Genomic DNA, 144,179 nt, shown 5'->3' on the forward strand with positions numbered 1-144,179 from the left:
GAAGCAGGAAATGTCTGCAGAAAAGCACTGAAGCAAAGGAGGCTATGGCTGATAGGGAAGCACCCCTGTCCTGAGGCCAGGTCCTCAGAACAGGAGGGGCTCTGGGTCCAGAGTGGGAGCCTCACCTGACAGGAGAAATGTCTTCAACTCCCCATCCTTCTCTATTCTGTCAAGGCAGGCAATACATGGGAAGGGTAGGCTTTTGCTCAAAGAGGAACGACAGTGCCTCATGAGGTTGGTGCTCCCAGACAGGCTCCAATAATCAGGAATTCAAGGACTGGCTCACACTGCCCAGCATGTATTCCATGCCTCTCCAACAACATCTGGAGGCAGGCTTTCACCTATAGGCTAAAGGGAATCAAAAATACAAATATGAGGATACACCAAGATTCATTAAATATTTGAGGGAAGCCAAAACTATGAAGGTGAGTACCAAACTCAGCTATTAAATGAGCTGATATCAGGAACTTCAGCTAATTAAAAGCAAAAAGAATAAGATATTAGAATAAGAATAATTAAAATCATTAGAAAGGCATAGAGGATAGAGGATATTATATCCATAATAATCAACTAAAGATTTAGAAGTTAAAATTTTGATTTTTGAAATAAAAATTCAATGGACAATTTGAATAACAGGATGGAAATAGTGGAAGAACAAGTGAGTAAGCTTGAAGACCAACCTGAGAAATTCTCCTGGCAAGCAAAATATGAAAGAAAAATTAAGACACATGGCACATGTTCCAACACATATCTAATAGAAACTGGGGGATAGGTCATTAGTGTTAGCTCACAACAAAGAGAAAGCAAACATAAACACAAAGATCAATTGATAAATCCATAATTACAGTGAGAAACCTTAACCTACTACACTCACAGTCATTAGATGTCACAGAAAAAATATGTAAAGAGATGAATTAAAGGATGTAGAGAAATAGAATGACACAATTAGCTATCTTACCTAACTCTAACAGGGGAAGCATACTATTTTTAAACACAAAAGTCTTTTACAAAAAGTGATCATGTTTTAGGTTATAAAATAAATCTTGATAAAATTCAGAAAACAAAAAATCATATGATTTTTATTTCTTGACCACAAGGCAAAAGAAATATAAACAAAAACCAAAGGAAAACTTTGTCCAGAAAAATTAAAAATCATGCTTCTAAATAATTTTTTAACAGAAAGGGAAGGAAAAAATCATTATAACTAAGTCTGCAGATGCAAAAAATTAAGAACATATTATCAAAGTCTGTGGGTTGGGCAGAGACAAAGGAGTATACGTGGTATTATAACATATATTTACTAAAACAGAAAACACATGAAAATCAATTAAGAGTTTAGAAAAATAATAACAAAATAAAATGATCTTAAATTAGGGAAAAATAATTAGTAAAAGTAAAAACAGAAATAGTTAAATTACAATATTAAAAATAGTGCAGATGAATACAAATAGAAGCTGATTCTTTGAAAAGATTTCTAAGATATACAAATATTTTGTAAATTCTGTACAGAAGGAAATTCCTTCTGCCCAATTCAGGAAAACAGAGAGAAGGGAAAACAAACAACATAAATTTAAAAGGGAAATAGCTACAAACATATAGAAAATAAAATTAAAATGTACAACTTTATGCTACAATAGATAAAACTAAAAATGCTTGGGAAAATATAAATTGTAAAAATTTACTTAGAAAATAGAAAATCTGACTATAACAATAATCATAGAAGACTTTGAAAGAGTAATAAAACAATTACCTATTAAGAGGTCACCAGTGTTTTATAGTTTTCTATATATAGGTCTTTAGTTTCTTTAGGTAGATACATTCCTAAGTATTTTATTGTTTTCGTTGCAATGGTGAATGGAATTGTTTCCTTAATTTCTTTTTCTACTTTCTCATTATTAGTGTATAGGAATGCAAGGGATTTCTGTGTGTTGATTTTATATCCTGCAACTTTACTATATTCATTGATTAGCTCTAGTAATTTTCTGGTGGAGTCTTTAGGGTTTTCTATGTAGAGGATCATGTCATCTGCAAACAGTGAGAGTTTTACTTCTTTTCCAATTTGGATTCCTTTTATTTCTTTTTTCTGCTCTGATTGCTGTGGCCAAAACTTCCAGAACAATGTTGAATAGTAGCGGTGAAAGTGGGCACCCTTGTCTTGTTCCTGACTTTAGGGGATATAGAAAACTATAAAACACTGATGAAAGAAATCAAAGAGGACACCAATAGATGGAGAAATATACCATGTTCATGGATTGGAAGAATCAGTATAGTGAAAACGCATATACTACCCAAAGCAATCTACAGATGATGATGCAATCCCTATCAAGCTACCAGCGGTATTTTTCGCAGAAATAGAACAAATAATTTCAAGATTTGTATGGAAATACAAAAAACCTCGAATAGCCAAAGCAATCTTGAGAAAGAAGAATGGAACTGGAGGAATCAACTTGCCTGACTTCAGGCTCTGCTACAAAGCCACAGTCATCAAGACAGTATGGTACTGGCACAAAGACAGACATATAGATCAATGGAACAAAATAGAAAGCCCAGAGATAAATCCATGCACCTATGGACACCTTATCTTCGACAAAGGAGGCAAGAATATACAATGGAGAAAAGACAATCTCTTTAACAAGTGGTGCTGGGAAAACTGGTCAACCACTTGTAAAAGAATGAAACTGGATCACTTTCTAACACCACACACAAAAATAAACTCAAAATGGATTAAAGATCTAAACATAAGACCAGAAACTATAAAACTCCTAGAGGAGAACATAGGCAAAACACTCTCCGACATAAATCACAGCAGGATCCTCTATGATCCACCTCCCAGAATTCTGGAAATAAAAGCAAAAGTAAACAAATGGGATCTAATTAAAATTAAAAGCTTCTGCACAACAAAGGAAACTATAAGCAAGGTGAAAAGACAGCCTTCTGAATGGGAGAAAATAATAGCAAATGAAGCAACTGACAAACAACTAATCTCAAAAATATAAAAGCAACTCCTGCAGCTCAATTCCAGAAAAATAAACGACCCAATCAAAAAATGGGCCAAAGAACTAAATAGACATTTCTCCAAAGAAGACATACAGATGGCTAACAAACACATGAAAAGATGCTTAACATCACTCATTATCAGAGAAATGCAAACCAAGACCACAATGAGGTACCATTTCACACCAGTCAGAATGGCTGCGATCCAAAAGTCTGTAAGCAATAAATGCTGGAGAGGGTGTGCCCTCTTACACTGTTGGTGGGAATGCAAACTAGTATAGCCACTATGGAGAACAGTGTGGAGATTCCTTAAAAAATTGCAAATAGAACTGCCATATGACCCAGCAATCCCACTGCTGGGCATACACACCGAGGAAACCAGAATTGAAAGAGACACATGTACCCCAGTGTTCATTGCAGCACTGTTTATAATAGCCAGGACATGGAAACAACCTAAATGTCCGTCAGCAGATGAATGGATAAGAAAGCTGTTGTACATATACACAATGGAGTATTACTCAGCCATTAAAAAGAATACATTTGAATCAGTTCTAATGAGATGGATGAAACTGGAGCCGATTATACAGAGTGAAGTAAGCCAGAAAGAAAAACACCAATACAGTATACTAACACATATATATGGAATTTAGAAAGATGGTAATGATGACCCTGTATGTGAGACAGCAAAAGAGACACAGATGTATAGAACAGACTTTTGGACTCTGATGGAGAGGGAGAGGGTGGGATGATTTGGGAGAATGGCACTGAAACATGTATACTATCATGTAAGAAATGAATCGCCAGTCTATGTTCAATGCAGGATACAGGATGCTTGGGGCTGGTGCATGGGGATGATCCAGAGAGATGATATGGGGTGGGAGGGGGGTTCAGGATTGGGAACTCATGTACACCTGTGGCGGATTCATGTCAATGTATGGCAAAACCAATACAGTATTATAAAGTAAAATAAAGTAAAAATTAAAATAAAAAAAGAGGTCACCAGTTCTAGACAATATTAAAGGTTAGTCTTACAGACTTTCAAGGAACAGATAATTTTCATGTTATATAAATTATTCCAAAACATTGGGAAGAAAAAAGACATATTGTGAGAAGCCATTCAATTGTTTTATCAGACTGTACAGTGCATGGAATTTTCCAGGCCAGAATACTAGAGTGGGTAGCCTTTCCCTTCTCCAAGGGCTCTTCCCAACCCACAGATAGAACCCAGGTCTCCCATGCTGCAGACGGATGCTTTACCAGCTGAGCCACCAGAAGCCCAAGATTACTGGAGTGGGTAGCCTATCCCTTCTCCAGGGGATCTTCCTGACCCAGGAATTGAACAGGGGTCTCCTGCATTGCAGGCAGATTCTTTACCAGCTGAGGTACCAGGGAAACTCTTTATCAGAATAACAACCCCAGTAACAGATAACTGTTATTCAGTGTACAGCACATTCCACTGGCCCATGCAAGGCCCCTCAATTTGTCATTTGTTCTCATTTTCATTTTTACCCTTTGCCCTTCAACTCTGCTGCCTGCATCCAGGCCTCTCCCCTATCCTCCAGTTGTCTGACCCATGTCATAGGTCAGCACTCTAGTATATTTGCAACCTTGTAAAATGGGTCTTGTATGCCTGTGTTTTTAAATTCCACAAATGACATGCTGTAAACTGTATGGCAAGAGAAAATGATTGGTTTATCTCATAGATGAGTTTAGACATCAAATTCTATTACAATCACTTTTCTGGTATACACCTTGGTAAATTACATGCACTGTTACGCTCAGATGTCCAAGGTATAATTCAGCAAAAATGTTGCAAAAAAGTACCTGATATTATTCAACTTTTAATGCTTGTATCCTTGTAAATTTGTAAATTGTACTTAAATTGCCAAAGGCTATTCAAGAAACTGTTAATAGAGGTTATTTTGGGGCAGTGGGTGCAGTGGGGTAGTTGGAAGTATTAATCCTCACTTGTGTTCTTTAGAACTTTTCTTCCTTTTTAACCGTAAGTATGCTTACTTTTAAATTTTAAAAATTAAAAAAAATGTGCTGGTGGGGGGATACTATGGTTTTTATCGATCACTGATCTAAAGTCTGATTTCTAGGGCCCTCTCCAGGACTTAATGATTCTTTATTTGTGGGGTCAAGAGTTCCCCCTAACTTGGAGAAAGAAATTTGTTTTCTGGGATTCCAAGGAGCAGAGGGAGGAAGACTGAGTGGGGACTATAAGGAGAGATGTCAGCTCTCCCTGAAGAAACTTGCTTCAAATTAGTGTCAAAGATAAAATGGAGCTTCCTGTTGGTTTTGGAAACAGTTTTCCTATTCAGGCAGAAGTCAGATGAGACCAGCCGGGAGTAGGCAGTTTAACTCTGAGGTTCCCACTTCTTGTCTTAAACCTGATTCTTCTGATCTTAAAGAGTGGGTTAATCTTTGTTTTGCCAGTTCTGTACACTTGAAATTCTTCACTTTACATACCCATATATATGACTCCTTTGAAATTTAAAGCGCTACAAATCAAAGATATGTTATTTGAGCATATTAATCAGTCTTAATTCCTCATTTAATTCGTGCTTACATTACATTATTTGTAGCGTTGAAAACTTACAGCTGCTAAGCTGCTGAGTCAGGTTCAGTTCTGGCTAGTTTAGGGAAGGCCATCTCATTCTTGATGCTACACTCAAGGTTCGTATAAATTGCATCATTAGTCACAAAACACAATCTCTGTTGACAGCATCATACTTGTTTGTCACAAATCAGTAAGTTGGTGGGATACTAACAGCCAAAGAAAACCTGATTTTTGTTTATCCTTCTCTCTGAATGATTTACATGGGTGAATAAGGAAGGTTGTTGCTTAAATTTTCTAGACTTTTTTAAAAAACAAAAAACCCAATGATTTATTTTGTACTGGGTGAAGCTGGGCTGACCAAGTTGCATGTCCAAGAGGCACGTGAGTGAGTCTCCGGGTCTGGTGAAAGCCAGGCAGTTTTGATCTACTCCTGTAGTCCTGGAGGTTTCAGACAATCCCAGGCTCAGCTTTGTCACCGGCGGATGCATCATTCATTGGAAGTTGCTAAAAGCCTGGGTGAACGGTTGAGTGGTGTTACTCGCACGCGTTGTTTACACCAGGCTATGGAATAACTTAAGAGCCCACTAGCCTTAAGTGAATTACCGACGCCACCGGGGCGTTAGACCTGAGGGAGCTCCAATTAACGCGTTAATCACAGGGCGCCCCCAGGGCCCGAGTGTTAACACGCGGGATTTAGTAGCACTCCACTAAGTTGTTGATGAGGCCTGCGGTGGGATGAAAACCCTTAGAATACAGATGTGACAACCCCTGCCCTTTTATTTGTTAGTCAATAATCTGAATAACCCCAGTTTCACAGCTTCGTGTTGGATTTGCTGTTCCTTTCTCTCTTCCGCTAATCTCCAGCGAGGCCTGATAGGGTAGACTTTAACTTTGATTTGAGCCCCCCTCCCCCTCCTCCTAAATAAAAGCACAGGTTTTTATCCACATGCGTATATTGCATAGACATCAAAGAAAAAAAAAAGCCTCATGCATTTCCATTAAAGCCGCGCGGACCAGGGGGAGGCACCAAGCTGGGTGCGGGCTTTTGAGGCGGTGGAAATTGATAAGGTTCATCTGCATACAAAAGGCTGAATGGAGAGGCAGCGGGGTGAGCGAGGTCGGACACCCAGATGGATTTTTTAATTCTGGGGAAAATAACACCACGCTCACAAGTGATAACTGAGCCTTTCTTCCCAACTCAGACCAAAATATGATTTCCATTTGTGCATTGGAGGAGAAGAAAATTATACAGAATTTCATTCTGCAGTATAATAAGGCTTCACACTGAATAATGCTACCATAAGGCAGTGTAATTACTGAAGGGCAGAAAATACACTTTCAGTTTATATCTAATCACAATACCACATTGTCTGCTTTGGAAAAAAAAAAAATCTGGGGTGGGGATGTGGCCCGTTGCTAGACTGTGAGTGGGACCCAGGGGAGGTTGTGGGTGCTGAGCTTATTTATCATAGTGCTGAGAAAAGGTGGGTGATTTGGCTCTATCATCTAAGACTGGACACAACCAGGAGGTGTGGGCTTCTGAGGATCTCTAGGTGTTTCTCCTCTTCTAAAATGGCTTGTCCTGCTCTATACTGACCCATTAGGACCATGTCTAGTAAACACAGTGATCAAATAAAGAACTGAGAAAGAATCAGCCAAATTATTTTTACTGTTTGATTGTGTTGTTTAGTTGCTAAGTCGTGTCCAACTCGTAGTGACTCCATGCATTGTAGGTAGCCTGCCAGGCTCCTCTGTCCATGGGATTCTCCAGGCAAAAATACTGGAGTGGATTGCCATTTCCTTCTCCAACTGTTTGATTAGCCTATTTGATATTGCTGAAGATTTTTGGTTATGTGTTTTTGTCTTTCCATTTTGAAATCTATATCTTATTCACTCTAAAATAATATATATTTATTATAAAATATTTGGAAACGTAGAAAAGTGTAGTGGGGAAAAAAAAATCATTCTATTTCCCAGAAAAAAAAAAAAAAGACTGCTAATATTTTGGTAAAGTTTTTTGTTTTTGTTTTTGTTTTTTTTGTGGTGTGTGTACTATGTTTTGTTCTGTTTTTTCATGAATGACCGAAAAAAGTTTTCACAATGGCAGAACTTGTTTACACAGTAGATACTAAAAGCCATTCTGATTTGAAAGCAATGTATTTTAAAATTATATTTTAGATACTATATAAGAAACCTCTGGGGTTACTCTGGTAGCTCAGTGGTAAAGAATCCACCTGCCAATGCAGGAGACATGGGTCCTATTCCTGGGTTGGGAAGATCTCCTGGAGAAGGAAATGGCAACCCAGTCCAGTATTCATGCCTGGAGAATTCCACGGACAGAGGAGCTTGGTGGGCTACAGTCCAAGGGGTCACAAAAGAGTCAGAGATGACTTAGTGAATTAATGACAGCAACAATAAAGGAGCCTCTAGACTTAATAGTTCCAAGTCCAGTGGTTCTCAAGCATGTGTGTACATCAGAATCACCTGGAGAGCTTATTAAACCATAGTTTGCTGGGCCCCAACCCCCAGAGTTTCTGAATTTACAAGTCTAGGTGGGGCTGAGATTCTGAACTGATAACAAGTTCTCAGGTGATGCGATGCTGGTACTGGTGCCAGACTTTGAGAATCACTGCTTTTTCATGGTTGTGGGCATAGTTAAGGAAACCACAAAATATGTAAGCTCCCAGACCACCTAAAGAGAAATGCAGGTTTGGGAGAGGTCTTAAAAATATTATTAAGAAACTATTTGTGAAACAAATTACCAAAGTAATCTCATCAGTAGTGGGATAGAAAGAATAGTAGTTCGTCAAATATTTTCACATCCTACTCCCCAGAACTTGTAACTGGCAAGAGAGAATTAAGGTTGCAAATAGAATTAAAACTGGTAATCAGCTGACCTTGGATGGACCCAATGTAATCAAAGGATCCGTATCAGTGAAAGAGGGAGACAGGAAGGTCAGTGGTCATTGTCAGAGTCAGAGATTTGAAGATGCTGTGATGCTGGCTTTGAAGATGGAAGAAGAAGTCACAAGCCAAGGAATGAAGGTGGCCTCTCGAGACTGTAAAAGGCAAGGTAATGAATTGTCTCTCAGACTTTTTAGAAGGAATATACACTGCTGACACCTTGATTTTAGCCCAGTGAGATTCATTTAACCTTCTGGCCTCTAGAACTATAAGATAATAAATTTATGTTGTTTTAAACCACAAAGTTTACAGTGATTTGCTGTAGCAATAGGATACTCATGCCAGCAGCTATCTACCCACGTACACACACACAATGTGCCATGGCACATGGATCCATCATTATTTCCTAAGCAACTTTCTTCATCAGCTAATGTTATTTAGATTCACCTAGCATTTGGACTAGCTTCCCTGGTGGCTCAGTGGTAAAGAATCTGCCTGAAATGCAGGAGATGTGGGTTTGACTCCTGTGTTGGGATGATACCCCGGAGAAAGAAATGGCAACCCACTCCAATATTCTTGCCTGGGACAGAGGAGCCTAGTGGGCTATAATCCATGGGGTAGCAAAAGAGCTGGACATGGCTTAGCACTAAACAACAGCAAGTACTTGAACTAGCTAGACCTGGGGAATCACCATTGCCTCATGACAGTTATAAGGAAGGCTCAGAAGGAGTAGGCCAACCCAGAGATCCTTACTGAGACCTTGTATTCTTGGCCTGGTCCTTGGGCAGGTCCAGCTGATGTGTTCAAAGACTGAAAGCTCCTATGTCACCTCGAGGGAAAGTGCTGAGTCCTGACCTCTGAACTGCCAGGAAATTCCCTTTGGCACCACTAGGAATGAACAAGTTGTTTATAAGCATTTTGTTACTAAAGGGACCCAAAGATTGGTGGCAGGAGATTTCTGCCTAAATCATTACAGATGGTACCTTAAGAAATTTGGGCCAGATTGTACAGAGTTTGCTAAAGATTTGGGGGAGAATAGGGTATCATTTATTTTGGCCTTTCATTCTCCCTAGACACCTTCTCTAACATTGTTTATAGCAAATAGTCCTAGTGGATCCCATTTGATCTATGTGTCTTTCCCTCCCCTCTGCCAATACCAACCTTGATAACTGGAAATTGGATAGAGTGGAAGTAAAGTAGGTTCCTCCTACTTTAGTCTTCTTTTTCAAAACTGTTTTAGATATTTAATTTTCTTTTTTAAAAATATGACTTTTAGAGGAGTCTTGTCTATATCTCACATGCTAATAAAGTAGTGCTCAAAATTCTCCAAGTCAGGCTTCAGCAATATGTGAACCGTGAACTCCCTGATGTTCAAGCTGGTTTCAGAAAAGGCAGAGAGAACCAGAGATCAAATTGCCAACATCCGCTGGATCATCGAAAAAGGAAGAGAGTTCCAGAAAAACATCTATTTCTGCTTTATTGACTATGCCAAAGCCTTTGACTGTGTGGATCACAATAAGCTGTGGGAAATTCTGAAAGAGATGGGAATACCAGACCACCTGACCTGCCTCTTGAGAAACCTATATGCAGGTCAGGAAGCAACAGTTAGAACTGGACATGGAACAACAGACTGGTTCCAAATAGGCAAAGGAGTACATCAAGGCTGTACATTGTCACTCTGCTTATTTAACTTCTACACAGAGTACATAATGAGAAACGCTGGGCTGGAAGAAACACAAGCTGGAATCAAGATTGCTGGGAGAAATATCAATAACCTCAGATATGAAGATGACACCACCCTTATGGCAGAAAGTGAAGAGGAACTAAAGAGCCTCTTGATGAAAGTGAAAGAGGAGAGTGAAAAAGTTGGCTTAAAGGTCAACATTCAGACAACGAAGATCATGGCATCCAGTCCCATCACTTCATGGGAAATAGATGGGGAAACAGGGGAAACAGTGTCAAACTTTATCTTTTTGGGCTCCAAAATCACTGCAGATGGTGACTGCAGCCATGAAATTAAAAGACGCTTTCTCTTTGGAAGAAAAGTTATGACCAACCTAGAGAGCATATTAAAAAGCAGAGACATTACTTTGCCAACAAAGTCCATCTAGTCAAGGCTATGGTTTTTCCAATAGTCATGTATGGATGTGAGAGTTGGACTGTGAAGAAGGCTGAGCGCCTAAGAATTGATGCTTTTGAACTGTGGTGTTGGAGAAGACTCTTGAGAGTCCCTTGGACTGCAAGGAGATCCAACCAGTCCATTCTAAAGGAGATCAGCCCTGGAAGGAATGATGCTAAAGCTGAAACTCTAGTACTCTGGCCACCTCATGTGAAGAGTTGACTCATTGGAAAAGATTCTGATGCTGGGAGGGATAGGGGGCAGGAGGAGAAGGGGACAACTGAGGATGAGATGGCTGGATGGCATCACCGACTCAATGGACGTGAGTTTGAGTGAACTCCAGGAGATGGTAATGGACAGGGAGGCCTGGCGTGCTGTGATTCATGGGGTCGCAAAGAGTCCGACATGACTGAGTGACTGAACTGAACTGAACTGAACTGTCTATATCTACAAAAAACTGACTGGTATTTTGATGGGAATTACACTAAAACTATATATCATCTGGCAGGGTTCACATTCTTTCTATGTTCAATCTTCCAATCTATGATCAGTATTTGTCTCCCTGTTTGCCTTTTTTTTATCAGCATTCAAGCCGTGTGCATGTTTTGTTAGATTTACACTTAAGGATTTTCTTTATTTTGCTTATAAGTAGAATTGCATTTTAAATTTTGTTTTTTACATGTTCATTACTGGCATATAAAAATACAATTGATTTTTGTATCTTATACCATCCTGAAGTTACATTTATTAAATCTAGGATTAGTGTGTGTGTCTCTGTGTGATTTCCTGTGTAGATATTTATTTCATCTGCAAATAGGGAGGTTTTTTTTTTTTTTTTTTTTTTTTTACCTTTGTTTTTGCTTTATTACCCTGGCCAGGTGTTCCATGTTGAATAGAGGGTGGAGAACAGATGTCCTTGCCTTGTTCCTGGTTTGAGGGAAATATATTCATTCATCATTAAGCATGAAGTTAGCAATAGGATTTTGTAGGTGTTCCTGGTCCTCTGACTAGGAAAGTAGGCTTTTGTTGTCATTGTTGTTGATTTTTTGTCTGTGCCCATTGGCATTTCCAGTTTGTTGGCTTCTTTAATATCCAGTGGGATATATGAGGACCCTCCCTGGTGGTTCAGATGGTAAAGAATCTACCTACAATGCAGGGATAGGTGAGGCAAAAAGAAAACGTAAGGAACTTATCACCTCAGGTCCCAAGATCCTTAGCCAATTCTCTTCCTTGTCTCCACCTTCCATGGTCTACTTGTGGTTGTTTTACATAATGTCCAGGAGTGTTAGCCTTACTTAGTAGGGGGAACAGGAAATGTATACCTACTCCATCTTCCCAGAAGTAGAAGTCTTGGCACATTTTCACAATAATCATGGTCAAATAATTCCAACCTCTGTGCCATCTGACATTGGTGTCATGAATTAAGAGTTATGTTTTAATATCATGCTTTGAGATTTGGCATCTTGTTTAAACCACATGGAGAGTATTGAAATTTTTGTCTTAGCAGGCATTTGAGGCTACAATTTCAGAGTTGCCTTCTGTGTCAGTTCCAATGTCAGTTCAGTTTACAAATCTTCTCATAAATTTATCAGTCCTATGTTTATTTTATTTTGTGGCCAATCTGGGGTCTGTGAGATGACCTATCCTGTAATTCAGTTGTCAAAGTCTAGGTGTGCTTTTTAGGGTCAAATCAATATACGCCTCACTCATGGGTAACCTCAGGATTTCATAAACAACTTTAAGAAGTCAATTTTCTGAGCTCCTCCCTCTTTGTGATCTTCCACCACTTCCTGGTTTCCCAAGGCTCTCCCTTTTTGATCCTCTGGCCAGAAGTTTGCAGCTTTATTATCCTCCTCAGTCTACTTCCAATGATGACACCACATCTTAGGCCAAACGGTGGGATGGTAGGGAGAAGAAAGGAAGTATTGGGAGTTCTTACTCTCTTGGGGAATCTCTTCTGATTAGAAAGGTCATCCTCAGAATTTTTGCTATTTTGAGGTCACCTTGATGTTACTGCTATACCACTGTGAAATAGGTTGGTGGTTGGGGCACAAAAGAATACAGAAAAGAAGGGAAACACTGGAGTTTCTCCTACTCTATCTGAGTTTTAGTAGTAGTAGTGTAGTGAAGTTGCTCAGTTGTGTCTGACTCTTTGCGATCCCATGAACTGTAGCCCACCAGGCTCCTCTGTCCATGGGATTCTCCAGGCAAGAGTACTGGAGTGGGTTGCCATTTCCTTCTCCAGGGGATCTTCCCGACCCAGGGATCGAACCCAGGTCTCCCACATCGTAGGCAGACGCTTTAACCTCTGAGCCACAAGGGAAGCCCCTATCTGAGTTTTAAGAGTCTGTTATTCTGTTTTTTTATGGCATAAAATGAAGACAAACTAAATAGTCTTTTGATGAGGGTTAAAGAGGAGAGTGGAAAAAGCTGGCTTGAAAGTAAACATTAAAAATACTAAGATCATGGCATCCAGTCCCATCACTTCATGGCAAATAGAAGGGGAAAAAGTGGAAGCAATGACAGATTTTATTTTCTTTGGCTCCAAAGTCACTGCGGACAGTGACTGCAGCCATGAAATTAAAAGACATTTTCTCCTTGGAATGAAAACTATGACAAAACTAGACAGTGTATTAAAAAGCAGAGGCATCACTTTGCCAGCAAAGGTCTGCACAGTCAAAGCTATGGTTTTCTCAGTAGTTATGTTTCAGTTGGACCATAAAGAAGGTTGAGTGCCAAAGAATTGATGCTTTCAAGCTGTGGTGTGGGAGAAGGCTCTTCAAACTCCCTTGGACTACAAGCAGATCAAACCAGTTAATTCTAAAAGAAATCAACCCTGAATATTCATTGGAAGGACTGATGCTGAAGCTGAAGCTCTAATTCTCTGGCCACTTGCTGCAAAGAGCTGACTAATTGGGAAAGACTCTGATGCTGGGAAAGATTGAAGGCAAAAAGAGAAGGGAATGGCAGTGGATGAGATGGTTGGATAACATCACCAATTCAATGGACATGATTTTGAGCAAACTCTGGGAGATAATGGAGGACAGAGGAGCCTGGTGTGTTACAGTCCATGAGGTTGCAAAGAATTGGACATGACTTAGCAACTGGACAACAGTGATGACATTCTGTTCTTTGATCCAGAGATAGATGGATTTTCCCCAGCTTTTCCCAGCTTTTTGTCTGTGTTCTGGTATCCACTTCTAGGTTTTGGCTATGTTGAGCTTAGGTTGAAATTAAAAAAAAAAAAAAAGGACAAAGAATATTATTATTGCTCATAGTTACTGCACCATGTTTATTTACTGTTCTAGATATCAGTGTGGATCAGAATGAGAATTGCAAGGAATTGCTACAGAAACAGTCTGAAATCCTAAGATAATTGTTCTCTTGGACCAATAAGTAGGGAAGAGCTTAAATAATCAATAAAATGACTCAAGTTGTTTCTGGTCTTTTCTGTGAGGCACTACTTAACATGATAAAATTGTGATTGGAGATGTAGGTGAGTTTGACTGTGTGTTTCTCTCCACATTAGTATTTTCTAAGTATGCTTGATGTGATGTTAATAGATATAAAAAGGAAAGTCTATCGTGATATAAATTAGTAAATGTTTGGGAAAATAGTTAAATAAGTTTCTTTACTGAGAACAGCTGAAAACACTTTATATGCTAACATGAATCATGTGCCTTCTAGAGTCAAAATTACAATATGCAGCATTGCCCTAAGAATGCAACAAGTTGGCTACTTTCCTGGACCTCCTCTTAGAAAGGTAAGGAGTCTCCAGAACTGAGGATGTGTGCCTACTCAGAACCCACCCCTTTTTCTAGACCATACTCAGCTACTAGGACCCTGGAATACAACACTCAGATGGTCCAAACCAACCTCTAGAACCTTAACGGCCATTTCAGAGAGCAGATTTCCCCACCAGTGGCTCTGACACAGCTGTTTGGAGGAGAGAGAGGTGTGGATGGGCTGTGGATACACAGGTTTAAGTGTCTGTAGGCCTCTTCATCTCTTAGGCTAAGAAAGGGAGTGGGTAAGGCCACAAGCTGGGAACTGCCTCTCTTGACCAAGCCATGTTCTGCTGTAAAACTCCCAGTAGTCCAGAATTTCTAACTGTGAAGCAGCCTTCTATGTCATTTTGACAGTATCTTTGTCAAGGTAAAAGGATAGAACATGCTATATTTAACAGTATATTAGCTTGACAAAATTTTTATTTTTAGATATATGATATATTTCATCACTTCAGTTCAGTTGTTCAGTCATGTCAGATGCTTTGCGACCCTATGAACCTTAGCACATCAGGCATCCCTGTCCATCACCAAGTCCTGGAGTTCACTCAAACCCATGTCCATCGAGTCAGTGATGCCATCCAACCATCTCATCCTCTGTCATCCCCTTCTCCTCCAGCGCCCAATCCCTTCCAGCATCAGAGTCTTTTCAAATGAGTCAGCTCTTCGCATCAGGTGGCCAAAGTATTGGAGTTTCAGCTTCAACATCAGTCCTTCCAATGAACATCCAGGACTGATCTCTTTAGAATGGACTGGTTGGATCTCCTTGCAGTTCAAGGGACCCTCAAGAGTCTTCTCCAACACCACAGTTCAAAAGCGTCAATTCTTTGGCGCTCACCTTTCTTCACAGCCCAACTCTCATATACATACATGACCACGGGAAAAACCATAGCCTTGACTAGATGGACCTTTGTTGGCAAAGTAATGTCTCTGCTTTTGAATATGCTATCTAGGTTGGTCATAACTTTTCTTCCAAGCAGTAAGCGTCTTTTAATTTCATGGCTGCAGTCACCATCTGCAGTGATTTTGGAGACCAGAAAAATTAAGTCAGCCACTGTTTCCACTGTTTCCCCATCTATTTCCCATGAAGTGATGGGACCGGATGCCATGATCATTGTTTTCTGAATGTTGAGCTTTAAGCCAACTTTTTCACTCTTCACTTTCACTTTCATCAAGAGTCTCTTCAGTTCTTCTTCACTTTCTGCCATAAGGGTGGTGCCATCTGCATATCTGGAGTTATTGATATTTCTTCCAGCAATCTTGATTCCAGCTTGTGCTTCCTCCAGCCCAGCATTTCTCATGATGTACTCTGCATAGAAGTTAAATAAGCAGAGTGACAATGTACAGCCTTGATGTACTCCTTTGCCTATTTGGAACCAGTCTGTTGTTCTATGTCCAGTTCTAACTGTTGCTTCCTGACCTGCATATAGGTTTCTTAAGAGGCAGGTCAGGTGGTCTGGTATTCCCATCTCTTTCAGAATTTTCCACAGTTTCTTGTCATCCACACAGTCAAAGGCTTTGGCATAGTCAATAAAGCAGAAATAGATGTTTTTCTGGAACTCTCTTGCTTTTTCCATGATCCAGCGGATGTTGGCAATTTGATCTCTGGTTCCTCTGCCTTTTCTAAAACCAGCTGGAACATCTGGAAGTTCATGGTTCACATTTTGATGAAGCTTGGCTTGGAGAATTTTAAGCATTACTTCACTAGTGTGTGAGATGAGTGCAATTGTGCGGTAGTTTGAGCATTCTTTGGCATTGCCTTTCTTTGGGATTGGAATGAAAACTGACCTTTTCCAGTCCTGTGGCCACTGCTGAGTTTTCCAAATTTGCTGGCATATTGAGTGCAGTACTTTCACAGCGTCATCTTTCAGGATTTGAAATAGCTCAACTTGTATTTCATCACCTCCGCTAGCTTTGTTCGTAGTGATGCTTTCTAAGGCCCACTTGACTTCACATTCCAAGATGTCTGGCTCTAGGTGAGTGATCACTCCATTGTGTTTATCTGGGTCATGAAGATCTTTTTTGTACAGTTCTTCTGTGTATTCTTGCCACCTCTTCTTAATATCTTCTGCTTCTGTTAGGTTCATACAATTTCTGTCATTTATTGAGCCCATCTTTGCATGAAATTTTCCCTTGGTATCTCTAATTTTCTTGAAGAGATCTCTAGTCTTTCCTATTCTATTGTTTTCCTTTATTTCTTTGCATTGATCGCTGAGGAAGGCTTTCTTATCTCAGTTCAGTTCAGTTCAGTCACTCAGTCGTGTCCAACTCTTTGCGACCCCAGGAATCGCAGCATGCCAGGCCTCCCTGTCCATCACCAACTCCCGGAGTTCACTCAGATTCATGTCCATCGAGTTAGTGATGCCATCCAGCCATCTCATCCTCTGTCGTCCACTTCTCCTCCTGACCCAATCCCTCCCAGCATCAAAGTCTTCTCCAATGAGTCAACTCTTCGCATGAGGTGGCCGAAGTACTGGAGTTTCAGCTTTAGCATCATTCCTTCTAAAGAAATCCCAGGGCTGATCTCCTTCAGAATGGACTGGTTGGATCTCCTTGTAGTGCAAGGGACTCTCAAGAGTCTTCTCCAACACCACAGTTCAAAAGCATCAATTCTTCGGTGTTCAGCCTTCTTCACAGTCCAACTCTCACATCCATACATAACCACAGGAGAAAACATAGCCTTGACTAGATGGACGTTAGTCGGCAAAGTAATGTCTCTGCTTTTGAACATGCTGTCTAGGTTGGTCATAACTTTTCTTCCAAGGAGTAAGCATCATTTAATTTCATGGCAGCAGTCACCGTCTGCAGGGATTTTGGAGCCCCCAAAAATAAAATCTGACACTGTTACCGCTGATTCCCCATCTATTTCCCATGAAGTGATGGGACTGGATGCCATGATCTTCGTTTTCTGAATGTTGAGCTTTAAGCCAACTTTTTCACTCTCCTCTTTCACTTTCATCAAGAGGCTTTTTTTTCTCTCCACTTTCTGCCATAAGGGTGGTGTCATCTTCATATCTGAGGTTATTGATATTTTTCTCAGCAATCTTGATTCCAGCTTGTGTTTCTTCCAGTCCAGCGTTTCTCATGATGTATTCTGCATAGCAGTTAAATAAGCAGGGTGACAATATACAGCCAGGATGTACTCCTTTTCCTATTTGGAACCAGTCTTTTGTTCCATGTTAGGGTGATCAACTATCCCAGTTTGCTCAGGACTTTCTCATTTTAACACTAATGTCCCATGTCCCACGAAACTGACAGCGTTGATCACCTGCCCCAGTGCTTAATAATTTTAGAAGTGGATCTGGCTGTACAAAGCATTTCCCATGTTTATTTGATCTTGAAATCCTTTCCTTTTAACTCATACCCCAAAGTAAGTTATATGTATCATAAAGAAGTGTATCTTATAGAGAAAAAAACTTTCTACCTATATTTTGCATTGATTGATCTTAGGCAATACTTTTCTAGTCAGAATGTTTAGGCTGTTATAATTTTTTTTTTAGTTATTAGGGTTACTTTTATTACTATCTTTGTTACTACTAATAAAGATAATAATGTAAGATGTATCAATTTTATAAGTGCTATCAAGTGCTAAACCCTATGCTAGGTGATTTACATGCATAGCTTCTAATTCTAATAAAAAGCCAAAAGGGCAGGTATTTGGAGAAGGAAATGGCAACCCCCTCCAGTATTCCTGCCTGGAGAATCCCAATGACAGGGGACCCTGGCGGGCTGCAATGCATGGGGTTGTATAAGTGTCAGACACTACTGAAGCAGCTAAACAACAACAACAGGGCAGATATTATGGTTCACATTTCACAGATGAAAAACTAAGTGACAAAGGAAATTTGAACTTAGATTGTCTTTCTCTTAAGTTGATATCTTTTTACTGTATCTATAGGATGAAAAATAGTAGATGAGATTGTTAAGTTGGGTCCTGAAATCTAATAATTACATATCGACAATGACAGTAGTAATATAGAATACACTTGGGAAAAAATGATCAGATCTGACTTATCCATGATCTACACCAAGATGAGGGGGGAATAAAGTGTTTGTAATATCTTTACAGTTAGTCAAATTTGCTCCTGCAGTTGTGTCTGAGGCCTGCGAGGATTGTTGTTGTTTTAAGTCCCTAAGTCAAGTCTGACTTTTTTGCAGCCCCATGAACTGTAGCCTGCCAGGCTCCTCTGTCCATGGGATTTCCCAGGCAAGAATACTAGAGAAGGCTGCCATTTCCTTCTCCAGGTAATCTTCCTGACCCAGGGATTGAATCCATGTCTCTTGCACTGGCAGGCAGATTCTTTACTACTATGGCACCCTGGAAGCTTCCTTGAGGATCAGTTCAGTTCAGTTCAGCCGCTCAGTCATGTGTGACTCTTTGCGACCCCATGAATTGCAGCATGCCAGGCCTCCCTGTCCATTACCACCTCCCCTGTGAGGATAGTATACACTTCTTTCTTTTAAAATTTCATAATTAGGGCCAAAAAATGACAAAAGCCTTGAACTTTAGAAAATTTGTTCTCCAAAATCCTGTCTCTTGTAAACAAGTAATGCCAAAATAGAAGAGGTTTGTTTTCAGGTCTGTCTTTGTATCTGTCAGTGAAGTGATTCAAAATTTCGTTATATGGCTCTCATCCAGGTTGTTTATAGTTATTGTAATTCTTATTGTTACTGTAAAAAAAGGTTTCCATTATATTTTTAAAAGTGTGCATGTGTGTATTCAGTCATGTCCGATTCCTTTTGATCCCATGGTCTATAGCCCACCAGGCCCCTCTGTCCATGGGATTATCCCAGCAAGAATACTGGAGTGGGTTGCCATTTCTTTTTCCAGAGTATCTTCCTGACACAGGGACTGAACGCAAGACTCCTGCATTTCCTGCATTGACAGGTGGATTCTTTACCACTGCACCACCTGGAAGCTCCTGTTTTAAAAAGTAGTGGGTTTTAAATCATACTCCATGGAGCCCTGGTGTTCTTCAGTGTCCCTTGGAGGAAGGAACAGGGCAAGGGCAAGAAGATTGGACTCTGGTGTTCTCATGCCTGCTTTAACCAAGTAGTGCCATATTTTTCACATGTCAGAGTCCAGATAAACTTTAAAAAATTTTTTTATTGGAGTATAGTTGGGCTGCCCTGGTGATTCAGATGGTAAGGAATCTGCCTGCAATGCAAGAGACTTGTGTTCAGTCTCTGCATCAGGAAGATCCCCTGGAGAAGGGAATGGCTACCCACTCCAGTATTTGCCTGGAGAATCCCATGGACAGAGGATCCTGGGGCTACAGTCCATGAGGTTACAAAGAATTGGACATGACTGAGTGACTAAGCACATAGTTACTTTGCAATTTTGTGTTAGTTTCTACTGTACAGCAAAGTGAGTCCGTTTTTTGTATATACATGTGCTGTGCGCTTAGTTGCTCAGTCATGTCTGACTCTTTGAGACCTCACGGACTGTAGACCAGCAAGCTCCTCTGTCCATGGGATTTCCCAGGCAAGAATACTGGAGTGGGTTGCCATTTCCTTCAACAGGGAGGATCTTCCCAACCCAGGAATTGAACTTGGGTCTCCTGCATTGCAAGCAGATTCGTAACCAACCTAGCTACGAGGGAATCCCACATATATACATATATCCCCTCTTTTTTGGATTTCCTTCCCATTTAGGTCGCCACAGAGCATTGAGTCGAGTTCCCGAGAGTTCAGATAAACTTTTGTTTAAAGATTTTTTTTGGAAGAACAATAAGCAAAATATGTTTTAAATTCATTATAATCACCACATTATACCAGAAAGCTATTGCCTTGAGATATTTGTTCTTTTTAATCAGCTTTATTGAGATATAATTAATATTCCCTTATTTGAAGTATAGAATTCAGTGACTTTTAGTGTATTCACAGAACTGTGCATTCATCACCTCAGTGAATTTTAGAAGATTTTCATTATTCCAAAAAGAAACCCCACACCTCTCAGCCATCATTCTCTAATCTCTCCCCACTTGCCATCAGTCATAGGCAACCACTCATCTACTTTCTGTTTCTATAGGTTTGCTTGCTCAGAATATTTAATATAAATAGAATCAAACAATATATGATCTTTCGTCATTAGCTTCTTCTACTTAGCATTGTTGTTGTTCAGTTGCTCAGTTGTGTCCAACTCTTTGTGACCCCATGGGCCGCAGCGTGCCAGGTTTCCCTGTCCTTTACCACTCCCAGAGCTTGCTCAAACTCATGTCCATTGAGTTAGTGATGTCATCCAACCATCTCATCTTCTGTCATCCCGTTCTCCTCCTGCTGTCGATCTTTCCCAGCATCAGGGTCTTTTCCAATAAATCAGCTCTTTGCATCAGGTGGCCAAAGTATTGGAGTTTCAGCTTCAGCATCAGTTATTCCAATGGACATTGAGGGTTGATTTCCTTTAGGATTGACTGGCTTGATCTCCTTGTAGTCCATAATGTTCTCAAAGTTCATCCATGCTGGTACATGCATCAGCATTTCACTCCTTTTTTATTGCTAAATGATATTCTAATATATTTTATGATATATCATATATATCATATATTTATTTATAAATATATTTGTCTTTTTATTTGTCCATTTATCAGTTGATGGACATTTGGGTTGTTTCCATTTTTTGGCTATTATGAATAATAGTGCTATAAATATTCATGTACAAGTTTTTGTGTAGACATATATTTTCATTTTGGGGGGGTATATGTCTATGAATAGAATTGTTGTTCTTTATGGTAATTCTATGTTTAATCACTGAAGGAACTGCCAGACAGTTTCCCAAAGCCAACTGTACTATTTTATATTCCTACTAGCGGTATATGAAGGTTTCAATTTTTCCCGTCCTTGTATTTAGGTAAGCTGTCATCCTAATTTTATTTCAGTTATTATATTTTTCAGCTCTGTTTGCTCTTCTTCCTGTTTTCCAACTCTTTGTTAGACTTTTTACTGGTTCATCGATTTTCTCCTGAGTTCATTGAGCACCTTTATAATCATTACCCTGAACTCCTTATCAAGTTGATTACTTATCTCTGTTTTGCTTAGTTCTTCTTCTAGAGTTCTGACATATTCCTCTGTCTCCTCATTTTGCCTAATTCTCTGCTTTTATTTCTATGTATTAGGTAGATCAGTTATGTTTCTCAGTCTTGGAGAAGTGGCCTTATGTAGATGTCCTGTGGGGCACATTCTGCTCTGGTCACCAGTGTTATATGCTCTAGGGTTGCCCCTTGTGTGGGCTTCATGGGCCCTTCTGTTGTGGTGAGGCCAACTTCACTGATAGGTGGGGATGGCTTCAGCCCAGCTGGCTACCAGAACTTGCTTGGTGTGATGGCTTTTGGCCAGCTGAGGGTCCATCCCCAGGCTGGTGCTAACCCACTTGTAAGCAGGGCCAAGGCACTGTTGTAGTAATTTTAATAGTTCATCAATTCTCTTGGCTTTTATATTTGACAGGGATATAAGCTCTAAATAATATCCAGTTTTGTGCCTTGTTGCATTGGACATAAATTTTATATTAATTTTAAATAATAAAGTTGCTAGAACACCTCTTAATCTTGTTCCTGATTTTGCTGAGATTTCCACTAGTGTATTGGTCCTCCAACTTGGGTGCATGCTGAGATCATCTAAAAAGTTAAAAAAAAAAAAAACCTGCTAATGTCTGTGTCCCAGCTCTAGAGATTCTCAGTAGTGAATCTTGGGCACTGGACACTTTTAAAATGATTTCAAATGGGAACCAAAATTTGAGAATCACTGCTCAGGTACACATAGACCTTTGTCATACTAAATTATAATTATTGATTTCTTTTGTCTGTTTTCCCCAGGAAGATCTTTCTGGGCAGGATTTATGTTCTATTTAAATTTTAGGTTTATTTTAATTTGATTATTCTCTCTATCAATGATTTTTAAATTATTGCTCATGTCTTAAATTTGACATTGCATCCTCGATGTCAGGACAGTGCCTGTAAAATGATAAGAGCTTCAGAAAAGTAAAAACTTCAAAAATGAAGTTAATAATATCATTAGTCTTGAATAGTAATGATTGCAATAGTACACTTTTAGGGCAATTTGTTGAGGACAGGACAGGGAGTAGTTTTGGAGGGAGGATCAGAGATGAAAAAACTTGACTTCAAATGTTTTTGGTCTGGTATGTCTGGTCAGAAAACCAAAGGCTTTCCACTGTATTTCTATGGAAAGCTCATGCCTGTAGTCTGGCATGTGCAATTTCTGCTATTGGTAAGTAATGGAGAGTCACTGTTCTTTCCTCAGGTGCACATTTGCCATCTACACACCTTGTCATAAAGCACAGAAAGCTGTTCCTTAAGTCCAGGCTCTATGGACAATGCACATTTGATTATTGAAAAGAGACTAAGTTTTGAATATCTGGTAGCAAAACTAAAAAAAAAATCATTTTCCTTGTCAAGGAAGATCAGATGAAAACAGGAAGATTGTTTTATTTTGTTTTGTGCTATGCTTTTATTCTTTATTACGAACTAGGCAAAAATAGATAAAGTACTTAGGAATTACATACCCTTTATTTTTTTCTACTTTTCCAAAATCAAGTACAATTATATATTTGTAGTGGAGAAACCAAGTTCATATTTAAGAAGGAAATTTTGTGAACTAGAAATGTGTTCAACTGCAAGTATAGAAACATCCTCTATAGTGGCTAAACCAAAAATAACTTTAGTCTTCTAACTTAATAAATCTGGAAGTGGGTGGTTGTTGATATTTCTTGTGCCACTAAAAATCCAATTGAGAATGTATCCAAACCTTCCTAGTTTTAGTGAGTTGACTTTTATTTCCATGCTTATTACCTCATGGTAGCATGGTGGTTGCTGAAGATCTGGAGAGCTAGGCTGTCTTCAAGGCAGGAAGAAGGGAGGACAAGGAGCAGCACCAGCAGCATCTGAAGTCCTTTTCCTTCTTTTCGAATATTAGAATACAAAAGCTTTCCAAAATACCCTATAGAAGACTTCATGGTCTTGGGCCAGAACTGTATTCCATGGCCACTTCTACACTCAAGGGAGATTGAGAAAGTGAATATAACCCTTGGGACTGAGAACATGGCCACCCTAAACTAAGCTGAGCTTCATCAGCAGGGAATAAACAGGGAACAGGTGTTGAGAAAGCAAATAACAGTGTCTAACTCAGGCAGTCTATTTAGTTGGAATACGTATTAAAATGTTTCTCCTACTTCCCTGCCAGTTCTTCTTAGTTTATAATTTATCCTTCTCCACCAGACTTTTAAATTAGAAAAGCCCAAACTTTACCAGACTTTTAAATGATAGGATTCTTTAAATCTTGGTCCTAGCCCTTCTCAAGTTTTTCATTTTATACTCTCTACTTAGGCAATAGCATCCACTCCCATAATCTTAATTACCCAATGATTAATGATTCCCAAATTTATGTCCTCATTCTTGAACTCTAATGAAATGGTTAACACCATGTATCTTTTAATCACAGCTCTATTTCAGTGTCTAGCCGGTAACTTATACATCGTGGGTACCCATTAAATATTTCATAAATAAATGAGAATACTTTCTAGGCTACTGACCATGGAATGCATTCCTAGCCAGCAGCTGGCAGGTATGGCAGAGTAAGGAACACCAGCTGATTTCTGCAGGAGCCAGTCGAGTCCTGAGTACTGTAGTCATTCCAATTGGAGAAGAGCCTGGGGAGCAATATCTGTTAGTCTCTGGAAGGCTACTCCACACCACATGGAAAAAAAGCCCCTGGAGAACAGCTCTTGCTACACCTTTCATGGCCATCTTTTCCTTCAAATATCACAATGAAACTCCAGAAAATAAAAATGTTCACATTGTCTAAGACTAAAATAATACAAGCAATTTTCTCTGAAACTGACTGAGCCTCCATTGCACTCACAATATTGGACAGACATAAACCTCTTCTTGGTGAAAATAACCAGACAAAAATGTCACCAGAGTTATAGAAAGACCTATCATTACATAAAAAGGGAACCAGAACAGTACAATTTGATATGGATTTGTACCAAGATATAGGGATAAATATCAGAAAATTTTTATTTTAAATTGCAATGAGATTAGAGAGAAATTATGTGTTTGAAAAAGGAACAGCAATTTGAAGCCTTTCTCCTAATTGAAATCCAAATATCCTGGTGTAATTTTTAAAGTACAAGAATAAAAATCTACCTTTAATATATAGTCAGAAAAAGATACATAAAAGGAAAATAAAATCTTATTATTATTGAGATTTTCATCACTTTCATACTAAATACCAGAAAATGATAGAGCAGTATTTTAAAAGTTTTGAGAAAGGGTTTGTGATGCAAGAGTTTTCTGTACAGTGAGTCCCCTGGGCTGTGCTTAGTCACTCAGTCATGTCTGACTCTTTGCAACCCCGTAGACTGTAGCACACAAGGCTCCTCTCTCTGTGGAGATTCTCCAGACATGAATACTGGAGTGGGTTGCTGTGACCTCCTCCAGGGGATCTTCCCAACCCAGCGATCAAACCCAGATCTCCCACACTGCAGGTTGATTCTTTACCATATGAAATACCAGGGAAGCTCAAGTAAGTCCCTTACATACAAACAAGTTCCTTTCTGTAAGTGCATTCATAAGTCTAATTTGTTTGTAAGTCCAACAGAGTTAGCCTAAGTATGCAACTTAACACACTTGGCTATATAGTACTCTACTGTAGTAGATTTATAATACTTTTCACACAAATAACACATACATAAAAAACGAACACAAAAAACAAAGAGAATATTTTTAATCTTACAGTACAGTACCTTGACGGACAGTAATGTGACGCTTCTGCCGTGCGCTCCGTCGCAGCCGGCGTGCTTCTGCCGGGTCCTTCTGACCATGTCCAAGGTCAGGGGTGGCGAACAGGAGGAGCTACCCCACACCCAAGGTCAGGGGCGGCGGCCCGGAGGAGCAACACCAAGTCCAAAGAGTGGTGGCTGCGCGGGCACAGGAGGGCAGAGAGGAGCTATCCACGTTCAAGGTCAGGAGGGGTGGCTGTCAGGAGATACCCCCCATCCAAGGTAATGGGAAGTGGCTGCACTTTGCTGGAGCAGCTGTGAAGAGATACCCCATGCCCAAGATAAGAGAAACCCAAGTAAGAAAGTAGGTGTTGCGAGAGGCATCAGAGGGCAGACACACAAAGCATAATCACAGAAAACTAGTCAATCTAATCGCATGGACCACAGCCTTGTCTAACTCAATGAAACTAAGCCATGCCCTATGGGGCCACCCAAGACGGCCGGGTCAAGGTGGAAAGGTCTGACAGAATGTAGTCCACTGGAGAAGGGAATGGCAAACCATTTCAGTATTCTTGCCTTGAGAACTCCATGAACAGTATGAAAAGGCAAAATGATAGGATACTGAAAGAGGAACTCTCCAGGTTGGTAGGCACCCAAATTGCTACTGAGATCAGTGGAGAAATAACTCCAGAAAGAATGAAGGAGTGGAGCCAAAGCAAAAACAATATCCACTTGTGGATGTGACTGGTGATAGAAGCAAGGTCTGATGCTGTAAAGAGCAATATTGCATAGGAACCTGGAATGTTAGGTCCATGAATCAACGTGAGTTGGAAGTGGTCAAACAGGAGATGGCAAGAGTGAACGTTGACATTCTAGGAATCAGCGAACTAAAATGGACTGGAATGGGTGAATTTAATTCAGATGACCATTATATCTACTACTGTGGGCAGGGATCCCTTAGAAGAAATGGAGTAGCGATCATGGTCAACAAGAGTCTGAAATGCAGTACTTGGATGCAATCTCAAAAACAACAGAATGATCTCTGTTCATTTCCAAGGCAAACCATTCAATATCACAGTAATCCAAGTCTATGCCCCAACCAGTAATGCTGAAGAAGCTGAAGTTGAATGGTTCTATGAAGACCTATAAGACCTTTTAGAACTAACACCCCAAAAAGATGTCCTTTTCATTATAGGGGACTGGAATGCAAAAATAGGTAGTCAAGAAGCACCTGGGTTAACAGGCAAATTTGGCCTTGGAGTATGGAATGAAGCAGGGCAAAGTCTAATAGAGTTTTGCCAAGAGAACGCACTGGTCATAGCAAACACCCTCTTCCAACAACACAAAAGAAGACTCTACACATGGACATCACCAGATGGTCAACACCAAAATCAGATTGATTATATTCTTTGCAGCCAGAGATGGAGAGGCTCTATACAGTCAGCAAAAATAAGACCGGGAGCTGACTGTGGCTCAGATCATGAACCCCTTATTGCCAAATTCTGACTTAAATTGAAGAAAGTAGGGAAAACCACTAGACCATTCAGGTAGGACCTAAATCAAATCCCTTATGATTATACAGTGGAAGTGAGAAATAGATTTAAGGGCCTAGATCTGATAGATAGAGTGCCTGAGGAACTATGGATGGAGGTTCATGACATTGTACAGGAGACAGGGATCGAGACCATCCCCATGGAAAAGAAATGCAAAAAGCAAAATGGCTGTCTGGGGAGGCCTTACAAATAGCTGTGAAAAGAACAGAAGTGAAAAGCAAAGGAGAAAAGGAAAGATATAAGCATCTGAATGCAGAGTTCCAAAGTATAGCAAGGAGAGATAAGAAAGCCTTCCTCAGTGATCAATGCAAAGAAATAGAGGGAAAGAACAGAATGGGAAAGACTAGAGATTTTCTTCTAGAAAATTAGAGACACAAAGGGAACATTTCATGCAAAGATGGGCTCGATAAAGGACAGAAATGGTATGGACCTAAGAGAAGCAGAAGATATTAAGAAGAGGTGGTAAGAATACACGGAAGAACTGTACAAAAAAGATCTTCATGACCCAGATAATCACGACTGTGTGATCACTCACCTAGAGCCAGACATCCTGGAATGTGAAGTCAAGTGGGCCTTAGAAAGCATCACTATAAACAAAGCTAGTGGAGGTGATGGAATTCCAATTGAGCTATTTCAAATCCTGAACGATGACGCTGTGAAAATGCTGCACTCAATATGCCAGCAAATTTGGAAAACTCAACAGTGGCCATAGGACTGTAAAAGGTCAGTTTTCATTCCAATCCCAAAGAAAGGCAATGCCAAAGAATGCTCAAACTACTGCACAATTGCACTCATCTCACACACTAGTGAAGTAATGCTTAAAATTCTCCAAGCCAGCCTTCAGCAATACATGAATTGTGAACTTCCAGATGTTCAAGCTGGTTTTTAAAAAGGCAGAGGAACCAGAGTTCAAATTGCCAACATCTGCTGGATCATCGAAAAAGGAAGAGAGTTCCAGAAAAACATTTCTGCTTTATGGACTATGCCAAAGCCTTTGATTGTGTGGATCACAAGAAACTGTGGAAAATTCTGAAAGAGATGGGAATACCAGCCCACCTGACCTGCCTCTTGAGAAACCTATATGCAGGTCAGGAAGCAACAGTTGGAACTGGACATGGAACAACAGACTGGTTCCAAATAGGAAAAGGAGTACGTCAAGGTTATATATTGTTACCCTGCTTATTTAACTTCTATGCAGAGTACATCAAGAGAAACTCTGGGCTGGAGGAAGAACAAGCTGGAACCAAGATTGCTGGGAGAAATATCAATAACCTCAGATATGCAGATGACACCACCCTTATGGCAGAAAGTAAAGAAGAACTAAAGAGACTCTTGATGAAAGTGAAAGAGGAGAGTGAAAAAGTTGGCTTAAAGCTCAGCATTTAGAAAACTAAGATCATGTCGTCTGGTCCCATCACTTCATGGGAAATAGATGGAGAAACAGTGTCAGAGTTTATTTTCTGGGCTCGAAAACCACTGCAGATGATGACTGCAGCCATGAAATTAAAAGATACTTACTCCTTGGAAAAAAAGTTATGACCAACCTAGATAGCATATTCAAAAGCAGAGACATTACTTTGCCAACAATGTCCGTCTAGTCAAGGCTATGGTTTAAGTGGTCATGTATGGATGTGAGAGTTGGACTGTGAAGAAGGCTGAGAGCCGAAGAATTGATGCTTTTGAACTGTGGTGTTGGAGTAGACTCTTGAGAGTCCGTTGGACTGCAAGGAGATCCTACCAGTCCATTCTAAAGTAGATCAGTCCTGGGTGTTCATTGGAGGGACTGATCCTAAAGCTGAAACTATGATAGTCTGGCCACCTCATGTGAAGAGTTGACTCATTGGAAAAGACTTTGATGCTGGGAGGGATTGGGGGCAGGAGCAGAAGGGGACGACAGAGGATGAGATGGCTGGATGGCATCACCAACTTGATGGACATGAGTTCTGGTGAACTCCGGGAGTTGGTGATGGACAGGGAGGCCTGGCTTGCTGCAATTCATGGGGTTACAAAGAGTTGGACATGACTGAGCGACTGAACTGAACTGAACTGAACAATGCCTTGAAAACAGTAGTATAGTACAACAGTCGGCATATAGGGGCTGGCACAGAGGTTCCCATCTATGAAAGTTCAAAGCTTAAAGGTTTGTATGTAGGGGCCTTACTGAACCCTTCAAATAAGAAAGCAACAGGAAAGTATTAAATCAAAGATTCTTAAGCCAGAAACATATATAGCCTGAAAAGAAGTGTTGCCATATGATTCAAAATCAAGATCTCATATATGGGCAGAACATTTTGCTCATTCATCAAACATTTATGGGTGGCACAAATTGAGGTACTGATTTATATTCTTTTATCCCTTTCTCCCTGCCCCATCTCCCAACTAATGGCCCTCATTCCCCTTCCAAACTGGGATCCATAATACCTTAATTTTCTTACCTTAGGATTCTTTAAAGAATTTTCTAAAGTTTTTCTAAACTGTTAAAACGTTAGTTTTTCTGTACAGATTAGTTATTTAAGAATTAACAACCATGAAGGTATTACAAATTAAATCTATGAGACATGGTCAAATCTAAACTTAAGGCAAATCCTCAGGCCTAAATAGAAGCAGAAATGTTTTATAAACTGAGAAAGTTTGAAAATAACATCAGTTTTCAATTCTAGAAATTAGAAAAAGGGTTAAAAATTAATTGTAAAAATAAGGAGAAGAAAAATGAAGGTAAAAATTAGTGAGAAATATAAAAAATACAACCATTAAGAACAGGAGGGAGGATCTGTGCTCCTGGAGAAGTAGGCCTGGAATAACTATATATATATATATATATATATATATACACACACACACACACACACAAGGGTGTGTGTGTATGTGATATATATAGTGTATATTTTATAGGGGAAAGTGCAGAGTTGAAATAAAGCTAAGGCAATTCCTGATGCCTCCTTGCTTAACTTCTCAAAACTATGTAGAAGTCAGATGGCTACCACATGAAAATTTCTTCACAAACACTGTTGGATACTGTGAATTCATTATGAAGAATGTTCAGGAGAAAGCAGAAGTCTAATCCAAAACAAATGGCATTAACAAACAAATCTGGAGTTTGTTACGTCTGCTACCAGTAGAATTTTGACTGACAGATAATCCTAGTACATCTCAGTCCTGCTGAATACCAAACTGAAAGGGCAGGCTCTGGTTGACCCAGTTAGCTTGTCAGTAGAGCCCTGGAGGGCCTCCTCCCCACACTCAAATATTTGTACTCAAAGCTGTAGTGGCTAGGATAGGCAAATCATTCTTTTATTAAATTCAAACTAAAGGGGTGAGATGAAACCTTCATCTCCACTGTGTTTTCTGAGCTGGCTAGCCCACTGATCTCAAGCTGCTCCTACTCACTTCCTATCCTTCCTGTAAATGTTTGTGAGTTGCTGCAAAAATTCCTATCTGCCTCTTTGCTAAACAGTGTTGATGTTCTGATTGTGGAAATACACTCGTCCTCTCACTTGCATACTTTTAATTTAAAACTATTTAAGAGAACTGAGGCTCCCATGTATTGTATATGTTTTTTCTAAAAATCAAATAAAATTACCTATGAAAATGAAGAAAAAATACAACAATTAAGAACAGGGTCAGAAATTGTTCTTGTTGTTCAGTTGCTCAGTCACTCAGTCATGTCTGACTCTTTGTGACCCTATGGACTGTAGCACGCCAGGCTTCCCTGTCCTTCACCATCTCCCGGAGCTTGCTCAAACTCATGTCCATTTAGTCAATGATGCCATTTAACCATCTCATCCTCTGTCATCTCCTTCTCTTCCTGTCTTCAATTTTTCCCAGCATCAGGGTCTTTTCTAATGAGTTGGTTCCTCCCATCAAGTGGCCAAAGTACCGGAGCTTCAGCTTCAGCATCAGCATCATTCAAAACACTAGTTTATATAAACTCAACCAGTTTTACAGTTTGAACCAGATATACATATCTGTTATAAGTGTGGTAGAGAGTAAAAGAGATTTCATACAAATACACAATGTTAGGGAATATCATTATACAAAAAGGTAAAACTAAAAATGTTTAAAGAAATCACAGCGTACAACTTAATCCTAATAAATATTCTGGATAAAATGGATGATTTTCTTGGCAAATAAGAATTATTAAAATAGACTCAAAGAAGGTGAAAACCTGAATGGAAAAATAACCATGGAAGAAATAATAATAATAATAATAATAGTCACAGGGAATTCCCTGGTGGTCCAGTGGTTAGGACTCAGATTTTTCACTGCTGTGGCCTGGATTCAATCCCCAGTTGGGGAACTAAGATCCTGCAAGATGCGTGGCATGGCCAAAAATAAACAGGGAAAAAATTGTCACAGAATTATTCACAATAAGCATGCCAGGCTCAGATAATTTTTAAAGAAAATTTCAGGATGCTCACAAGAAACATATACTACTTTTTTTGTCTTGCTATTTAAATTGCTTCAAGCAAAGAAAAAAGGGTGAAATTTCCAATTAATTTTACAAGGTTGACTGCAACCCAATGCTAGAGCTTAATGCTGAAAATGGTATCCATAAATAAAAAAACTACAGAACAACAGTTAACAGTGTATAAATAAATCACTGGCAGATACACTGAGGAATGTATTAAAAGGGCAATACATCTTGTATTCCCTGGAGAAGGAAATGGCAATTCACTCCAGTATTCTTGCCTGGAAAATTCTATGGACGGAGAAGCCTGGAAGGCTATACCCATTGGGTCACAAAGAGCTGGACCTGACTCAACACCTGAGCACTCTCGCATACCTTGTATTTATTTGTTAGGATTTCCCAGAGAAACAGAACCAATAGTATACACATACACACAGATTTATCAAAAGGGATTGGCTCCTGCAATCATTGAGGTTGACAACTCCCAGGAATTGCTGTTAGCAATCTGAAGACCCAGGAAAGCTAATAGAATAGTTTGATTCTGGGTCTGAAGGCCCAGGAACCAATGGTGTAAGTTCCAGTCTGAAAGCTAGGAGGCTCAAGACCCAAAAGAAGTAGGGTCAGATGGCAGGAAAAGATTGATGTACCAGCTCGAGGCAGTCAGGCAGGAGGAATTCTGTCTTAGTCAGCTAAGGCTGCCATAGCAAAATACAGACTGGAGGGGTTAAACAATAGAAATTTATTCTCTCACAGTTCTGGAGGCTTTAAGTCCAAGATAAGGTGCCAGCATGTTCTGTTTCTGGTGAGAGCTCCTTTTCTTTCCTGTAGACAGTTACCTCCTTGATGTGTCCTCACATGGAAAACAGAAAAAGAGATCACGGTCTGTGGTATTTCTTCTTATAAGGGCACTAATACCAACATGAGAACCCCATCCTCATGATCTCATCTAAATCTAATCAGCTCCCAAAGGCCCTATCCCCAAACACCATCACATTGGAAATTAGGTTTTCAATATACTAATTTGAGGACATAATCCAGTACATAGCATACCTTAACTCAGTAGGATTTATGCCAGGAATGTAAAGATGGTTCAATAGTTGGAATATTTTGCTTAAACTCATCAAATGAAAAGGTTGAAGTGGGTCATGTCAGTTAACACAAGCATGGTAAATTTCCACATCTCTTTATTCTATAAGATGATAGAAACACTTCCTAAAACCAAAAGCACTTATTACTTAAGAGTGCAGTTGAAAATGACAAGGTTACTCAGTATTATTGCTATTATTCAAAAGTTTTTGAAAGTTACAAACAGAGTAATAAGAAAAGAAAAAGCAACAAAAGAGCTAAGAAAGAAAAATTATCATTATTTGAAAATTATATATTTGTCTATATAATTATCTAACAGGATAATTACAGTCAACTAAAAATCTATTAAACAGTACTAGTTGCATATGTGACCAATAAAGGACAATGGAAATGAAAACCAATAGTGTTCTTATACCAGTGGTAGCCAGAAAATATGAAAAAAATTCAATTTATAACAGCAACACAAGTATAAACCACCTAGGAATTAAATTTAGCAGGAATATGCTAAGCCTACATGAGAACACTTCAGAACTACTGAGGGCATAAAAGGAGATCATGTTTTCAGAAGAAAAAGTCAACACAGAGACTCTGAGTTAGATGTAGAAGCTGCTCTCTGGGATAACACATTTTACAGAAAACAATCTTATACAGCTTTTAAGATCTTCTTTTCCCTTTGGCATTCTGAATTTCATGAGGAAGCATCTAGGTGAGATTCTGTTTTTCATTCGTCTTGCTAAGCACTGAATGGGCTCTTGCAATTTAAAGTTTGTTGTCTCCAGCTTTTAGAAATTTTACTCCAGTAATTTCCTCCCATCTGTTTTTTGTTTCCATTTTGGAAAATTTTATTATTTGATTGCTGAATCACCTGAATTAATATTCACCATTTAGAATAGCATTACAGTAGATAAATTAACCAGGAGTAAATCCAACAAAAGATTTATGTAAGAGGGACTTCCCTAGTGGTCCAGTGGCTAAGACTCCATGCTTTCAATATATGGGATGCAGGTTTGATTCCTGGTTGGGGAACTAGTATCCCACATGCCAAGTGGTGCAGCCAAAATATTTTTTAAAAAGATTTATGTTAACCTTGAATATTCATTGGAAGGACTGATGCTGAAGCTGAAGCTCCAATACTTTGGCCACCTGATGTGAAGAGTTGACTCACTGGAATAGATCCTGATGTTGGGAAAGATTGAGAGCAAGAGGAGAAGGGGGTGACAGAGGATGAGATGGTTAGATAACATCACTGACTCAGTGGACATGAGTTTGAGCAAATTCTGGGAGATAGAGAAAAACAGGGAAGCCTGGTGTTCTACAGTACATGGGGTCACAAAGAGTTGGATAAAATATAGTAACTGAACAACAACAAAGATATTAACAATAGGGGAAACTACATGAGGGTAAACCCAGACCTTTTGTGTTATCTTTGTTGCTTCTCTATGAATCTAAAATTATTCCAAGTAAAAACTTTCTCAAAAAAGATCTAAAAGGACTATATGGAGAAAATATAATGCTTTACTGAAAGACATTAAAGGAAACTGAAGCAAAGAGAGAGCTACAGCATATTGTAAAGGATCTGATCATGTAGAGATGCCAGTTTTCCATAAATTTGGTGCAAAGTCAATAAAATTCCAACAGGATATTAAAAAGAAATTTGACAAGCTGATGCTTAAATTTATATAGATGACCAAAGTCCCCAAAATAGCCAATACACTCTAAAGGAGAAGAAGATGAAGATGGGGGACTTGCCTTTCAGATATCAATAATTACTATAAAAGAATTAAAGCATATGTAGTATTTAAGGCAGTCTGGTATTGTTTTAAGGATAGAAAAACAGATGAATTGAATAGAACTAAGCTTCATTTTCTGGGGCTCCAAAATCACTGCAGATGGTGACTGCAGCTATGAAATTAAAAGACACTTACTCCTTGGAAAAGTTATGACCAACCTAGATAGTATATTCAAAAGCAGAGACATTAATTTGCCAACTAAGGTCCATCTAGTCAAGGCTATGGTTTTTCCTGTGGTCATGTATGGATGTGAGAGTTGGACTGTGAAGAAGGCTGAGAGCCGAAGAAGTGATACTTTTGAACTGTGGTGTTGGAGAAGACTCTTGAGAGTCTCTTGGACTGCAAAGAGATCCAACCAATCCATTCTGAAGGAGATCAGCCCTGGGATTTCCTTGGAAGGAATGATGCTAAAGCTGAAACTCCAGTACTTTGGCCACCTCATGTGAAGAGTTGACTCATTGGAAAAGACTCTGATGCTGGGAGGGATTGGGGGCAGGAGGAGAAGGGGATGACAGAGGATGAGATGGCTAGATGGTATCACTGACTCGATGGACGTGAGTCTGAGTGAATTCTGGGAGTTGGTGATGGACAGGGAGGGCTGGCGTGCTGCAATTCATGGGGTCGCAAAGAGTCGGACATGACTGAGCAACTGAACTGAACTGAAGAGCTGAGAACTAGACCCTTTGTAATATGGAAACTTAATATTGACTGTGCTGAATGAAGCTCAAGCTGGAATTGAGATTGCCAGGAGAAATATCAATAACCTCAGATATGCAAATGACACCTTATGGCAGAAAGTGAAGAGAAACTAAAGAGCCCCTTGATGAAGGTGAAAGAGGAGAGTGGAAAAGCTAGCTTAAAACTCTCAACATTCAAGAAACTAATATCAGCACTTTGAAGGGTTAATGCAGCCACAATAGGGAAAGCAGAGATGTGCCTGCAAATGGGTCTCTCTGCTCGGGCTGAACGTGTTTGCAAACGAGGCGTTCTGTCAAGGAGTCTGGACACAGCCTTGAGTTTAATGGTCCGTTGCAAACGAGGGAACATTTCCTTCCTGTGATAAGAAGGAAGAAAGGGCTCTGGACAGACTGCAGAAAGCCAGAATTTCACTCCCTTTTGCTGTACGATAACATTTATGCACATGCGCTATACTGAGAAGGCTTAGTCATATAGTCTGGAATTCTGCCCACGGGGGCTATATAAAAGTAAACCGCAAGTTTGCTTGCTTGTGCAGTTCTTTTCCTCCGGCCAGAGTTGTGTCTGTCTCTTGTGTGTCTTGTCTTTGTGTCATTTCACTCGCAATCTCCCACAACTTCATTGCAAATCACTCAATCAGTTCAGTCGCTTAGTCCTGCCTGACCCTTTGCAACCCCATGGACTGCAGCACGCCAGGGCTCCCTCTCCTTCACCTACTCCTGGAGTCTACTCAAACTCATGTCCATTGAGTTGGTGGTGCCAACCAACCATCTCATCCTCTGTCATCCCCTTCTCCTCCCACCTTCGATCTTTCCCAGTATCAAGGTCTTTTCAAATGAATCAATTCTTTGCATCAGGTAGCCAAAGCGTCAGTCCTTTCAGTGAATATTCAGGACTTACTTCCTTTAGGATGGACTGGTTGGATCTCCTTGCAGTCCAAGGGACTCTCAAGAGTCTTCTCCAACACCACAGTTCAAAAGCATCAATTCTTCAGTGCTCAGCTTTCTTTATGGTCCAACTTTCACATCCATACATGACTACTGGAAAAACCATGCTTTTGACTAGACGGACATTTGTTGGCAATGTAATGTCTCTGATTTTTAATATGCTGTCTAGATTAGTCACAGCTTTTCTTCCAAGAGTAAGCATTTTTTAATTCCATGGCTGTAGTCACCATCTGCAGTGATTTTGGAGCTCAGAAAAATAAATTCTCTCACTGTTTCCACCATTTCCCCATCTATTTGCCATGAAGTAATTTCCAGACTGTGAAGAAGGCTGAGCACCAAAGAATTGATGCTTTTGAACTGTGGTGTTGGAGAAGACTCTTGAGTCCCTTGGACTGCAAGGAGATCCAACTAGTCCGTTCTGAAGGAGATCAGCCCTGGGATTTCCTTGGATGGAATGACGCTAAAGCTGAAACTCCAGTACTTTGGCCACCTCATGCAAAGAGTTGACTCATTGGAAAAGACTTTGATGCTGGGAGAGATTGGGGGCAGGAGGAGAAGGGGACGACCGAGGATGAGATGGCTGGATGGCCTCACTGACTCGATGGACGTGAGTCTGAGTGAGCTCCGGGAGTTGGTGATGGATAGGGAGGGCTGGCGTGCTGTGATTCATGGGGTCGCAAAGAGTCAGACACGACTGAGCGACTAAACTGAACTGAAACTGAATGGGACCAGTGCCATGATGTTAGTTTTCTGGAGGTTGAGCTTTCAGCCAAATTTTCACTCTCCTCTTTCACTTTCATCAAGAGTCTCTTTAGTTCTTCTTCACTTTCTGCCATAAGGGTGGTGTCACCTGCATATCTGAGGCTATTGATATTTCTCCTGGCAATCTTGATTCCAGCTTGTGCTTCCTCCAGCCCAGTGTTTCTCATGATGTACTCTGCATATAAGTTAAATAAACAGGGTGATAATATACACCCTTGATGTACTCCTTTTCCTATTTGGAATCAGTCTGTTGTTCCATGTCCAGTTCTAACTGTTGCTTCCTGACCTGCATACAGATTTCTCAAAAGGCAGGTTAGGTGGTCTGGTATTCCCATGTCTTTAAGAATCCTCCACAGTTTGTTGTGATCCATACAGTCAATGGCTTTGGCATAGTCAATAAAGCAGAAATAGATGTTTTTCTGGAATTCTCTTGCTTTTTTGATGACCCAGCAGATGTTGGCAATTTGATCTCTGGTTCCTCTGTCTTTTCTAAACAAACTTGAACATCTCGAATTTCATGATTCATGTACTGTTGAAGCCTGGCTTGGATAATTTTGAGCATTACTTTGCTAGTGTGTGAGATGAGTGCAATTGTGCAGTAGTTTGAGCATTTTTTTGGCATTGCCTTTCTTTGGAATTGGAATGAAAACTGACCTTTTCCAGTCCTGTAGCCACTGCTGAATTTTCCAAATTTGTGGATGTATTGAGTGCAGAACTTTCACAACATTATTTTTTAGGCTTTGAAATAGCTCAACTGGAATTCCATCATGTCCACTAGCTTTGTTCGTAGTGATGCTTCCTAAGCCAACAACACAAGAGAAGACTCTACACAGGGACATCACCAGATGGTCAATACCAAAATCAGATATTGTATTCTTTGTAGCCACAGATGGATAAGCTCTATACAGTTAGCAAAAGCAAGACTGTGGCTCAGACCATGAACCCCTTATTGCCAAATTTAGACTTAAATTGAAGAAAGTAGGGAAATCCACTAGACCATTCAGGTATGGCCTAAATCAAATCACTTAGGATTATACAGTGGAAGTGACGAATAAATTCAAGGGGTTATATCTAATAGAAAAAGTGCCTGAAGAACTATGGATGGAGGTTCATGACACTGTATAGGAGGCAGTGATCAAGGCCATCCCCAAGAGAAAGAAATGCAAAAAAACAAAATGGCTGTCTGAGGAGGCCTTACAAATAGCTGTGAAAAAAAGAGAAGTGAAAAGTAAAGGAGAAAAGGAAAGATATACCCATTTCAATGCAGAGTTCCAAAGAATAGCAAGGAGAGATAAGAAAGCTTTCCTCAGTGATCAATGCAAAGAAATAGAGGAAAACAATAGAGTGGGAAAGACTAGAGATCTCTTCAAGAAAATTAGAGACACCAAGGGAACATTTCATGCAAAGATGGGCACAATAAAGGACAGAAATAGTATGGATCTAATAGAAGCAGAAGATATTAAGAAGAGGTGGCAAGAATGCATGAAAGAACTATACAAAAAGGATATTCACGACCCAGATAATCAGGATCATGACAAATAGATGGGGAAAAAATAGAAACAATGACAGACTTTATTTTCTTGGGCTTCAAAATCACTACAGATGGTAACTTCAGCCATGAAATTAAAAGACACTTTCTCTTTGGAAGAAAAACTATGATGAACCTAGACAGAGTATTAAAAAGCAGAGACATCACTTGGCCGACAAAGGTGTGTCTAGTCAAAGCTATGGCTTTTTCAGTAGTCATGTTTGGATGTGAGAGTTGGACCATAAAGGCTGAGGACCGGAGAATTGATGCTTTCAAATTGTTCTGGAGAAGACTCTTGAGAGTTCCTTGGACTACAAGGAGATCAAACAGTCTGTCCTAAAGGAAATCAACCCTGAATATTCATTGGAAGGACTGACGCTGAAGCTCCAATACTTTGGCCACTGATGAGAAGAGTCAACTCATTGGAAAAGACCCTAATGCTGGGAAAGATTGAGGGCAGGAAGAGAAGGGGACAACAGCAGATGAAATGGTTGGATGGCATCATTGACTCAATGGGCATGAGTTTGCACAAGCTCCAGGAAATAGTGAAGGAAAGGGAAACCTGGCGTGAAGCAGTCCATGGGGTTGCAGAGTTGGACACAACTGAGTGACTGAACAAGAACCATCGACTCCACAATGTGACCTTACTTGGATATAATTGCAGATGTAATTAATTAGAGGATTTGGAGATGAAATTCTCCTGAGCCCTGAATCCAATACCACTGTCCTTACAAGAAGATGAGAGGACACAGACAAAGAAAAGAGTGATGAGATGATGAGAGTGGAAATTGAAATTATGCATATTCAAGCTTAGGAACAAGGATTGTAGTCAACCACCAGAAACTGGCAGGGAGAGAAAGGGTGATTTTCCCCTCAAAGCCTTCTGAAAGAACCAATTGTACTCTCATCTTGATTGAACTTTTGGCTTCTAAAACTGTGAGATAATACATTTCTGTTGTTTTAAGTCACCAAGTTTGTGGTAATTCTTATGGTTCTAATAATCTAAGTGTGTTAGTCACTAAGTTGTGTCTGACTCTTTGCAACCCCATGGACTGTAGCCCACTAGATTCCTTTGTCCATGGAATTCTCCAGGCAAGAATACTGGAGAGGGTAGCTATTTCCTTCTCCAGGGTATCTTCCTGGCCCAGGAATTGAACTGAGGTCTCCTGCATTGCAGGCAAATTCTTTACCATCTGAGCCACCTGGGGAGCCCTGTCTGAGCCACCAGGGAAGCCAAGTAATCTAATACACCCATATTACAAATCAATAGAGAGAGGAGAATTATTAGATAAATGATATTGAAATATATATTGGGAATTTGGAAAAAAATGGAGTTATATCTTTTAGTTTCAATTAGTTGTTCAGTCACTAAGTCATGTCTGACTCTTTGTGACCCCATGGACTGCAGCATGCCAGACTTCCATGTCCTTCACTATCTCCCTGAATTTGCTCAAACTCACGTCCGTTGAGCTGATGATGCCATCCAACCATCTCATCGTCTGTTGTCCCATTCTATTCCTGTCCTCAACCTTTCTCAGCATCAGGATCTTTTCCAATGAGTTGGGTCTTCACAGTGGCCAAACTATTGGAGCTTCAGCTTCAGCTTCAGCATCAGTCCTTTTAATGAATATTTAGGGTTGATTTTCTTTAAGATTGGCTGGTGTGATCTCCTTGTAGTCCAAGGACTCTCAAGAGTCTTCTCCAGTACCACAGTTTGAAAGCATAAGTTCTTCGGTACTCAGCCTTCTTTATGGTCCAACTCTCACATCTAAACATGACTACTGGAAAAACCATAGCTTTGACTATATATATTTTTAAGTCCCTGATGAATTAGATTTAAAAGTGACAGCAAACTTTAAAACTTTGATCATAAATTAAAGAGATACTTTTTAAACCTCAAGATAGAGAAAAAGTTAAATAAAATATTGATAAAGTTGATCATTCTAAATTTGAGAGCCTCTGTTCATCAGAACACAACATCAATAAAGGGAAAAGATTAGCCTCAAACTTGAAAAGATATTCACGTACCATATTACTGGCAAAGTGTCATTTTAAAAATATATAAAGAACTGTTACAAATCAACAAGATTCAGTTCGTTGAGTTCAGTTCAGTCGCTCAGTCGTGTCTGACTCTTTGCGACCCCATGAATCGCAAAACGCCAGGCCTCCCTGTCCATCACCGACTCCTGGAGTTCACTCAGACTCACATCCATCAAGTCCATGATGCCATCCAGCCATCTCATCCTCGGTCGTCCTCTTCTCCTCCTGACCCCAATCCCTCCCAGCATCAAGTCTTTTCCAATGAGTCAACTCTTCGCATGAGGTGGCCAAAGTACTGGAGCTTCAGCTTTAGCCATCATTCCTTCCAAGGAAATCCCAGGGTTGATCTCCTTCAGAATGGACTGGTTGGATCTCCTTGCAGTCCAAGGGACTCTCAAGAGTCTTCTCCAACACCACACTTCAAAAGCATCAATTCTTCAAAGCTCAGCCTTCTTCACAGTCCAACTCTCACATCCATACTTGACCAATGGAAAAACCATAGCCTTGACTAGACGGACTTTAGTCAGCAAAGTAATGTCTCTGCTTTTGAACATGCTATCTAGGTTGGTCATAACTTTTCTTCCAAGGAGTAAGTGTCTTTTAATTTCATGACTGTAGTCACCATCTGCAGTGATTTTGGAGCCCAAAAAATAAAGTGTGACACTGTTTCTACTGTTTCTCCATCTATTTCCCATGGAGTTATGGGACCGGATACCATGATCTTTGTTTTCTGAATGTTGAGCTTTAAGCCAACTTTTCCACTCTCCTCTTTTACTTTCATCAAGAGGCTTTTTAGTTCCTCTTCACATTCTGCCATAAGGGTGGTGTCATCTGCATATCTGAGATGATTGATATTTCTCCCAGAAATCTTGATTCCAGCTTGTGCTTCTTCCAGTCCAGCATTTCTCATGATGTACTCTGCATATAAGTTAAATAAGCAGGGTGACAATATACAGCCTTGACATACTCCTTTTCCTATTTGGAACCTGTCTGTTCAGATTAGTAAGCCAAAACCCAGTTGAAAAATGAGCAAATTATATAAGGAGAATTTTACAGACTAAGAAACATAATTGATGAGTATTTTGAAAGATATTCAAAACATTCAAAAACATGGAAATGCAGATTAACATGGTGAAGTATCATCTCACTGTCACTGAAAAGGCAAAAATTAGGAAATCTACAATACCAAGAGGTTGAACTTGATGGAAAGTTTTAAGCATCTGAATGCAGAGTTCCAAAGAATAGCAAGAAGAGATAACAATGCCTTCTTCAGCGATCAATGCAAAGAAATAGAGGAAAACAACAGAATGGGAAAGACTAGAGATCTCTTCAAGAAAATTAGAGATACCAAGGGAATATTTCATGCAAAGATGGGCTCAATAAAGGACAGAAATGGTCTGGACCTAACAGAAGCAGAAGATATTAAGAAGAGGTGGCAAGAATACACGGAAGAACTGTACAAAAAAAGATCTTCACGACCAAGATAATCACGCTGATGTGATCGCTAATCTAGAGCCAGACTTCTTGGAATGTGAAGTCAAGTGGGCCTTAGAAAGCATCACTATGAACAAAGTGAGTGGAGGTGATGGAATTCCAGTTGAGCTGTTTCAAATCCTGAAAGATGATGCTGTGAAAGTGGTGCACTCAATATGCCAGCAAATTTGGAAAACTCAGCAGTGGCCACAGGACTGGAAAAGGTCAGTTTTCATTCCAATCCCAAAGAAAGGCAATGCCAAAGAATGCTCAAAGTACTGCACAATTGCACTCATCTCACATGCTAGTAAAGAAATGCTCAAAATTCTCCAAGTCAGGCTTCAGCAATACATGAACCGTGAACTCCCTGATGTTCAAGCTGGTTTTAGAAAAGGCAGAGGAACCAGAGATCCAATTGCCAACATCCGCTGGATCATGGAAAAAGCCAGAGAGTTCCAGAAAAGTATCTATTTCTGCTTTATGGACTATTCCAAAGCCTTTGACTATGTGGATCACAGTAAACTGTGGAAAATTCTTCAAGAGATGGGAATACCAGACCACCTGACCTGCCTCTTGAGAAATCTGTATGCAGGTCAGGAAGCAAGAGTTAGAACTGGACATGGAACAACAGACTGGTTCCAAATAGGAAAAGGAGTACATCAAGGCTATATATTGTCACCCTGCTTATTTAACTTCTATGCAGAGTACATCATGAGAAATGCTGGGTTGGAAGAAACACAAGCTGGAATCAAGATTGCCGGGAGAAATATCAATAACCTCAGATATGAAGATGACACCACCCTTATGGCAGAAAGTGAAGAGGAGCTAAAGAGCCTCTTGATGAAAGTGAAAGAGGAGAGTGAAAAAGTTGGCTTAAAGGTCAACATTCAGACAACGAAGATCATGGCATCTGGTCCCATCACTTCATGGGAAATAGGTGTGGAAACAGTGGAGACAGTGTCAGACTTTATTTTTTTGGCTCCAAAATCACTGCAGATGGTGACTGCAGCCATGAAATTAAAAGATGCTTACTCCTTGGAAGAAAAGTTATTACCAACCTAGATAGTATATTCAAAAGCAGAGACATTACTTTGCTGACTAAGGTCCATCTAGTCAAGGCTATGGTTTTTCCTGTGGTCATGTATGGATGTGAGAGTTGGACTGTGAAGAAGGCTGAGAGCCGAAGAATTGATGCTTTTGAACTGTGGTGTTGGAGAAGACTCTTGAGGGTCCCTTGGACTGCAAGCAGATCCAACCACTCCATTCTGAAGGAGATCAGCCCCGGCATTTTTTGGAAGGAATGATGCTAAAGCTGAAGCTCCAGTACTTTGGCCACCTCATGCAAAGAGTTGACTCATTGGAAAAGACTCTGATGCTGGGAGGGATTGGGGGCAGGAGGAGAAGGGGACGACTGAGGATAAGATGGCTGGATGGCATCACGGACTCGATGGATGTGAGTCTAAGTGAACTCTGGGAGATGGTGATGGAGAGGGAGGCCTGGCATACTGCGATTTATGGGGTCGCAAAGTGTCAGACACAACTGAGCGACTGAACTGAACCGAAAGTGTTTATCATTTTGGAAAATAATATGGTGATTTGGTCTTATCATGTGAGGTTGCACAGTTTCATCTGCCTAGCAATTCCATTTTTAGTTGTATGAATGTATGTTCTAGAGAAATTTTTGCATCCATGCACCAGGAAACAGGTATAAGAATGCTTATAGCATCATAGATTTTAATAGCAAAAAAAGTGAAACAACAAAAATACAGATTGGTAGAATGAAAAGGTAAAATACAGCATATTCTTAGGATATAATATCATGCAATAGAAGAAAATAGGGCTTCTCAGGTGGCCCTATGGGTAAAGAATCCTCCTGCAATGCAGGAGACATAGGAGATGTGTGTTCAATCTCTGGATCAGGAAAGTCCCCTGGAAGAAGGCATGACAACCAATTCCAGTATTCTTGCCTGGAGAATCCCATGGAGAGAGGAACCTAGCAGGCTATAGTCCATAGGGTCACAAAAAGTCAGATACGACTTAAGCAAGCATGCATGCAGAAGAAAAAAGATGAGAATTACATGCAGCAATACTGATAAATTTTGGAAAGATAAGATTGAGAGAAGAAACGTCACAGAAAACAAAGTACAAAACAATAGTGATCATGGTTAATATCCACATAGCAGTTATTCTATGCCAGACAAACTCTAAGCAATTCATTCAATCCCCATAACAACCCTTTAATATCTTATGAAGAATATCTTCATGACCCAGATAATCATGATGGTGTGATCACTCACCTACAGCCAGACATCCTGGAATGTGAAGTCAAGTGGGTCTTAGAAAGCATCACTATGAACAAAGCTAGTAGAGGTGATGGAATTCCAGTTGAGCTATTTCAAATCCTGAAAGATGATGCTGTGAAAGTGTTGCGCCCAATATGTCTGCAAATTTGGAAAACTCAGCAGTGGTCACAGGACTGGAAAAGGTCAGTTTTCATTCCAATCCCAAAGAAAGGCAAGGCCAAAGATTGCTCAAACTACTGCACAATTGCAGTCATCTCACACACTAGTAAAGTAATGCTCAAAATTCTCCAAGTCAGGCTTCAGCAATACATGAACCATGAACTTCCAGATGTTCAAGCTGGTTTTAGAAAAGGCAGAGGAATCAGAGATCAAATTGCCAATGTCCACTGGATCATGGAAAAAGCAAGAGAATTCCAGAAAAATATCTATTTCTGCTTTATTGACTATGACAAACCTTTGACTGTGTGAATCACAACAAACTGTGGAAAATTCTTCAAGAGATGGGAATACCAGACCACCTGACCTGCCTCTTGAGAAATCTGTATGCAGGTCAGGAAGTAACAGTTAGAACTGGACATGGAACAACGACTGGTTCCAAATAGGAAAAGAAGTATGTCAGGGGTGTATATTGTCACCCTGCTTATTTAACTTATATGCAGAGTACATCATAAGAAATGCTGGGCTGGAAGAAGTACAAGCTGGAATCAAGATTGCCAGGAGAAATATCAATAACCTCAGATATGCAGATGACACCACCCTTATGGCAGAAAGTGAAGAACTAAAGAGACTCTTGATGAAAGTGAAAGAGGAGAGTGAAAAATTTGGCTTAAAGCTCAACGTTCAGAAAACGAAGATCATGGCATCCAGTCCCATCATTTCATGGGAAATAGATGGGGAAACAGTAGAAACAGTGTCAGACTTTATTTTGGGGGGGGGCTCCAAAATCACTGCAGATGGTGACTGCAGCCATGAAATTAAAAGACGCTTACTTCTTGGAAGGAAAGTTATGACCAACCTAGACAGCATATTAAAAAGCAGAGACATTACTTTGTCAACAAAGGTCCATCTAGTCACAGCTATGGTTTTTCCAGTGGTCATGTATGGATGTGAGAGTTGGACCATAAAGAAAGCTGAGCACCAAAGAATTGATGCTTTTGAACTGTGGTGTTGGAGAAGACTCTTGAGAGTTCCTTGGAGTGCAAGGAGATCCAACTAGTGCATCCTAAAGGAAATCAGTCCTAGGTGTTTATTGGAAGGACTGATGTTGAAGCTGAAACTCCAATACTTTGGCCACCTGATGTGAAGAGCTGACTCATTTGAAAATACCCTGATGCTGGCAAAGATTGAGGGCAGGAAGAGAACGGGATAACAGAAGGTGATATGGTTCCATAGCCTCCCCAACTCAATGGACATGGGTCTGGAAGGACTCCGGGAGTTGGTGATGGACAGGGAGGCCTGGAGTGTTGCGATTTATGGGGTCCCAAAGATTCGGACACGACTGAGCGACTGAACTGAACTGAACAACCCTTTGGACGAGATATTGCTATCTTTATTTTACCAGTGGGGAAACTGAGCCTTTAAGTGGTTTGTGTCTTGTGTAAGTTTACCTCTGTTGGGAATGACACCTGATAGAGTCAGTGTCATGGCAGTTTGACTTTTAATTACTGTGCTTTGCTGCCTCTCAATCTGGCTTATGCCTATCTATTTATCTTCCTCTATCAATCTGTCAGTATGATGCTATTCTTATTAGGTTCAAAAACAAGTAACACTATTGTTAAAGGATACATTCATATGAGCACAAAATAAAATATCAAGGTCAAGGTCATAATCAACTCAAAATTCACAAAATTTCACTTATCTCTGGTTGGGAAATAGGAGATGGGACTAGGGAGTTAATTAGCAGTAGGTGATGCTCTGATTCTTGAGTTGGGTAGTGGGCTCACTGGTGTTCATTTAATTATGGTAACTTACATCTATGTTACATATATTCTTTAATATGTGTCATACTGTATGATACAAATTAAAAAATGGTCTCTCTTGATTTTTTCCCCCATGCTTTCCATGTCTCCCTTTTTGTTTTACTTTGCAGGAAATTTCTTTTTCTCCCAGATTTTGGGTAGTACTATTAATTTTGGAAATCACGATTAGTTTCTAGGATTTCTTTTTTGTTTCCTGGTTGCTCTTTTCACATTGCAGCTGAAACTTACTTTGCAGCTGTAGCATCTTCTCAAATCTCTCTAAAAATTCACTGGGACTTGTTTTTAAAGCTTTTTACTGTTCATTGTGTCTGCTTTCTCTGGGTCCAGTTGTTTGATTTGTCAGCATTGTCCTCTTTCACGTATGCTATTGTTTTCTTCATCAATTTGGTGGACTTTGGTCATGAATGAAAAATTGGGTGATCCATAAGGAAGCCATTGTAGGCCATCCTTCTTAGGGGTAACTTGCTTAGGGCTCATTCCTGGGATCCTGGGAAGATGTTTCTGTTTAATGACAGGAAAGTTCTCTGCTGAGGCTTCTATTTTAAACTTTATTCCCCTGGCAGGCTCAAACCTGGACCCAAAAGTGAGTGTGAACCCCAATTTTCTTCTTATTTATGATCTGTAAAAATTTTAATTTCATTTTTTTTCTTTTGAACTTGGCTATGTATTTTAAAGTTTGCTTTTAACAAAAATTTTTATCTGTATGTCTGTAGCTGGAGTGATGATGGGGGTTCTTTTCTATAAGCTTGGTAGACTATCTTGGCAGGAATCTGCACTGTGACTTATATAATTCTTTTAGAAAATGCCTCTGCTTATGTGATATTTAGTCTATCTTCATGGGCAGAGAACTTTGGTACACATGGTGAGAAAACACATCAGAAAAAAGAAGGATCCCTACCAGATCCTCTATTTATAAGTCCCAGAGTTATCTACTACCAACCAAAAGCTGGTTTTCATTCTTCTTCTAACAGCAACCCATTACTATCTAGAATGTAGCTTTTCTCTCTTGTACTGGCTCCTAGCTCACAGTTCCCTATGTTACATAGGGATTTTATATAATAAAATTGTGATTTTATATAATAATGTTAAAGCGCTAAGCCTAGAGACTTTCTTACCCTCATCATTAGTTCAGACCTCTTACACACTTTGTTCCATAGCACAAATAAAGAGTAGATCTGGTTGTTCCACTTTACTCCCCTTGTCTGGGGACAGATGCTACCAAGGCTGTGGTAATGTCCACCTCACCAGTCCATCCACAGGTCTAAGCAATTGTTCTGGTTTCCCAGCTTCTATGACTTGAACTACCTCCCATGATACTTGGCCTGTATTCTCCAGCTCCTTCTTGGGCCTAAATATTGTACATCATATCCTCAGCTTCCAAATATGTTCTGAAAACAGTTCAGTTTTCCAAACTGTTGAAAACTCATCAGCTTTTGTCTTCACGCTTCACTTATTCAGAGATGACTCCTAAATTGTTATCTCTAGCTCAGCCTGTTGTATTTCTACAATAGCTTACCCAAGATGCCATCAAAATCAACATTTCTAAAATGGAAGAATAATCCTTTTTTAAACACTTCTCTCTTTTGGTGTCTCTGTATAATCATCAGATTTGCCCAGTCTGGAACTATGGGAAGCATCAGAGACCATCCTGTTATTCAGTTCCACATCTAGGCAGTATAGTTCTACTGAGCATAACTTCTAAATATTTCAATCTCTCTTTCTCTCCATCCTTACTACCACAGACCTTGCTGAATCATCTTACTGTGATAGAAATCTTATCTCTTCTTGTGAAAACTCTGAAGGACTCCTCACTACCTGCAAGTCAATGCCTAAGCTCCCTGTAAAATGTGATAAATGGTGTCTCCCAAAAGATATGTCCACCAAGAACCTGTGAATGTGACCTTCTTTGGCAGAAAGGCTTATGTAGATGTAATTAAGTTAAGTATCTTGAGATGAGATCATCCTGGGTTAGTTCAGTTCAGTCGCTCAGTAGTGTCTGACTCTTTGCAACCCCATGGACTGCAGCACACCAGGCTTCTCTGTCCATCACCAACTCCAAGAGCTTGCTCAAACTCATGTCCATCGAGTTGGTGTTGCCATCCAACCATCTCATCCTCTGGGCCTTAAATCTAATGACAAATGTCCTTAGAGGAGCAGAGAAGGGAAGAAACTTCAGAGGACAAGATAATGTGGAGATGGAGGTAGAGATTAGAATGATGCTGTCTATAAGCCAAGCAACATCAAGAATCACCAGCAGCTACCAAAAACTAGGAGAGAGGCATGGAACTGATTCTACTTCAGACCTTTCAGAAGGAATTAACCTTGATTTCAAACTTCTGGTTCCAAATAGTGACAGAATAAATCTGTTGTTTTTAATCATCTTGTTCAGTTGCTCAGTTATGTCTGACTCTTTGCAACCCCATGAATTGCAGCATGCCAGGCTTCCCTGTTCTTAGTAGTAATTTTTACAGCAGCCCTATCAAACTAATGTACACCCCAATATGATGAATATGGCCCACTGTTTAATTTTGGCCCACTCTTAACACTCAGTATTCCTTGTTTTGTATTTGAATTAATTGCATGATCTATGCTTTTCCACTGTATAGATTATGTTCTTATTTGTTTCCATGATTTTCCTCACTTCTTACCGAAACCCTGCTGCCCTGACGATACTCAAACCCATTTTCTTGACTCACATCCTTCCTTCAGGGTTTGGCTTGGGCATTGTTTCCAGGAAGCCTGTTGGACCCCCTCATGTTGGTGCACCTGTTGCTTTCTCTACACTTTCATGTTTGGAGCTCATTCTCATTTAAAAACTAATAATGAGAATTCATGAGGCAAAGGTGCATTAAATTTTTTAGCATTTGAAATGGAAGGGCCAAAGTCTGTGTGAAGGGCCAAAGTCTGCTTCTAGAAAGAAAAAGTTAGTAGCCTTTTGGAAATTACTCCAGCATCTGATAAGGGAGTGATCGAGTCTGCAGACTATCAGCCCTGTGTAGAAGCCTCTGATAATTTTAGCTCCCAGTGTGCTTCTTAGTTGGTCAGTCATGTCTGACTCTTTGTGATCCCATGGCCTGTAGCCCACCAGGCTCCTCTATCCGTAGGAATTCTCCAGGGAAGAATACTGGAGTGGGTTGACATGCCCTCCTCCAGGAGATCTTCCCAAACCCAGGTCTCCTGCATTGCTGGCAGATTCTTTACCATCTAAGCCACCAGGGAAGCCCAAAATGAAGAATAATATGACCGCAAGATTAGGAGGGAAAGACTCAGAGATTTATTTCCCTTTGTTAAGAAGGAGAAAAAACAAAAAAAGGAGTAGTGCACTGATTGATAATAGTGAATTTCTTTAAATGTTATTCTAAGTTATCTGTTATCTACTTCTAGGATTTATGGAATACTGTACTAATTGAAAACGCTTATCTGCCCTATTGATTCTATTGCTATAAGAGATACACAATTGAGAAGAAAAACATGCTCTTCATTTAACTCCGTTCACCACTCTTTTGAGATGAATGGCTGGTTAAAAAGGTACCATGCCACTTGTTAATGAATTTCCAATGTGTAAAGAGAATTTGGAAGGAAACAAATTGATTTCTAATACTTTTTCCCAGACAATACTCAGATGAGTTGTGGCAGATATCAATCTGGTCATTCTTTTAATAGCAAAGTTTGGGAAATACAGAAAGTGGTACCAACATGTTGTTTTTTGGTTTGTTTATTTTTCAATGGTAGCCATTGTGATGGTATAAATTTGGACTGATATCACTCAAAAACACAAGTAAATATATTGTATATCATAATTATTTTGAAATTTCTGTATTTTGTTTTATTCTAATTAATTTTTATTGGAGTATAGTTGATTTGGAATTTCTATATTTTAGTTTTACCCTTAAAGCCATGTCCTAAAATAGGAGTGCTCTTCATATTATGAATCCATGAGAAATGAAATTAAATAGAGCATATTTTCCTCATTTATTTATTTTATATTTAAACTTTTTATTTTATTTTATATTGAAGTATAACAATGTTGTGAGAGTTTCAGGTGGACAGCAAAAGGACTCCTTCAAAGATATACATGTATCCATTCTTCGCTAAACTCCCCTCCCATCCAGGCTACCACATAACATTGAGCAGAGCTCCCTTTTCTATGCATTGGTTATCCGAACACTCTAACTGTCCCTTCCCCCTCTTTCTCCCGGCTGGCAACCAGAAGTTAATTCCCTAAGACTGTGGTTCATTTTATAAATAAGTTCATTTGTATAATTTCTCTTTAGATTCTGCATCTAAGGGATGTCATACAATGCTTCACTCAGTGTAACAATTTCTAGGTCCATTTATGTTGCTGCAAATGACAATATTTCATTATATTTAATGGCTAAGTAATATTCCATTGTCTATATGTATCACATCTTCTTAACCCATTCCTGTCAATGACATTTAGGTTGCTTCCATGTTTTGGCTATTGTAAACAGTGTCCCAGTGAACACTGGGGTGCATGTATCCATGGTAAATAATCTGCCTGCAATGCAGGAGATCTGGGTGTGAACTCTGCACCAGAAAGATCCTCTGGAGAAGGGAATGGCCACCCACTCCAGTGTTCTTGCCTAGAGAATTCCATGGACAGAGGAGCCTGGCAGGCTACAGTCCATGGAGTTGCAAAGAGTCACACAATTGAGCAACCAACACTTTAGATGTCAAGTAGGTTGGTAGATATTAAAGTGCGGAGTTCAGGGGAGTAATTGGGTTGGAGATTAATGCTTGGAAATCATCAACATAGAGCTGGCTGTTAAAATCAGAAGATAGAATGAAATCACCCATTAAGGCTGTTAGAGTAAATAGTGACTAAGACTGAACCCTGCAAAATCTCATAATTTAAAATAAAAAGAAGGATCTAGCAAAGGAGAACAAGTCGGAGGGAAGGGTCAGTGCCAGAAGAATATGGTGTCTCTGAAGCCAGTGCAAAATGTCAAATGCTGCTGAAAAGCTGACTTGAGATGTGAACTTTATTTGGCTGTGTGTTATTCACTCAGTTGTGTCTGACTCTTTGTGACCCCATGGAATACTGGAGTGGGTTGCCATTCCCTTCTTCAGGGGATCTTCCCAAACCAGAGATAGAACCTGGGTCTTCTGTATTGCAGGCAGATTTTTTACCATCTGAGCTACAGGAAAGCCCATTATTTGGCTGGATAGAGATTTCTGGTGATATTAACAGGAGCAATTTCAGTGAAGGTGTAAAATAAAAGCCCAATTGGAATGGGTTCAAGAGAATCTATGCAAAGAACTAATGGAGACAGTGAATATAGAAAATTTGAAAAAGAATTTTTCATAAAGAGAAGTGAGAAATGGGGCAGAGGTGGAGCAGAATATGGGGATATGGAACATAATGCAGCTTGTTTGATAGGGATTTCAAGGCTACTTACAATAAAAAAGAAACAGTAGATTAAAACCTCAAAACATCAAAGCAATAATTTCAAAGAAATTCAAAGCATAAAAGTTTTTTCTTTATGGCAGAAAGGTAGGCATATTTCTTTTAAACGGACAAACATGCCCATTCCACAGTATCCTCGATGTAAACAAAGTGATTTCTATATTCACAACCCAGAAACTTATAAACTATTGAACTTAAAAGAGTTCAGTAAAGCTGTTGTATATAAGATCAATATACACAAATCATTTGTATACCTATCTGTCAGTAGTAAAAATACTGGATTTTAAAATCCATTTTACAATAAAATGGATTTTAAATATATAATATCTAAAAAAATAACAAAACAAAAATTCCTAGAAAATAATTCAGAATTTATGCAACAAAAGATGTACAGAATCTATATGTGTAACATTATCAAAAGACATAAAGGATATATACAAAAGAGATAAATCATCTTCAGTCCTTTATTTATTTATTTTAATTTTTTTTTAATTTTTACTTTATTTTACTTTACAATACTGTATTGGTTTTGCCATACATTGACATGAATCCACCACGGGTGTATACAAGCTCCCAATCCTGAATCCCCCTCCCACCTCCCACCCCATATCATCTCTCTGGATCATCCGCATGCACCAGCCCCAAGCATCCTGTATCCTGTATTGAACATAGACTGGCACTTCGTTTCTTACGTGATAGTATACATGTTTCAGTGCCATTCTCCCAAATCATCCCACCCTCTCCCTCTCCCTCAGAGTCCAAAAGTCTGTTCTATACATCTGTGTCTCTTTTGCTGTCTCGCATACAGGGTCATCATTACCATCTTTCTAAATTCCGTATATATGTGTCAGTATACCGTATTGGTGTTTTTCTTTCTGGCTTACTTCACTCTATATAATCGGCTCCAGTTTCATCCATTTCATTAGAAATGATTCAAAGAATGATTTAGTTCTTGTAAAGATGGCAGTTCTCCTGAAATTAATCTATTCATTCAATGCAATTAAATACTTAATCGGGTGTGTGTGTGTGTGTTCATGAAACTCTACAAAGGGTCAATAATAGCCAAGGCATTTTGAAAGAAAATAAGGATAAAGTAGATTGTCTTGCCCTATTATAAAGCTATAATAATTAAGGTAACATTGGCACAAGAAAGATCAAATAAACCAATGGATCAGAACAGAAATCCTAGAAAAGGTATTATGTATATATACAAAATTGATATGTGGCAGAAGTAGCATTTATAATTACAAGCCATTTTGATTAATGATAACAGTTACCCAGATGGAAAAATAAAACATCCCTACATCACATCATATGTGAAAGTATATGATTATAGAACTAAAAGATAAAAGTAAGCAACTTTTTATAGAAAAAAAATTATGTGTTATTCCTGCCATAACCAGGTTCCATCCCTAGGGAAATATCTGATAGGTGAGGGACATCCTACAAAATAAATAACTGTACATTTATTTTGAGTACAGTGCTAACATTAAAAGAGTCCATGTTAGCAAAGACAAATAAAGGCTGAAGTATTACAGAATAAGGAGACTTAATAGACATAACAGATGTTCAAGCTGGTTTTAGAAAAGGCAGAGGAACCAGAGATCAAATTGCCAACATCCTCTGGATCATCAAAAAAGCAAGAGAGTTCCAGAAAAACATCTATTTCTGCTTTACTGACTATGCCAAAGCCTTTGACTGTGTGGATCACAATAAACTGTGGAAAATTCTGAGAGAGATGGGAATACCAGACCACCTGACCTGCCTCTTGAGAAATCTGTATGTAGGTCAGGAAGCAACAGTTAAAAGAGGACATGGAACAATAGAGTGGTTCCAAATAGGAAAAGGAGTACATCAAGGCTGTATATTGTCACCCTGCTTATTTAACTTCTATGCAGAGTACATCATGAGAAATGCTGGGCTGGAAGAAGCACAAGCTGGAATCAAGATTGCTGGGAGAATTATCAATAACCTCAGATATGCAGATGACACCACCCTTATGGCAGAAAGTGAAGAGGAACTAAAGAGCCTCTTGATGAAAGTGAAAGAGGAGAGTGAAAAAGTTGTCTTAAAGCTCAACATTCAGAAAATAAAGATCATGGCATCTGGTCCCATCACTTCATGGGAAATAGATGGGGAAACAGGGGAAATAGGTGGGGAAACAGTGGAAATAGTGTCAGACTTTATTTTTTTTTTTGGCTCCAAAATCACTGCAGATGGTGACTGCAGCCATGAAATTAAAAGACGCTTACTCCTTGGAAGAAAAGTTATGACCAACCTAGACAGCATATTAAAAAGCAGAGACATTACTTTGTCAACAAAGGTCCATCTAGTCAAGGCTATGGTTTTTCCAGTGGTCATGTGTGGATTGAGAGTTGGACTGTGAAGAAAGCTGAGCGCCAAAGAACTGATGCTTTTGAACTGTGGTGTTGGAGAAGACTCTTGAGAGTCCCTTGGACTGCAAGGAGATCCAACCAGTCCATCCTAGAGGAGATAAGTCCTAGGTGTTTATTGGAAGGACTAATGTTGAAGCTGAAACTCCAATACTTGGCTACCTGATGCAAACATCTGACTCATTTGAAATGACCCTGATGCTGGGAAAGATTGAAGGCAGGAGGAGAAGGGGACAACAGAGGATGAGATGGTTGGATGGCATCACTGACTCAATAGACATGAGTTTGGGTAAACTCCGGGAGTTGGTGATGGACAGGGAGGCCTGGTGTGCTGTGGTCCACTGGGTTGCAAAGAGTTGGACATGACTGAGTGAGTGAACTGAACTGAACTGACTGATGGAGGGTTTTGGTTAAGCTCTTGTTGATTCATGGTCCCTGGAGTTGGGAGTTTTCTAGTGTTCTCAAGTTTTGGATTTAAGCGTCCTGCCTCTGGCTTTCAATTTTATTCTTACAGTAGCCTCAAGACTTCTCCATCCATATTGCACCAATGATAAAACATCTAGGTTAATGGTTAAAAGATTCTCCACAGTATGGGACACCCAAAGAGGTTTGCAAGTTACGTGGAGAAGAGAAGAGGGAAGAGGGAGATAGAGGTAACCAGGAGGAGAAGAGGGGGAATCAAAGGGGGAAAGAGCAATCTAGCCATTAATCAATACCCTATGCGCTCTCCACAGTCTGGAACACTCAGTGAGGTTCACAGAGTTACATAGAGAAGATAAGAGGGAGGAAGGAGATAGAGGTGACCAGGAGGAGAAGAGGAGGAGTCAATAGGAGAGAGACTGATCTAGCCAGTAATCAGTTCCCTAAGTGTTCTCCACAGCCCAGAACACCCAAAGAGATTCACAGAGTCAGGTAGAGAAGAGAAGGGGGAGGGAGGCGATAGAGGTAGAGAAAAAGGAGAGTCAAAAGGGGGAGAGGGCAATCAAGCCAGTAATCACACTCCTAAGTAAAAATTGGTACTGAAGATTGGATTCTTAAAGGTACAAAATTAGATAACAAATATCAAAAAGCAAAGATCAAAAATCTATAAGTAGACGTTAGACTCTCGAAAATACAATACTAAAAAAAAAACAAAATCATAAAAATTATTTTTAAAATATATGAAATTTGCTTTAAAAATAGGGGCTTTTTTGCAAGGTAATAGTAGGTTATAAAAATGAAAATTAAAGGAGTAATACAGAACTTAAAAAATTAAAGACATTAAAAAATGATAATAGTGAAATATATCTAGGAATTTCTTTGAAGCTGTTGAGGGCAGTGTGGGGTCAGCTCAGTTTCAGATAGTTCCTTGTTCCAGCTTATACTTCTTCTTAAGGTCTGTAAGCCCCTTCCAATGTAGTCAATGTTAACTACAGGGTTTTAACCTGTTTCACCTGTCACTTCCAAAGCAGTTCCCTCTTCTTTGTTTATTTTGGCTTCCTCTGTTTGCAAGTCTCTTCAGTGTCTAATTTCTGCTTTGACACAGGGGGCGAAGGTGGTCACTTATTTAGGCTCATTTGTTTAGTTGTGCTGTGGGGAGGGAGGAACACAGCAAACAAATATCACTGGTGTGTGTGGGGAGTGCTCGCAGTGTTGGGCCACACTGGGTTTGCCCCCACTCATGGTGTGTGTGCTTTTCCAGTCTGTACTGCTCATGCTCCAGGTTGCTCTGCAGGGGAACTGTCTAAAGTGGGCCCTGGGTTGCGTGCACTTCCCAGGTCTAAGCTGCTCAAGTTCAGGTTCTTGGGTACTCCACAGCAGCACAGACTGGGTTGGGCCTCCATTGTGTGCCCTTCCCAAGTCTGAGCAACTCAGGTGACCAGGTGCTTGGCAAGCGCAGTCTCCCCAGGTGGGTGGTGCATCTTATCACCTCTCTGGTCCCAGCCCCTCGGTTTCCTGGGTGCACAGTGGGAGCACCGTCTCAGGTGTGCTCTGTGTCTCCTCTGGGGAGCTGATCTCTATCTGTGACCCTCCTGGCAGATGTCAACTGTCCAGGACCCCAGGAAGACTTGATTAGCAACTGGGAGCCTGATCACAGTTTGGTGGAGGATGCCATCTCTGGGGCCGAGATTGCCCCCTCACCTTCCAGCTCTGGCTATCACCCTCCTGCCTCTCTGCATCTGGCGGGGGGATGGGTCAGTCTGCAGCCAGCTAGCTCTCTCCTGGAGGGTTCATTCAATCCTTTGTTCTGTGAGCGGGCCAGGTTGTGCCTTACAGCTTTCTTCAGGAAAGTTCTCTCTCTCTCTCTTTTTCCCCCTCTCTGGCTATCCCACAGTTTGTGGTGCTATCTCACATTAGCTCCCTCAGATTGTCCTCAGGTCAGTCAGGCCTGGTCCTTACCCTAAGCAGTGCAACCTGCTCCTCCCTGTTCAGCCCCCGCTCGCTGCCAGCAGATGAGAGCATCTGGGCTACTTCTCCACTGGGAGTTGCAGTTAGGCGCATAATCTGTGGATTTTTTCCCCCTCCTTATTATGTTGCCCTCGGAGATTCCAAAACTCCCCACAGACCCACCGGTGAGAGGGTTTCCTGGTATTTGGAAACTTCTCCTCCTTCATGACTCCCTCCTTGGGATGGATCTCCATCCCTAACTCTTTTGTCTCTTTTTATCTTTGATATTTTGTCCTACCTCCTTTCAAAGAGAATGGGCTGCCTTTCTGGGTGCCTGGTGTCCTCTGCCAGGGATCAGAAGCTGTTTTGTGGAATTTGCTCAGCATTCAAATGATCTTTTGATGAATTTGTGGGGGAAAAAGTGGTCTCCCCATCCTATTTTTCCACCATCTTGGATCGCCCCTCCTCTGCCTTATCTAAATCCAGCTTGTACATCTAGAAGTTCCCGGTTCAGGAACTGTTGGAGCCTCACTTGGAGAATTTTGAGCATTATTTTTCTAGCATGTGAGATGAATGCGCTTGTGTAGCAGTTTGAACATTCTTTAGCATTGCCTTTCTTTTGAATTGGAATGAAAACTGACTTTTTCCAGTCCTATGGCCACTGCTGAGTTTTCCAAATTTTCTGGCAGATTGAGTGGATATAAGCTCCAGTACTAATACTGAGGACAGTGCTAGCGGATGTTTAATTCATTGTTACTAATTTTGAAAAGCAATTTGACACAAATCATGTAAACCCAGTTTCCATTTTTGTATGTTCACACGTTAGTCAAATGGTCACATAGGTGTACAAGAAACATGTATAAAGAAGCTTATTACAGCACTTTCTGTGATGATAAATTTTAGAAGCAATAAAATTGTCCATAAAAGTAGAATGGATAAATAACTATGGTATGTTTATACAGTGGAATACTATATTATACTTTTGTTAAAATGAACAAGTTTCATGTAATGAGACTGATTAATCTCAAAATTTTCAGTAAAAGAAAAAAACCAGTAGCAGAATGCTATCATTTATGTATACTTTAAAATCATCTAATCAATTCTAGGTATTGCTTATAAATATTACTATGGGTTGAACTGCGTCTCCCAAAAAGCTTTATTGAAGTCCTAAGCTCAGGACTGGAAAAGATCAGTTTTCATTCCAGTTCCAAAGAAAGGCAATGCAAAAGAATGCTCAAACTACCGCACAAATGCACTCATCTCACATGCTAGTAAAGTAATGCTCAAAATTCTCCAAGCCAGGCTTCAGCAATACGTGAACCATGAACTTCCTGATGTTCAAGCTGGTTTTAGAAAAGGCAGAAGAACCAGAGATCAAATTGCCAACATCCGTTGGATCATGGAAAAAGCAAGAGAGTTCCAGAAAAACATCTATTTCTGCTTTATTGACTATGCCAAAGCCTTTGACTGTGTGGATCACAATAAACTGTGGAAAATTCTTCAAGAGATGGGAATACCAGACCACCTGACCTGCCTCTTGAGAAATCTGTATGCAGGTCAGGAAGCAAGAGTTAGAAGTTGACATGGAACAACAGACTGGTTCCAAATAGGAAAAGGAGTACATCAAGGCTGTACATTGTCACCCTGCTTATTTAACTTCTATGCAGAGTACATCATGAGAAATGCTGGGCTGGAAGAAGCACAAACTGGAATCAAGATTGCTGGGAGAAATATCAATAACCTCAGATATGCAGATGACATCACTTTTATGGCAGAAAGTGAAGAGGAACTAAAAAGCCTCTTGATGAAAGTGAAAGAGGAGAGTGAAAAAGTTGGCTTAAAAGTCAACATTCAGAAAACGAAGATCATGGCATCTGGTCCCATCACTTCATAGGAAATAGATGGGGAAACAGTAGAAACAGTGTCAGACTTTATTTTTTTGGGCTCCAAAATCACTGCAGATGGTGACTGCAGCCATGAAATTAAAAGACGCTTACTCCTTGGAAGGAAAGTTGTGACCAACCTAGATAGCATATTCAAAAGCAGAGACATTACTTTGCCAACAAAGTTCCGTCTAATCAAGGCTATGGTTTTTCCTGTGGTCATGTATGGATGTGAGAGTTGGACTGTGAAGAAAGCTGAGCTTCGAAGAATTGATGCTTTTGAACTGTGGTGTTGGAGCAGACTCTTGAGAGTCCCTTGGACTGCAAGGAGATCCAATCAGTCCATTCGGAAGGAGATCAGCCCTGGGATTTCTTTGGAGGGAATAATGCTGAAGTGGAAACTCCAGTACTTTGGCCACCTCATGCGAAGAGTTGACTCATTAGAAAAGACTCTGATGCTGGGAGGGATTGGGGTCAGGAGGAGAAGGGGACGACCAAGGATGAGATGGGTGGATGGCATCACCAACTCAATGGACATGAGTTTGAGTGAACTCTGAGTGTTGGTGATGGACAGGGAGGCCTGGTGTGCTGTGATTCATGGGGTTGCAAAGAGTTGGACACGACTGAGTGACTGAAGTGAACTGAAGCTCCAGTACTCAGAATGTGACCCTATTTGGAGACAGTATTATTGTGGATGTATTAAATAGTTAACAATGCTTATCTGTCTCTACTAGGTCTTTGTTGTGTCGTGCAGAATCTTTTGTTATGGTACATGTAATCTCCAGTTGTGGCACTTTGACTCAGCAGTTTCAGCTAGTGGGCCTAGATGCTTCGTGGCACATGGGATCATAGTTTCCCAGCCAAGGATTGAATCTGAGTTTCCTGCATTGTAAGGCAGATTCTTAACCACTGGGCAATGAAGAAGTCCCATGGATGTATTCCTGACTGGAAAATTCCATGGGCAGAGGAGACTGGCATACTGCAGTCCATGGGGTCTCAAAGAGTCAGACACGACTGGTCATGCACACAATACACACACACATAGTGTTAGGGAGTGTTCTATTTTCACTCTTTTACATGCAGCTATCCAGTTGTCCAAGCACCCCCTATTGAAGAGACTGTCTTTTCTCTATAGTATGCTCTTGCCTCCTATGTCATAGATTAGGTGACCATAAGTGTGTGGGTTTGTCATGAGCCTTTCTATCCTGTTTCACTGATCTATATTTCTGTTTTTGTGCTGATATCATACTGTCTTGGTTACTCTAGCTGGACGCAAGGGTACTTCAACATACATAAATCAATAAATGTGGAACACCATGTCAACAAACTAAGAATAAAAACCATATGATCATCTCAATAGATGCAGAAAAAAATTTTGATGAAATTCAATACCCATTTATGATTAAAAACTCTCCAGAATATGGGCATCGAGGGAGCCTGCCTCAACATGATAAAGGCCAAATGCAACAAACCCACAGCAAACATCATTTTAAATGGTGAAAAACTGAAAGCATTTCCTCTAAGATCAGGAACAAGACAAAGGTGCCCCTTCTAGCCACTATTATTCAACATAGTTTTGGAAGTTCTAGCAATGGCAATCAGAGAAGAACAAGAAATAAAAGGAATAAGATCTGAAAAGAAGAAATAAAACTGTTGCTGTTTGCAGATGACATGATACTGTACATAGAAAATCCTAAAGATGCCACCAGAAAAATACTAAAGCTTATCAATGAATTTGATAAAGTTGCAGGATACAAAATTGATACACAGAAATCTCTTGCATTCCTATACATCAACAATGAAAGATCAGAAAGAAAAATTAAGGACATGATCCCATTTACCATTGTAACCAAGAGAATAAAATACCTAGGAATAAACTTACCTAAGGAGGCAAAAAACCTGTACTCTTAGGAAATTATAAAATACTGATGAAAAAATCAAAGGTGACACAAACAGATGAAGAGATATACCATGTTCTTGGATTGGAAGAAACAATATTGTGAAAATAACTATACTACCCAAAGGAATCTACAGATTTGATGCAATCCCTATCAAATTACCAGTGGCATTTTTCACAGAATTAGAACAAAAAATTTTACAATTTACAAGTGGTATAGAAACACTAAAGACTCCAAAAAGCCAAAGCAATCTTGAGAAAGAAAATCAGAACTGAAGCAATCAGGCTCTTTGACTTCAGACTATACTACAATAATAATAATTTTTACCTGCACAATTATTTAAATGTAATTAGAAACCAGTTAAAATATGTTGAACTGGATTTTTCCTACCTGCAACTTCACCTAGCAGTCCAGATTCTGTCTTCACAAACGGAATCCTTCTTTGCCATCACTTCATCTTCCTAGATCCTTCTGTTCCTATTTTTTTTCCTCTGAATTTACCTCACCAAGTATTGGTTCTACACACAGATAACAAAGGGCGATGGGGGTACATCCTTTTTATGAAAAAAATTATTCATCTCTTGTTGCCCTGAGCAGACTTTCCCCCCAACAAAGACAGTCTCTAACAACTTCAAACTAATAAAGTTATAGATGTATCCAAGCTTCAGCATGCAACTCAGATGCACAAAAGGCGTTTTTCAGCTTTCTTTCTGACTTATTACTGTTTGCTGAGGTGAGGACCCAGGGTTCTGAGCTGGCAGTGCCATTGTGAAGAGTGCTGGCCCTCAAGTCAAACAGGCTCTGTGGCCTTGAATAAGTTAGCTCCTCAGATTATCGTCTAATTCTAAACTAATTGGGTTGCTATGTGGATTAAATGAGATATTGCAAATAAAGTATCTGGTAGGAAGACTTAATAGATATTGTCTAGGAAGATTTAATAAATGTTAGCCACTGTTATTTATTTTACTGGTCTCTGGCTCCACAGGAATGGGCATTCCTCTAGTGTTGGCAAGGTCCTCATTAACCAAGTGGATCATCTTAAGAAAAATATAATAGAGAATTTTGGTCTCCACAATTGAATTTATGACTTAATTTTATGATTTAAAATATCTTGCAGCACAAATTTTTTTTTATTCCTTCAGATTTATTGAGATATATATTTGACATAATATTGTGTAAATTTAAAGTATACAGGTGTTGATTTTATACACTTACATATTGCAAAATGATTAACACCATAGCATTAGTTAATACTCCATTAAGCACAAAGACCTCTTACATTGTCTGCTGCTGCTGCTAAGTTGCTTCAGTCATGTCCGACTCTGTGCGACCCCAGAGACGGCAGCCCACCAGGCTCCCCTGTCCCTGGGATTCTCCAGGTAAAAACACTGGAGTGGGTTGCCATTCCCCTCTCCAATGCATGAAAGTGAAAAGTGAAAGTGAAGTCGCTCAGTCATGTCCGACTCCTAGCGACCCCATGGACTGCAGCCTACCAGGCTCCTCCGCCCATGGGATTTGCCAGGCAAGAGTACTGGAGTGGGGTGCCATTGCCTTCTCCCTGAAATAGTCTAATTTAGTTCTTATTCCTGGTTTTGTTCTTTGAATTATCTCACCAGGTGTTGATTCTACCCATACAACAAAGGATTATGGGGTTTCTTATAACCAAAGGCTTAAATTCTACCTTTTCCTTCACTGCTAGATTAGGAAAAAAAATTTAATTCTCTCTCCTAGGGGAAGTGGCCAGCATTTTCTAGTTCCTGTGGGACTTTCCTTAGGGACAAATATTCCTGTCACCAGTTTTGAAAAAATTGAAAAGCCATAATTTTGGGGAACACTGATCCATTTTACTTTAGGCTTAGTTTAAAATTATTTTTTATAATGAGAAAATCAGTGTCAGAAGGATGACATTGAAATGAAATATAATCTCATATATTGCTAGTGACAATGTGAATTAGAAAACTCTTTCTGGAGAGTAATTTAATAACTTGTGCCAAATGCCTCTGAAATGTTTTCACTGTTTGACTCAGCAATTTTATTTATAAAAATTCTTTTTAGGGGAAGATAATAAAGCACTGGGAAAGATCAATGAACAAATATATTTAAAATAACATTATTTGTAGCTGGGAAATTTAAAAAAAATATTCAAAATGTTCAAAATTATGGCATTAAATTTTGTCATATCATCACATGGACTATTATGCAGCTAATAAACAAATTGTTTTTAATGTTTAAAGATATGAAAACTTCTGATTATAAAAATCAAACTAAAAATATATGAATTATATTCAGAGAATGGCTTCTGTTTTGGAAAATAATATGCATAGAAAGAAAGAATGACTAGCAATAGATGACACTGGATGGATAGTTTTTAATATTTTTCCTGGATTATTATGTATCTTCCAAATCTTCAATAGGCCTGCATTTCCCTCATCATCTGAAAAAGTCAATAAAAAATAGAAAAAAAAGTTTATCACCAAAACTTAATTTTATGTTTATCAATGTGTTACCTTAAACAGTCAAATAATGCTAAAAATCTTCTAACAAAAATAGCAGTCAACCTCTCTCTTCCTTCTTCCTTCTCTATCCCATGAAGAAGCAACCACTTTAAAATTTCTGACCTCTGGGAGAAATTTTAATAATATATTTTAATAATATTTAATCCATATGTCTACAAGATTCCTGGTTTCATCACATTTGAACACTAAATTTTTATTACAATATGAAGATTTTAGAAAGGCTAACTATCCCCATTAACGACTTTCTTTCTTCCCTGCATATATCACAATTTTCACTTAAATATTCAGGGTTTCTATTACTATAATTGTGGAAATACTCTTCCTTGCTTTGCCAGGAAGAGTATAGTGTGTTATATATTTTAGTGTATATATTCCTTTTCTTATATGACTTTTGATTTTTCTTGAAATTAATTATTGTCTTATTTTATCATTTGCCCAATTTTCCTTGTCCTAATGGCTGTGTTTTCTGACATCCTCCAACTACTCAGCCACCCACATCTCAATACAACTCTCCACATAGTAAAAATTTGTAGATTATCTCTTTCTTCATCCTGTTGTTTAATTGCTACGTGGTGTCTAACTCTTTGTGACCCCATAGGCTATAGCATGCCAGGCTCTCTTGTCCTTTACTATCTCCCAGAGTTTGCTCAAATTCATGTCCATTGAGTCAGTGATGCTATCTAATCATATCAACCTCTGCCACCTCCTTCTCCTTTAGCCTTCAATATTTCCCAGCATCAGGGTCTTTTCCAGTGAGTCCACCCTTCATATCAGGTGGCCAAAGTTTTGGAGCTTCAGTTTCAGCATCAGTCCTTCCGATATATATTCAGGGTTGCATCTTACCTGATACCTACCTGAAACCTACATCTTACTTGAAGATGAGACATCCTACTTGAAACCCTCTTTTTCCAGCTTACCCTTGACTCGTTCCCCTGTAATCCTGCTGCACATCCTGGTAATTTCTATGCTATCATATTGGATATTCTTACTCATAGATACAATATTTTCAGGATCCCATATCCTCATATATCTTTTCTTCATTTTGCCAGGGTACATCCACCAGAACAAGGTGGATATGAAAGATAAAATTTTGATACTTTGCCTGTGTGTGAATACACTCATTCTATCTTTACGTGTGATTGATACTTTGGCTGGGTATAGAATTCTGTGCTGAAAACCATATTTAATCAGTTGCTACTGAGAAGGCCCATGGCTTCTTTTACTTGATTCTTTACAAAGACTCTGCTTTTTCTCTTTGTAAGTCCTTTGGGTCTTCTCTGAATGTTCTTAAATTTTAATAATGTACCATCATAGGTTTCATATTGTTCACTAGGCAAGTTGTGAGCAGGACCCTTTAGTCTAAAAACTCATGTTCTTTAGTTTTTAGGCACTTTCTGGTATATAAACAATAATTTCCTCCCCACCATTTTATTTGTTCTCTCTTTTTAAAATTACCTCTAGTTGACTAAGCCCCCAGAAGTGATTTCTAACTTTTTTATCTTTTCACATTCATTTTTCCTCTTTCTTCTTTTAAGTTCTACTTTTGATCATTTTATCAACGTTTAAATTTTGATAATAATTAAGAGCTCTTTATTTCCCTGATAACCTTTTCTAAAATATGTTGTTTTTATCTCATGGATATAATATTTTCTCTTTAAGGCTGTTAAATATGCTTACTTGGAAGTTTTTTTCTGTTTCTAGCATTGTCTCTGTTTCTTTAAAATTCCCTTTACTTTCTTTGTTTTTGGTCCATTTTTTTCATTGTAAATCGTTGTTATCCATTTTTGTCTAAGAGTAAATTTCTTTAAAGCTTATTGAAAGCTTAAAAATATAAATAGTTTATAAATATGAAATATAAGCTTCAGTTCAGTCACTCAGTCATGTCCGACTCTCTGTGACCCCATGGACTGCAGCATGCCAAGCCTCCCTGTCCATTACCAACTTCTGGAGTTTACTCAAACTCATGTCCATTGAGTTAGTGATGCCATCCAACCATCTCATCCTTTGTCATCCCCTTCTCCTCCCACCTTCAATCTTTCCCAGCATCAGGGTCTTTTCAAATGAGTCAGCTCTTTGCATCAGGTGGCCAAAGTATTGGAGTTTCAGCTTCAACATCAGTCCTTCCAGTGAATATTCAGGACTGATTTCCTTCAGGATGGACAGGTTGGATCTCCTTGCAGTCCAAGGGATTCTCAAGAGTCTTCTCCAACACCATAGTTCAAAAGCATCAATTCTTCAGCACTCAGTTTAAAGCACATATTCTGTATATGTGGGTGAGGTCTTGCCTCTGGGGTAGTTTACTTTCCCCAGAGAAGAGTCCTTCAGTCTTTTGCCTGCACGCATGAGCCTAGCTGGTAGCAAGCATTCTGGAACTTGGTAGGGAAGAACAATGGTGAGGGATTTCTCTATTCAATGGTTTTCACCTAATCTTTCCTTACTGTTTTCAGTTTGGTGTCTCACTATTTACCTCCTCCCTTCTGTCTGAACCAAGTTTGAAATTCATTTTTTCAAACTTTTCAGAGAATATATTTCTGGTACTCTAGAGGTAGGGGTTGATCACTTGACTATGAAGTGATCTGAACTTGGAGATTCTAATTGTTCCTTACACAGGCTAGCCAATCCCTCTGATTTCATGTCCCCTCCACCCCATCTTCTGAAGTGCATGATACTTACTGAAGCCTTTCTGGGGTTCTGTGCACTTACTCTGCACTTACTCTGCAAGTAATTAAATTGCCCTTTCCACTTTTGTAAGTAATTTATTTTACTTATTCATTTGTTTTCCCTCTCTCTATATATTCTACATTAAATGTCAATGAAAACAAAGTTTGTCTGCTATTTAATTTTCACTCTTGGTATCTGGAAGTGATTTTTAAGTAGGAAGACAAGTGAAAACGTTTTAGTTTCACTTTTAAATGTAAGAAAATGTATCTTTAAAATGAACACCAAGTTAACCTCTTTCCTCATGCTTCCTGCATCTTCATGGGGGCAGTAGAGGACAAGCCAGTGCAGGGTCAGAAGGAAAGAACAGGGGCAAGCTCTCTACTGACTTGTTCCTAAACCTAATGAGAATATGTGCCCAGTGTTGGAAAAAACCTGTCTTTCTTTTTTTCTCTCATTTTTAAAATGCTCAAATTCAGAGGAACTTATATCCCAAGTTTGCATGTACCCTGCAATATATAATGGATCCTATTTAGGATGATTCTTCTAAATAAAGTTAATAGGGCAGGCAAAGTGATTTTTGTAGATGAATTAGTATCTTTAAATGCCTACAAGAGCTTGCTTTAAGAGTAGTAAATCCTTACATAACACGCAGATGGAATATGCCACATTTATGCAGGTATAGCAGAAAGACCCAGTTGCCATTTTTTTTCTGAACAAAATTCCAAACTTGGATTTCTCTTCGGCTCTAAAGCAAAGACTGTTTATTAATAGGATTCGTATTTGTCCCACAGGTAGACTTCCCCCATGCAGGCACTTTTCAGTGACTGTCCTGCATGAATGCTGTAGTTAAGGGTGTCCCACATGAATTTCTCATATGAATCTTAACTAGCGGTCTCAAATCTGTGTTGAGAATAGAGTCTTTATTCTGAATAATCTTGAAACAGTTTATAATAAGAGGCAGAAAAAATAGGCTCCTAAGCACTTTCACGTTTATCTGGAACTCAAAATATGGATGTTAAAACAAAGCTTGCTGGGACTTCCCTGGTGGTCCAGTGGCGAAGATTCTGCACTCCCAATGTAGAGGGTCTAGGTTTGATCCCTGATTGGGGAACTGGATCCCACATGTCACAACTAAACATCTCACATGCTGCAACAAAGATCAAAGATCTGTATCAGCCAAATAAACAAATTTTTTAAAAACTTTAAAAATATGAAAAATAAAACAGACCTCACTGTCTTAATTTACCTGTTATTTCTGTACATGATTCTCAGATCATGTCTCATATTTGCTTCCTTCTACCTCAAAAGACCAATTAGGTATTTTTGAAAACTGAATTAAGAGATAGGATTAGGACTTTAAATATCTCTAAATAAAATATTTTATTAATTTTATAAATGAAATCTATAATTGGGATTGGCTAGCCTATAAATGATGGAGAAGGCAATGGCACCCCACTCCAGTACTCTTGCCTGGAAAATCTCATGGACGGAGGAGCCTGGTGGGCTGCAGTTCATCGGGTTGCTAAGAGTTGGACATGACTGAGCAACTTCCCTTTCACTTTTCACTTTCATGCATTGGAGAAGGAAATGGCAACCCACTCCAGTGTTTTTACCTGGAGAATCCCAGGGACAGGGGAGCCTGGTGTGCTGCCGTCTGTGGGGTTGCACAGAGTCGAATACAACTGAAGCAACTTAGCAGCAGCAGCAGCCTGTAAATGAAATCCCACATTCCAGCAGCAAAAAGTAAAGAAGATGGAGGAAGAAAGAATGGAGAAATGTAGAAGAGAAATTCCTTTTTTGGGTAAAGAGTTGTTTTGTACCTGAGGCCAGAGATTGAGGAGGACTGGATATATGGCTGATTCCTACTCTGAAGTAAGCACTTCTCTCTCTACAGTGTAATGTTAAATCACTGCATTCACACAGGAGTTCTGCAAGCCAGGTATCAGCATCCCCAAATAGGTGAGCAAGCTGAGGCTAGATATTTTAGGTAAACTGCCTATAGTAATTCAAGTAGTAAACAAACTCTCTGTGTAAATAGTAATCTTCTATGTAAATAATAAAAAGCAACAAGACCACCAACAACAAAATGCCTGTTAAGTTTCCCTAATTATCAGAGCTTGGAGGAACAACTTGGATAATTTAAACCATATTATTCAATGAACACCTTAACTGCTTAGTGAAAATGCTATGTTTATACACTCCCTAGAACCTAGGGTGGACTTCCCTGGTGGCTCAGATGGTAAAGTGCCTGTCTACAATGTGGGAGACCTGGGTTCGATCCCTGGGTCGGGAGAAGGAAATGGCAATCCACTCCAGTACTCTTGCCTAGAAAATCCCATGGACGGAGGAGCCTGGTGTCCATGGGGTTGCAAAGAGTCGGACACTACTGAGCGACTTCACTTTCACTTAGTACCTAGGAAGATGGAGATTGATGTTTTCTTGACTAAATATTCACTTTATCACTGAGCATAACTAAAAAAAATTCAAACCCATTGGAGTTTGTTACATGTTTACAGCCCTAGAGCATTAGAATTATGAAAGATACTTGAACCCTGAACAGATCTAATTATCTATGAATTCCTGTTATGAAAAGGGGAAAAAAATTACTGGGTCATAGTTAGGACATCTGGATTCAACCTTGATGCTTATATTTAACAACTACATGGTTATTATAAACTGTAAAAACAAACCACTTTGGGTATTTATTTCTTATCTGTATGGTGAAAACACTGAAATATGAAATCTGTTCTGATTCCTGTACTGTTAGAGTACCTCCTTCCTGCTGGAGACCTTTACATCAGAAAGAATTCATGAATGCTAAATTTGTCCTCAACTTCCTGAAGATGTATCTATTTTGCCCACTTAAATGATAGTATGGGTGGGTATAACATTCTGTATTCAAAAGTATTTGTCTTTATAACTTTAAAGATGTTGATTTACTGCCTCCCTCCATCCAGCATTATGGATAAGAAATCTCATTTCAATTTTATTTAACAAACAATTGTATAGAATGTACTACATGCGAGACGTTTATTATATGTGCTTTCTAGATATTAACTCATTTATTCCTTTAGCCACCTTAAGAGAAGGTATTATTATTATCCAATTTTACAAATAAGGAAGATAAAAGACTAAGAATAAAGAGCTTGTCTGAAGTTACACTGCTTGCAAATGATAGAATGAGGATTCAAATCCATGCACAAAAGCTCTTAACTAGTATGCTCTGCTGGCTGTTTTACTCTTTTTTTTTTTTTGTACATCATCTATTTTATTTTTTGTAAAAACTTTTAGGATCTTCTCTTTTTCCTTGGTGTTCTGAAATTTCACCACTATGTGAATAGGTGTGTATGCACATGTGTGCATTTAATCCTATTCTACTTGATACTTGTTAAGCTCTTTTAATCAGGTGGGCCTATATATATATTTTTTCAATTTTGGGAAATTTTATTTATACATTCATGTGTCTACTCCCTCGCGGGCTTCCCTAGTGGCTCAGGGGTAAAGAATCTCCCTCCCAATGCAGGAGACGTGGGGTTCAGTCCATGAGCTAGGAAGATCACCTGAAGAAGCAACATGCTGTAAGAGTACCTGGGAAATCTCATGGACAGAGGAGCCTGGCAGGCTACCGTTCACGGGGTTGCAAGGAGTCAGACAAAAGTTAGCGACAACAACAAATCTACTCCCTTACATTTTCTTTATTTTCTTTTTCAGAGTTCCTTTTAAACAGATGATGAAACTTCTGTGTCTTTTGATCTTGTCCCTTCATTTTGCTTTCATACTCACATCTTTATTCATTTCTGCTGCATTCTGGTAAGATTCCTCCACTTGAACTTTTAGCTCATTAACTACTCTTATGCCAAATATATTTTGCTTTGTAGACCATCTATTGAATTTCTTCAACAATCTGATTTTTAATATCTGTTACCTTGAATTGATTCTTCCGCATGCATACATATGTGTGTGTATGTATGTACATCTACAAACATTATATTTTTCAAGCATGTTCTTGAGGAAATTAATTCAAGTGAATTTACTGTCCTGCTACACTAACTCAATTAATTATTCTTTCTTAGGTAACATTTCCTGCATTTGTTGAGGTTACTGGCTCTCATGGTGTTGGGTTTCACCAAATACTTAGCAATTCTTTTACTAGGACACATTTTTTTCATAGAGAAATAACCAGCTAGTAGAATATCTTCTAATAGTTATGCTGGAAAAAGTAAGATCCCTTGGTACATTAAAAAATACAAGAGATTTACTGAAAGATATAGGTACCCCAAGAGCATATTGAAAGTGAAACATGCTCCAAAAATATGCACAGAAGAAACAACCACAAAAAGAGATCCCAGGGGAAATAGGAGGGTAAATTTCTAAGGGGTCCTTGTTCTTCCTGGACTATTAGAAGGACATTTTAATGATGACATCTCTGGTGTCTTGTCCTTGCACTCTGACTTAGTTCTTAATAATGTTTATTGCTTCTTCTCCCCCAAATTTCTCTTTCAAATCTCTCTTGTTCCTCTTGGTGCTTGCCCAACACCCCTCTGCCCACAAACTCAACTACGTGCATTTCACTAAGGATAATTTTTAGGGCAGCCACTGTGTAGCCAGAGTAATGATACACAAGTGTGTGACAGGAAGGAGAGAGAGCTGGGTTGACCGCAAGACCTAGTTCTTAATCTCAGAATTGAATTGAATTTTTGTTAGACTTTGAATTTCTGATATTTTTTAATTGCATGTAGTAAATATGCTTGGAGGACAAATGTTTACACAAGTTTTGTGTTCAGAAATTTTGAAAACTGTAATTGTCAAAATTCTCTACTTTATTCTAGCAATATGAGACTTAAACTAAACATTTTGCTCAAAGAGACTATACATTTTGCTCAATTGATATCTTCAATCCAACATATATAATGAGATAAAAGTGAGCATAAAATTAGAAAAAAAAATGAGCTATGCATTAAAATTAATTACAGCTTCTTTAGAAACGTGTCCATTAAAGTGCCAAATTATCATTAAGGATTAATCACATATAAGCTAAAAATTTCTGAAGAAAGTTTAGGCACTACAATTAAAGTTACAGAGATAATCAAATCATAGTCTTTAAAAGGAAAAGTCATTTCATCTCTAAATTCTGAATTTACAGATGGACACATTCAGGTTAAGTCCTCTGAAGGGAAGGAAGAAAGGTGTAATGAGCTTGGTGAAGAATCTGGTGGAGGGGAGAACGCAAAGAGCAGACGCTCTTTACAGAATACTCTGCCCCTGACTCGGAGTTTATTTCTGCTTCACTTTCCAGCTTCACATCCATGAGAAAAAGAAGCTTCCCTGAGGTGTGTGTCGGGGAAGCTGGTTGTGTCCTGAAGAACACTGGACACAGATTCAGAAGCTGGGGTTACAGAGCTTACTCCTCCATGTGGTTGCAGAGGGAGTCTGGATGCATCTTAACACCTTGGGACTCACATTGCCTTAAGCACAGAATGAAAATACAGAACCAAGTGACTTTCCTTCTATACTCGAAAAGCCCGGGATAAAAGGGGAAGCATACTTAAACATTTTGGAGAACTTATGAAGAGCTAATCTTTCCTTTTAGTTCAAGTGAAATTACAAATGAAAAAAGTGAGTCAATTTTCAGATTTCTTAAAAACAAAAATCATTTTGACTCTCTTTCCATATCTCTGTCAATGTGGATGTCTATTTGAAATCCCAGGTCATTTTTGACAACCCAGAAATGGATTAACCAATTTCCCCTAGTCTAACACTGAGGGAGAAGGTGGAATTTAAGGCTTCAATTATAATAAGAAAGCCCATCCAAAGTTGATTGTGTGTAGAGTGGTACACTATATAAAGAATGATAGTGACTTCACTTTGAATGATAATGATGACTGTTCTTTCTTTACAGTGTTTTCAGCCCTCACTCATGTCTCCACACCATTCATTCTTTTCTCTCTTCCCCAAGACATATCTTTCCGCCTCACCTCACCTGCATTTAAATCTACCTCCCTTTCTGATAGATCCAGAATTTCCAGCAAACACATTTTGCCAGGATCAAAGGCAAACACGTTTCCATAGCAGTCAAACCCTGCTCGGTGAACTTCACAGTGCATCCAAGTTGTTTAGTTGAAGTGGAGTTCTCTAATGAGCATAGTGCTGGAGATCTCACTCTTGTTGTGCAGACGCTAGAGGAGACGGAAGCTGACAGCTGTATAACTCTCAGTGAAATGGCAAGTTTTCAAGGCTGCTTTGAAGCTTATAGAAGGAATGAAGAAACAGTTCACACGTGCTGCCTCTGTACAGTTCACCTAAAAACATTAGATATCATTATTTAGTGGAGTTAGTGAGGAGAGAGAGAGAGACAAAGGGAGAGACACACACACAGATCTAATGAAAGGGATTTAAACATTCTATGTGTTAAGAAATGAGGAGGATTAGAGGGTCCTAAAACTCTGCCATGAAGACTGTAGCTCTAATTTTTTCCCTAATCTCCTTTCCTCCCTCCCATGTAAAATATAATTGGGCTCTTATTTTTTGTTTTTGTCTTTTCTACTGGGTTTGACTGCAAATGGCTAAAAAAACATGTGAAAAGAGGTTCAACTTCAATTGACTGTTTCACTAATCAGCTTGGCAGAGCTTTTACAAAGTGTACCTCAGTGTGCATGAGGTATAAGAAAGTCTGCATTTTTCATACAGAGCTAGTGGAATTCCAAATTGTCATAATCTTTCTGAAGGGCAATTTTGTAGTTTATGTCAAAAGCCTTAAAGGTACTCATACACTTTGACTCAGCAATTGTGCTTAAAGCATAGATGTGCACAAAGATTTAACTTTAAGGATGCTTATCACAGTATTGTTTATAGAATTTGAGGACTTGAAAACAAAGTGAATGTTCAGCATAAGGGGAATCGAGTAAATATATTTCATATACAAGTGGAAACACTTAGCTACCTTTAATACAATGTGATGATGAGGAGTTCTCATTGACACTGATAATATGCATGATACATGTTTAAGTTTTAGACACAGTGTATGATGCCATCTTGTAAAAAATTGAAAAGGAGTGTACTAAAAATATTGGAAGGATAATACTTCAAAATATTAGCAGTGGTCTTATCTGATGATGGGCTTATAAGTGGCATTTGCTGTTTTCTTTTTTATTTCTTTATTTCTGAAATGTCTAAAAGAAGATATATTGGTTCAGTAGTAAAATAAACTGTTTTCTAAAAGAAGGACTGAGCTGGTCAGTAATATAGGATAAATCAGAGACAATAGAGATGAAGGAATACAGTTAAGAAGATGTTAAACAAAGCACAACATGCTTATGGCTTGGGCTAGTCTGAGAATAGGGAGGAGGGGTGATGTTAGAGACATTTTTAAAGGTAGAATCAACAATACCTGATGACAACAAGAAAGGGTGGTGACTTTATAAGATGCTTGTGTGTTCATATGTGTGTGTACCATTGTGTGAAACAACAGTTTAGTGTATTGATTTGAGCTGATAGAGAACATCTAAGGAGATGTCCTACAGATAGTGGAAGAAATGAGACTGTATTAGGTCTAATGTCAAGGGAGGAGGATTTATTTTATCAGCACAGCTGGAATAATAAGAGTTAATTAACAAAGGAAAAGACTGTACTGCAGCTATTAAAGACTGTGTATAGGGAGATTAATAAGCATGGGAATGAAGAAGAACCAGTAAGAGAAACAGAGGACTGCCTAAAGAAATAGAAGGAAAGCAAACTAAATGCAGCATAATAGGAAGGAAGCTATAGGAAAAATGAGGTAGAAAACAGAATATTTAAGAAAGATCAAGGAAAATGATGACAGAGAAAAAGCCATTGAATTTGGAAAAGATGCTTATTAGAATTATTAGAAGATAAATAATCCACCTCTGGAGATTGGTAGGAAGAAGATATCAAATTGGAGAGAATCATTCATTCAAAACCTGGGCCAGTGAAAAGAGAGAAAGAGGGAGGTCTTTAGAAGGGTGAGCAGAGGCAAATAAAGCAGAATTCTCCAGGATGAAGGAGATCTGTGTATCTTTGCAAAAAGAGCTGAAAATAATGAGTGAGGATAATTTGAGAACAAGATTCCTAAAGGGGAGGGAATATTTGGGCTGCCGAGCACAGACTTCATAGTCTACATGATAGTAAGGAGACCATCTCTTTCTCTTAGAAATCAAGGAATAGTAAGAGAATGAATGTGGACAACAACAAATAAGAAATAAAAACAGTGGGTTAGAATTAATGCAACTTGGATAGCCTTGAAGTAGGATTTGAGATCTTTATTCTCTTGAAGAGAAGTCCTAAAATGTGAGCTCAGGAGAGCAAAGGGGGCTTAAAGTGTTAGTTTTAAGAAGTTAATGAAGAGATGAATAAAATTTTTGTCAAGCATCACACTTGAGGGGACAGTGGCTGTTGCTGTTTGACTTCATTGTCATTTTTCACATGACTTGAGAGACTAACACTTTCACTTTCTGCAAGTCTTAGTGGACTTAATCTATCTGTATCCAATAGTATTATGTAGAGTAAGAGGAGGGAAGAGAGCTGTGAACCATGGTTTGAGAGGGAGGAAATCTGGGAATCTGGGGTGGCTAAAAGCCAGGTTAAAATAGCTTTACCAAGAATGAACAGTAAGAATTGCCAGAAGGCAGCTCATGAAGTTGGTGAAATCAGATGAGTTGATGATAAGTCAAATGAGTGAAGATCAGGGAGGGGCATGGGAGGGGCATAGAAGAGAAGAGAAGGTAAGAAAGGCTTGGTGGAAATAAGAAAGTAGGAAAGGTGAAACGACTGTGATCAAAGATAGCACTAATTTAATAACTGAAGAATGGAGCAGTGGAAAGAGACTCACTTATATTGATGGAGCACTTAGGAGCACAGAGATGCAGAGGGGCTGATTTGAGCAGAAGTTGGATGTGAAACTGGGAGATAAGCAAATTGAACGATCATGGAGGTGAGTGCTTATATCAAAGGCCTGCCTCATGAGGACAAAACTCATCATATGACTAGGAATAGTGTAGCTTAATGATAATGATCATGAGCTTTCCCATCTCCATAGCATCCCAGTTATATGATCTGATGGATGGAACAAAACCCTTCTAAACCTCAGTTCCCTCATCTGAAAAATAAAACTTTCAATCTCATATTGATTTTGTGAGGACTGAATGAGATAATGCAAGTAAAATATTTGGTATAAATGTCGGTGGTGATGACGATGATAGTGTTGTTGAAAGTCTTCTGAGTCCCAGATATTGACATCATTGAAGATACTTGGTAGAGGGTCCAAGTCATTCAGTAGTTCCTAAGATGTGGAGCTGATTATTTCACTCCTCAGCCACTTAAGAAAAAGGTGTCCCTAGCACAAGTAGGAGGTTGTTGTGAATGGTGTGGAGAGGGAGCTGTCCAATTGTCTGAGATAATCTTGGCTTGAGCTCTAACCCCTCTCCTCCAGTTATTCTCTGTCCAGTTTCCCACTACTTTCCTCCACACAATTAAACTTACTCTGGCTGCAGATTTCTAGTTACTGCCCCCATGGTGTCTGCAAAATGTCATTTGTCTGACTTTCTCTATGAAATTAATCTCCAAACTATGGTCTTTGTTCTGGCCTTAATCCATGAAAAAATTTTATTGTACCCATCTTTTCCTTTCTTTTTAGTTTTTAATAAATTTAAATTAAAAAAATAAATACTGTAGTACTTAATAATAGCAATCTTGAGTGTTTTAGAAGTTTTTTTTCTGCTTTTCTCTAGTTTAGAAAAGCAAGTGTGTTATTCACTCAGTTGTGTCCAACTCTTTGTGACTGCATGGACTGTAGCCTGCCAGGCTCCTCTGTCCATGGAATTCTCCAAGCAAGAATGCTGGAGTGGGTAGCCATTCCATTCTTCAGGGGAATCCCCTGACCCAGGGATCAAACCTGGATCTCTTGCATCGCAGGCAGACTCTTTACCATTTGAGCCACCAGGGAAACCCAGAAAAGTAAGGAGGTATATAAGATATTGGGCTTCTCTGGTGGCTTAGATGGTAAAGGATCTGCCTGCAATGAAGGAGACCTGGGTTTGATTTCTGGGTCAGGAAGATCTCCTGGAGAAGGGCATGGCTATGCACTGGGCCTTTTATTTCATTAGAACAGTTGAAATAAAATAAATTATTTTAGATTGAAATTATCAGGAATAGTAGTTTTGAAAACTGCTTAATAATTAGAAATAGTAAAGGTATACAGTATAACTCAAAAATTAGGCTCTTATTTTTAGTATTACTTTCAAATTTATTCACTTAAGTGAGATCACCCGTTTTTTGTCAGGTTTTGTGAAAATTTCCTGGAGAAGCAACTCAGGTAAAAAATACAAATTCTGTACCATTCACACATAAACAACTTTAAGCATCTTAATTCTAATAATTATGGCTGCCTGACAGCAATATATGATGTAGACCACACCTCAAAAACATGAGTATTTTCAGGGATTGAAGAATAAGAATGTTAAAGAAAAATGCTTATAGTCGTTCTCATTCTCATTCACAGAATCTTTCTGATTTTCTCTGCTATACACATATAATTTATAATTAGCCGTGGAGTGTATATGAATGTGTTGAAGGAGCTTAACCACAGGTTGGGCTTGGCATTAGGTTTGAGGTTATAAGGAGAAAGAAAGAGTACCGGAAGCCACTGAGAGTTGTCATGGCTAGGTAGGAAGTAAAGATCAAAGTTGCTCAGCATTAAGATAAGTTTGATTTATTAGATGGGAAAACAATAAAGGCTGGACTTTCTCTCCCCTCCTTCTTTTTTACTTCCCAGCATATTAAATTATTTGCATAACTAAATAGCTAAGATCAGCTAATATCCACAGACATGAATAAAAATGTAAACATGAATGGCTTATGCCTTTATATTCACTTTGATCCACAAATCTCCTTATCAGGTTCCTTAATTAATGTCTTCTTTTGATTGGAGACAACCACACAGAAAAGAATCTGAGTCTTGCTTCCTGAAGTGAAATTAGACACCTTAAGATGTGTGGGAATACAAATAAAATTTGTGAATTTATTACCTCACTCTGATGGAGCTGCCTCCTTACTCTCAAACGAGGACTTTGAGAGGACTTACATGTGTCCGTGAGTCTAAAAGTCCATGATTCAAGTACAAGAGAAAGTTAAAAAGCTATTACTAAAACAAAACATTCATGAAAATGCCAATTAATTTATTCTATGAATTTAAAGTACTTTTGGATTCATAAATAAAAGAGAAGAGTAAAATAAAAACAAAAGTTTGGAGCCATCACTAAAACAAGAGGATTATTGATAAATGAAAATATAACCACTTAACATTCTTTTGATTCAAAGGCAATGAAAGTTTGCTATCTCCCTCTGAATTTGTGTGAAATTACTAGAACTGAAAGAAAGTTATTAAAGAAATGAAAACATCTAATTTACTCCTTAATGTTTCTATTTTGTCAGTCCACTTGGGGTGTGTTTTGATTCTCTCTGGAACCTATACAAATGGAAATGTATGTGTACACCACTGTGCTTTTGGGTGACTTGTAGTCTTCATTTTTTGAATTCCCATTACCGCACTACCCAAACATCCTTACTTACCTTTATCATGTCTGCTGCCTGTATTTGACTAACCCCTAACTGCTCACCATTTTCAACTCAAGTGCATCTGCTTGGTACTAAGCAGCCAGCTGAGAAGATTCTTCCTTCCCAATCAACACCACCATAGCATGAAATGAAGACACGGAATGAGGTAGAAAGAGAGGAAAAGACGGGGAGGAGGGACTATTTCTATTTAAAAAATCCTCTAACTTCTTATGTGTTCTGGAAGGACTATTAATATTTCCTCCTAACTCCCCCTGCACGGCTAGGCTTCCCTTCTCCCCCACCCTCACACCTCCCCATGCAGGCAAAGTCTTGAATCAGCAGATTCTGAGCTGGAAGCAGTAAAGAGCTATTGAGGGACAGGCTCTGATAGCATTACGGCCAAACATGGAACCATTTTCTGTGGCGAATCGCTGAGTTCTACCTGGTTATCTCTTGCCTTGCACATCACTTCCAAATGACATGCTCTCAGTCTGGGCAAAAATGAGAGTTTTTTAAAGAACTGGGATTTCAATAATATGTGACGAAAGGATGAGATTACTTTCTGAGGTAGGGAAAGGCAGGGAGGAATGGGGCGGGGGGAGAGAGAGAGAGGCGGGGGGAGGGGAGAGGGAGAGAGGTGGGGGAGCAGAGAGAGAGGTAGAATTGTGCATCCCTTAGAGCATGCACGATATATGCATTTCTCAAGTTCTTACAAACCAGGCTTTCTCTAACTTCAGGAAGTCATTTTAATTTGTCTTCTTTCTTTTTCCTGCTTCTCTCACTGGTGGCAACCAAGTATTGTAGATACTTCAAAGTCTCTTGAGTTATTTATAGGAATTATTGTAATTTGACTGCTACACAGTTAAATGAGGATGATGCTAGTACTATGCATTCCCCAAAACATACAGAGGGAAATAGGCAATAGCGCCCTTCAGGGAAATATATCCATATATGTCGGCCAATTGGGAAACTTGGAAATCAGCAGTTTGGGAAATAAAATTAGTAGCCAGCCCTCCTGTCTGTTCATAAGAAAGGAAAGGCAGTCCAACAGTTCCCAACACCCTCCACTGTCCTGATTGCCTGCCACCTCATTCCAACTGTTTCTAGAAGAAGAAATGGAGGCACATTTGGTTGCTTCCTATCTGTAATCAATTGACATTGTAATGATATGACTTCTTTTCATTTTAATCAAGAAACATGAAGAGATGAATAAAACACTTTTTGTGTGCATTCTTTTAAGTTTTTTTTAAATCAAACATGGAAAAGGCAGTCTTTGACCATAAAATGTATATTATATATTTACTTCCACATATTTCCTGCAAGAGAAGATACATTTTTATTTGAATTTGATAGTGACATTTATCTCTCTTAGGATATAGTCTTATGACCTGAGATGGAGTTTGCTGGGTCTAAACTAATGCTCTTCCTACTAGGCTTCAGAGATGCAGTAATGAAAACAGGGACAAGTAGTGAAAAGGATTCCTGTTTCCTCTTGAGCTTTCAATGGACTCACATTCTGGGAGTCGCATACAATAATAATCAAAAGACCCAACAGAAGGATGAGTTAGAAACAGGAGCAGAACACTGTCAAAAAGCATTGCAGAGAACACAGTTCAGAGGGGTCTGACCCTTTAATCCCTTACAAATTTTGAGAAGTGTGCATCACTTAGGGTTGCTAGTGTAATGTACACATATGAGAGAGAGAAGAAAAAATCTATTATTCCAAGTATATATATGCATACTAATTGAAAAATAACTCAAAGTAAGTACAGTAAGGTGTAAAGATTTTACTTCATCAAATCCTTCAATGCCACCCCTATGTAATACCCTTTTCTAGGAAAAAGCTATAATGATGATTCCAAATTAACCCTTGAATAACACTGGTTTGGGCGGCACAGGTCCACTTATACATTTTTTGGAATAGCAAATACCATAGTACTGCATGATTTGTGGTTGGTTGAATTCACAGATGCAGAACAGGGAGCACGGAGGGCCCACTAAAAGCTTTATACACTTTTTCTACTACATGGTGGTTGAGCCCCTAATACCTGTGTTGTTCAAGGGTCAACTGTATATCCTTCCAAATGATTTTCTAGAAAATTTTTGTATAGAGTCATATCAACTATTTTTGTTCATTTTTCACATAGGTAGATCATACTCGGTATGTTGTTACATAACTTGCTTTTTCACATAACAATATATCTTGACTTTTCTCAACAGAAAAGTATGAGATACACATTATCCTTTCAAAATCTGTTTGATATATTTTAATATGGGTGTATGTATTTATTTAAGAGTTCTCTTAAAGATGCCCAGCTAGGTCACTATGAACCATTGCTCATAAAAACAAATGTTTCAATATCCTTTTTGTAGATATTTATGCTAACAAATGGCTTTACCAGATTTGTCCATTCATAGGAATTGAAACAATTCAAACATATAGAAAAGTATAAGAGTAGTACAAAGAGCTCCTAGAAATCTATCATACCTGAGCACTTTGTCACATTCTCTCTTTCCATGTATATTATGCACATGAATTATTATTATGTTACTTTTTCTGAAACTTTTGAGAGCAAGTTTCAGTCACCACAATTCTTCAATGTGCTTTTCCTCAGAACTTGTATATTCTCTTTCAGAGCTATGGTATAATTGCTAATTTAAGAAAATTTAATGTTGATACAATACTGTTATCTAAGTCATACTATTCTGATTTAATTCATAGTCTCACCAGTTGTCCTAATAATGCCTTTTATACCAATTTTATTTTCTGGTCTAGAATCCAATTCAGGATCATACATTGCACTTGGGTGTCATCCTTCTCTCTCTCTCTCTTTTCATCTTATTAAAGCACAATTGACATACAGTAAGCTGCAAATTACCTATAAATAAAGTGTACAATTGATGAGTTTTGATATATGAGCATACATCTAGTGAAATCTCACAGCATTTAATGTAATGAAAATGTTTATCACTTTCCAAAGTTTCTTTGTACCTTTTTAAAATTCTTTCTTATTCCCTTCCCTTCCTCCAGCTCCAATCCCATGCAAAAACTGGCTTGCTTCCTGTTACTGTAGATTAGCTTGCATTTTCCATAATTTTTCATAAATGTAAAAGTGCACTCTGTACTTCCTTATGGTGGGGGGGTTCTGGCTTTTTCACTTAAACTATTTTGAAAATTTCCATGTTGTTGCATGTATCAGCTCATTCCTTCTTACTGCTGAGTAGTATTCCTTTGTATTAATATACTACAACTTGTCCATCACTTATTGAAGGACATTTGAATAGTTTCCAGTTTAGGGATGTTACAAATAAAGCTACTGCAAATGTTCATGTACAAGGCTTTGTGGAGATGTATGCTCTCATTTCTCTTAGGTAAATGCCTAGGAGAAAAATGATGTGTCTTGTGGTTGGTTTAACTTAAGACACCGTTGAACTATTTTCCCAAATGATTTTACCATTTTACATTTCCTCCAGTGATGTATGAGAATTCCAGTAGCTCCACATCATTGCCAACATTTGGTGTAATCAGTCTTTTTAATCTTTGACACTCTTAATATGTATAAAGCGTTATCTCATTTTGGTTTGACTTTTCATTTTCCTAATGATACTAAGCATCTTTTCATGTGCTTATTTTTCATCATTTTAGATCAAATGCCTGCTAAAATCTATAGCCTATATTTTCATTGGGCATTTATGTTTCTTTGTGTGAGCTGAATGATTATTTTTAATAGGCTGATTATTATTTATTGACTTATAGGGATTTTTAAATATGTTCTTAATAGTAATCTTTGCATTTTGTTTAGTTTTTTCCCCACTATTTATGACTCTTTTACATATGTAAAATTTTAATCTTTATGTGGTCATATCTGTTTATTTTCCTTATAGACTTCTGGAATTTTCTTCATATGCATAACTGTCTTCTCAATTCCAGTAGTTAAAAAAAATTATTTCTTATATTTTTCTATTTAAAAAAATAAACCACTAATCCATCACTGGTAAATTTTTATATAAGATTTAGGATCTTATTTTCCTAAAGCAATATATTTTTAATAGTTCTAGCTATGGATAAATTTTATGTTCTAGAACTTAAAATTTTTAAATATGGAATCTTAGAACCATACACTAGTTTTTAGGAAATTGTAAAAGATTGCCAATGAATTGAAAATTAGAACTATGCCTTAAAATGATGATATCATAATAACCTACATCCAATTGATTAGAAGCAGGAGAACATTTAGAAGTATTTTATTTATTTATTTTTGAGGTACAATTAATACTGGAGAAGTATTTTTAGAAAGAAATTCTAGATGTGTCTCTCAATATTTAAAATATTGGCGTATAAGGATCATAAGAGACTACTATAGGTAATGTATCCTTGGGATACATTGGACAGCCTGGATACCTGGGATACATTTGTCCACTTCTTCCAGGATGCTGGACAACCTGGAAGAAATGGACAAATTCTTAGAAAGGTATGGTATCCCAAGACTGAACCAGGAAGTAATAGAAAATATGAAAAGATCAATCACAAACACTGAAATTGAAACTGTAATTACAAAATTCACAATAAGCAAAAGTCCAAGATGTGATGATTTCACAGGTGAATTCTATCAAACACTTTAGAGAAGAGCTAACATTTATCCCTCTGAAGCTGTTCCAAAAATTGCAGAGGAAGGAACACTCCCAAACTCATTCTATAAGGCCACCATTACCCTGATAGCAAAACCAGACAAAGATACCACACACACACACACAAAGAAAATTACAGGCCAATATCACTGATGAATATAGAACATAGATGCAAAAATCCTCAACAAAATACTAGCAATCCAAATCCAACAACACATTGAAAGGGTCATACACCATATCAAGTGGGGTTTATCCCAAGGATGTAAGGATTTTTCAATATCCACAAATCAATCAGTGTGATATACCATGTAAAAGACTGGCATGTGGAAACGTCAATATTTTCTATTGCCAAACTGGGCCAATGCATGGACTTTTATAGGATGGATTTCAGCTGAAGGTATAGCAGAGAAGAAGTTCTAGTTTTAGCCCTATAAAGTAGTAAATCTTTGTTCTATTATACTTTCAATATTATTCATTAAACTCCATGAGGTGGAGACTGAACTCCCCAGGTCAGTAGGTGCCCAATATGCTACTGGAGAAGAGTGGAGAAATAGCTCCAGAAAAAAGAAGAGGCTGAGCCAAAGTGAAAAACATGCCCAGTTGTGGATGTGACTGGTGACAGAAGTAAAGTCCAATGCTGGAAAGAACAATATTGCACAGGAACCTGAAATGTTATGTCCATGAATCAAGGTAAATTTGAAGTGGTCAAACAGGAGATGGCAAGATTGAACATTGACGTTTTAGGAATCAGTGAACTAAAATGGATGGGAATGGGCGAATTTAATTCAGATGACCATTATATCTACTATTGTGAACAAGAATCCCTTAGAAGAAATAGAGCAGCCCTTAAAGTCAACAAGAGTCCAAAATGCAGTATGTGTCTGTGTGTGTTAGTTGCTCAGTCGTGTCTGACTCTTTGCAATCCCATGGACTATATCCTGCCAGGCTCCACAATTCATGGAATTCTCCAAGCGAGAATATTGGAGTGGGTAGCCATGCCTTCCTCCAGGGGATCTTCCTGACTCAGGAATTGAACCCAGTCTCCTGCATTGCATACAGATTCTTTACCACTGAGCCACCAGGGAAGCCCCCCAAAATGCAGTACTTGAGTGCAGTCTCATAAACAACAGAATGATCTCTGTTTGTTTACAAGGTAAACCATTAAATATCGCAGTAACCCAAGTCTGTGCCCCAACCACCGATGCTGAAGAAGCTGAAGTTAAACAGTTCTATGAAGACCTATACGAACTTCTAGAATTAACACCAAAAAAAGATGTCCTTTTCATCACAGGGGACTAGAATGCAAAAGTATCAAGTCAAGAGATATCTGGAGTAACAGGCAAGTTTGGCGTTGGAGTACAAAATGAAGCAGGGCAAAGGCTAGAGTTTGGCCAAGACAATGCACTGGTCATAGCAGACACCCTCTTCCAACAACACAAGAGACAGCTCTACACATGGACATCACTAGATGGTCAATACCAAAAGCAGATTGATTATATTCTTTGCAACCAAAGATGGAGAAGCTCTATACAGACAAAAAATAAATGAATAAATAAAAGACAAGACCAGGTGCTAACTGTGGCTCAGATCATTAACTACTTATTGCAAAATTCAGACTCAAACTGAAGAAAGTAAGGAAAACCACTAGTCCATTCAGGTATGACCTGTTTCAAGTCCCTTACAATCATACAATGGAAGTGACAAATAGATTCAAGGGATTAGATCTGATAGACAGAATACCTGAAGAACTATGGACAGAGGCTCATAACATTGTACAGGAAGCAGTGAGCAAAACTAATCCCAAAAAGAAGAAATGCAAAAAGGCAAAATGGTTGTCTGAGGAGACCTAAAAATAACTGAGAAAAAAGAGAAGCTAAAGGCAGAGGAGAAAAGGAAACATATAGTCTTCTGAATGAAGAGTTCCAAAAGATAGCAAGGAGAAATAAGAAAGCCTTCCTAAGTAACCAATGTACAGAAATAGAGGAAAACAATAGAATGGGAAAGTCAAGAGATCTAGTCAAGAAAATTAGAGATACCAAGGGAACACTTCATGCAAAGATGGGCTCAATAAAGAACAGAAATGATATGGACCTAACAGAAGCAGAAGATATTAAGAAGAGGTGGCAAGAATACACAGAAGAGCTATACAAAAAAGATCTTCATGACCCAGATAACCACGATGGTGTGATCACTCACCTAGAGCCAGATATCCTGGAATGTGAAGTCAAGTGGGCCTTAGGAAGCATCACTACTAACAAAGCTGGTGGAGGTGATGGAATTCCAGTTGAGCTATTTCAAATCCTGAAAGATGATGCTGTGAAAGTACTGCACTCAATATGCCAGCAAATTTGAAAAGCTCAGCAGTGGTCACAGAACTGGAAAAAGTCAATTTTCATTCCATTCCCAAAGAAAGGTAAAGCAAAGGAATGCTCATACTACCTCACAATTGCATTCATCTCACATGCTAGCAAAGTAACGCTCAAAATTATCCAAGCCAGGCTTCAACAGTAAATGAACTGAGAACTTCCAGATGTTCAAGCTGGATTTAGAAAAGGCAGAGGAACCAGAGATCAAGTTGCCAACATCCACTGAATCATAGAACAAGCAAGACAATTTCAGAAAAACATCTACTTCTGCTTTGTTGACTACATTAAAGCCTTTGACTATGTGGATCACAACAAACTGTGGAAAATTCTTCAAGAGATGGGAATACCAGACCACCTTACCTGCCTCTTGTGTGCAGGTCAAGAAGCAACAGTTAGAACCAGGCATGGAACAACGGACTGGTTCCAAATTGGGAAAGGACTATGTCAAGTCTGTATATTGTCACCTTAGTTATTTAACTTATATGCACATCATGCAAAATGCTGGGCTGGATGAAGCACAAGCTGGAATCAAGATTGCCAGGAGAAATACCTATAACCTTAGATATGCAGATGACACCACCCTTATGGCAGAAAGTGAAGAAGAACTAAAGAGCCTCTTGATGAAAGTGAAAGAGGAGACTGAAAACATTGGCTTAAAACTCAACATTCAAAAAACAAAGATCATGGCATCCAGTCTCATCACTTCATGGCAAATAGATGGGAAGCAATGGAAACAGTGACAGACTTTATTTGGTGGGGGGGGGAGCTCTATAATTACTGCAGATGGTGACTGCAGCCATGAAATTAAAAGACACTTGCTCCTTGGAAGAAAAGTTATGACCAACCTAGACAGCATATTAAAGAGTAGAGACATTAATTTGCCACCAAATGTACATCTAGTCATAGCTATGGTTTTTCTAGTACTCATGTATGGATGTAAGTATTGGACCATAAAGAAAGCTGAGCGCCAAAGAATTGATGCTTTTGAACTGTGGTGTTGGGGAAGACTCTTGAGAGTCCTTTAGACTGCAAGGAGATCAAACCAGTCAATCCAAAGGGAAATCAATTCTAATTATTCATTGGAAGGACTGATGCTGAAGTTGATGCTCCAATACTTTGGCCACCTGATGTGAAGAACTGACCTATTGGAAAGACCCTGATGCTGGGAACGACTGAAAGCAGGAGGAGAAGGGGACGACAGAGGACGAGATGGTTGGATGGCATCACTGACTCAATGGACATGAGTTTGAGCAAGCTCCAGGAGCTGGTGATGAACAGGGAAGCCTGGTTGCTGCTGTCCATGGTGTTGCAAAGAGTTGGACACGACTGAGCGACTAAACTGAACTGAACTGATGAGATGTGGATGGTTATCTCCTTCATGTAGGTGAGAATACTAAAGTGGGAGATAAAATTATCTTTAGAATTATCTTTCCCAAGTTCACACAGCTAGTAAGTGTCAGACTGAGACTTGAAACCCAGGCCACCTGAGTCCGGAGTTCCTATTCCCAGTTTATCATACTACCCTGAGAGGAGTTTAGATCAGATTACAACACTGTTGGTCCTTTCATAAGCTCTTGAAATTAGATCCCTCTTCCATAGGCATTAAGCACATGTCTCACTAAGCCACACCTATTATTTTTTATTATATAATAAATTAATTTCCTTACTCAGCTCAATAGAGAAACGTTTACTCTTAGCTATATTTTGTAGATAAGTTAGCATACAAATGTGTAATTATTTCAGTGTATCATAATTTGACAGTATGAAGTGCTCATTCACTTCCTTCACTTCCTCTTGAAAGCTCCCTTTTAAACAGTTTTTGTCTCAATACCATATGATATCACTTATATGTGGAATCTAAAATAGGACCCAAATGAACCTATTGAAACAGAAACAGACTCACAGACATAGAGAACAGACTTGTGGTTGCCAAGCAGGAGAGGGGATGGGAAAGGGATGGATTGGCAGTTTGGGGTTAGCCAATCCAAACTATTATAGAATGTTTGGATAGAACGGATAAACAATAAATTCTTACTGAATAGCACAAGGAAGTATATTCAGTGTGTGCATGTGTACTCAGTCATTTCAGTCCTGTCCAACTTTTTTTCGACACTGGACAGCAGCCCACCAGGCTCCTCTCTCTGTGGGATTTTCCAGGCAAGAATACTGAAGTGGGTTGCTGTGCCCTCCTCCAGGGGATCTTCCCTTCCAGGGATTGAACCCACATCTCCTGCACTGCAGGCAAATTCTTTACTGCTGAGCCACCAGGAAAGCTCACTATATTCATAATGGAAAAGAATATGAAAAAGAATATATATGTATAACTGAGTCACATTGCTGTATAGCAGAAATTAACACATCTCTTCAGGAGAAGTTGTATAAGTGAACTGATTTTGCAGGTGGTCTGTTTAAGCTGCTCAGTTCAGTTCAGCTCAGTTGCTCAGTCATGTCTGACTCTTTGTGACCCCATGAATTGGAGCACGCCAGGCCTCCCTGTCCATCACCAACTCCCGGAGTTCATTCAAACTCATGTCCATTGAGTCGGTGATGCCATCCAGCCATCTCATCCTCGGTCGTCCTCTTCTCCTCCTGCCCCCAATCCCTCCCAGCATCAGGGTCTTTTCCAATGAGTTAACTCTTCGCATGAGGTGGCCAAAGTACTGGAGTTTCAGCTTAAGCATCATTCCTTCCAATGAACAACCAGGACTGATCTCCTTTAGAATGGACTGGTTGGATCTCCTTGCAGTCCAAGGGACTCTCAAGAGTCTTCTCCAACACCACAGTTCAAAAGCATCAATTCTTCAGGGCTCAGCTTTCTTCACAGTCCAACTCTCACGTCCATACATGACCACTGGAAAAACCATAGCCTTAACTAGATGGACCTTTGTTGGCAAAGTAATGTCTCTGCTTTTGAATATGCTATCTAGGTTGGTCATAACTTTTCTTCCAAGGAGTAAGCGTCTTTTAATTTCATGGCTGCAGTCACCATCTGCAGTGATTTTGGAGCCCAGAAAAATTAAGTCTGACACTGTTTCCACTGTTTTCCCATCTATTTCCCTTTAGGTGATGGGACTAGATGCCATGATCTTCGTTTTCTGAATGTTGAGCTTTAAGCCAACTTTTTCACTCTCCTCTTTCACTTGCATCAACTTTCATCTTTCACTTTCACCTCTCAACTTTCACTTTCACCAGCTTTCATCTTTCACTTTCTACTCTCAACTTTCACTTTCACCAAGGCTTTTTAGTTCTTCTTCACTTTCTGCCATAAGAGTGGTGTCATCTGCATATCTGAGGTTATTGATATTTCTCCCAGCAGAGAGAAATATCAGCCCAGCATTTCTCCTGATGTACTCTGCATATAAGTTAAATAAGCAGGGTGACAATATTCAGCCTTGACGTACTCCTTTTCCTATTTGGAACCAGTCTGTTGTTCCATGTCCACTTCTAACTGTTGCTTCCTGACCTGCATATAGGTTTCTCAAGAGGCAGGTCAGGTGGTCTGGTATTCCCATCTCTTTCAGAATTTTCCACAGTTTATTGTGATCCACACAGTCAAAGGCTCTGGCGTAGTCAATAAAGCAGAAATAGATGTTTTTCTGGATCTTTCTTGCTTTTTCCATGATCCAGTGGATATTTATGCTGCTACCTGGGACCAGTTGTAGAGCCGAGGCAGAAGAAGTTGGACTAATTGTGAAGGAATCAGCTCTCTTCTCTCAGGCTGAAGTACCTACAACATATGTATGGCAAAACTTTCATATTCTGGGTCCACCTTTTTTATGTCCCAACTACGAAGAAACTATTAAACATCTTAGTTCTAAAATGGTTTTGTTCTGAGCCCTGAACAAGAGAAGGGGATTTTTTAAAAATTTATTTTATTGAAATATAGTTGATATACATTGTTGTGTTAATTTCTCCAGTTCTAGAGCATGCTGACTCAGTAGTTGTGGCACGTGGGCTCACTTACTCCTCAGTATGCAGGATCTTAGTTCCCCACAAGTGATCAAATCTGCACCCTTACAAAGAACCTACCTGCAATGCAGGAGACTGAGGTTCAATTCCTGGGTTGGGAAGATCCCCTGCAGAAGGAAATGGCAACCCACTTCAGTATTCTTGCCTGGAGAATCCCATGGACAGAGGAACCTGGCAGGCTACAGTCCATGGGTCGCAAGAGTTGGACACGACTCAGCAACTAAACCACCACCACCACATTGACAGGGAGATTTCTTTCTTTCTTTCTTTCTTTCTGTTTTTTAACTACTAGCGCCACCTGGGAAGCCCAAAAAGTTTTAGTCGCTCAGTTGTGTCTGACTCTTTGTGACCCCATTGACTGTAGCCTGCCAGGCTCCTCTGTCCATGAAATTCTCCAGGCAAGAGTACTGGAGTGGGTACCCATTTTCTTCTCCAGAGGGAAGCCCCAGTGGTATATTAATATATTCACCCATTCATAAGCCATATTCTCTTTTCTCCTAATGGGTTTTCTTAAAAAAAAAAAAAAAAAATATATATATATATATATATATATATATATATAGTACAGTAAGCCTCTGTTTAATTCTAGTCCTCCTGCCTTGTCAGAAGAGAAATTGGTCTCAATATTCCTAGGACTGAGGTCATCCATAATGACACTCCAGGTACACATCCTAATTAAAAATTGTTCTATTCCTTCTTTAAGTATTTTACTGCCAGATTCTCCAAATTATCTAATTTGTTTTGATACATTAGCTTATCACTCTGCTTCACAATCACTATTTGCAGTCTTAATTCTTATCTGGACTCAAGGGATATTTTAGAAGAGGAGATCATCCTGGAAGTTGAGACAAAGACTTTCTCCAGGCTTTTGCTCTCTGGTCTTCTTTTTGTTCAACTTTGGTGTCATTATTTTAAAGAGATTCTATTGTTTCTCAAGCTGTCTTCCTTGCTTTGATAAATTTAAGGAATATCTTCCCATGCCTATTAGAAACCTCTATAAGATGCATTGCATATATTGTTTCTTTGGTTTATCTCATTTGAAGTTATCCAAAACCTGCCATATTTTGTGAGTTTATAGGTTTTCTTTTCTGGCTCTTTCTCTGCTTTATGAAACATCTCCCTTCTTCTTCTCCCAACAGTTACATTTCTGACTCTGTCAACTAACAACTGAGGATTATTATTACCTCTCATATGTTTTCCCAGATTGCTATAAGTTGCTTTAAGAAAATATTCTCTTGGTTTCTCTCTTGTTTGTTATTGATTTTTCAAAAGCTAACTTTCATTTCTGTCATAGGACACTTTCTAATATTAAAAGGACATGTAGTGGATTTTCATTTGCCCACAAGGCTGTGGAATTAAAATGCATGGTGGTCACTGCTAATGACTTTGTACCAGCTCACAGATCAAGTTTCATTCACTGTCAGAGTCCAGTCTCGTATATTTCCCTGCTATACACACAGCCTCCTTCTCTACCTTTGCTGGGAAGCAGCAATTTCTCTTATCTAAAAATCTCCCTTCTAACCCTTGTCCCAGTGAGGCATTTTGCCAATCTGTGATTGAGTAATTAAAGTCTCCCGTTATTACTACCTGGCCTAATTTCACAGCTTCCACAATCTCAATTAACATTTCTATCTTGGTTTCTTGGTCAGGTGGGCTGTAACATACCCCTATTATGACTTTTTAATTATGTGAGAATGGAATTTCTACCCACAGAGATTTTACAGAAGTTCCTTTTTCTGATAAGATTTTTATCCTACTGCTTTGTAGAACTATCACACAGCACTATTACAGGAATGTATTTATTTGTATCTGTCCTCTTTGCTGGATGTATTTGAATCAGCTTATAAAAACACACACAAAGATAAAAAACACACAAAACATTAGTCAGCGAGAAAACAGGGACAAGGTAAAATAAGGGTAGAAAATAAGAGGTCACCATATGAGTTCATGCAGCATACATGTTGGGTACTTTTTAGAGTATGTCTCAGAGTGTCCTCATGGTCAACACAAAGAAGGAAATGGGATAAATTGCATGGTTTAGTGTTTTTAAGGTAGAAATAAATCAGTTGCTTAGGAAAGGGACAAAATTATCAATACTTCTTCAGAGATTAAAATTTTCTCCTCTTGGTCCTGATAACATGTTCATTAATATTCTTATAGTAGTTTGTTTTACCATTTAGCTTCCAGTGTTTCACAGTGTAGAATGACTGCAGAAATGGCAATGAAGAATTTGGTAAGTATAGTTCTACTCATGACTCCAGTGAGTTTCTAGCAAGTATTGAGCAGTTATGGGCTCATGAGTATCCTCCCTGACAAATGCTGCTGCTGCTGCTGCTAAGTCGCTTCAGTTGTGTTTCCAACTCTGTGCGACCCCATAGACGGCAGCCCACCAGGCCCTGTCCCTGGAATTCTCCAGGCAAGAACAGTGGAGTGAGTGACAAATGACTGGCCTGCAAATATTCCATGAGAGCAGGCTCCACACTTTTACCTTCCCAGGTGGTGCTAATGATAAAGAATCTGCCTGGTAATGCAGGAGACACAGGTTCGATCCCTGGGTTGGGAAAGTCCTCTGGAGGAGGAAATGGAAACCCACCCAGTATTATGGTCTGGGAAATCCTATGGACAGAGGAGCCTGGCAGTCTACTGTCTATGGGAGGGGTCACAAAGAGCCCAACACGACTGAGCATGAACACATGAACAAGAGTTGATATTCTGTCATGACCATGGAAGAACACTGCTGGAACCTCAACTAAAAAGAAAACCAATGCTTCTCCACATGGCATGCCCACAAGGGAGGACAAGGCTTGTACTGAAGCAACTTGGAGTCAGAGCCAGTATTTGGGTGGGTAGGTGATCATGGCCACACCAATTTTGCTCATGAATGTCTCTAAGGGCATGTTTATAAATGCAGGTCTCAGACAGCAAAGCACCTCTAACTTTTAAAACAACATACTTTAAGGTCAATTATCCAAGATAAACTGGTGGCAAAGTATTTGTTCTATCAATTTATTAAATCATTTCCAAAAATGTTAAACTACTAGGCCTGGAACCAATCCCTGATATGGGCTTTTTGCTTATTCATTTTAGTGACTGACCAGTTAAAAGGTGAAAAATGTCAAAATCAATGGCTTTACTTTTGGAATAATTTATCTTGTCGTTCTACCTGTTAGTGGTTAGAAAGCAAGGGTAACAGTTTACAGAGTACATTTTCTGCACATAGGTTTTTGCTGATTTTCTCTTCCCTGTAGTGGAGTGTTGGGTAGAAGATGGACAGGGCAAATATAGCCTCAAGTAATTAAGGTAAAAGTTAAAAATAAGATGCAGAATGCAAATGATTTACAGAATCAGGAAACTTATCTTCTCAAAGTCTCATGCAAGTATTAAATGCAGATTCAGTGTGTCTCTTACTAAGATCAATATGGGCATATTAGCCCATAACTAGATTTTGTTTGTTTTATCACAGAGTCAGAAAAGACCAAGGCAACTGAGCTTCTAACTGATGAAAGTGAAAGTGAAAGTCACTCAGTCATGTCCAACTCTTTACGAACTCATGGACTATACAGTCCATGGAATTCCCCATGCAAGATTACTGGAGTGGGTGGTCTATCCCTTCTCCAGTGGATCTTCCCAACCCAGAAATCAAAAAGGAGTCTCCTGCATTGCAGGCAGATTCTTTACCAGCTGAGCTACCAGGGAAGCTCTAACTGATGACAATGTCACAAGGGTGATTTTAAGTCTGTAAATGATTGATTATGAAGCAGACACCCCAAAGACACATCTGCTTCTTATGGAGAACACCAGATGGCAATGAGCTTGGATGGAAACTATACACCGTAGAGGTCTAACTTGCTGATATAAAGGGTCATACTTTTTAAGATATGAGATAAATGGGTTGTGCCACAAGGGATGGTAACAAGAAAACATACTGAAGCTTGAGACTCCCTTTAACACTGGACAGTTATTGGAATTAGGCTTATCCTTAGCAGATGCTAAGTTAGCCAAATATTTCTAATCCAGTCTATTACATAAGGAAGAGTCCTAAGTCTGTCATGCAGGCTACAAAATCAGGTTTACCCAAATGTTGGTTAAATAGTCCAGGTAAACTTAGTAGGAGTTGAAAAACATTTCTCAAAGTGCCATCAAAGTATAACTTCACAACAACATCTAATGACAAACAGCAGATAGTATAGTTGGAAAGAAAATCATTTCAAAGTCATCAGTATTGATACTTCATATATCACAAAGTCTGTGCTTGTGGCCCCCTTCTGTATCATTTCTTTAAAAAAAATAACATTATTGAGGTATAATTCACACACATAATGTTCACTTTTTTAAAGCATACTATTCAATGTTTTTTAGGATATCTGCAAAGTTGCATATTGTAATATTGTCTAATTTCAGCACACTTTCATCATCCCCCAAAGAAATCCAATACTCATTAGAATTTATTCCCTATTTCCCCCTCCTTCAGCCTCCAACAGCAACCAATCTACTTTTTTCCTTTGTAGATTTGCCTACTTTGAATATTTCATATAAATGGAAGTGTTTTGTGTCCAATTTATTTCACTTCTCACATTGTTTTCAAGGTTCATCCCTGTTGTATCATGTATCAAAATTATGGAAGAATAACATTCCATTATGGGGTTATGTTATATTTTATTTATTAATTTGTCAACTAATGGGTATTTTGTTTTTGTATTATGCGTAATGCTACTGTGAACATTCATGTGCAAGTTTTTGTGTGGACATATGCTGACCTGTAAGCTGAAGCTGAAACTGCAATACTTTGGCCACCTGATGCAAAGAGCTGACTCATTGGAAAAGAACCTGAGGCTGGGAAAGATTGAAGGCGGGAGGAGAAGGGGATGACAGAGGACAAGATGACTGGGTGACATTATCAACTCAATGGATATGAGGTTTAGCAAGCTCTGGAGATGGTAAAGGATAAAACTGAGTGACTGAACAACAACAATAACATTCAGGTCAGGAAGCAACAGTTAGGGGGTGATCCTAAGATGGCAGAGGAATAGGACAGGGAGACCACTTTCTCCCCCACAAATTCATCAGGAAAAAATTTGAACACTGAATAAATTCCACAAAACAACTTCTGAATGCTGGCAGACGACATCAGGCCCCCAGAAAAGCAGCCCATTGTCTTCTAAAGGAGGTAGGAAAAAATAGAAAAGATAAAAAGGGAGACAAAAGAGGTAGAGATGGAGATCAGTCCCAGGAAGGGAGTCTTAAAAAATTCTGAGAGAAGTTTCTAAACACCAGAAAACACTCTCACTGGTGACTCTGTGGTGAGCCTTGGAACCTCAGAGGGCAACATAACCGGGAGGAAAAATTAATAAATAATTAAACCCCACAGATTACATGCCCAACAGTAACTCCCAGTGGAGAAGCAGCACAGATGCCAACATCTGCCACTAGCAAGCGCGGGCTGGGAAGGGAGGCAAGGGCTGCATTGCTTAGAGTAAGGACTGGGCCTAAATGCCCCGAGAGCAATCTGAGGGAACTAACTTGAGATAGCAAACCAGACTGTGGGATAGCTACCCCAGAAAAACCCTAACATAAGATACTGCCAGGCCCGCTCACAGAACAAAGGACTGACTAGAGCTAGCCGGCTGTGGACCGGCCCATCCCCCACCAGAGACAGGCAGCCAGAGCCAGAAGGGGGCAATTGCACCCCAGAGAAGCATCATCTACCAAACTGCAAGTGGGCTTCATTGCTAACCAAGACTTCTTGGGATTCTGGACCGTCGACATCTGCCTGAGAAGATGTGTTGGTTGTACACCCAGAAAACCAAGTGGCAGGGATGGGGGAGGCGATAAGTCACAGCTACGGCGCTTTCCAAGCACCTGGTCACCTGAGCTGCTTGGACCTGGGAAGGGCACAAAACGCAGGCCCAACCAAGATTGCACCTTTGTGGAGTACCTGAGTACCTGAACCTGAGAGGCTTAGACCTGGGAAGTGCATGCAACCCAGGGCCAGTCTCTGACAGTTCCCAGCAGAACAACCTAGAGCCTGAGCAGTATAGACTGAGAAAGCACACACGCTGTGAGCTGGGGCAAATCCAGTGTGGCTGAGACACTGCGAACACATGCCAGTGTAATACATTTGCAGCGTTCCTCCCTCCCCACAGCATGACTAAACAAGTGAGCCTAAAAAGTGTCCACCACCACCCCCTTGTGTCAGGGCGGAAATTAGACACTGAAAGTGAAAGTGAAGTCATTCAGCCGTGTCTGACTCTTTGCCCACCAAGCTCTTCCATCCATGGGATTCTCCAGGCAAGAATACTGGAGTGGGTTGCCATTTCCTTCTCCAGGGGATCTTCCCAACCCAGGGATCGAACCCAGGTCTCCCACATTGCAGGCAGACTCTTTAACCTCTGTATCAGTAGGGAAGCCCTTAAATACAAGAATATAGTCTCTCAGAAAACCACCTATAGAGACACAGAACTTCAGATCCAAGTACTAACATCAAAGATTTCAAGGGAGGAAAGGAAGCCAGGTTGAAAGAAGAAGGGGGAGGAGGCAGAGAGGGGGGGTAAAAGGGGTGGCCTTACAGAAGTCTCCTGCCACCTACAGATACCCAGGCGTTATGGGACTTTCCCCTGGGCCTCCAGAGAAGGGAGGACTGGAACTCAGCCCTACCAGAAATCAGACCAGACCAGAACCAGAATTCGAGTTCTCTGCCAAGCGGAGGTGATCAGTCTCCAATCCTCAGCTCAGGTTGAGGGCCCTTTGACCAGATTCCTGCCTCCAGGACCAGGGGACTAGAAAAACAGGGAAGGATAGGAAGCGTTAAGGAGAGGAAAGAGAGAGGGAAGGGGAGAGAGGTCAATAAAGTCTCTTGTTCCTTACTGGTCGGGGCACTCTGGCCAGTTGACACTGGAGACCAGCAAACAGAAAAAGTTAAAACAGAGGGAACCACCTTGAAAATAACAGATGGAGACATCTTGAGGCTACTGTAAGAACAAGACTGAAAACCAGAGGCAGGAGGCTTAAGTCCAAATACTGAGAACACCAGAGGACTCCTGAGTCCAGGGAACATTAATCGATAGAAGCTCATCAACGTCTCCATACCTACACTGAAACCAAGCACCACCCAAGGGCCAACAAACTCCAGAGCAAGGCATACCACACAAATTCTCCAGCAACACAGGAACATAGCCCTGAGCTTCAATATACAGGCTGCTCAAAGTCACTCCAAACCCACTGAGATCTCATAACTCATTAATGGCACTTCATTGCACTCCAGAGAGAAGAAATCCAGCTCCATCCACCAGAAGACCAACACAAGCTTCCCTAACCAGGAAACCTTGACAAGCCACCTGTCCAACCCCACCCACAGCTCAGAAACTCCACAATAAAGAGAACTCCACAAAATGCCAGGAAACGGAAAGGCCACCCCAAACACAGCAGTATAAATGAGATGAAGAGGCATAGAAATACCCAGCAGGTAAAGGAACAGGATAAATGCCCACCAAACCAAACAAAAGAGGAAGAGATAGGGAATCTACCTGAAAAGAATTCCAAATAATGATAGTGAAAATGATCCAAAATCTTGAAAACAAAATGGAGTTACAGATAAATAGCCTGGAGACAAGGGTTGAGAAGATGCAAGAAAGTTTTAACAAGGACCTAGAAGGAATAAAAAAAGAGTCAATATATAATGAATAATGCAATAAATGAGATCAAAAACACTCTGGATGGAACCAACAGTAGAATAACGAAGGCAGAAGATAGGATAAGTGAAGTAGAAGTTAGAATGGTAGAAATAAATGAAACAGAGAGGAAAAAAGAAAAACGAATTAAAAGAAATGAGGACAATCTCAGAGAACTCTGGGACAATGTTAAACACCCCTATATTCGAATCGTAGGAGTCCCAGAAGAAGAAGGCAAAAAGAAAGACCATGTGAAAATACTTGAGGAGATAATAGTTGAAAACTTCCCTAAAATGGGGAAGGAAATAATCACCCAAGTTGAAGAAACCCAGGATAAACCCAAGGCAAAACACCCCAAGACACATATTAATCAAATTAACAAGATCAAACACACAAAAAAACAAATATTAAAAGCAGCAAGGGAAAAACAACAAATAACACACAAGGGCATTCCCATAAATATAACAGCTGATATTTCAATAGAAATTCTTCAGGCCAGGAGGGAATGGCAAGACATACTTAAAGTGGTGAAAGAAAATAACCTACATCCCAGATTACTGTACCCAGCAAGGATCTCATTCACATAGGAAGGAGAAATCAACAGATTTACAGACAAGCAAAAGCTGAGAGAATTCAGCACCACCAAACCAGCTCTCCAACAGATGCTAAAGGATCTTCTCTAGACAAGAAACAGAAAGGGTGTAGAAACTTGAATCCAAAACAATAAAGTAAATGGCAATGGGATCATACTTATCAATAATTACCTTAAACATAAATGGGTTGAATGCCCCAACCAAAAGACAAAGACTAGCTGAATGGATATAAAAACAAGACCCCTATATATGCTGTCTACAAGAGATCCACGTTGAAACAAGGGACACATACAGACTGAAAGTGAAGGTCTGGAAAAAAGATATTCCACTCAAATAGAGACAAAAAGAAAGCAGGAGTAGCAATACTCATATCAGATAAAATAGACTTTAAAACAAAGGCTGTGAAAAGAGACAAAAGAGGACACTACATAATGATCAAAGGATCAATTCAAGAAGAAGATATAACAATTATAAATATATATGCACCCAACATAGGAGCACTGCAATATGTAAGACAAATGCTAACAAGTATGAAAGGGGAAACTAACAGTAACACAATAATAGTGGGAGAATTTAATACCCCACTCACACCTATGGATAGATCAACTAAACAGAAAATTAACAAGGAAACACAAAATTTAAACGACACAATAGACCAGTTCAATCTAATTGATATCTATAGGACATTTCACCTCAAAACAATGAATTTCACTTTATTCTCAAGTGCGCACAGAACCTTCTCCAGGATAGATCACATCCTGGGCCATAAATCTAGCCTTGGTAAATTCAAAAAAGTTGAAATCATTCCAAGCATCTTTTCTGACTACAATGCAGTAAGATTAGATGTCAATTACAGGAGAAAAACTATTAAAAATCCCAACATGTGGAGGCTGAACAACACGCTGCTGAATAACCAACAAATTACAGAAGAAATTAAAAAAAGAAATCAAAATATACATAGAAACAAATGGAAATGAAAACACAACAACCCCAAACCTGTGGGACACTGTAAAAGCAGTGCTAAGGGGAGGGTTCATAGCAATACAGGCATATCTCAAGAAACAAGAAAAAAAGTGAAATAAATAATCTAACTCTATACCTAAAGCAACTAGAAAGGGAAGAAATTAAGAACTCCAGGGTTAACAGAGGAAAGAAATCTTAAAAATTAGGGCAGAAATAAGTGCAAAAGAAACAAAAGAGACCATAGCAAAAATCAGCAAAGCCAAAAGCTGGTTCTTTGAGAAGATGAATAAAATTGACAGACCATTAGCCAGACTCATCAAGAAACAAAGGGAGAAAAATCAAATCAATAAAATTAGTAATGAAAATGGAGAGATCACAACAGACAACACAGAAATACAAAGGATCATAAGAGACTACTATCAGCAACTATATGCCAATAAAATGGACAACTTGGAAGAAAGGACAAATTTTTAGAAAAGTACAAGTTTCCAAAACTGAACCAGGAAGAAATAGAAAATCTTAACAGACCCATCACAAGCACGGAAATTGAAACTATAATCAGAAAGCTTCCAGCAAACAAAAGCCCAGCTCCAGATGGCTTCACAGCTGAATTCTACCAAAACTTTAGAGAAGAGCTAACACCTATCCTACTCAAATTCTTCAGAAAATTTCAGAGGAAGTTAAACTTCCAAACTCATTCTATGAGGCAACCATCACCCTAATACCAAAACCTGACAAAGATGCCACAAAAAAAGAAAACTACAGGCCAATATCACTGATGAACATAGATGCAAAAATCCTTAACAAAGTTCTACCAATCAGAATCCAACAACACATTAAAAAGATCATACATCATGACCAAGTGGGCGTTATCCCAGGGATGCAAGGATTCTTCAATATCCACAAATCAATCAATGTAATATACCACATTAACAAATTGAAAAATAAAAGCCATATGATTATCTCAATAGATGCAAAGAAAGCCTTTGACAAAACTCAACATCCATTTATGATAAACACCCTCCAGAAAGTAGGAATAGAAGGAACATACCTCAACATAATATAAGCTATATATGACAAACCCACAGCAAACATTATCCTCAGTGATGAAAAATTGAAAGCATTTCCCCTAAAGTCAGGAACAAGACAAGGGTGCCCACTCTCACCACTACTATTCAACATAGATTTGGACGTTTTGGCCATAGCAATCAGAGCAGAAAAAGAAATAAAAGGAATCCAAATTGGAAAAGAAGAAGTAAAACTCTCACTGTTTGCAGATGACATGATCCTCTACATAGAAAACTCTAAAGAATCCATCAGAAAATTACTAGAGCTAATCAATGAATATAGTAAAGTTGCAGGATATAAAATCAACACACAGAAATCCCTTGCATTCCTATACACTAATAATTAGAATATAGAAAGAGAAATTAAGGAAACAATTCCATTTACCATTGCAATGAAAAGAATAAAATACTTAGGGATATATCTACCTAAAGAAACAAAAGGCCTATATATAGAAAACTAAAAAACACTGGTGAAAGAAATCAAAGAGGACACTAATAGTTGGAGAAATATACCATGTTCATGGATCAGAAGAATCAATATAGTGAAAATGAGTATACTACCCAAAGCAATCTATAGATTCAATGCAATCCCTATCAAGCCACCAATGGTATTTTTTCACAAATTGTATGGAAATACAAAAAACCTTAAATAGCCAAAGCAGTCTTGAGAAAGAAGAATGGAACTGGAGGAATCAACCTGCCTGATTTCAGGCTCTACTACAAAGCCACAGTCATCAAGACAGTATGGTACTGGCACAAAGACAGAAATATAGATCAATGGAATGAAATAGAAAGCCCAGAGATAAATCCATGCACCTGTGGACACCTCATCTTTGACAAAGGAGGCAAGAATATACAATGGAGAAAAGACAATCTCTTTAATAAGTGGTGCTGGGAAAACTGGTCAACCACTTGTAAAAGAATGAAACTAGAACACTTTCTAACACCATACACAAAAATAAACTCAAAATGAGTTAAAGATCTAAACGTAAGACCAGAAACTATAAAACTCCTAGAGGAAAACATAGGCAAAACACTCTCCGACATAAATCACAGCAGGATCCTCTATGACCCACCTCCCAAAATATTGGAAATAAAAGCAAAAATAAACAAATGGGACATAATTAAAATTAAAAGCTTCTGCACAACAAAGGAAACTATAAGCAAGGTGAAAAGACAGCCTTCAGAATAGGAGAAAATAATAGTAAATTAAACAACAGACAAAGAATTAATCTCAAAAATATACAAGCAACTCCTGCAGCTCAATTCCAGAAAAATAAACGACCCAATCAAAAATTGGGCCAAAGAACTAAACAGACATTTTCTCCAAAGAAGACATATAGATGGCTAAGAAACACATGAAACGATGCTCAATATCACTCATTATCAGTTCAGTTCAGTTCAGTCTCTCAGTCGTGTCCGACTCTTTACGACCCCATGAATCACAGCACACCAGGCCTCCCTGTCCATCAGCAACTCCTAGAGTTTACTCAAACTCATGTGCATCGAGTCAGTGATGCCATCCAGCCATCTCATCCTCTGTTGTCCCCTTCTCCTCCTGCCCCCAATCCCTCCCAGCATCAGAGTCTTTTCCAATGAGTCAACTCTTCTCATGAGGTGGCCAAAGTACTGGAGTTTCAGCTTTAGCATCAGTCCCTCCAATGAACACCCAGGGCTGATCTCCTTCAGAATTGACTGGTTGGATCACCTTGTAGTCCAAGGGACTCTCAAGAGTCTTCTCCAACACCACACTTCAAAAGCATCAATTCTTCTGGGCTCAGCTTTCTTCACAGTCCAACTCTCACATCCATACATGACCACTGGAAAAACCATAGCCTTGACTGGACGGATCTTTGTTGGCAATGTAATGTCTCTGCTTTTGAATATGCTATCTAGGTTGGTCATGACTTTTCTTCCAAGGAGTAAGAGTCTTTTAATTTCAAGGCTGCAGTCACCATCTGCAGTGATTTTGGAGCCAAAAAAAAAAAAAGTCTGACACTGTTTCCCCTGTTTCCCCATCTATTTCCCATAAAGTGATGGGACCAGATGCCATGATCTTCGTTTTCTGAATCTAGAGTTTTAAGCCAATTTTTTCACTCTCTTCTTCACTTTCATCAAGAGGCTTTTTAGTTCTTCACTTTCTGCCATAAGGGTGGTGTCATCTGCATATGTGAGGTTATTGATATTTCTCCCAGCAATCTTGATTCCAGCTTGTGCTTCTTCAAGCCTAGCACTTCTCATGATGTACTCTGCATAGAAGTTAAATAAGCAGGGTGACAATATACAGCCTTGAGGTACTCCTTTTCCTATTTGCAACCAGTCTGTTGTTCCATGTCCTGTTCTAACTGTTGCTTCCTGACTTGCATATAGGTTTCTCAAGAGGAAGGTCAGGTGGGCTGGTATTCAGATCTCTTTCAGAATTTTCCACAGTTTATTGTGGTCCACATAGTCAAAGGCTTTGGCATAGTCAATAAAGCAGAAATAGATGTTTTTCTGGAACGCTCTTGCTTTTTTTTTTTGGAACGCTCTTGCTTTTTTGATGATCCAGCAGATGTTGGCATTTGATCTCTGGTTCCTCTGCCTGAAACCATCTTGAACATCAGGAAGTGCCAGGAGCCAGCGTGAGGAATTCCACCCGTGACAAGGTCATGCGGCAGAGCTCTGATGGCAAGGCTAATCAGACCTCAGGTTTTCCCCCTGGAATTTCCTGAGCATCCACCCCCCTAAAAATAAGAATCTGCCTGCTTTTCCACTCTTCTGACATTCTCTGGAAAAAAGTCAATTCAGGGCTTTAGTCTTCTGCATTTGAAAGAGTGTTTCAATCCAAAAACCCCTCTGATGGCTTTTTAGCCTGCCTGCAGGACTCCTACAGCTGCGTATGTCATTGTTTGAGGCCTCCTGACTGCAGGAGGTACAGGAAGCTTAAAACACCCTAGGAATGTAGGGGCTTCTGAAGAGTCAAAATCATTAGAATAGGACTGATTAAAGGTTTCATTTGCTGAGCCAATACTTGCTGCCAAATTTTCATATCCTTTATTTTTAGATATAGTTGGTATATAGAAAAACAAGTAGTAGACCCGGTATTAGCAACATTAGATCTTTGAGTTAAGTACCTTCTTTGTTATAACCCACTGTGCCTTTGTTCTATAGAGATGTAACTTTAATGCTTTAAGGAGATGCAGATTAAAGAAAAACACTTCAGGGGAAACAAAATTAACATTCATTAAGGAAAAGAGCCAAAAAGTGTTAACAAGCCTCTTGGCCAGAAGATAATGTAAATCACCTGAGACCTTTGGTATACAAAAAGATATCAGAAAGAGTCTGGTCTGCATAATTTTGTATTACCCATTGATCTCTATGTATAATCAAAAGTATAAAAGGCCTTAAAGGACAATAGAAGGAGAGCCAGTCGCTGGACTACTTTCCCCCGTGTCTCCTCTTTACTCTAATTTCAGGCTAAATTCCCATCTGGGGCTTGGAGGCTCACTATGTCTACTTACTTGTCCTGGCTTTTAAGATCCGAAAGAGAGAGAGTCCAAGGCGGGGCACTCTCTGATATTCAAACAGGCGCTGGCGGCCTAACATAGATGGTGCAAGCTCCTTGTCTGGAACTTTATTGGTTTTCCATGTAACCCAAGTTAATCAGCCTCTTCTCTCCACTTAATTTTCTTACTACACTATTTCTTCCTAATCTAATCTTATATTAATAAATAAATAAGTTTTCCTCACCAACTCCGTCCACCCTTCGAATTCCCTGGATCCACCAGGGCTGGACCCTGGCAAGGAAGTTCATGGTGCACATATTGCTGAAGCCTGGTTTGGAGAATTTTGAGCATTACTTTACTAGTGTATGAGATGAGTGTACTATCAGAGAAATGCAAATCAAAACCACAATGAGGTACCATTTCACACCAGTCAGAATAGCAGCTATCCAAAAGTCTACAAGCAATAAATGCTGGAGAGGGTGTGAAGAAAAGGGAACCCTCTTACACTGTTGGTGGGAATGCAAACTAGTACAGCTCTTGATGAAAGTGAAAGAGAAGAGTGGAAAAGTTGGCTTAAAGCTCAACCCTCAGAAAACTAAGATCATGGCATCTGGTCCCATCACTTCATAGCAAATAGGTGGGGAAAGAGTGGCTGACCTTATTTTGGGGGGCTCCAAAATCACTGCAGATGGTGACTGCAGCCATGAAATTAAAAGATGCTTACTCCTTGGAAGGAAAGTTACGACCAACCTAGGGAGCATATTAAAAAGCAGAGACATTACTTTGTCAACAAAGGTCCATTAGTCAAGGCTATGGCTTTTTCCAGCGGTCATGTATGGATGTGAGAGTTGGACTATAAAGAAAGCTGAGCACCAAAGAATTGATGTTTTTGAATTGATGTTTGGAGAAGACTCTTGAGAGTCCCTTGGACTGCAAGGCAATCCAACCAGTCCATTCTGAAGGAGACCAGTCCTGGGTGTTCATTGGAAGGACTGATGTTGGCCACCTGATGTGAAGAGCTGACTCACTGGAAAAGACTCTGATGCTGGGAGGGGTTGGGGGCAGGAGGAGAAGAGGACGACAGAGGATGAGATGGTTGGATGGCATCACCAACTTGATGGACATGTGTTTTGGTGGACTCCAGGAGTTGGTGATGGATAGGAAGTCCTGGCATGCTGTGGTTCATGAGGTTGCAAAGTGTTGGACATGACTGAGTGACTGAACTGAACTGAACAGCCACTATGGAGAATAGTGTGGAGATTCCTTTAAAAAACTGGAGATAGAACTGCCATATGACCCAGCATACCCGCTTCTGGGCATACACACTGAGGAAACCAGAATTGAAAGAGACACATGTACCCCAATGTTCATTGCAGCACTGTTTATAATAGCCAGCACATGGAAGCAACCTAGATGTCTATCAGCAGACAAATGGATAAGAAAGCTGTGGCACAGATACACCTTGGAGTATTACTCAGCCATTAAAAAGAATACATTTGAATAGTTCTAATGAGGTGGATGAAACTGGAGCCTATTATACAGATTGAAGTAAGCCAGAAAGAAAAACACCAATACAGTATATTAATGCATATATATGGAATTTAGAAAGATGGTAATGATAACCCTGTGTGCGAGACAGCAAAAGAGACACAGATGTATAGAACAGTCTTTTGGACTCTGGGAAAGGGCGAGGGTGGGATGAATTGGGTGAATGGCATTGAAATATGTATATTATCATATGTGAAACGAATCGCCAGTTCAGGTTCGATGCATGATACATGATGCTCGGGACTGGTGCACTGGGATGACCCAGAAGGATTGGATGAGGAGGGAGGTGGGAGGGGGGTTCAGGATGGGGAACACATGTATACTTGTGGCAGATTCATACCAATGTATGACAAAACCAATACAATATTGTAAAGTAATTAGCCTCCAATTAAAATAAATACATTTATATTAAAATTCTTAAATAAAAAAATCAAAAATCAGTTAAACCTTTTCATTTCAATCCCAAAGAAAGGCAATGCCAAAGAATGCTCAAACTACCTCACAATTGCACTCATCTCACACTCTAGTAAAGTAATGCTCAAAATTCTCCAAGCCAGGCTTCAGCAATATGTGAACCATGAACTTCCTGATGTTCAAGCTGGTTTTAGAAGAGGCAGAGGAACCAGAGATCAAATTGCCAACATCGCTGGATCATGGAAAAAGCCAGAGAGTTCCAGAAAAACATCTATTTCTGCTTTATTGGCTATGCCAAAGCCTTTGACTGTGTGGATCACAAGAAACTGTGGAAAATTCTTCAAGAGATGGGAATACCAGACCACCTGACCTGCCTCTTGAGAAACCTATATGCAGGTCAGGAAGCGACAGTTAGAACTGAACACAGAACAACAGACTGGTTCCAACTATGGAAAGGAGTACGTCAAGGCTGAATATTGTCACCCTGCTTATTTAACTTATATGCAGAGTACATCATGAGAAGCGCTGGGATGGAAGAAGCACAAGCTGGAATCAAGATTGCTGGAGAAATATCAATAACCTCACATATGCAGATGACACCACCCTTACGGCAGAAAGTGAAGAGGAACTAAAAATCCTCTTGATGAAAGTGAAAGAGGGGAGTGGAAAAGTTGGCTTAAAGCTCAACATTCAGAAAACGAAGATCATGGCATCTGGTCCCACCACTTTATGGGAAATAGATGGGGAAACAGTGGTAACAGTGTCAGACTTTATTTTTTTTGGCTCCAAAATCACTGCAGATGGTGATTGCAGCCTTGAAATTAAAAGACTCTTACTTCTTGGAAGAAAGTCATGACCAACCTAGATAGCATATTGAAAAGCAGATACATTACTTTGCCAACAAAGGTCAGTCTAGTCAAGGCTATGGTTTTTCCAGTGGTCATGTATGGATGTGAGAGTTGGACTGTGAAGGAAACTGAATGCCAAAGAATTGTTGCTTTTGAAGTGTGGTGTTGGAGAAGACTCTTGAGAGTCCCTTGGACTGCAAGGAGATCCAACCAGTCCATTCTGAAGGAGTTCAGCCCTGGGATTTCTTTGGAAGGAATGATGCTAAAGCTGAAACTCCAGTACTCTGGCCACCTCATGAGAAGAGTTGACTCATTGGAAAAGACTCTGATGCTGGGAGGGATTGGGGACAGGTGGAAAAGGGGACAACAGAGGATGAGATGGCTGGATGACATCAGTGACTCGATGGACATGGGTCTGAGTTGGTGATGGACAGGGAGGCCTGGTGTGCTGCAATTTATGGGGTTGCAAACAGTCAGACACGACTGAGTAACTGAACTGAAAAAGGAAAAAAATAAGATGTACAATGTGTTACTTTGATACATTTTTTTAAAAAAGAAGAAGAAGCAACAGTTAGAACTGGACATGGAAAAACAGACTGGTTCCAAACTGAGAAAGAAGTATGTCAAGGCTGTATATTTTCAAACAGCTTATTTAAGTGTATGCCAAGTACATCATGTGAAATGCCAGGCTGGATGAAGCTGAAGCTGGAATCAAGATTGCTGGGAGAAATACCAATAACCTCAGATATGCAGATGACACCACCCTAATGGCAGAAGCAAAGAGGAACTAAGCCTCTTGATGAAGGTGAAAGAGGAGAGTGAAAAAGCTGACTTAAAACTCAACATTCAAAAAACAGAGATCATGGCATTCAGTCCCATCACTTCATGGCAAATAGATGAGGAAACAATGGAAACAGTGTCAAACTTCTTTTTGGGGGGGCTCCAAAATCACTGTGGACCCTGACTACAACCATGAAATTGAAAGACACTTGCTCCTTTGAAGAAAAGCTATGACAAACCTAGATAGTGTTAAAAAGCAGAGACATTACTTTACTGACAAAGGTCCATCTAGTCAAATCTATGGTTTTTCCAGCAGTCACGTACTGATGTGAGGGCTGGACAATAAAAAAAAGTTTAGCATGAAAGAATTGATGCCTTTGAACTATGGTGCTGGAGAAGACTCTTGAGAGTCCCTTGAACAGCATGGAAATCAAATTAGTCAATCCTAAAGGAAATCAACTGTGAATATTCATGGAAGGACTGATGCTGAAGCTGAAGCTCCAATAGTTTGGCCACCTGATGAGAAGAACTGACTCATTGGAAAAAACCCTGATACTGGAAAGACTGAAGGCAGGAGGAGAAGGGGACAACAGAGGATGAAATGGTTGTATGGCATCATTGACTCAATAGACACAAGTCTGAGCAAACTCTGGGAGAGAGCGAAAGACAGAGAAGCCTGGGATGCTGCAGTCCAAGGGATTGCAAAGATTCAGACATGACTGGAAATTGAACAATAAATGTTGTCATTCTCTTGTATATATACTGAGAAATGGAATTGCTAGGTCATATGGTTGTTGTTCTGCAGTCTATGGGGTCGCTAAGAGTCAGACACGACTAAGCGATTTCACTTTCACTTTTCACTTGCATGCATTGGAGAAGAAAATGGCAACCCACTCCAGTGTTCTTGTAAGAGAATCCCAGGGACAGAGGAGCCTGGTGAGCTGCTGTTTATGGGGTTGCACAGAGTCAGACACGACTGAACTGACTTAGCAGCAGTAGTAGCAGCAGCATGGTTGTTGTCGCTGTTGTTAAATCATAACTGTGTTCAACTTTTTTCAAGTTTTTCCACATTTTTGCCAACAACTGTTAATATCCTTTTTTTTTTTTGGTATAGCCATCTTTGTGGGTATCTCATTGTGATATTGATTTCCATTTATTTAATGATTAATGAAATGTGGTGCTAGTGGTAAAGAACCCACCTGCCATTGCAAGTAGACATAAGAGATGTGAGTTCAATCTCTGGGTTGGAAAGATCCCCTGGAGGAGAGCATGGCAATCCACTCCAGGATTCTTGCCTGGAGAATCCCATGAACAGAGGAGCCTGGCAGGCTGCAATTCTTGGGGTTGCAGAAAGTCAGACATGGCTGAAGCGACCTAACCATGCAATGATTAATGATGCTAAACTTTTTTCATGTTTATTGACTACTAGCACATGATCCTTGAAGAAATTCTACTTGACTCCTTTGTCCGTTTTAAAAATTGGGTTGTCTCTGTGTTGAATTGTAAGATTTCTTTGTATATTCTGGATAAAAGTCCTTTATTTAGCATATGGCTTGTAAAATTTTGCTATTATTTCATGAGGTGCATTTTACTTTTTAATGATGTTTTTTGAAGCACAGTTTTAATTTTGATGAAGTCCAATTATCTTTTGTTATTGTTGTTGTTGTTGTTGTTGCTTTTTGCTTTTGGTGTCATCTAAAAAACTACTGCCTAGTTCAAAGTCATGATGGTTTATTTCTATTTTCTTCTAAGAGCTTTATAGTTTTAGTTTTTAATTTAAGCCTCTGACCCATTTTGAATGAAAATTTGTATATGATATGGGGTAGGGGATCAACTTTATTCTTGTGCATTAGATATCCAGCTGTCCTGGCACCATTTCTTCAAAGACTGTTTTTCCCCACTGAATTATCTAGCAACTTTGTTAAAAATCATTTGACTGTAATTGTAAGTTTTTATTTCTGGACTCTCAGTTGAATTCCATTGATCTATTTTCTTATGCCAGTAATGCCTCATTCATTATCTTGATTACTATAGCTTCATAGTAAGCTTTTTTTTTGCACCTCAAGTTTTAATATTATTTTTTATGTGTTCTTTTTTGTTTGTCCCAGAAGTTTTACAACTATTTAGACTATTTTTAAAGAGCAGTTTTAGGTTCAAAGCAAAACTGAGGGGAAGGTACGGGTATTTCCCATATATTCTCTGCATCCACACATGCACAACCTCCTCCATTATCAACATCCCCCACTAGAGTATATTTGATGAATTTACACTGGTGTATCATAATCATTCAAAATCCATAGTTCATATTACTTTCAGTATTGTAAGTACTTTCAGTTCACTTTAAGTATTGTGTATTTTATGGGTTTGGTTAAATGTATATTGACATGCATCCACCATTAGGGTGTCATACCGAGTATTTTCATTGTCCCCAAAGTCTTCAGTGCTCTGCCTATTAATCCCTCTCCAACCTTCAACCCCTGGCAGCCACTAATCTTCTTACTGTCAGTATTGGTTTTTCTTTTCCCGAAAGTCATGTAGCTTGTATCAAACATAGCTTTTTCAGATGGTTTCTTTCATTCAGTAATATGTATTTATGGTTCATCCATATCTATTTATGGCTTGATGGCTCATTTTTTTTAGTTATGAATAATATTCTATTGTTTATATAAACAGATTATTTATTCCCTTTCCTACTAAAGGATATTTTGTTTGCTTTCTATGTGTGACAATTATGAATAAAGCTACTATAAATTTTCATGTGCAGGATTTTGTGTAAAAATAACTTTTAATTCCTTTGGATGAATACCAAGGAGTGAAGTTGCTGAATCATATGGTATGCATATGTTTAGTTTTGAAAGAAACTGCTGAACTATCTTCCAACATGGCTGTACCATTTTGCATTCCCACCAAATGAATGAAAGTTCTTGTTCCACATACTTGTCAGCATTTGGTGTTATTAATATTTTGGATTTTGGTCATCATAATAGGTGACTTTTTAAGATTGTTTTAGCCATTCTGGATTCTTAGCATTTTTTACGTGAATATTAAGATTAATTTGTCAGTTTCTACTACTGATAGATTTTCTCCATTTTTGTTTATCTGGAAATAATTTTTTCTTAACTTTTGAAGAATAATTTCATTGGATATAGAATTTTGGTTGTCAGTCTTTTTTTCTTTTAGCACTTTGAATATGTCATCCCACTGGATTCTGGCACTTGTGTTTCTGATGAGAAGTCAGCTGTTACTATTATTGTGAATCCCATGTATGTGGTAATCACTTTCTTCTTGCTGTTTTCAAGATTATCTCTGTTTTTAGCTTTTGACAATGATGTGTCCAGATGCGGGTCAATTTTATTCTACTTGAAGTATATTGAACATTTTGAATGTGCAGATTAATAGTTTCCACCAAATTTAGGAAGTTTTAGGCCATTACTTCTTCAAATATTTCTTATGTTCTTCTTTTTCTTCTCTCCTTCTGAAATTCTCATGTGTATGTGAGATGGCATGCCTGATGGTGTCCCTGAAGTCTCTGAGCCTCTATTTATTTATGTCATTCTTTTCATTGTTATTTCCCAGACTGGATATTCTTAATTGACCTGCCTTCAGTTTACTATTTTTTTCTTCTGTGGTCTCATATCTGCTGTTGAGCCCCTCTAGTGAATTTTAAAATTTTAGTTATTGTACTTTTCAACTCTAGAATTTCTATTTGGCTCTTTTTTTTAAGGATAAATTCTGTCTTCTAGTTGATATTCTCTATTTGGTGAAACATCATTATTATTATATTTTCTTTAATTCTTTAGATATAATTTTCTTTAGGTATTTGAACATATTCATGCTAGTTGATTTAAAAAACCTTGCCTGGAAAATCCAACTTCTAGTTGTCCTTAGAGATAGTTTCTATTGATTGTTTGCCCAATCCTATCCCCACTCCTAATGTATTAGCCATAGTTTCAAGTTTCCTTGCAGGTCTTGTTCATCTTTTATGGAAAACTGGACATTTTAAATAATATAAAGTGTCAACTCTGAAAATCAGACTCTACTACTCCCCAGGTTTTAGTGTTGTTACTGTTATTATTGTTGTTACTATTTATTTAGTGATTTGCCTTGGCTAATTCTGAAAGTCTGTGTTCTTTCCTGTTCACAGTCATCAGTTTGTTTACTTGGCAGGTAATAATTTGACAGAGATTTCCTTAAATACCCTGAATCAGTAAATCTCTTAGCCATTGCTAAAGGGTTCTTTATATGTGTTGAGCATGCTTTCAATACTTCAGTGAAGTTAGAATTTGTATGGACCCTCAAGTTAGCCAAAGGTGAGAATTAAGGACCTCAGATTTTTCCTGAACTTCCACACAGCCCTATGCATGCAAACAGCCCTGTGCATGCAGGACAACCACATGTAGCTGTGATATTAAACAATGGCAGCTGTTATTTTGACAAGTGCCCTCTGGGTAGGACTGTTCACACAGTGTGAGTTCTTATTCAAGAAAAATAAAGACAAGCCCTGAGAATGGAAGTTTTCAACAAACTGTTAAGAGAAGTCTCATAGTGACAGTTCTCTGGGGAAGGGACTGTTGGAAGCTCCAAACCAATTTGTGTACTTCCCCAGGGGCTGCTAGACTACCGATTCTCACAGCTCTGTATTTGTGAGGCTATCAGCTTTCATAGCTACCACAGAGCTGGGGAGAGAGGCATTGGAGTAGTTTAAACATTATGAGGTTTGCTGTTCTTATAGAGATTCAATCATTGAGTCTTGAATTAATATTCCTCAGGCTATTGCAAGCCTGTAGTTAATTTTCAGAATTCTGGAAAAGTTGATTTGATTTCGACAGTTTTTACCAATGTTCTCATTGCTTTGATAGAGCAAATTTTTGGAGGTCTCTACTTCAGCCTTCTTGAGGTCAAGTCCTATATCCTTCCCTTTTGCTGTTGTCCATCAGCATTACAATTAACCAAGCACATTGTTGACTGGAATAATTTCAAGAATAATCCGCTATTTTTAAAAATTTTTCTTGTAGTAAATACAATTTTTAAAGCTACCTCTCTTTCTCTCAGGCTTACAAAGAGGTCAGTGGCATGTCAAAAGAGTATTAAAGGTCTTAGATGTTTGGAGAAACATGTGCTTACACCGTGATAAAAAACAGTAAGATTTTAACACACCAGAAAGGTAATCACTCTGGTTAAAAGGGGGAAAATGTAAGAAAAAAATAGGTTTATAAGGCCTTCTTTATTTTGAATACTTTTGTCAAGTGGTTGCTGCATTATCAAATGACATGAATTTTAAGACAAATTATTAAATGTCTAAACACTTGGCATGAAATCAGTGAAAGAGTAGCTTCAGGACTTTACTCTCTAAATAACTTGCAGACTATAAGAATTTGTAAAATATATAAGCATACACTCAACAGAGTGGAAAGGCAACCCATCAAATGGAGGAAAATGTTTAAAAATCACAATTATAGTAAGGGATTAATAGAGAATATATACAAAAAGTCCTATAACTCTGCAACAACAATAACGACAACAACAACAAAAATAGCTTGGTTAAAATATTGGCAATAGACTTGAACAGACATTTGTCCAAAGAAGATACACAAATGTGCAAAAAATATGTACAAAGATGCTTAACATTATTAATTATTATGGAAATGCAAAGCAAAACCACAGTAAGATACCCCCTCACACTCCTAGGATGGTTACTGTTATAAATTAAATCATGTCCTCTTCTCCAAATTCAGATTGGAGCCCTAATCCCCCTCCCCTAGTACCTTAGAATGTGATTGTGCTGGGGACAGGGCCTTTAATAAGGTAACTAAGGTTAACCAAGTTCTTAAAGATGGAGCATTAATCCAACAGGACTTGTGTCCTTATAAGAAGAGAAAGAGACACCAGAGATGCACACATACAGAGAAAGTCATGTGAGGACATAGCAGAAATGTGGCCATTTGCAAGCCAAGGAGAGAATCCTCAAGAGAAACTAAATCTGCTGAGATCTTAATCTTGGACTTCCAGTCCCCAAAATTTTGAAAAAATAAACTTTTGTTGATAGAGTTACCCAGTCTTTGGGATTATGGAACTATGTTACAGCCAGGTGGTGCAGTGGTAAAGAATCTGCCTGTCAAAGCAGGAGACATAGGAGATGAGGGTTTGATCCCTGGGTTAGGAAGATTTCCCTGGAGAAAGAAATGGCAAACTACTCCAGTATTCTTGCCTGGAAATTCCATGGTCAGAGGAGCCTGGCAGGCTATAGTCCATGGGGTCACAAAGATGTGGGCATGACTGAGTGACTGAGAATGAGCAAACTAATGTAGCTGCTATCAAAAACAAGGTTAAGTGCTAAGTCGCTTCAGTCGTGTCTGACTCTTTGCGACCCCATGGACTGTAGTCCATCAGACTCCTCTGTCCATGGGATTCTCCAGGCAAGAATACTGGAGTGGGTAGCCATTTCCTACTCCAGGGGGACTTCCCAACCCAGGGATTGAATCCTGGGCTTTTAAATCTCCTGCTTTTCTAGGCAGATTCTTTACCACTGCTGCTGCTGCTGCGTCGATTCAATCGTGTCCGACTCTGTGTGACCCCATAGATGGCAGCCCACCAGGCTTCTCCATCCCTGGGATTCTCCAGGCAAGAACACTGGAGTGGGTTGCCATTTCCTTCTCCAATGCGTGAAAGTGAAAAGTGAAAGTGAAGTCGCTCAGTCGTGTCCAACTCCTTGTGACCCCATGGACTGCAGCCCACCAGGCTCCTCCATCTATGGGATTTTCCAGGCAAGAGTACTGGAGTGGGTTGCCATTGCCTTCTCCACTAGCACCACCTGGAAGCCAAAAGTCGCCAAAAATAACAAGTGTTGGTGAAGATATAAAGAAATTGAAGCACTGTTTCTGTGAATGAAAAGTGATGCAGCCACTACCACAATGGAAAACAGTCTGGTGTTTCCTCAAAAAACAAAACAAACAAACAAACAAAAACCATCTAGATTTCCAAATGATCCAACAATTCCACTTTGAGGCATGTTCCCAAAAGAACTGAAAATTGAAAACAGAGTCTCAAAGAGATACTTGTACACCTGTTCATAGCAGCATTATTTACAATAGCCAAAATGTGGAAGCAACCCAAGTGTCCATCAAAGGATTAATGGGTAAACAAAATGTGACATATATGTACAATGAAACTTGATTCATATTTAAAAAGAAAGGAAATTTTGACACATGCTAAAACTTGGATGAACCTTGAGGACACTATGCTGAGTGAAATAAACCAGACACAAAATACATATACTGTATTATTCTACTGTATGAGGTACCTAGAGTAGTCAAACTCATAGAGATAGAAAGCAAAGTAGTGGTTGCCAGAGGCTGGCAGGAGGGTGATGGGGAGTTGTTGTTTAATGGGTATAGGGTTTCTTTTGCAATATGGAAAGACTTTCGGAGTTTGGTTACATAAGAATGTGAATGTGCTTGATTAATACTACTGAACTGTACATTTAAAAATGATTAAGATGTTCAGTTTTATGTTGCATGCGGGTATAATAATGATGAAGTGTAGAGATTTAAGGGAGGAACTTCTGCATTGGGATGCATGGGTTCATATGCACTGAGTAGTAGTGCTTTTTAGCAGCAGGGAAATGAGATAAGATAAAGGCAGGCAGTGTTCAGAGGAGAGTGTTGGGTTTGGGTGTTCCCAGATGGTGCCACGAGTCGAGGAAGTAAAAGGCCTGATTCTGGACAAGGTGGGCAATATTTTAAAAATTGATCATTTCTGTTGTCATTTTACTTTTGTCACTTGGGAAAAATACAGTAGAAAGTGAGACAGCGTGAACCCCCATCCAGGCAGAAAGGGCGAGCATTAATGAAAATTCTTTCATAAGACCCATCCTTTCAGCTAGAGTCTAATTACATGAGTTTATTGATCACACACATTCTGCTATCCACATCTACTCATTTGCACACTTCAAATGAAGACAGTAGCCAGGGAACTCTGTCCAGGGCAATGAGAAAACCACTGCCATGACACTCAGATAGCATCTCACACTTGTCATTGGGAGTCTTCTGCCATCTGTCCAAGGGAACAATCTGACAGAGCACACAGGATGAAATTTTGCTAGCTTCTGTCTTTAGATAAGGACGCTATCACTGGCTGAACATATTTTATGTATAACCTACCAGCTGCAAAGACCACTCAAGCATTATGTTTAAATATATTTGATAATATCTTGGATTCCTGTTAACTCTTACCAGTGTGTCTGGGCTTTAAAAATCATATAATAATATTCAATAGCTGCTCAGGTTAAGAACAAAAACATGTATGATCAGTGATTGTTTCATAGGGGTAAGGAGGAACTTGTATGTTGAGCAGGAAGATGGGGGTAGAAATGGATGGTGTTTGTGCGCAGAGACTATTAAGGGAACATAGTATAATTCATCTCTTTTCTCTGTCTCCTGATTTCAAATGGGATCAGATATGAGGATGCCTCAGTATTTCAAAGCTTTTCTTTCCTCTGTAGCTCATCTAAACTCTCACTGTTGGTTTATTTCAAGAGTAATTCTCATAGTTTAGACTACTTTGAATTAGGCCAGTTTCAGTGTTTAGAAAACTTAAAATTTAAATTCAGGCTTATTTGTAATAATAAGCTTATTCTGGTTTCTTGTTATTATAGTCAAGAATTTGTACAAATTAATGGTAAATTTTATGTCACATGTTGTTGTTTAGTTGCTAAGTCATGTCCAACTCTTTTGCCATCCCATGGACTGTAGCCTGCCAGGCTCCTCTGTCCTTGGAATTTCCTAGGCAAGGATATTGGAGTGGTTTGCCATTTTCTTCTCCAGGAGATCTCCATGACCCAGGGATTGAACCCACATCTCCCACATTGGCAGGCAGATTCTTTACCACTGAGCCACCTGGAAAGCCCTATACATCTCAACCTAAAGCCTTAGAAATGTCAGGATCCTCCAAAGGCAATAGCATAGTATAACTTTGTCCTGAAATCACCTTGCATAATTTATCAATAATAATAACAGTGAAAGAATGATTCTTCACCATTGGTGTAGTGTTTTTTCCCTTTCATGCCTCAAACATGTGTATATTTGCTAGCAATAAGAAAATTCTTTAATATCAATGTAGCAGTTATTAAAATCAGGAAATCTAACACTGATATAACATTATTACATAATTCATAGCCTATATTCAAATTTAATCAGTTGACCCTAAATGTCCTTTTTGTCCAAAAATTTTCCTATGAGGTTCTTTTTCCTGGTTCAGATATTTTTCATGTCTTTTATATTTTGGGGCTCCAAAATCACTGCAGATGGTGACTGCAGCCATGAAATTAAAAGACACTTACTCCTTGGAAGAAAAATTATGACCAACCTAGATAGTATATTCAAAAGCAGAGACACTACTTTGCTGACTAAGGTCCGTCTAGTCAAGGCTATGGTTTTTCCAGTGGTCATGTATGGATGTGAGAGTTGGACTGTGAAGAAGGCTGAGCGCCAAAGAATTGATGCTTTTGAACTGTGGTATTGGAGAAGACTCTTGAGGGTCCCTTGGACTGCAAGGAGATCCAACCAGTCCATTCTGAAGGAGATCAGCCCTGGGATTTCTTTGGAAGGAATGATGCTAAAGCTGAAGCTCCAGTACTTTGGCCACCTCATGCGAAGAGTTGACTGATTGGAAAAGACTCTGATGCTGGGAGGGATTGGGGGCAGGAGGAGAAGGGGACGACAGAGGATGAGATGGCTGGATGGCATCATGGACTCGATGGACGTGAGTCTGAGTGAACTCCGGGAGATGGTGATGGACAGGGAGGCCTGGAGTGCTGTGATTCATGGGGTCACAAAGAGTTGGACACGACTGAACGACTGAACTGAACTGAACTGAAGATCACTTTTACATGGAACAGCTCCTTTAGATTTCCTTCATTGTCTTGCTAAATTTTTGCAGAGTACAGTTAGTTTTGCGAAGTATCCCTCAATTTCATTGTGTCTATTTCCTCATGATCAGATTCAGGTTTTTCATCTTGGTCAAGAAGGCTGTAGACATGAGGCTGAATCCTTTTCAGTGCATTATATTAGGAGAGAAATGATTTCAGTTTGTTCCAATATTAATAGTGTTAGCCTTGATCACCTTATTTGGGTTATGTCTCCCAGGTTTCTCTACTTAAAATTGCTATTCCCCTTTTGCAAATAATATGTAATTTGTGGGGAGGTTGTCAGCAATTATGTGAGTATCTCATCAAACTTTCACCCAGTACTATTTGTATTTTTATGTATGTTGTAGGTGAGTTATGTTTCTCAATCTTGTAGAAGTGGCCCTCTGTAGGAGATATCCTATGCACCCTCGCAGTCCACTTTCCTCACATCACCCAAGGGCCAGGAGCCATCTAGTCCCAGGATAGGGTCTGAACTGCATTTGCAAACTCTGCAGGCTATAGGATCTTAGTTTTCTTGCTTCTGGTGTTTTCCCCCCGGTGGGTGAGGCTGGTCTAGAGGTTTGTACAGGCATCTGGGGGAAGGGGCCAGCGCCTGCCCACTGGTGGGTAGAGTTTGGTCTTGGCCCTCTGGTAGGCAGGGTCATGTCTAGAGGTGGCTGTGGGCTCAGGAATTCCTTAGGCAACCTGTCTGCTGATGGGTGAGGTTGCATCCTTGCCTAGTAGGTGACTTGACCTGAGACATCCCAGCACTGGGGTCTTCAAGATGTTGGGTGGGGTGAGAGATCTTGGTCCCAGTAGCCCAAAATATTGGCTCTTTCTGAAGTCATGTCCTAGGCATTCAGCCAAGTCTTTTCACTGACTGATCAGAACTTGAACAACTCCCAGCCTTAAATGTGTTCTGGGAATAGTTCAGCTTTCAGCTCCCTAGTAGGGTTTTTCTCAGCCTCATAGTTGTTGTTGCCATTCAATCGCAAAGTTATGTCTGATTCTTTGCAACCCCAAGCACTGCAACATGCCAGTCCTGCAGCACTCCGCTGCCCTGAACTATTTCTGAGAGTTTGCTCATAGAGTTTCACCTTATATTACAGCTTAGTATTAAATAGCAATCAAGGGAACCCACTGTGGTGATTTCTGGAGTTCTTCAATTTTTCATTTCTCACCTTTCCAATACTATGCCTCACACATTCCTAACACCTTCAGTTCAGTTCAGTTCAGTCACTCAGTAGTGTCCGAATCTTTGTGACCCCATGAATCGCAGCACGCCAGGCCTCCCTGTCCATCACCATCTCCCAGAGTTCATTCATACTCATGTCCATCGAGTCGGTGATGCCATCCAGCCATCTCATCCTCTGTCGTGCCCTTCTCCTCCTGCCCTAATCACTACCAGCATCAGAGTCTTTTCCAATGAGTCAACTCTTCGCATGAAGTGGCCAAAATACTGGAGCTTCAGCTTTAGCATCATTCCTTCTAAAGAAATCCCAGGGCTGATCTCCTTCAGAATGGACTGGTTGGATCTCCTTGCAGTCCAAGGGACTCTCAAGAGTCTTCTCCAACACCACAGTTCAAAAGCATCAATTCTTCGGCGCTCAGCCTTCTTCACAGTCCAACTCTCACATCCATATATGACCACAGGAAAAACCATAGCCTTGACTAGACGGACCTTAGTCGGCAAAGTAATGTCTCTGCTTTGAATATGCTATCTAGGTTGGTTATAACTTTTCTTCCAAGGAGTAAGCGTCTTTTAATTTCATGGCTGCAGTCACCATCTCCAGTGATTCTGGAGCCCAAAAAAATAAAGCCTGACACTGTTTCCACTCTTTCCCCATCTATTTCCCATGGAGTGATGGGACCAGATGCCATGACCTTCGTTTTCAGAATGTTGAGCTTTAAGCCAACTTTTTCACTCTCCTCTTTCACTTTCATCAAGAGGCACTTTAGTTCCTCTCCACTTTCTGCCATCAGGGTGGTGTCATCTGCATATCTGAGGTTATTGATATTTCTCCCGGCAATCTTGATTCCAGCTTGTGTTTCTTCTGACCCAGCGTTTCTCATGATGTACTCTGCATATAAGTTAAATAAGCAGGGTGTCAATATACAGCCTTGACGTACTCCTTTTCCTATTTGGAACCAGTCTGTTGTTCCATGTCCAGTTCTAACTCTTGTTTCCTGACCTGCATACAGATTTCTCAGGAGGCAGGTTAGGTGGTCTGGTATTCCCATCTCTCTCAGAATTTTCAACAGTTTCTTGTGATCCACACAGTCAAAGGCTTTGGCATAGTCAATAAAGCAGAAATAGATGTTTTTCTGGAACTCTCTTGCTTTTTCAATGATCCAGCGGATGTTGGCAATTTGATCTCAGGTTCCTCTGCTTTTTCTAAAACCAGCTTGAACATCAGGGAGTTCACGGTTCACGTATTGCTGAAGCCTGGCTTGGAGAATTTTGAGCATTCGTTTACTAGCATGTGAGATGAGTGCAAGTGTGCAGTAGTTTGAGCATTCTTTTGCATTGCCTTTCTTTGGAATTGGAATGAAAACTGACCTTTTCCAGTCCTGTGGCCACTGCTGAGTTTTCCAAATTTGCTGGCATATTGAGTGCAGCACTTTCACAGCATCATCTTTCAGGATGAAATACCTCAACTGCAATGCCATCACCTCCAAAATCTGTGTTCATAGTGATGCTTTCTAAGGCCCACTTGACTTCACTTTCCAAGATGTCTGGCTTTTGGTTAGTGATCACATCATCATGATTATCTGGGTCGTGAAAATCTTTTTTATACAGTTCTTCCGTGTATTCTTGCCACCTCTTCTTAATATCTTCTGCTTCTGTTAGGTCCAGATCATTTCTGTCCTTTATCGAGCCCATCTTTGTATGAAATATTCCCTTGGTATCTCTAATTTTCTTGAAGAGATCTCTAGTCTTTCCCATTCTGTTCTTTTCCTCTATTTCTTTGCACTGATCGCTGAAGAAGGCTTTCTTATCTCTTCTTGCTATTCTTTGAAACTCTGCATTCAGATGCTTGTATCTTTCCTTTTCCTCTTGGCTTTTCACCTCTCTTCTTTTCACAGCTATTTGTAAGGCCTCCCCAGACAGCCATTTTGCTTTTTTGCGTTTCTTTTCCATGAGGATGATCTTGATACCTTTCTCCTGTACAATGTCACGAACCTCATTCCATAGTTCATCAGGCACTCTATCTATCAGATCTAGGCCCTTAAATCTATTTCTCACTTCCACTGTATAATCATAAGGGATTTGATTGAGATCATACCTGAATGGTCTAGCAGTTTTCCCTGTTTTCTTCAATTTCAGTCTGAATTTGGTAATAAAGAGTTCATGATCTGAGTCACAGTCAGCTCCCGGTCTTGTTTTTATTGACTGTATAGAGCTTCTCCATCTTTTGCTGCAGAGAATATAATCAGTCTGATTTCGGTGTTGACCATCTGGTGATGTCCATGTGTAGAGTCTTCTCTTGTGTTGTTGGAAGAGGATGTTTGCTATGACCAGTGCATTTTCTTGGCAAAACTCTATTAGTCTTTGCCCTGCTACATTCAGCATTCCAAGGCCAAATTTGCCTGTTACTCCAGGTGTTTCTTGACTTCCTACTTTTGCATTCCAGTCCCCTATAATGAAAAGGACATCTTTTTTGGGTGTTAGTTTTAAAAGGTCTTGTTGGTCTTCATAAAACCGTTCAGCTTCAGCTTCTTCAGCATTACTGGTTGGGGCATAGACTTGGATTACTGTGATATTGAATGGTTTGCCTTGGAAACAAACAGAGACCATTCTGTCATTTTTGAGATTACATCCAAGTACTGCATTTCGGACTCTTTTGTTAACCATGATGGCTACTCCATTTCTTCTGAGGGATTCCTGCCCACAGTAGTAGATATAATGGTCATCTGAGTTAAATTCACCCATTCCAGTCCATTTTAGTTCACTGATTCCTAGAATGTCAATGTTCACCCTTGCCATCTCTTGTTTGACCACTTCCAATTTGCCTTGATTCATGGACCTGACGTTCCAGGTTCTATGCAATATTGCTTTTTACAGCATCAGACCTTGCTTCTATCACCAGTCACATCCACAGCTGGGTATTGTTTTTGCTTTGGCTCCATCCTTTCATTCTTTCTAGAGTTATTTCTCCACTGATCTCCAGTAGCATATTGGGCACCTACTGACCTGGGGAGTTCCTCTTTCAGTACCCTATCATTTTGCCTTTTCATACTGTTCGTGGGGTTCTCAAGGCAAGAATTCTGAAGTGGTTTGCCATTCCGTTCTCCAGTGGACCACATTTTATCAGACCTCTCCACCATGACCCGCTCATCTTGGATTGCCCCACGGACATGGCTTATTTTCATCTAGTTAGACAAGGCTGTGGTCCTAGTGTGATTAGACTGACTATTTTTCTGTGAGTATGGTTTCAGTGTGTCTGCCCTCTGATGCCCTCTTGCAACATCTACCATCTTACTTGGGTTTCTCTTACCTTGGGCATGGGGTATCTCTTAAAGGCTGCTCCAGCAAAGTGCAGCCACTGCTCCTTACCTTGGATTGGGGCAGAGGAACCAGAGATCAAATTGCCAACATCCGTTGGATCATGGAAAAAGTAAGAGAGTTCCAGAAAAACATCTATTTCTGCTTTATTGACTATGCCATAGCCTTTGACTGTGTGGATCACAATAAACTGGAAAATTCTTAGAGAGATGGGAATATCAGACCACCTGACCTGCCTCTTGAGAAATATGTGTGCAGGTCACGAATCAACAGTTAGAACTGGACATGGAACAACAGAGTGGTTCCAAATAGGAAAAGGAGTACGTCAAGGCTGTATATTGTCACCCTGCTTATTTAACTTATATGCAGAGTACATCATGAGAAACACTGGGATGGAAGAAGCACAAGCTAGAATCAAGATTGCCGGAGAAATATTAATAACATCAGATATGCAGATGACACCACCCTTATGGCAGAAAGTGAAGAGGAGCTCAGAAACCTCTTGATGAAAGTGAAAGAGGAGAGTGAAAAAGTTGGCTTAAAGCTCAACATTCAGAAAACAAAGATCATGGCACCGGTACCACCACTTCATGGGAAATAGATGGGGAAAGAGTGGAAACAGTGTCAGACTTTATTTTTTTGGGCTCCAGAATCACTGGAGATGGTGACTGCAGCCATGAAATTAAAAGACGCTTACTCCTTGGAAGAAAAGTTATGACCAACCTAGATAGCATATCGAAAAGCAGAGACATTACTTTGCCGACTATGGTCCGTCTAGTCAAGGCTATGGTTTTTCCAGTAGCCATGTATGGATGTGAGAGTTGGACTGTGAAGAAGGCTGAACACCAAAGAACTGATGCTTTTGAACTGTGGTGTTGGAGAAGACTCTTGAGAGTTCCTTGAACTGCAAGGAGATCCAACCAGTCCATTCTGAAGGAGATCAGCCCTGGGATTTCTTTAGAAGTAATGATGCTAAAGCTGAAGCTCCAGTACTTTGGCCACCTCATGCAAAGAGTTGACTCATTGGAAAAGACTTTGATGCTGGTAGGGATTGGGGTCAGGAGGAGAAGGGGACGACTGAGGATGAGATGGCTGGATGGCATCATGGACTTGATGGACGTGAGTCCGAGTGAACTCCGGGAGATGGTGATGGACAGGGAGGCCTGGCGTGCTGCGATTCATGAGGTTGCAAAGAGTCGGACACGACTGAGCGACTGAAGTAAACTGAAGTGTTATTTTTATTTCTGATTTTTTTCCAAATTCAGATTTTCCTTAAAATCAATTCCAGATCATTCTTCTGAAAACTTGGTTTTCATTTGCTGTTGCCAAACCTTCAATGTCTTCCCTTTGCTCTCAGCACATTCTTCCACTTCTTCAGTTACGTTTCTATACTTTCTATAATCTGGTCCTAAACACTGAGTTAATTACTATCTTTCTTAGATACTTTTAAGAAAATGTTTGAGTACGAATTAACCTGTCAGAATCATATCAATAAATACCTCTTTCTCTGTATTTCAGTACCTTTTTAAACATGCATAAATGTTTAATGTATCATGTACATAGTGTACCTCTTTTAGCAAGAGCTTTCTTTATAGAAGCCTAGTGCCTTGTACAATATGTGGACATGGTTGGTATTCCATGATTAATTTTCTTTCTTTGAGAGAGGGGATCCTGGACCCTAGACAACATTAAAATGTTTATAAGAATGAAGGGCTATTGAGAAGATTAGAATAGAATGGAGGATATAGCAGCAGACAACAGCTGAAGATACACTATTGTCCCTTCAAAGTTTTTCCAAAAGTAAATTCATTTTTCAGGCTGTGCTTCTCTAGTGGTGCATTGTTTAAAGCCATCATACTGTGAGTTGGACAGCTGAGGAGGGTGAAGAAACTAATAATTTTAAGGTCACTTACAGTCTAGTTGGGAATCTAAACACACACAAATAAACATGAATGTGCCATTTATTTCATTCAACTGCCTTTGCTCCACCTCTTCTGCTTCTCAAATGATCCTTTTAATTTTGGTGGAGTGGTGAGTTAAATATCATCTACCTGACAAATCAAGACCATTTATCTTAAACACTGAAAGAATAATGAGAAAGTTATTTAACCTTTCATAAGAAAGTTTTGCATAGAAAAAGAGTCATCTTACTTAATATGGTAACTTTTCACTAAATAAAATAAATTGGTTTATAGTCTCAATAATTTAGGAAACTTCAGCGACATCATCCAAATCATTATTTAAAAAAAGAGGCATTTTAGTGTTTTGTTGACTGAGTGTCATGAGCTATATGATTTAAAACTCATACATCACGTTCAATAACATGCAAGTGAAGTGTTAATCAATTTTGTGTAAATTTACTTGGACGGTGGGTACATATCATGTCTTGAGAACTCTGGGATGAGGAGTGGCCCTACTCGCGGGATGAGAGAAAACCGAGGTTTTGTTGTTGGCCCAAGTCAGTCTTTATAAATAGCGGTTTAAATTAAGCCATCTGCACAAATGAGATACTCTCTTCTATAGCCACTATTGTCCTAAAGAGGATTAGGCTAGAAGCAGGGCAGTACTATTCAAATTTAATCCTTTTTAAGTCAGAGACCTCAGTAAGCCAGGAGCCCAGGTCAACCTGGAGCCAGGAGTGAGGCTAAGATGGAAGGAGAATATACACCTTCTTTCCCATTAGATTATCAATTCTGAGAGCTCAGGAAAGAAGCCAAGGCTATGTACGGAGATGTCCAGTAACTATTCATAGACACAGTCGTTCAGTTGTATCCAACTATTTGCAACCCCATGGACTGTAGTCCATCAGGTTCCTCTGTCTGTGGGATTATCCAGGCAAGAATACTGGAGTGGGTTGCCATGCCCTCCTCCAGGGTATCTTTTCAACCCAGGGATCAAACCAAGGTCTCCTGCATTGCAGGCAGATTCTTTACTATTTGAGCCACCAGTGAAGCCCAAAAATACTGGAATGAGTAGCCTATCCCTTCTCCAGGGGATCTTCCTGACCCAGGAATTGAACCAGGGTCTCCTGCATTGCCGGCAGATTCTTCACCTGCTGAACTACCAGGGAAGACAATTTAGAGCTATCCAAAGTAGTGTTTTTGTTCAGTGGGTGTGGAGAAAGCTTTTAAGATTCATACTTGCTGTCTTTTTACACTAAGACTCTCACATAAGCATCCTCACACAACTTCTTTGAAAACAATAATGAATTTAAGCAAACAACTTAATCTTTGGTGACTGACTCTGTGGAGGTTGACTTCAAGCAGATTTTAAAAATAATCAATGAGTGCTTGAACCAGGATGTTGAGTTTCTTTTTTATTTATTTGGTAAAATAGTGTGCACTGTATGTATGTATAGTGCTAGAACAATATCCATATTTGCACATATTTCATGGTAATCCAAACAAATAATGAGCAAAGGGGTCAACATGATTTTTTTTGGATCCTTGAAGTCAAAGGTAACTTTTAGTTCTTAAGTATTAAACTTGGCATAACTCCTTGATAGTAAAACCTGATTAGTTGTTATCACAAATATGTATATTTGAACTTGGAAATACCATGTCTTATAAAGAGGACTCCCAGAGAGACTTCCCAGAGAATGGGAATATATATAAATCACTGAGCAGGTCACCTAGTCTAGACCATTCAACAAAGAAAAAAAAAATGTATCGAGGGCCTCATGTGTTCCAGGCACTGCAATTAAAACAGAAAACAGGTTTCTGCCTTTGGGATTTGGGGCATAAGGTGTAAGGGGTACAAATATTAGAAAGAAATAAGCAAGTAGTTATATAGTATGTGCTGTGCTTGTTCACTCAGTTATATCTGACTCTTTGTAACACCATGGACTGTAGCCCACCAGCCTCCTCTGTCCCTGGAGTTTTTCAAGCAAGAATTCTGGAGCAGGTTGCCATTTCCTACTCCAGGGGATCTTCCAGACCCAGGGATCATTTCTGCATTGGCAGGTGCATTCTTTACCACTGTACCACCTGGGAAACCCATGTAGCCGGTCATGTGATAATAAATACCAAGGAGAAATCAAAGCAGGGCAATACAGATGATAAGTTCCAGGTCGTTTCAAGCTTAAGTTCACTATATAGGATGGAAGGGGTGGGTTTCATTGTGTGACATCTGAAGAGACCTGAAGAAAGTGCAGGAGAGAGTCAAGTGGATATCTGGAGGAAAAGCATTCTGGGTAAAGGAAACAGCAAGTATAAATCCCTAAGCTTCCAGCATCCCTGGTGTTGTAGCAAGAAAGCTATGGCAGTGTGGATTAAGGGTGGGGGAGATGTGATTGATGAGTCAAAGAGTCAGAGAGGCGATGGGAACCAGGTTGTAGGCTTGTTGGCTTTGGCTTTGAATAAAGTGGAGAGTTAGATGCAAGGGAAGGACACGATGGAATTTACATAGTAAAAGGGTAGAGAATCAGTAATAAATGGGGGTTTTGTGGTGGTAGTAGTGTGTCACTGGGATATAATCGCTGGAGTTTTAGACTCATGGTTAGAAAATCAAAATTGCAATCACAGCTCTCCCCCAGGACCTCAGGGAACCTTCACATTCTCAGAATATTAGTTTCCTCAGCAATGAAACAAAGATGATGATATCAGTCACACCAAGCCTCTTTGAGAATTACCAGAGATGTATGATATGTAAGTTATTGTAAGTGAAAGACAGCCTAAGAAGAAGGGTATAAAATATAATATTGATTTTACAAAATAAAATTCCTACAATGTGTAGGAAAATAACCTTTCTGACATGCTAAGGAAAAGAAGAAAAAATGGGTTGTCTCTGATTGATGATATTTACAAATTATTTTCACTTTTTTCTTTAACTTTTTTGTGTTTTCCAGATTTTCTTGTTGAACATGTGTAGTTGTGTTTTGTTTTGTTTTGTTTTGAATATCTCTTTGGCTGTGTCAGGTCTCACTTGTGGCAAGTGGGGTCTTTGTTGTGTCACACAGGATCTTTCATTGTGGCTCACAGATTCTCTAGTTGTGGCTAATGGACTTAGTTGCTCCACAGCATGTGGAATCTTAGTTTCATTACCAGGAATGGAACCCACGTCCCCTGCATTGCAAGGTGGATTCTTCCCAGCAGGGAAGTTCCAAACATGTGTAATTTTTAAAAACAGGTATAACTTTTTCAATAAACATAAAAGTAGTTAATGAACACCAAAGTCATTGTCATTGTTCAGTCACTCAGTCATGTCCAGTTCTTTGTGGCCCAATAGACTCTGGCACACCAGCCTTCCCTGTCCTTCATTATCTCCCACAGCTTACTCAAACTCATGTCCATTGATTCATGTTGCCATCCAACCATGCCGCCCCCTTCTCCTCCTGCTCTCAATCTTTCCTAGCATCAGTGTGTTTTCAAATGAGTCACCTCTTTGCATCAGGCGGCCAAGGTACTGGCGCTTCAGCTTCAACATCAGCCCTTCCAATGAATACTCAGGACTGATTTCCTTTAGGATTGACTGGTTTGATCACCTTGCTGTCCAAGGCGCTCTCAAGAGTCTTCTCCAACACCACAGTTCAAAAGCATCAATTCTTTGGTGCTCAGCCTTCATTATGGTCCAACTCTAACATCCATACATGACTACAGTATATTACTACAAAGTCATTATTTCAATTAAAAATAAAGTTGTGAAAGTTTCCTAGGTGGTTCAGTGATAAAGAATCTGCCTGCTGATGTAGGAGATGTAAGAGATGCAGGTTAAACCCCTGGGTCTCGAAGATGCCCTGGAGGAGGAAATGGCAACCCACTCCAATATTCTTTCCTGGAAAATCCCATGGACAGAGGAGCCTAGTGGGCTACATCCATGGGGTCATAAAGAATCGGACACAACTTAGCAACTGAGCATATTTCAGTTCAGTTCAGTTAAGTCACTGAGCTGTGTCTGACTCTTTGTGACCCCATAGACTGCAGCACGCCAGCCCTCCCTGTGCATCACCAACTCCCAGAGTTCACTCAAACCCATGTCCATCGAGTTGGTGATGCCATCCAACCATCTCACCCTCTGTTGTCCCCTTCTCCTCCCACCTTCAATCTTTCCCAGCATAAGGGTCTTTTCAAACGAGTCATTTCTTCGCATCAGGTGGCCAAAGTATTGGAGCTTCAGCTTCAGCATCAGTCCTTCCAGTGAATGCTCAGGACTGATTTCCTTTAGGATTGACTGGTTTGATCTCCTTGCTGTCCAAGGCACTCTCAGGAGTCTTCTCCAACACCAGAGTTCAAAAGCATCAACTCTTCTGTGCTCAGCTTTCTTTGTATTCTAACTCTCACATCCATACATGACTACTGGAAAAACCATAGCCTTGACTACACTGACCCTTGTTGGCAAAGTAATGTCTCTGCTTTTTAATATGCTGTCCAGATTGGTCATAGATTTTCTTCCAAGGAGCAAGCATCTTTTAATTCATGGCTGTAGTCACCATCTGCAGTGATTTTGGAGCCCAGAAAAATAAAGTCTCTCACTGTTTCCACTGTTTCCCCATCTATTTGCCATGAAGTGATGGGACTGGATGCCATGATCTTAGTTTTCTGAATGTTGAGCTTTAAGCCAACTTTTTCACTCTCTTCTTTTACTTTCATCAAGAACCTCTTCAGTTCTTCTTCACTTTCTGCCATAAGGGTGGTGTCCTCTGCATATCTGAGGTTATTGATATTTCTCCCGGCAATCTTGATTCTAGCTTGTGCTTCATCCATCCCAGCGTTTCTCATGATGTACTCTGCATAGAAGTTAAGCAGGGTGGCAATATACAGCCTTAACATACTCCTTTCCCAATTTGGAACCAGTCTGTTCCATGTCCCGTTCTAACTGTTGCTTCCTGACCTGCCTACGGATTTCTCAAGAGGCAGGTCAGGTGGTCTGGTATTCCCATCTTTTGAAGAATTTTCCAGTTTATTGTGGTCCACACAGTCAAAGGCTTTGGCATAGTCAATAAAGCAGCAATAGATGTTTTTCTGCAATTCTCTTGCTTTCTCGATGATCCAACGGATGTTGGCAATTTGACCTCTGGTTCCTCTGTCTTTTCTAAATCCAGCTTGAACATCTGGAAGTTCTTTTTTCATGGAATGTTGAAGTCTGGCTTGGATAATTTTGGCATTACTTTACTAGTGTGTGAGATGACTGCAATTGTGCAGTAGTTTTAACATTCTTTGGCATTGCCTTTCTTTGGGATTGAAATGAAAACTGACCTTTTCCAATCCTGTGGCTATTGCTGAGTTTTCCAAATTTGCTGGCATATTAAGTGCAGTACTTTCACAGCATCATCTTTCAGGATTTGAAATAGCTCAACTGGAATGCCATCACCTCCACTAGCTTTGTTCATAGTGATGCTTCCTAAGGCCCACTTGACTTCACATTCCAGGATGTCTGACTCTAGATGAGGGATCACACCATTGTGATTATCTGGGTCTTGAAGCTCTTTTTTGTATAGCTCTTCTGTGTATTCTTGCCATCTCTTTTTAATATCTTCTCCTTCTGTTAGGTCCATACCATTTCTGTCCTTTATTGAGCCCATCTTTGCATGAAATATTCCCTTGGTATCTCTAATTTTCTTGAGGATATCTCTAGACTTTCCCATTCTTTTGTTTTCCTCTATTTCTTTGCAATGATCTCTGAGGAAGGCTTTCTTATCTCTCCTTGTTATTCTTTGGAACTCTGCATTCAAATGGGTATATCTTTCATTTTCCCCTTTGCCTTTTGCTTCTCTTCTATTCACAGCTATTTGTAAGGCCTCCTCAGACAAACATTTTGTCTTTTTTTCATTTCTTTTCCTTAGGGAATCTGAGCACAAGGATGAGTGAATGAAAAACTGTTAAGAGTTCTCAAGAAGTGTGCAAAGATGAGTTGTTATAATGGGAAGAACAGCACGAATAATCCCTTCCTTCTCCAGTTTCTCTTGAGACTCAGCTTCAAGGAGAAGACTGGTAGGCAAATAATCAAAGGGAGGATTTGAGCAATGGATCCAGGATTTCTGAATTGAAAGGAGCAGTGTTTCATCTTTAAATTTTTTTAAAGACCAAACGATAAGTTAAGTTGGGATCAACCTGGGATTTGCCAAGCTTTGTCCTTAGAAAAGAAGTAGAAAGAAAAGCTACTGGAAAAGGCAAGCATCTGTCCATTCTTGCCCCTCCTCTTTACTCTCCATCCCTAAAATGACTTTTAGAATAAAACGAATACCTTTACCTTCCCCATAGGCTAAATGTGACCTGATGCCTGTTGCCTCCCCAGTCTCATTTTCCATTCTTTCTCTGCTTTTTTCATCTTGTTCTGGACATTCAAGGTTTTTGTTCTCTAGAAGAAAGTTTATTCCTGACTCAACATTTTTGCTGCAACCCTTTCCTGGACCAGAACCACTGTTACCCTTATGTCTAGATGGCACACGCCTTGTCATTCCAATCTCAGATTAAACATCAATTCCTCATGACCTCACTCTCTGAACTAGCCCACCCACTCCATCAGCAAATTCTGTTTCATCACTCTGATTGTCTCTTAATATTATCATCACCTAGTATTTTGATATAGAACTTATTTTTCAGTGTAGTTTTCAGTTCACTGCAAAATGAAGCAGGTCATCACCTAGTATTTTTTGATATAGAACTAATTTTTTATTGTAGCTTTCAGTTCACTGCAAAATGGAGCAGGAGAAAAAGAGGGTTCATTTATACCCCCCCCCACACACACAATCTCTCCCACTATGAACAGCCCAAACGAAAGTGGTACATTTGTTACAGTCAATGAAGCAGTACTGACACATAGTTATCAACAAAAGTCCATAGCTTACATTACAATTTACTCGGTATTATACATTCTATAGGTTTTGATGAATGTGTAATATCATTTATCTACCATTGTACTATCATACAAAATAGTTTCACTGCCCTAAAAATCCTGTGTGTTCCACACATTCTTCTCTACCTCCTCCTAGACTCCTGACAATCACTGACTGTTTGTCTCCCTAGTTCTGCCTTTTCCAGACTGTTGTAGAGTTGGAGTCATACAATATGTAGCCTTTTAATATTGGCTTCTTCCACTTGGCAATATGTACTTAAGTTTCTTCCATGTCCTTCTGGAAGGCTTGATACTTCATTTCCTTTTAGTACAGAATAATACTCCATTGCCTTGATGTACATTGCCTTGGTGTATTTATCCATTCACCTACTGAAGGACATTTTCGTTGCTTACAGATTTGGGCAATTATAAATCCAGCTGCTATAAACACTTGTGTGCACATTTTTTGTGGTCACAGGACTGGTTCCAAATAGGAAAAGGAGTACTTCAAGGCTGTATATTGTCACCCTGCTTATTAAACTTATACACAGAGTACATCATTAGAAACGCTAGGCTAGAAAAAGCACAAGCTGGAATCAAAATTGCTGGGAATTCAGTTCAGTTCAGTTCAGTCGCTCAGTCGTGTCCGACTCTTTGCGACCCCATGGATGGCAGCATGCCAGTCCTCCCTGTTCATCACCATTTCCTGGAGTTCACTCACACTCACGTTCATCGAATCCGTGATGTCATCCAGCCATCTCATCCTCAGTCGTCCCCTTCACCTCCTGCCCCTAATTCCTCCCAGCATTAAAGTCTATTCCAATGAGTCAACTCTTAGCATGAGGTGGCCAAAGTATTGGAGTTTCAGCTTCAGTATCATTCCTTCCAAAGAAATCCCAGGGTTGATCTTCAGAATGGACTGGTTGGATCTCCTTGCAGTCCAAGGGACGCTCAAGAGTCTTCTCCAACACCACAGTTCAAAAGCATCAATTCTTCAGCGCTCAGCCTTCTTCACAGTCCAACTCTCACATCCATACATGACCACAGAAAAACCATAGCCTTGACTAGGTGGACCTTAGTTGGGAAAGTAATGTCTCTGCTTTTGAATATACTATCTAGGTTGGTCATAACTTTTCTTCCAAGGAGTAAGCGTCTTTTAATTTCATGGCTGCAGTCACCACCTGCACTGATTTTGGAGCCCCCAAAAATAAAGTCTGACACTGTTTCCACTGTTTCCCCATCTAGTTCCCATGAAGTGGTGGGACCAGTGCCATGATCTTCGTTTTCTGAATGTTGAGCTTTATGCCAACTTTTTCACTCTCCCCTTTCACTTTCATCAAGAGGCTTTTGAGCTCCTCTTCACTTTCTGCCATAAGGGTGGTGTCATCTGCATATCTGAGGTTATTGATATTTCTCCCGGAAATCTTGATTGCAGCTTGTGTTTCTTCCAGTCCAGCGTTTCTCATGATGTACTCTGCATAGAAGTTAAATAAGCAGGGTGACAATATACAGCCTTGATGTATGCCTTTTCCTATTTGGAACCAGTCTGTTGTTCCATGTCCACTTCTAACTGTTGCTTCCTGACCTGCATACAGATTTCTCAAGAGGCAGGTCAGGTGGTCTGGTATTCCCATCTCTTTCAGAATTTTCCACAGTTTCACGTGATCCACACAGTCAAAGGCTTTGGCATAGTCAATAAAGCAGAAATAGATGTTTTTCTGGAACTCTTTTGCTTTTTCCATGATCCAGCGGATGTTGGCAATTTGATCTCTGGTTCCTCTGCCTTTTCTAAAACCAGCTTGAACGTCAGGGAGTTCACGGTTCACGTATTGCTGAAGCCTGCCTTGGAGAATTTTGAGCATTCCTTTACTAGCATGTGAGATGAGTGCAAGTGTGTAGTAGTTTGAGCATTCTTTTGCATTGCCTTTCTTTGGGATTGGAAGTAAAACTGACCTTTTCCAGTCCTGTGGCCACTGCTGAGTTTTCCAAATTTGCTGGCATATTGAGTGCAGCACTTTCACAGCATCATCTTTCAGGATTTGAAATAGCTCAACTGGAATTCCATCACCTCTGCTAGCTTTGTTCATAGTGAGGCTTTCTAAGGCCCACTTGACTTCACTTTCCAGGATGTCTGGCTCTAGATTAGTGATCACATCATCATGATTAACTGGGTTGTGAAGATCTTTTTTGTACAGTTCTTCTGTGTATTCTTGCCACCGCTTCTTAATATCTTCTGCTTCTCTTAGGTCCATACCATTTTTGTCCTTTATTGAGAACATCTTTGTATGAAATGTTCCCTTGGTATCTCTAATTTTCTTGAAGAGATCTCTTTTCCCATTCTGTTGTTTTCCTCTATTTGTTTGCATTGATCACTGAGGAAGGCTTTCTTATCTCTTCTTGCTATTCTTTGGAACTCTGCATTCAGATGCTTAGATCTTTCCTTTTCTCCTTTGCCCTTCGCCTCTCTTCTTTTCACAGCTATTTGTAAGGCCTCCCCGGACAGCCATTTTGCTTTTTTGCATTTCTTTTCCATGGGATGTTCTTGATCCCTGTCTCCTGCACAATGTCACGAACCTCATTCCATAGTTCATCAGGCACTCTATCTATTAGATCTAGGCCGTTTTACTTTCACTGTATAATCATAAAGGATATGATTTAGGTCATACCTGAATGGTCTAGAGGTTTTCCCTACTTTCTTGAATTTAAGTCTGAATTTGGTAATAAGGAGTTCATGATCTGAGCCACAGTCAGCTCCTGGTCTTGTTTTTGTTGACTGTATAGAGCATCTTCATCTTTGGCTGCAAAGAATATAATCAATCTGATTTCGGTGTTGACCATCTGGTGATGTCCATGTGTAGAGTCTTCTCTTGTGTTGTTGGAAGAGGGTGTCTGCTATGACCAGTGCATTTTCTTGGCAAAACTCTATTAGTCTTTGCCCTGCTTCATTCTGCATTCCAAGGCCAAATTTGCCTGTTACTCCAGGTGTTTCTTGACCTCATACTTTTGCATTCCAGTCCCCTATAATGAAAAGGATATCTTTTTTGGGTGTGAGTTCTAAAAGATCTTGTAGGTCTTCATAGAACCATTAAACTTCAGCTTCTTCAGCATTACTGGTTGGGGCATAGACTTGGATTACTGTGATATTGAATGGTTTGCCTTGGAGATGAACAGCGATCATTCTGTCGTTTTTGAGATTGCATCCAAGTACTGCATTTTGGACTCTTTTGTTGACCATGATGGCTACTCCATTTCTTCTGAGGGATTCCTGCCCACAGTAGTAGATATAATGGTCATCTGAGTTAAATTCACCCATTCCAGTCCATTTTAGTTCACTGATTCCTAGAATGTCGACGTTCACCCTTGCCATCACTTGTTTGACCATTTCCAATTTGCCCTGATTCATGGACCTGACATTCCAGGTTCCTATGCAATATTGCTCTTTGCAGCATCGGATCTTGCTTCTATCACCAGTCACATCACAGCTGGTATTGTTTTTGCTTTGGCTCCATCCCTTCATTCTTTCTAGAGTTATTTGTCCACTGATCTCCAGTAGCATATTTGGTACCTAATTTCTTGGGGAGTTCCTCTTTTGGTATCCTATCATTTTGCCTTTTCATACTGTTTGGGGTTCTCAAGGCAAGAGTGTTGAAGTGGTTTGCCATTCCCTTCTCCAGTGGACCACGCTCTGTCAGACCTCTCCACCATGACCCTTCTGTCTTGGGTTGCCTCACAAGCATGGCTTAGTTTCATTGAGTTAGATAAAGCTGTTGTCCTAGTGTGATTAGATTGGCTAGTTTTCTGTGAGTATGGTTTCAGTGTGTCTGCCTTCTGATGCCCTCTTGCAACACCTACCATCTTACTTGGGTTTCTCTTACCTGGGGCGTTGGGTATCTCTTCACGGCTGCTCCAGCTAAGCACAGCTGCAGCTCTTTACCTTGGACGAGGGGTATCTCCTTACCGCCACCATTCCTGACCTTCAACGTGGGATAGCTCCTCGTAACCCCAGATATGCAGATAACACCACCCTTATGGCAGAAAATGAAGAGGAGCTCAAAGCCTCTTGATGAAAGTGAAAGAGGAGAGTGAAAAAGTTGGCTTAAAGCTCAACATTCAGAAAACGAAGATCGTGGCATCTGGTCCCATCACTTCATGGGAAATTGATGGGGAAACAGCAGAAACAGTGTCAGACTTTATTTTGGGGGGCTCCAAAATCACTGCAGATGGTGATTGCAGTCATGAAATTATAAGACGCTTACTCCTTGGAAGGAAAGTTATGATCAACCTAGATAGCATATTCAAAAGCAGAAACATTACTTGGCCAACAAAGGTCCGTCTGGTCAAGACTATGGTTTTTCCTTTGGTCATGTATGGATGAGAGTTGGACTGTGAAGAAAGCTGAGCCCTGGAGAATTGCTTTTGAACCGTGGTGTTGGAGAAGACTCTTAAGAGTCCCCTGGACTGCAAGGAGATCCAACCTGTCCATTCTGAAGGAGATCAACCCTGGGATTTCTTTGGAAGGAATGATGCTAAAGCTGAAACTCCAGTACTTTGGCCACCTCATGCAAAGAGTTGACTCAATGAGAGACTCTGATGCTGGGAGGGATTAGGGGAAGGAGGATAAGGGGACAACAGAGGATGAGATGGCTGGATGGCATCACTGACTCGATGGGTGTGAGTCTGAGTAAACTCCAGGAGTTGATGATGGACAGGGAGGCCTGGCGTGCTGTGATTCATGGGGTCGCAGAGAGTCAAACACGACTGAGTGACTGAACTGAACTGAGCTGATGTTTTCAGTTTGTTAGGGTAAATACCAAAGAGCATGATTTTAAGACATATGATAAGCACATGTTTAATTTTGAAAGAAAACAATAAACTCTCTTCCAAAACGTGTATATCATTCTGCATTCTGCATCAGTGGATAATATTTCCTTTTGCTCCACATCCTCACCAGCATTTGATGTTGTCAAGGTTTTGGAGTTTTGTGATTCTAAAAGGTGTACAGTGGTATCTCATTGATTAATTTGCAGTTCCCTAATGATGTATGATGTTGAATATCTTTTCATATGCTCACTTGCCATCTGTATTTGCCAAGGTGTATCTCCTTAGTGAGATATCTACTCAAATATCTTGCCTGTTTTTCAGGTTGTTCATTTTATTATTGTTAAGTTGTAAGAATTCTTTGTATATTTTGGATAATAGTCATTTATCAGATATATCTTTTGCAAATATTTTCTTCCAGTGTGTGGCTTATCTTCTCATTCTCTTGACAATGTCTTCCTTCATGCAACAATTTTTGTGTCTAGTTATTTATGTTTATATTTTGTTTACCCCAACTAGAATATAATCCATGACAAAAGAGACTGCGCCTTGCAAATAATTGGTAGTTAATAGTTATAGTTGAAAAGAAACATAAGGTATAAGTCAGAAGGTACAGATTTTCAGTTGCACAATATGAATAAGTTCTAGACATTTATTGTACAATGTAGAGCCAATAATAAGCAATACTGTATTATATACTTTAAAAATGTGCTAAGAGGGTGATCTTGTCCTAAGTGCTCTTAACACACGTAAAAAATAGTAATTATAAAGACAGCAGTTGGAAACTTTTAGAGGTAATAGATATACTGATGGCATAGATTGTAGTGATGGTTTCATGGATATATACTTAACTCATCAAGTTGCATACATTAAATAAGTTCATTTCTTTGTATGCTAAGTATACCCCCCAATAAAGTGGTTTAAAGAAATAAATAATGGTGGAATTGTTTAGAATAACCAGTTATTTTCAACCCACTGTAAAAGTGGACAAAAACCCTGAACAGACACTTCACTAAAAAGATACTCAATTCATTAGTTCTCAAAGAAACGCGGATAAAAACTACAGTGAGATAGCTTTGCATTCACCTATCAGTATGGCTAAAATATAAGATTAATCATACAAAGTGAGGTGAGAATATGGTACAGCCATTTTGGAAAACTGTTTAATAATATTTATTTAAAATATTCACACACCCTATGTGAATTTCCACTTCTAAATATAAACTCAACATAAACATCTACATATCTTCACCCAGAGGTGTATTAGAACATTCAGAGAAGCACTATTATTATAGCCAAAAGCTAGAAACAGTCTGAATGCATATCAACATGGATGAATTGGACAGTCACACAGTGGAATGCAACACAAGAAAGATAGTGCAGTATGCAACAATGTGAATAAATCTCATAAACATAATGTTAAGCAAAAGAAACCAGATAGAAACAAAACATAAAGAAAAATCCATCATGCCATAAGATTCCTTTTATATGTAATTCAAAACAGTCACAAATAACTTACAATGTTAGAAGTCAGGATGGTGGTTACCCTTGGGGAGGGCCGGTTAGTGACAGAAATGGGGCTTGAGGGGAACTTTTTGGGGTCCTGGAAGTGCTCTCTCCTTGAGTTGAGTTCTAGTAACTCAGGTATTCACTTAGCAAAATTCATTAAGTTCACACATAGCTCATGCATTTCTCTATACCTGTATTATATGTCTGTTAAAACATTCTTTACAAATATATTTAATTATGCTGCCACTAATTACCACCTTTTGTAGGAGAAGGCAATGGCAACCCATTCCAGTACTCTTGCCTGGAAAATCCCATGGACAGAGGAGCCCGGTAGGCTGCAGTCCATGAGATCACTAAGAGTCAGACATGACTGAGTGACTTCACTTTCGCTTTTCACTTTCATGCATTGGAGAAGGAAATGGCAACCCACTCCAGTGTTCTTGCTTGGAGAATCCATGGGATGGGGGAGCCTGGTGGGCTGCCGTCTATGGGGTCGCACAGAGTCGGACACGACTGAAGCAACTTAGCAGCAGCAGTAGCAGTAGATGATTCAGAAGGCACCTTAGAATGTTCTGGGATATTCTCATTATCATGAGCTAGGTTTTTTAAGGGTACCTATGTTTTTAAGAACTTTCCTTAAATGTGTGTGTGTGTGTGTTGTGTGTGTGTTGGGATGGAGAACACCACATTGAAACTCTAATGTAACTCTAACCCTAATAACTCTTTTCAATCCTCCTAATGTATTTTTTACATTAGCTGCCCACAAGCACGGGTGGCTGCAACTGCACACAAGCACGGCTGAGAGGAGCTACCCCACGTCCGAGGTCAGGGGCAGAGGCCGGGAGGACCCCATGTCTGAGGGGCAGTGGCCAAGAGGATCTATCCCACGACCGAGGTCAGGCGTGGCGGCTGGGAGGAGCTACCCTATGTCCGAGGAGCGGTGGCTGTGCAGGCGCAGGAGGGCCGAGAGGAGCTACTCCACATTCAAGGCCAAGAGGGGTGGCGGGAAGGAGATACCCCTTGTCCAAGGTAAGGAAGGAGAGGATGCATTTTGCTTGAGCAGCCATGAAGAGATACCTCACGTCCAAGGTAAGAGAAACCCAAGTAAGACAGTAGGTGTTGTGAGAGGACAACAGAGGGCAGACACACTGAAACCATAGTCACAGAAAACTGGCCAATCTGATCACATGGACCAAATCCTTGTCTAACTCAATGAAACTAAGCCAAACCTGCAGGGGAATCAAAGACGGGCGGGTCATGGTGGAGAGGTCTGATAGAATGTGGTCCACTGGAGAAGGGAATGGCAAACCACTTCAGTATTCTAGCCTTGAGAACCCCACGAACAGTATGAAAAGGCAAAATGATAGAATACTGAAAGAGGAACTCCCCAGGTCGGTAGGTCCCCAATATGCTACTGGAGATCAGTGGAGAAATAACTCCAGAGAGAATGAAGGGATGGAGCCAAAGCAAAAACAATATCCAGCTGTAGATGTGACCGGTGGTAGAAGCAAGATCCAATGCTCCAAAGAGCAATATTGCATAGGAACCTGGAACGTCAGGTCCATGAATCAAGACAAATTGGAAGTGGTCAAACAAGTGATGGCAAGGGTGAATGTCGACATTCTAGGAATCAGTGAACTAAAATGGGCTGGAATGGGTGAATTTAACTCAGATGACCATTATATCTACTACTGTGGGCAGGAATCCCTTAGAAGAAATGGAATAGCCATCATGGTCAACAAAAGAGTCCAAAATGCAGTACTTGGATGTAATCTCAAAAATGACAGAATGGTCTCTGTTTGTTTCCAAGGCAAACCATTCAATATCACAGTAATCCAAGTCTATGCCCCAACCAGTAATGCTGAAGAAGCTGAAGTTTAATGGTTCTATGAAGACCTACAAGACGTTTTAGAACTAACACTCAAAAAAGATGTCCTTTTCATTATAGGGGACTGGAATGCAAAAGTAGGAAGTCAAGAAACACCTGGAGTAACAGGCAAATTTGGCCTTGGAATGCGGAATGAAGCAGGGCAAAGACTAATAGAGTTTTGCCAAGAAAATGCACTGGTCATAGCAGACACCCTCTTCCAACAACACAAGAGAAGACTCTACACATGGACATCACCAGATGGTCAACACCAAAATCAGATTGATTATATTCTTCGCAGCCAAAGATGGAGAAGCTCTATACAGTCAGCAAAAACAAGACCAGGAACTGACTGTGGCTCAGATCATGAACCCCTTATTGCCAAATTCTGACTTAAATTGAAGAAAGTAAGGAAAACCTCTAGACCATTCAGGTAGGACCTAAATCAAATCCCTTATGATTATACAGTGGAAGTGAGAAATAGATTTAAGGGTCTAGATATGATAGATAGAGTGCCTGATGAACTATGGAATGAGGTTCATGACATTGTACAGGAGACTGGGATCAAGACCATCCCCATGGAAAAGAAATGCAAAAAAGCAAAATGGCTGTCTGGGGAGGCCTTACAAATAGCTGTGAAAAGAAGAGAAGAGAAAAACAAAGGAGAAAGGAAAGATATAAGTATCTGAATGCAGAGTTCCAAAGAATAGCAAGAAGAGATAAAAAAGCCTTCCTCAGTGATCAATGCAAAGAAATAGAGGAAAACAACAGAATAGGAAACACTAGATATCTCTTCAAGAAAATTAGAGATACCAAGGGAACATTTCATGCAAAGATGGGCTCAATAAAGGACAGAAGTGGTATGGACCTAAGAGAAGCAGAAGATATTAAGAAGCGGTGGCAAGATACACAGAAGAACGGTACAAAAAAGATCTTCACTACCCACGATCACACGATCGTGTGATCACTCACCTAGAGCCAGACATCCTGGAATGTGAAGTCAAGTGGGCCTTAGAAAGCATCACTATGAACAAAGCTAGTGGAGGTGATGGCATTCCAGTTGAGCTATTTCAAATCCTGAAAGATGATGCTGTGAAAGTGCTGCACTCAATATGCCAGCAAATTTGGAAAACTCAGCAGTGGCCACAGGACTGGAAAAGGTCAGTTTTACTTCCAATCCCTAAGAAAGGCAATGCAAAAGAGTGCTCAAAGTACCACACAATTGCATTCATCTCACATGCTAGTAAACTAATGCTCAAAATTCTCCAAGCCAGGCTTCAGCAATACGTGAACCGTGAACTTCCAGATGTTCAAGCTGGTTTTAGAAAAGGCAGAGGAACCAGAGATCAAATTGCCAACATCCGCTGGATCATGGAAAAAGCAAGAGAGTTCCAGAAAAACATCTATTTCTGCTTTATTGACTATGCCAAAGCCTTTGACTGTGTGGATCACAATAAACTGTGGAAAATTCTGAAAGAGATGGGAATACCAGACCACCTAACCTGCCTCTTGAGAAACCTATATGCAGGTCAGGAGGCAACAGTTAGAAGTGGACATGGAACAACAAACTGGTTCCAAATAGGAAAAAGCATACATCAAGGCTGTATATTGTCACCCTGCTTATTTAACTTCTATGCAGAGTACATCATGAGAAATGCTGGGCTGGAATAAGCCCAAGGTGGAATCAATATTGCTTGGAGAAATATCAATAACCTCAGATATGCAGATGACAGCACCCTTATGGCAGAAAATGAAGAGGAACTAAAAAGCCTCTTCATGAAAGTAAAAAAGGAGAGTGGAAAAGTTGGTTTAAAGGTCAACATTCAGAAAACGAAGATCATGGCATCTGGTCCCATCAACTCATGGGAAACAGATGGGTAAACCTCTGATTTGGGGGCTGCAAAATCACTGCAGATGATGATTGCAGCCATGAAATTAAAAGATGCTTACTCCTTGGAAGGAAAGTTATGACCAACCTAGATAGCATATTCAAAAGCAGAGACATTTCTTTGCCAACAAAGGTCCGTCTAGTCAAAGCTATGGTTTTTCCAGTGGTCATGTATGGATGTGAGAATTGGACTGTGAAGAATGCTGAGCTCTGAAGAACTGATGTTTTTGAACTGTGGTGTTGGAGAAGACTCTTGAGAGTCCCTTGGACTGCAAGGAGATCCAACCAGTCAATCCTAAATGAGATCAGAACTGAATATTCATTGGAAGGACTGATGCTGAAGTTGAAACTCCAATACTTTGTCCGCCTGATGAGAAGAATTGACTCATTTGAAAACACCCTGATACTGGGAAAGATTGAAGGTAGGAGGAGAAGGGGACAACAGAGGATAAGATGGTTATATGGCTTCATCAACTCGATGGACATGAATTTGAGTAAACTCCAGGAGTTGGTGATGGACAGGGAGGCTTGGCATGCTGCAGTCATGGGGTCACAAAGAGTTGGACATGACTGAGCAACTGAACTGAACTGAACTGTTCCCACCACAATGAATGTTTAGGTTATCTACCTATTCTCCTATAGTTTAATTGTGTATTTTTATAGTTTCATTCTCATGCTCAAGATTTCATTTATCTGGAATTAATTTTGATAAAAAGTGTGAAGTAGAAATCCAGCTAAAATTTTCATAGGATTTCCTGGTTTTTATGATACCATTCTTTGAATCACTATTTTTCTCTCACTAGTTGGCTCACTATGTTTACCAAATACTTAAACTTCTACATGTATTTGCATCTCTTTCTATATGACCAGTATGTTTTAATTATTGTAATTATAATACATCTGACTGTTTTGTTGTGATTATAGCATTCCGTCAGGTTTATGGGAGAGGTCTGTTTTTATTTATTTGATATGAACGTCAGAGGCAGTTTATCTACCCCCAGAGAAAAAAAATTTACTGATCCTTTGATCAATATAGATTACATTCAAGATTAACTTTGGGAGAAATGGTTTTATAATTTTTTATTCTTATTAAACAATAATTTGATATTATATGATTAATATGGTATATTTTTCTATTAATATGTATTTCTATTAAATTTTTTCTTTGTTTTGATCTTGCACATTTTCCTCTTTTATTCCTAGATACTTTCTTCTTTTTTTAATATTATTATAAAGTGGGGCCTTTTACCTCAACATATTCTATATAGTTGTAGTTTGAATATATCATGACTTTTGATTTCTGGATACTAATTTTCTACCCAACTGCTTCACTTAATTTTTTTGTTATTTATAGTCATCTTACTGCAGATTCTTTAAGTTTTTAGATAAAAGAAATATATCTGTAAATAATTATTATTTTATTTAGAATTTTATATTTATAATTTTTTCCTCTTGGCCATCACCAAAGAGACAATAGATTTAAAAATACTATCATGGATGCAGCAAAAACGGAACACTTATACACTACTGATGTGATTGTAAGTTGGTCCCGTCACTATGAAGGATCTTCAAAAAGTTAAAAATTGAGTTATCTTATGATCCAGCAACTTCACCTCTTGGAATATACCTAAAGAAAACAAAAACACTAACTCAGAAAGATACCTGCACCCCCATGTTCACTGCAGCATTATTTATAATAGCCAAGATATTTGTTGTTGTTTAGTTGCTAGGTCATGTCCAACTCTGCAACCGCATGAACTGTAGCCAAGATTTGGAGACAACCTAAGCAATCTAAGTGTCTACGGATAGATTAATGGATAAAGAAGTAAAGAACTTGTGGTATATTTGTGGTATATATATATTCATTTATATAAATATATAAATTTATGTTTATATTATATTATATTTGTATTATATATTTATATAAAATGAGTATATATATATGCTTTTATATAAATAAAGATATATATAAATGAATTTATCTTTATATATAAATATGTGAAGTGAAGTGAAAGTGCAAGTTGCTCAGTCATGTCTGACTCTTTGCGACCCCATAGACTATACAGTCTGTGAAATTCTCCAGGCCAGAATACTGGAGTGGGTAGCCTTTCCCTTCTGCAGGGGATTTTCCCAACCCAGGGACTGAACCCAGGTCTCCCACATTGCAGGCTGATTCTTTACCAGCTGAGCCACAAGGGAAGCCCAAGAATACTGGAGTGAGTGCCCCATCCCTTCTCCAGCGGATCTTCCCTACCTAGGAATTGAACTGGGGTCTCCCACATTGCAGGCGGATTCTTTACCAACTGAGCTATCAAGGAATGCATTTATATATAAAAGAATATATATGAATATATAAATACATATGATTTGTACATATACAGATAATTGAGACATAAAACCAAGGAATCCTACTATTTGTTAAAACATCCACTGGAGTGGGAGAACAAAATGGTTCAGCCACTTTGGAAGCCAGATGGCAGTTTGTTTTAAACGTACTTTACATATGATCCAGTTGTCAAACTAGCAGGTATTTATTAAAAGAGATGAAAACTTATGTTTATGCAAAACCTTGCACACAAATATTTATGGCAGTTTTATTCATAATTCCCAGAACTCTTGACTGCTCCTTCTCCATGAGTAAAGGGTTTGTTGTTTTACCCTACCCCCTGCCCTCGCCTCACCAGCTACAATTGGTTTTCACCTTGAGGAGAGATTCAGGTTGGCTCTGTACACTTCCCACAGCAGCAGCCACTCCTCTCTTCCAGGTTGCACCTCTGAGGGAAGCTCTCTCCCACTTCTTGAACTGCTTTTCTTTGGTTTTGTGTATATGTGAGACCCTATGGAGGTCAGTGGAGAATGGCTTATGAATGTGTGTTCCATTCATATTTGTGGTTTCTAGGGATTCTGTATCATCACATAGCTCACACTTGGCTTTCGCTTGAATTCTTTTCACCTTCTTGGATGGTTGGTCCCTTCCTCCAAGGCTCTGCCATAGATGATCCAGTGTTCATGTCTGTTTCTCCTTGGATGGGCCCATTGGTATCTGGATTTGTGGATACTTTTTGCCCTGGGATCTCAAATCTCTGTTGGGTTAAATAAAAGCTATGATCTTGCGGTTTATTTTATGGTTTATTTTGACTTTTTTGAGCTAGCCGTGCAGGAATGACACACAATTTAACTTTCTGCATTCTAGACAGTAGTGAAACTCTGACTGCAGTTGTTTTTAATCAATCAAAAAGCTACAGTGGTTTCCAAGAAAACACTTATGGTTTGTTTTTTTCATTGTTTTTGTTCCTTAAAATACAGAGAAAATTTCTTGATTAGAGTTACCTGCATCAATATCAATACTATTATATTTATAGCTCATTTATTTTGAAAATATTTGATCTAGAATTTTATTGCAATCACAGCTTTTCTTGCTGACTGTCATATCATTTTACCTTTGGAAGACTATGAAAGTATAGAAGAACACTTTTCAAATGAATGCTCTTTTGTTTGATTTGAAATTCAAATACAGTGTAATCTTTCAGTACAGAAGAACTTTGCACAGCATGAGATTTTAGAAATAAATTAATAATTGTGTATTAATATTTATCTCAAAAGTAAATTATCTCAATTTCAATTTCAGTTGTTCTTTTTTTCAATTTCAGATTAAAAAAACAAACTAACAAAATAATAACCTCTCTCTCTGGCGACTCCTGGGTCATATCCTTTCCCCCATTTTACCCATTTGCTTTAGGGCAAAGTTGTCACTTCTGATGAGGCAGGTCCATCAATGGAGGTCCCCTTCCTTCCAGCCTCATTCAGTTCTACTGAGAAGAGCTTCCATAAACATGGTCTTGATAGCCCTTCTCCTAAGCTGAGTTTTTTTTTCCCCCTTTCTCTTGCTTCTTAAGTTCTAATGATAACGTTTAATTGCAACTCTGAGCTCCTGCATCTTCATTTTGTACTATTACTTTAAGATTTTAATTTTTGCCATCATGCTAGTCACTGTTTTCATCCTACTCTGTGGCAAAGATTTGTTGAGTTACTTTTCTTTGCTGATTTTTTTTTTCTTTCTTTGCTCCTGTCCCCCCCTGCTTCCCCTTTGTACTGTTTCTACTTAGGTCCTATTCGAGTTTCCTTTGTATCGTTACTCATTTTAAATATAAAGACTCTTCCATACCAACTATTTGCCAGATGTTTGTGTTAGGAAATTTCCTGGGCTGTCTTCCAGGTTTGCAAGGACGCCCCCTATAGGGCAAGGTTGGGTCTGAGACTTCTTTGCCCTTTTCTCTTCCCAACTGACTGAGACTGGCACTGCTAGGCTGCTCCCTGGTTTCCTCTCCTTCACCTCACTTCATAGGCAACTCATATCTTTCAAATATAACTTCCTTCTATGAGGTCCACTCCCTGCTTCTTGAGAACCCGCAGCTAAACCTCACTCAGGGATGCCCTGCCACCACTCTGAGCACCCATTCTCAATACTCTGAACAAGGGCTTGCGATACAGGGTATGACATCTGCCTTGAAGAAACAGTCTCTGGCAATTGTGTGAGGTCCGCAATCATTAGAATCCTCTCTAGTCATCTTCCACATCTGTACTTGACTTTCATGGTATTATTTTCCCATATATCATGATTGGAGATTTTAGTTCTATAATTTCATTGAGAATGGATTTGTATTTCAATTTCTTATTTTCCTGTTGCTTCTAGGTGAATTTTAAAACTAGCATTTCTCCTTTCTTCCTCTTACTCCACCCTAGCATTGTCTTTTTAATACAACTTGTCTTATAGTACAATTTGTATTAATACAGTGTATGGAATATAATAATATAGTGTATGGAATATACAATGTATGTATCTTTTGATGTCAAGTCACTTTTCTAAAATAAAGAACCTTATATATTTGATAGTTATATTCCTGGGAAGTTTTTACCAATTAGATCATGACAAGGATTCCAAGACTGTCCTACTGAAACTTATGAATGGAGATTTCATTGCTAACTGACCTGTTGCCTCTTAGCTTTTGATAGGAATGTTCTTAAATTTGACCAACTATGGATGATACCATGTAGAGGTAGATGACTATATAACAACAGCAACAATAATGAAAAAAATTTAAGTGAGGATGAAGTGACAAAATAAGGGCATGATAATGACTTTTCTTAATAAGTTTTGAGTTGATACATACGTAAATGAAAGAATGAAATTATAAGAAAATTGGCACTAGAGTTGATTGCCTTCAGAGCTAAACAAATCAGCTGGCCAGCATATTTGACCAGTAGCCAATTAACCAGTAATTGATCCCACAAATATGTTTCCTATAATAACAGAGGAGCCTGGGGCAGCACCTAAGAAGAAGATGAGGGCACAGCTGTTTAGGTGAGGAATGATGTGGTCCAACTGGGGCTTCCCAGGTGGCTCAGTGGTAAAGAATCCACCTGCCAATGCAGGAGACAAGGTTCGATCCCTGGGTCTGGAAGATCCCCTGAAGGAGGGCAATGCAACCCACTCCAGTATTCTTGCCTGGAGAACCCCATGGACAGAGGAGCCTGGTGGGCTGCAGTCCAGGGGGTCACATAGAGTCAGACACTACGAGCACACATGCAGTGGCCTGACTGCCCTCTCTCCTGTAAGCTTTACCTTGACCATCCTGCAGTTCTCACAGCGGTTTCCCCTCAGTCGCCCTGGCAACTTCACTGCCTCCCACCTTCCTCTGGTGTCTTGCTCAAGCAGCTCCCGTCTGCTCTCAGTTCCTCTAACCAGCCAAACTCTTGTCCAACTTAGGAGCTTCATATACATTGTCCCATCTGCCTGGCATGCTCTTCTGCTTCTTATCATCTTCTATTCCTTCCTTAAATGCTCCTTCCTCCATAAATCCTTCCTTCAGATCTCTGTGGAACTCTTATTTGCCTTGTCAGTCTGCCTTGAGTGTACCTATGTCCCTCAATCCAGTGCAAGTTTCCCAAGGCAAGGACTATGTCTTGGTCCTCTTCATATATGTTTGTAACATGTTTATATAGATTTTTATTTATTTATTTTTTTTGGCCACCCCCCATGGCATGTGGGATCTTAGTACCCCAACCGGGTATGGAATCCATGCCCCCTGCGGTGGAAGTGTAGAGTCTTAACCACTGGGCTGCCAAGGAAGTACAATGCTTATTTAGTTTTAATTGATTTACTCACTTAAAAATTTTTTTGAGAAAACATTAGATTCCAAAAAAAA

The sequence above is a fragment of the Capra hircus genome, chromosome 1 (genome assembly GCF_001704415.2).
Source record: "Capra hircus breed San Clemente chromosome 1, ASM170441v1, whole genome shotgun sequence".
NCBI lineage: Eukaryota > Metazoa > Chordata > Mammalia > Artiodactyla > Bovidae > Capra > Capra hircus.